This window comes from Tasmannia lanceolata, unplaced genomic scaffold, assembly GCF_043159265.1.
Source record: "Tasmannia lanceolata isolate RefF3 unplaced genomic scaffold, GAP_Taslan_0.1 ptg000011l, whole genome shotgun sequence".
Lineage (NCBI taxonomy): Eukaryota > Viridiplantae > Streptophyta > Magnoliopsida > Canellales > Winteraceae > Tasmannia > Tasmannia lanceolata.
In genome coordinates, this window is record NW_027518688.1 from 14,662,436 (window position 1) to 14,806,614 (window position 144,179).

Sequence of the window (144,179 nt, forward strand, 5' to 3'; positions counted from 1 at the left end):
GGGATTATGATGAATCCGTGAAGCGTAGGGGTGGACATGGTTCGGTTCGGTTCGGTTCGGTTTTGGGCTAAACCCAGAACCGAACCATATATAATCGGTTCCCTGAAATTGGAACCAGAACCGAACCATATATGTATGGAACCGAACCGAACCAGAACCATATATAATCGGTTCGGTTCGGTTCGGTTCGGTTCTGGGTTTACCCAACCTTCACCAATGGCCCTGTTTATTAGGCCATGTCCACCCCTAATTTCTAACAATTCATTCATACAACCTGATTGTGGATATTACTCTGTTTTTACAGCTGTCTGTTTGTAGGCATTGATTGGATGTTTGGGATCATCCGGTGAGACTAACTTTCTGATCATGTCATGTTCACAACAGGGTCTACCAAATAAAGGGTTCAGATCACACTATTTGACATGGGTGGGCGCATATCAGGCCTCTCATGCACTTTTTTATTGTACCATTTTCCATTTTTCTGGCAGTCCGGAGTGTTTATAAATTTATATAGATAGTGGGGTGATTTTATCAAATTGGCGGGGGGTGATTTTAAGAACTTAAGGTGAGGGTCGGTTCTCGGTTCGGTTCCGGAATCCGAAACCCATAACCGAACCGAATCTGCACCGGTTCCCGGATTTCGGAACCGGAACTGAACCATATACATATAGAACCGAACCGAACCGAACCATATGTGCCGGTTCGGTTCGGTTCGGTTCCTCGGTTCGAACCGGAACCATGGCCACCCCTAGTGAAGCGTTCCTTGGGGTGGATAGAGGTGAAAACAATGAAGAGAGTGAAGAGCATGGTTTTAAATTTAGGTTCGGTGAGGACCGAAATGCACTCCTAAACCGAAATTTGAAATCATGGTGAAGAGAAAGGGGAACCTGAAAGATAGCCCGATAAATCCTTTTAATTCTGAAGCGAGAAAATATCACCTACAAATAAAGTTTTATCTTCCGACTTGCTATTGAAATTGCTAAAGAACATGATTCTCGTTATTTTTTATCAAAAAAACAAAAATGACACCCGAAAGTAGTTAAAGAACACAACCTTACCAACCCTTTTTCACAAACTAGATCCTCCAGCGTAGTAGTATTGTCTGAATCGAGAGACTCCAGATAGCTTCAACTGCCTGAGAAGATCATAGACTCATAGAGTTTGTGAACTCAAATCACTCGAGAGTGGCATTTATATTATTCATTGTCAAAGTTTTTTTCAAACTGGGGATTTGTTAGGGACCATCGCAAAAGGCATTTTGTGGCCGGTTGTTGCACAAGAGAGCAGACCCATAGGCTCACAGGCTCACTTTTAAAACATTTAGTCTTATTCATTTAATTCATTTGAGGTGATTAATTAATTACGCTCCCCTGCAAAAGCCAGCCCGCGAAATGGCTTTGGTGATAGTCCTGCCAAATCTCTTCAAACAAAAAAGAAATAAGGAAAAGAAAAGCAAAGCAAGAAATTCTATTCTCATCATTTCAAAAAGAAAAGAAATTCTGTTCTCATCTTTTCTTCCATTTTCATTCAAAATCAAGACAAAAAAGTCAAAAGCAATAATCTCCCTTGTGGTGGTCCTGGTGCTCTGTTCACTTGCGTTCATTAGAAAGCAAATCTATGGAAAAGAACCTCTTTTTTCCTTGACAAGATAAAATTCTGGTGTTCACTTGCTTTCCAGGGAAAATAGAATTACACATGTGGAATTTCTGCAATAAGTCAAAAAATGACATGGAAAAGCCCATTTCCCCTCCCTTCAAGATTTTATCTCCGACAAAAAACACAAGGATTTCATTTCCATGGGAAACTAGTGCAAAAAGAAAGACAAGCAGTTTCCCTGAAAACCTTTTCCTGCGCAAGGGAACAGTCCATAAATAGTCTAGGTAAACCTTTTCCTGCACAGATTCCCTGTATTTCTTTTCTTAATGCTATGTCAGATTCACAGGAAACATTTTCTTTTACTTTTCCGGAAAAACAAGTGAACAAAACCTTAGAAGTTAAAACTGACCCAACACTTATCCCTACTCCTAACTAGACCCAAGACAAATCTAACCATAGTTAATCCACCTAGACCCAAGACAAATCTAACCATAGTTAATCCACCTCAAACAATCCCTCATCCAAAATCACACCACTTCTAACCAACCAACGGCCAAGATAAAAAAAACCGAAGATATTCCGAACCCAAGACTCCTATATAAACCCATCTCCGCCCCATCAACCCCGTCACTCCAAAATCCACCCCACTCTTCCATACCCCTCTCTCCAAAAACCATGGCCCCAAACCCTAAAGTTTTCTTCGACATGTACGTCGGCGGCGCCCCGGTCGGCCGGATTGTCATGGAACTCTACGCTGACACAACCCCACGAACGGCCGAAAACTTTCGAGCTCTCTGCACAGGCGAAAAAGGAACCGGTCGGTCCGGTAAACCCCTCCACTATAAAGGCTCGAGTTTCCACCGAGTCATCCCAAATTTCATGTGCCAGGGGGGCGATTTCACTGCTGGAAATGGGACCGGAGGTGAGTCAATCTACGGTTCAAAATTCGCCGATGAGAATTTCATAAAAAAACATACTGGGCCTGGAATTCTTTCGATGGCGAACTCGGGGCCCGGGACTAATGGGTCTCAGTTCTTTGTTTGTACTGCGAAGACTGAGTGGCTTGATGGAAAGCATGTTGTGTTTGGGAAAGTTGTTGAAGGGATGGATGTTGTTAAGGCTATTGAGAAGGTTGGGTCTTCTGCGGGAAGGACTGCTAAGAAGGTTGTAATTGCTGATTGTGGTCAGATTTCTTGAATTGGGAATTAAATGGTGTGATCTTATCTCATTTTGATTAGGGTTTGTCTTTCTATCTTCTTCTGCTGGTTCTATGGAGCTGTCTGAAAAATGAATAAGATTAGGGTTTACATTGTGGTTGTTTTCTTTTCTTCTGTTTTTTTTCGTAAATGGGTGTCATTATTAATAAGCGTGTAGTTAAATCGTCTTATATATTATCTGAGCAGAAAATCTTGTCTAATTGGTGATTGTATGGTGAAGAAATGATATTCCCACTCCTTTGCTTTAATAGTGGGTGTCATTATCAATCCGAGGGTTTACATGCATGCTGTTTTTTTGCCTTGTTTCGCACGTCTTGCTTTGAATCCGGTTCCGATTCCTCCGTAAGCTTTTCCCATTGACAACATAAAATGTAAAGGGAAATGTTATCAGCACTACTGTATTTTGATGGGGGCACTCCTCACTTTATTAAAAGTACCGTATGGCCGGCACCATAAGATTATCGCCATAAGATTATCCAAACCGCCCATTAGATGGGTCACAGCCTAAATAGGCTGTGCCCCAAATTATTTCCATAGGTTGATCCTTACCCTCCGATCAACCCTCTCTAACATTCAGATCGGACGGTTAGGATCAACCTATGGAAATTAATTTTGAGCTACAACCTATTAAGGCTGTGGCCCATCTAATGGACGGTTTGGATCATCCAATGGTGTGGGCCATACCGTACTTTTAATAAAGTGAGGAGAGCCTCATTAAAATAAAGTAATGCTGATAACATTTCCCAATGTAAAATGTTGTATGTTCAATGATATGGGTGTCATTATCAAAACGAAGGCCTGTAATAAAGTCGTCTATTTAGTATGATAGTATCTGAGCTCGCTGATTGTCGGTCATTTGGTCAGAAAAATCTGGTCCGTCAGATATTAATTGGAGAGGTTACGCTAAATGATATTTGCACTCTCGCTTTAATAAAGGACACAACACTTTGATAATTTAACTCCACTCCACCCCTTTTTCTTCTCTTGTCGTGAAAATGATACAGGTGTCATTATCAAAACAAGCATATGTAATTGTAATTAAATCATCTTTTTATTTTGTTTGGGAAATGATATCAGCACAACCATGTTTTAATAATAGTTACGTGGTCATAGCTTGTCTTTCCTTTTTTCACAGGGCCTGTGAGAGCTTTCTGGGAACTGTAATAACTGGCCCGTGCCGGCCCGCGGCCCGGCAAGGCACGGCATGCCACAGATAGCTACAGTGATCAGTGCCGGCACGGCACGAATCCGCCTGCCGTACCGGGCTTGGTTGGACGCCCAGCGGCCCGTTTGCCCAGGCACGCGGGCCGGCCCGGCACGGCCCCGAGCCCGGTTCCCTTTTATAAAATGTTTTTTTTTTAAATATCCCTCAAAAGTTGTTTCAAATGGCTAGTTTGGGGGTATTTTCGTCCAAAACATATATTTTCAAAAAAAAATAAAACACTGACCGGCACGGCCACGTTGGCCCCGGGCCGTGCCGTGCCTAACCTTGAGAATTTCAGCCCGGCACGGCACGGCCTGTGAACCCTTCCGTGCCGTGCCGTGCCCGGCCAGTGGGCCTATCCGGGCCTCATTTGGTAGGGCCGTGCCTGCCCAGCACGGCACGGCACGTTTGCCACCTTGACTGGGAACTGTAATAACCTTTTGACAGTTCTTTAAAATACAAGATGCCTCACCTTTTGACAGTTCTTTAAAATACAAGATGCCTCATGCCTCAGTGGAAATATCAAAGGTAGTGCTGAAATCATTTCCCTATTATCTGAGTGCGCAGAAGCATGGTACTGTACTGGTCATTTGGTGAGAAAAATCTGGTCCGTCAAATAATAATTAGTGGCGTACGCTCAAGAAGTGATAACCGCACTCTCTTACTTTAATAAAGGCTACATCAGTTTGATATTTTCACCCCATCATCTAGCGAGACTAGCATCTTCGTTTCGGCGCCTTGTTCTTTCTCTTTTGTCCTGAAAGTGACTCCTTGCTTGTCTTTTCCTAACCTTTTATTTAGATTGCTTTGGATTTTTCAACGCGTGCATTGCCCCATTTTTGTTTTATTTTTGGATAGATTCCTTATTCTCTGCTCACATCGACCGTTGTTCTTGGATAAAAAAATAGTAGAATGCAGTTAGTAAATGGAAATAATGTATTCGTCCCCTTTTCTTCACTCGGAAAGCCCTCTTTAGTGTATTTTATGACTACCATTTTATCTACAAGACGACGGTGGCCCAAGGAAGAAAAAGGGGTGAACATATCATTTCCCTTTTAGTAAATTGCAAAATATAAAATTTTAGGATAAATTTGTTCATGCAGGATAGCCAGTCCCAAGAACAGAGAGCTAATTCAAAGGGTAGGCTGATAGGCAATCACAGGAACATAAAGCTTATCCCAAGGGTAGCAAATCACAAGATCAGACAGGTTGTACCTAAGGATAGCCGAGCACAAAAACAGAAAGCTTATCCAAGGATTTATATCCCTGTTGTAGCGGCAAAGACCCAGACAATAACACCGCTCAGTTCACCACCACTGGCGAACACAAGGAAAATTCCAAGATCTTGCACTAATAAGACGGAGAAAAAAAAAATTAAAAAAAAAAAAAAAAAAAAAAAATATAAAGTGAAGCTACCCGGTCGTGTAGCCAAGTTAGCTACACCACAACGCCTTTTCCCTGTCACTTAAAGCTTAAGTAGTGTGGGCGGTCCGATGAAACCCATCTCAGCCTTTCATTTAAAAAAAAAGAAAAGCGTTAGAAAAAACCCGGTCGTGTTTTTCTCCACCGACAGAAAGAGCAAGGGGTTTGGATTTTTTCTTCTCCATCTCTCTCGTATCTCGGTCTCAAACGAACCAGGAAGAAGGGCTTTGGGCATCTCCATCTCTCTCGCATCTCCATCTCACACGAACTGGGAAGAAGGGGTTTGGGAGACTCCATCTCTGTCGCATCTCCATCGCATCCCCACTCGAGACTTTATCGTTTCTCCATCCCAAACCAGCGAAAGAGGAAAACGAAGAAAACCTCCAACGAAAGAGCAGAAAACCTCCAAAGAAGAAGGTACGGTCCTCACTTTTCTACCTTTTTTAAGCTTTCTCCTTGTTCTCTCAAACAAACAAAAACCCCTCTCATGAGCAGATTTGGGGTTTTTTTCTTCTTAGGGTTTTGTTTCAATAAATGTATTATTCTACATCTCTGAAGCATTTTTTCCCCAATTTTTTTTTGCTTCTTCTGTGTAGCAAAGCATTTTTCCCCCCAATTTTTGGTTGATTGGAACCTTCTATTTGATAGGCCGACCTGCTCATGAGAGGGATTGCATTATTGGCGTGGATTTTAGATTATAAGAGAACCAAAGCAAAGCCTATCAAGTGAACAGTTCAGATCAGTCAAAGGTGCGATATACTGTTGTATTACAATAAGGTCAGGCCTTAGCAAAGCACTCCTCTCTAATCCTCTTATTTATGGGGATTTCTTGATGAAAATGTAATGCACGTCCTAATGTAGTCTTATTCGAGAAGCTGAACACAAAAATTACTTTTGTCTATTGTTTTATTGGTAGCCAAGCCGTGATTAAACCCAAGACCTCAAAGTTGTGGCACATTGCATTGTTCAATTAAACCAAAGGCTCAGCTACATTGGCAAGCTAAGGTGCTTTGAGCAAGACACCTAATAGGTACAAGTTAATTAGTGCATTTGTGGGCCCAAGATTTAAACATTTCCTGGTATATTATCTGGCTAAAGAGCACTCTCAAAAGATATGGTAGATCTATTAACTTAATAAATAAGGTTAGAACTATATGGTAGATGATACCCTAAATCTGGGAGTGATACACTAGATCTGGGAGTTTCTTGGTTGCATTTCGAAACCCTAAACCTGTTATTGAAAAAAAAATTGTGTGTGAACCTGTTGTTGGTAAAAAAATTTGTGTGATACTCTAAAGCTGAGGGTTTCAATAATCTTTTTGTTTAGTTGGTGCCAAAAAATTTCTTTAGTTATTAGTAGTATATGAACTTCCACACACCGTTTGGATGGGTTTTTTGGGTTAAAAGTATCTTTGACCACTGGGGTTGTTACGTGCCTGTCGGCCCACATGGTTTTCTCCTCAACGCCGAATGGCATACCCCAAAATTGGTGTTTTTTTGTGAAAATGGAATGGGAGCGGCATTTGAAATGACTCAAGATTCCCATTCAACTGCCTGAGGCATTGGAGATGATGTTTCAGGGCAGAAAAAACAGCAAATGTGAAAAAAAAACCATGGCCACAACCACCATCCTCTCTCGCGAGAACTCCTCCCCCTTCCCCTCACCAGCGAAGCTGACGAGCAGAAAGAGGAAGGCCAGCCCGGTAAGTTTGGTTTTTCGGTTTTAAGAGGATGGTTGTTATTCTGTTTATGTGGACTTTATGGATGCAGTAGTGTTGCTTTTCGTACTGTTATTGTTGAGCCTTTCTCAGTTATGTAGTTATTTTTAATTGTATTTGTGCAGGTTAATGGCGAAAAAAAAGTTCTATGTGGGTTTTAAGGGAAGGCAGGTAGGTGTATATGACAGTTGGCAACACTGTCATGTTCAAATTAATGGGTTTAGTGGAGCGTGCTTTTGTTCCTATACGAGTAGGGAGGAGGCAGAAGCTGACCTTAATGCGTTTTTCAACGGCATTAGTGGGCCTAACAAAGATAGGAAAGAAGAAGAGACCAACATTCTTGGGGATTCCCAAGCCTCAACAAGTTATGCTGTGACCAGTTCCTCTTCCACTTAGGTTTTACTGTGATGTTTGTTACTATGCTTTCCAATTACCGCAATTTACAGTGGAACTGCTTTGTTCTTGCATCAGCTGGGTATAGCATGTTTATTTCTCTGATCTTAGGTATTGTATTGGCTTGGTTTATGTACATTTAAACTTTATGATCGTAGTCACGGATCTTATTTTGCATCGTGGGTTGTAATTGATGAATGTAATCAAACAGTAGGATGTGCTTTTTGTTCTTAGTATGTTTTGTAATCAAACTCTTGAGGAGTATAAGTGCATCTGAATGAACTAGATCAAATAGGTCAGCTGATTTTTCATCTGAATAAGAGCAATCACAGGGTCTGATATTTAGGCCATGCTTGGCAAGCATGAAAAAAATATTCCAAGGATACTGTGGGCTTGTTGTGAGAAATTTTGGGAGAGGGAGAGAGACTTCAAAGGGACTAGTGAATGGAGCATGAAGAGCTCCAAAAACCTGGAAAACAACACTTCATCTTTAAATTAGAAGATATGAATGTTGAATGAGATGTCTCTAATTAAAGAATAGGTTCAAAAATTTTCCATGGGCCGTTTGGATACATGGGTTTCATGAGATCAAGGGTTGTAAAATTAGGATTTTACAAGCTAAAACCTTGATTTTACCATCTTGGATTATAAATCGAGGTTTTAGCTTATAACATCCAAGTTTATAGCTTATAAAATCCATGTATCCAAACGGCCTCTATAGGATGATGAACAATTAGAAGATATTGATCCAACAAGAGTTATAGAAAGAGACCAAATGATCAATTACATAGGCTTCATCAAATCTCCTAATCAAAGGTTGTTATTATCGACAATCTAAGCCTCGAATGTTCTTTTGTTAGAAGAAATCTTTGTGGGAGATGTATTAGCTAACCCAATTGGTGTCCCATGGACTTTCACTCATGATTTCAATACTGTCACATTCACTGATGTCTGATGAAGATTGAACAATTTAGCTTTGAGAGTGTGAGTGGGTTCACACAATACAGTTGGGATCTTTGCAAGCTGAACCATGTAATTTAATAGAGGCATGTAACACCAAAAATCTGTATCAACAGAGGCATTCATAATTTCTGTATCAACAGAAGCATTACATAATTGATGTATCAACAGAAGCATTACATAATTGATGTATCAACAGAAGCACTACTACCAGAAGCATTACATAGTTGTTCTATCAACAAACAATTTAATTGTTCTATCAAAAGAACCATTTCGTTGAACACTTCAAACAATGTAATTCTACTACCAGAAGCATTACAGAAAGCCCATTTCATAAAATCTCAACAGAACCATAATAGCACAACAACTATAACAGCTGATAATTCCAGACAGCTGAACTGATTGAACGACCTCCGCTTTTACACCATCACCTGCATGAGATAAAAGTGTGATTAAGAATAATGAATATATGAAAATAAGAAATTAAAACAAAAATACCAAGTTCTACTTGAACATCTGATACAATCCTATCCTTCAATTTTTTCGAATACTATCAGTTATCAAAATAAGAAATGAAGAAGTTGTATTATTACCAGGAAATTGAATGATTGATTAAGAAACATTCTCCTCCCCTTCCTCTTGCTCCTCCTCTCCCTCTCCCTGTTTGCAAGTAGTCATATAATGCCCTTTTCATCCACATTTACCACACGTTCGTTGCCTCGGCATCTCTTTAGACTTCTCAACACCAGATTTAAACCGTGTGGCAGTCTTAGGCCGACCCTTGGTTCTCACAACCATGGGGTCGCGAATAGAGATCGCACTTGATTTGCTCACAAAATTCGACTGTACTTGGCTACTAGTGTTTGGCAAAACAATTGGGTTGTCTCTCTCATCCTCTTCACCTTGTTCACCTTCCGCACACCATAAATCTAAACTTTCATCCACCTTCTTGCTAAGGCTCTTATTTTTCTGAAGTTTATCTAGCACTCTGTGAAACTTCGCTACTCGGTACCATCTCTGAAGAGGACTTCCTTCATCATCATCATCACCTCCTTGGCCTGTAGCCACCCCACCACCCAAATGATGTCTTGCTCTAACTGTCCATCTATATAAGATGTATCGCTCGGGAATGCTAAGTAAACGTTTCTCTCTCATAATGCGTAGGATGTGTTTGCATAAAATGCCTTCAGTCTCAAACATCGCACACTAACATGTAGCCTTCACACCTTCCGATTCAGATTCCTCATAGACAATCTTGCACCATTTCCACCTATTCTCATCACTCAATCCTACAAGAAACTCTGAAACGGTGTCATTCTTACCCAATTCCTCATCCCAACAGTCGGTGCTATCTTTAAATTATGCCTGGAATATGTTAAATATTGTACTGGTATAAACTTTTGCTACCTGTGATTCCAGAGTGCTCCTTGTTTTCAATACAGCATTTGAAGTTTTAGACTTGAAATCTGCTTCAGATTTCTTATCACGCCGATCTTTAAGTGCGTTATCGTATTGTTCCACGAACTCTTGTAATGTAGTGTCTGGTTCACAAAACCATCAAAGAAAGCATTCATGCTTTCGCTACGTGAACTCGAAGTCATGCCGGCAGTGAACGTATCTCTAAAATAAGCCGGCACCCAGTGTCTTCGTAGCTCCCACATTTTTCCTAGCCAACTTTTTCCATCAACATGATATTTATGCACTAACTTCTCCCATTCTGTCAAACAATCTTCTATCTGTCTCCTGTAAAACCAATGATTGTACTCCTTAAAGAATTCATTAGTGGAATCTCGCCTGGCAGGAACATGCTCGATTAGGTGCTTATTAATATGCCAAGAGCAAAACCGATGCTGGGTGTTTGGAAAAACGGTTGTAATTGCGTTTCTCATCGCAACATCCATATCAATAATAATACAACCTGGAGCTTTTCCAAACATGTAATCCAACCATTGCTTAAAAAGCCAAGTGAATGTCTCCTCTTTCTCATCTGCTAGAAGAGCACATCCGAATAAGGTAGACTGCCTATGGTGGTTAACACCAGTGAATGGTGTAAATGGCATCCTATACCTATTCATCTTGTATGTAACATCAAATACTATCACATCACAGAATTTTAACTAAGCTTCCCTTGCCCGTGAGTCAGCCCAAAACATCGATCTTAAGTTTCCATCAACATCCAACTCCATTTTAAAGAAGAAGTTTGGATCTTCTGATTATTTCTGGTGGAATTTTGTGGCTATTTCGACTGCTTCTCTTCCCATATTGTTAGCCCTCTGTGCTCTCAAATGGGTGACCACCTGATTTGTTGTGAGAGCACTACCTGATCCATCACATGTAACGTTAATTGCCCTTTTAATTTGATTAGGCCCTAGTCCAATCTTATCGAGATTGGTCATCAAATTTTTACATGTGGCATTCTTATGAAATTTGTTGTGCGAATGATGCAAACGTCTCCTCGGTGGAGAGGTAAGTTCGTGAGTATGATCCTCTACAAAATCGATAACTTCCCACTTCCCATTTTTCAGTTTGATTTCCATCTTTGCTTTACAATCTTCTCTTACAATGTGACGCCTTTTAACTTCCCTACCCTCCTTTCTCTTATCTTTATCATATCTCTTTCCCTCTTTATCACACACAAATCTTCTCCATATCATTTCTCCTGTTTTCTTCGACTTGATGATCCTACATTTCCGTACTCCAAAGCCGGTAGACAACCCATATGAATTGTAAAAATCGTATGCACCGTCCTCACTATCAAACTGCTGTTTGTCCACTGGTTTATGAGGTACATTGCTCCCGCCCTCAATCAAAATTTCCTCCTCAACACAAACCACAACACCCTCATTGGGATTTTCCACATCCTTCTCAACACCAACCATAGAACAATCATTATGATTTTCATCCTCCTCAACAGAAACCAAACCTCCCTCAACTTCATCATTTAATAAGCCACCGGGTTGCGACAAAGAATCATTCATAAGTAATTTGTTGGCGTCAACCTCATCAATAGATAACCCCCAAACATTCGACAATGAATCACCCATTACGCTGAACGTCCAAACAATAATAGTTCAGTAACATTAATTCAAACTAATAAGAGAATTTTTCCATCTTTTTATCACCAAACACACACAGAGAGACATTTAAGAGGAAATTTTCAGGAAAACTGCAAGAGTAACTACACAATAACATGATGCACAAGATGCATGCACTATAATTGTAAACCAAATTAAATTTGTAGATCTAGAGCTTTGGCAAATCAAATTATGATGTAGATCTAGAGCATGCACTGTAAAAAGGGCATTTCATCCAAGGCCAAACAGTGAAATACAAGAAAAAAGCAGTAACATACAAGAAAAGACTTCATTTACACATCCATAGAGTGTAAATGCTTCAGAGATGAAAAATGCTTAAGGGATGAAAAATGCTTTAGAGAATGTTAATGCTTCAGACATGGAAAATTCTTCAGAGACTTCATTTGCTTGGACAAATTGCTTGTAAAAAAGACTTCATTTACACAATGAGATAAAAAAGCTCCAGAGATGAAAAATTGCTTGGCAAATAGACTTCATAGATGAGAAATGCTTCAAAGATCGTGAGATACACAGACAGTAAATTAGATTAAGAGACACTTGATTATGAGATACACATCTGGAAGGCCCTCCCAAAATTATAGAGTAAATTACAGCCCTCCAAAAATCATAGAGTAAAAATTATAAATGCTTCAGAAAACCTGAAAATATTAGATTCAGAGAGTAAAAATTTCAGCTTACGATTAGGGTTTCATGAAACCTAAGGCCTGACCTTATTGTAATACAACAGTATATCCCACCTTTGACTGATCTGAACTGTTCACTTGATAGGCTTTGCTTTGGTTCTCTTATAATCTAAAATCCACGCCAATAATGCAATCCCTCTCATGAGCAGCTCGGCCTATCAAATAGAAGGTTCCAATTAACCAAAAATTGGGAAAAAAATGCTTTGCTACACAGAAGAAGCAAAAAAAAATTGGGAAAAAAAATGCTTCAGTGATGTAGAATAATACATTTATTGAAACAAAACCCTAAGAAGAAAAAAAAACCCCAAATCTGCTCATGAGAGGGGGTTTTGTTTGTTTGAGAGAACAAGGAGAAAGCTTAAAAAAGGTAGAAAAGTGAGGACCGTACCTTCTTCTTTGGAGGTTTTCTCCTCTTTTGTTGGAGGTTTTCTTCGTTTTCCTCTTTAGTTGGTTTGGGATGGAGAAACGATAGGATCTCGAGTGGGGATGCGACAGAGATGGAATCTCTCAAACCCCTTCTTCCTGGTTCGTGTGAGATGGATATGCGAGAGAGATGGAGATGCCCAGATGCGAGAGAGATGGAGATGCCCAAAGCCCTTCTTCCTGGTTCATTTGAGACCGAGATGCGAGAGAGATGGAGAAGAAAAAACCCAAACCCCTTGCTTTTTCTGTCGGTGGAGAAAAAAGGGTTTGGGTTTTTTCTAACGCTTTTCTTTTTTTTAAAATGAAAGGCTGAGATGGGTTTCATCGGACGGCCCACACTACTTAAGCGTTAAGTGACAGGGAAAAGGCGCTGTGGTGTATATATATATATATATATATATATATATATATAGAGAGAGAGAGAGAGAGAGAGAGAGAGAGAGAGAGCATGAATTTGGTGCGCTCGAGCACAGAAACAGGGTGGGGCCACATTTTGGGTGGGAACTAAAGCATTCATTTGATGGGCCCTTTCATGGGTAGTGTGTCCACCAAAAATCAGCTCCATTGGATCACCTTAGGGTGTTCATTTGTGGGGTAAAAATGGACAGATTTGTGAACAAACACTATCTGTCCATTTTTGGCCCCACAAATGGACACCCATTGGTGATCCAATGGAGCTGATTTTTGGTAGGCCCCCCATCCATGATGGGGCCTTCCAAATGAATGCTTAGGATCACCCCCACAATGACCCCACCCCCCTGTTTCTGTGCTCGAGCGCAGCAACCCTTTTCTTACATATATATATATATATATATATATATATATATATATATATATATAGAGAGAGAGAGAGAGAGAGAGAGAGAGAGAGAGAGAGAATGTTTCCTAGACACTGGCTTAGGTAAGTTACCAACGCACTACTTACCAGCCGTTGGATCTATTCTATCCTAGCCGTCCATTCAAAACCCAAACGAAATGGGGAGAAAACCCAAAATCTGTCCCGCTGGTCTCTCGAAATCCAGAGAAAACCCAAAATCACCCGCTGGTCTCTCCAAATCCAGAGAAAACCCAAAATCTCCACTGGTCTCTCGGAATCCAGAGAAAACCCAAAATCTCAAAACCCAAAATCTGGTCTCTCAAAATCCAGATGGGGAGAAAACCCAAAATCTATCCCTCTCGCTGGTCTCTCCCTCTCGTGCGTCTCTCCCTCCCCATGATGGTTTTCAGCAACAAATTTTAATTTCTCTCCCTCATACACACACTCTCGCTGGAATGCCTCTCTCCCTCTCACTGGTATTTCATCTCTCTCTCCCTCATACTCCCTCCCTCTCTCTCTCTCTCTCTCTCTCTCTCTCTCTGCAAACTAAAAGGGTTTGGATGGGTTTTTTTTTTCCTTTTTTCAGAATGGGTTTTGCAGATGATGAGTTGTTGATGAGATGAATGGGGTTTTTAAAGGGGTTTTCAGGGAAGATGAATGGGGTTTTAAGAATGGGGTTCTTAAAGGGGTTTTGAAGCTCGCTATTTTTTTCTACTTATTTGAATGGGGTTTGTATGGGGTTTTCAATTTCTTTGTACCCCAAGCTCAAAAATCAGAGTTTTGGGGGGTACCACTAATGCCATGGATACCCTCGATTTCTATCTTTCTCAATGTTTTCTTGTTGGGTTCTTTAGACAAGCCTTCGTATGTACGTTTTGGGTATTTCTCTGTACTGGTTGTTCTTGTATATGTTCGTTATAGTGTTCATGCTAGTTTTGACGCTGAAGAAGAGGCTCTTCTTCTCCAAATACGCTGAAGATGATGCTAGTCTCAAGGTGTAAAATTTGTTCCTTTTTTGGTTGATGGATTATTAGATATGGGGGAAAACAGAAAAGATTGTATACTTGTAAGTTGTGACATAGAAGATGGGTTTGGATTATTGGTTAGGCCCCCCTTAATTAGGCTGTAATCCGTCAACGTTAGAATTTAATGCTAATGTAAGTTGGGGAAAAAGAAATGAAAAGAAAAGAGAGAAAAATGCCTTTTTTTGGTTGATTTTTTCTTAGCTTAATGACTCTTTGATTGTTTTTTAGGTAGTAATTGGCCTTGAACCTTGGCAGTGTCGTGTGAGAAGGATGCTCCAAGGTATGGAGGTAGTTGAGGTGGACTTTGCATTTTAAGTGTTTTAAAGCATCTTTTAGGGAAAAATACACTTAGACCCCCTGTGGCTTCTGACACATTCAACTTAATGTAGGCCCCCTCAATTGAACCGTGGACGAACCGGCAACTGAGGGTGCCTACCTTATACAAATTGAAACTACAGAGGGTAACTGAAAATACTTTTGGCATCTTTTTATAATCATTGTAATTTCATTAATGCATTTGTATTTCTCATTATGCTATGTGTTTGTTGACGTTACTTCATGTACCTGCTTTGGGGGTATTTAACTGATGCAGGTTGAGAAAAGAAAATAATGGCTTCATCTACAAATAGTGATGAAAGGTCAAATTTTTTCAGAATACCCGCACTAAAATGTCATTGTAAGAAGAAAGCCACTTTGAAGATAACCGATACGGATATCAACGATAACCAAGAGAGGGTCTTCCACTCTTGCCACTTCAATGTAAGTAGACATTGTTTGAGTGAAATTTTGTTTGTAGCAATTTCTAATTTCTAACATTTATAAAACACGCATGATGGTATCACTTGGAGGTGCTCTTATTTTGTATGGTTGGAGGATGTTTTATCTCGTCGCGAATTTGGGCCCCAGAGGGAATTCAATCGTCTACGAAGGTTGAAGGATGAGGTATCTGAGTTGGAGGGGTTAATGCAACAGACGAAGGGAGAGGTTTCGAAATTGAAGGATGAGGTATTTGAGTTGAAGGGGTTAATGCAACAGATGAAGGGAGAGGTTTCCAAATTGAAGGTCGTCATCCAACGCTTGGCAGTAAAAGAGAATGGAAATGGTTCGAATAAAGTACTTGTAGTTGCAGTGTGTTTTTCCTTTTTCCTTTTTTATATGTCAAAGTGAATGTGTGGGATTGTAGAAGATGAATATGTGGGATTGACTACATACAAGATTGGTAGTAGTGTGCAATTTCCACTTCTATGTAATTTGAAAATGATTTGGTAGGTAATTTGGTTAGAACCTAGAAGTAGGATTGAAAATTTGAAAATTTACAACCATAATTTGAGAATTTCTCAAACCATCTTGTCTTTTAAGTTTTTGTCTTCAAGTGTTGGCCGGCTTTCCCTCAAGTTTTGTATTTTAGAATGATGTTTGTCACAAGTAGCACACTTGTGAGGTGATATAATCTCTCCACTTGGCAGGTAAAGGAGGAGGCCATCTTTTGGCAATGGCTCGCACTACAATATTCTTCTCCATGCCACCCCCTTCCAGTGTAAAAACTAAAAAGAATTGAGTCATAAATACACTAAAAGGGGGTGAATATATTACTTACCATTTAATAGTTGCATTATTCTTGTTAAGTAGATTCATAGTAGGGGGAGACTTAGGGGCTAGCCATCTCTACCCATAGAAATTTGCAAATATGGTAGACAAGATCTATGAGACTGATTTTCATGTGCACTTCCAGCAACTCAGCAAGTGAAGATGTTGGTGGGCAGGCGGCATGCACGTGAGACACTTGTGAAGTCATATTCAGCCATTATTTGTATGCCTTATCTCTACTATCATCCATTCTCTCGGAAATTCAAATCATCTGTTATTCATTTCTAGTAGATACAAATTCTCCAGTTTTTTTTTTCTGGATAAAAGAAATATTTCTTTTATCCCATGCGGACATCCATGAGATCGACGGTTGGAAGGAGAAGAACCCGAATCTCAAGGTTTGGTATGTGATCAGCAATAGCATTAGGGAAGGGTGGAGATATAGTACAGGTCACATTACGGAGAATATCCTTAGGGAACATATTCTTGTTCCTGACTTGGGGTGCTTCATATGGGCAGATACCAACCACATCAGTCTTCCCTGACACACACACACACACACACACATGTTCCTGTTCCAAAACTCCATGAATGAGGAAAGAAATCCACACAAAAATACTAATTCCGTCCATGAGAATCACCATGCAGTAGCAGTTCACACCAAGGTATGAGATCGTATGAAAAGGCACAACAGCCTACATAAATAGCATAACATCCTAAAAAAATGCAATGATAACCACACAAGAAATGCATAACAACCATGGGAATGGCTTGGAAGCCGCAGTAATGGATTCCAGCCACAATCTACAAAGAATGCTTCACCACAACCTGCATAAAGGCTCCACAACTGCCCACAGAAAAGTTCCAAAGTAACCCACACTAGCCTACATAGAGGCTAAACAGTAGTCTGAAGCGGCCCACATAAGAATTTCTTCATGTAAAGTCTCTGTAACACAAACTTTTGTATGTGCAAGATTAAATGAATAAAATGAGACCAGCACCAAATGTCAAAAATTTCCAACCAGATGATCTTTTCTACACAAACTTTTATTGAACATATGACAAGTACTATACAGATTACTGATGGTGGAAATCCTTCTTGGGAAGTCTTTCAATTTGGCACCTCTAATCTACTAGTTGTTCAATACCATACAAATAACAAACCAATTCCTGGGATACAAATAAGTTCAAAACCATCTGTTGCAAACCATGTATGTTCAAAACCATACAGAAAATACACAAATAACACATCTTCTTGAACCACTCTACATCTAATCTTTCATGAGAAGTCCTCAACTCCATGCATCCCATGATCAAGTACGAGTAAAAACAATGTCCAAGCCTGTCAATAAAAAAAAACTGTAAGAGAAATGAAGTGAGACGACTACTCGTAGAAAGAGAATAGTTTTGATGATAGAGTTGCACTCACCATTGAACATCTAGACGAGTTTTGGTAGCCAACTGAAGAGAGTAATTTTGCATGGCTTCTTAGTACAGTACAGGGGAACTGCATGAGAGTTTAAAGTGAGCATTCCAGATGAATCAAAATTATATGGAATGCATAATGACAAATACATTGCATAATTAGAAATACAAAATCAATGCTCCTGATCACAACAATATATGCGTCAATCTTAACTTTTTGATGTTTTTGTGGAAATAGCCTGTCTATTTGGTGGAACTGAAATGGAAAATGACAAAACAAAATGTTCTTGATTACCTCAATGCGCACTGAAATTCTCTTGATTACCTCAAAACAAAAACTATATATACATAAACAAAATGTCCAGCCTAGTAGAAGAAGCTACATGAAGAAACAAATTGAATAATGCCAAATATAAAATGTAATGAAATTACAATGATCTTGATTACCTCAATGTGCACTGAAATTCTCTCCATCATCGTCACCCTTGGGTCTGTTTTTGCACGTGCTCGCATAATGCCCTTTTCCTCCTCATTTTTTACACGTCCTTGGCTTGGGTTGAGATTGTGACACCTCTAATGGAGATTTAAACCTTGTAGCATTTTTTGGTCGACCCTTAGTTCTCACAACTTTGGGGTCGTGAATAAATATCTCGGATGTTTCAATCAGATGATTGGACTGTACTTGACTGCCACTGCTTTCCAAGACAATCTCTCTTTCTTTGACTGTTCACATTCCGCCAACCATATATTTATGTCTTCTTCAATCTTCTTAGAAATACTCTTTTTTCTCGGATGTTCATCTAGTACTCTCTGAACCTTTGAAGTAATGCACCATTTCTCAAATGGAGTTACTTTGTTACTATCGCCTTTACTTGTAGATTCTAAAACATTCACTCGATATCTTGCCCCAATTGTCCACCTATTTAAGACATCGCTCTGGAAAGGTACGTAAACGCCTCATATCCATTACGCGAAGTATGTGTCTGCATAAAATTCCTTGGGTTTCAAACATTGCACACTCACAAGTAGCATTAACACCTTCAGATGCATCATATACAACCTTGTACCTTCGCCACTCCTCCTCATTTCGCATTCCTACCTTGTATTCCGTCATGTTCCCATTCTCACTCTCTATGTCCTCCCAACAATCAATACTGGCTACAAACTCAAGTTGGAACATGTCAAAAATTACCCTGGTATAATACTTTGCAGCATCTGCTTCCAATGTGCTCTTTGTCCTCAATACAGCACGTGATGATTTCGTCCTCCAATCTTCTTCAGCTTCCTTTTTCCTGCGATCCACAACGGCCTTTTCATATTGTACAATGAATTCTTATAAAGTGGTACTCTGATTAACAAATCCATCGAAGAAAGCATTAATGCTTTCGCTACGGAAACTAGAGGTCATTCCAGCTGTGAATGTGTCTCTAAAATAAGCAGGAACCCATTTCGATCGTAAATCCCACATCTTACCTAACCCACTTCTTTCCTCAATTTTATATTTCTCCACCAAAGTTCTCCATTCCCTCTCACTGTCGATTTTATGGTAGGCCTTTGCAATGATGGTAGGCCTTTGCAAAGTCATTGTCTTCCTCTCTCATGGCTGGAACATGCTCAACTAGATGCCTATCGATATGCCACTTACAAAAGCGATGTCTGGTATTTGGAAAAACAATCATAATCGCATTTCGCATGACCACATCCATATCAGTTATGATACAACCAGGAGCCTTGCCAAACATGCATTTTAACCACTCCCTAAACAACCAAATGAATGTCTCTTCCCTCTCATCTGCTAGTAGGGCACACCCAAATAGTGCAGACTGTCTGTGGTGGTTGACTCCGATAAATGGTGCAAATGGCATCCTGTACTTGTTTGTTTTGTATGTGACGTCAAATACAATTACATCACTGAAGGTTAGGTATGCCTCTCTCGCTCTCGAATCCGCCCAAAACATCGATCTCAAGTTGCCCTCAACATCTACCTCCACGGCAAACTGAAAATCCGGATCTTCTGCTCGTTTTTGTTGGAACCAATTTACTACTGTCATAACTTCTTTCCCCATATTGTTAGTCCTTTGTTTTCTCAAATGAGACGACACCTGATCTGTTGTGATATCAGAACATGAACCACCGGATGCAATATTAATTGCCCTTGCAATGGTCATAGGCCCAAACCCTTCGCTATGCATTTTGTCCATCAAATTCTTACATGATGCTTTCTTATGGAATGTAGTATGCGAATGATGCAAACGTGCTTTGTTAGGAGAAGTAAGATCATGACAATGATCCTCTACAAAACATCTCACTTCCCATTTCCCATCTTTTGTAAACTTGATGTCCATCTTTGCCTCACACCCCTCTCTTACAATTCGACGCCGCTTCACTTCCCTATCAATATCTCTCTTGTCATTCTCATTTTTCCTCCCCTCTTTATCACAAACATAACTCTTCCGTATAGGTTTCCCTGTCTTCATCGACTTATTGGTCCTCCATTTTCTTATTCCAAAACCTGTATCCAAAGCATAAAGATTATAGAATTCATATGCATCTTCACAGTTATCAAAAAGCTGGCCTTCAAACGGTTTGTTCGCTCCTATGCTCCCACAATCCTCCTTAATAGGCGTCTCCAAACCATCACAACATCCGTCACCACTACCAACTTCAACTGAAGCCTCCTGACATTCTTCCTCATCAACCAACTCTAATCTATTACCCTCAGCCACATATAATCCGTCAGCTTGCGACAACGTATCATCAAACGGAATTAACCCGTTTGTGTCAACCTCTACAATAGATAGCCCTAACGGACCCATTACATAAAAAGCATAAACTCAACGAGTATACCAAAGATCGAACCTAGAAACATCAAACAAAATTAACTATTAAAAAGATATTCAATAGTGTATTACTGGATAAAAAAGGTAAATAAGATAGCTGATTAGAATTTCCTAAAAGAGCTCCACCTCCCAGCTCCATAGAATCACAAACACCCACAGAACCATATAAAATGAGACACGAGTTGGAGCTCTTAAATGTAGATAGGTAGACCACATAAGCAATCAATTCCAAAGAATTATTGAACAAATGGCCACGATACAGCACAACTTAAAAAAAAAGAAAAACTTAATTTTTATGATCATGACTTAGAAGTATGTCACAACTTACAAGTATGTCACAACTCACAACTTAATTTTTATAATTTTTATGATCATGACTTACCCATCTTCTATGTCACAACTTACAAGTATACAATCTTTTCTGTTTTCCCCCATATCTAATAATCCATCAACCAAAAAAGGAACAAATTTTACATCTTGAGACTAGCATCATCTTCAGCGTATTTGGAGAAGAAGAGCCTCTTCTTCAGCATCAAAACTAGCATGAACACTATAACGAACATATGCAAGAACAACCAGTACAGAGAAATACCCAAAACGTACATACGAAGGCTTGTCTAAAGAACCCAACAAGAAAACATTGAGAAAGATAGAAATCGAGGGTATCCATGGCATTAGTGGTACCCCCCAAAACTCTGGTTTTCGAGCTTGGGGTACAATGAAATTGAAAACCCCATACAAACCCCATTCAAATAAGTAGAAAAAAATAGCAGGCTTCAAAACCCCTTTAAGAACCCCATTCTTAAAACCCCATTCATCTTCCCTAAAAACCCCTTTAAAAACCCCATTCATCTCATCAACAACTCATCCTCTGCAAAACCCATTCTGAAAAAAGGAAAAAAAAAACCCATCCAAACCCTTTTAGTTTGCAGAGAGAGAGAGAGAGAGAGAGAGAGAGAGAGAGAGAGGGAGGGAGGGAGGGAGTATGAGGGAGAGAGAGATGAAATACCAGTGAGAGGGAGAGAGGCGTTCCAGCGAGAGTGTGTATGAGGGAGAGAAATTAAAATTTGTTGTTGAAAACCATCGTGGGGAGGGAGAGACGCACGAGAGGGAGAGACCAGCAAGAGGGACAAATTTTGGGTTTTCTCCCCATCTGGATTTCGAGAGACCAGATTTTGGGTTTTCTCTGGATTCCGAGAGACCAGCGGGACAGATTTTGGGTTTTGAATGGATGGCTAGGATAGAACAGATCCAACGGCTGGTAAGTAGTGCGTTGGTAACTTACCTAAGCCAGTGTCTAGGAAACGTTCTCTCATATATATATATATATATATATATATATATATATATATATATATATACACACACACACACTAGTAAAATACCCCGTGCGATGCACGGACCGACAAAAAACGGTACAGACCACATCATAGGTTGATCCAAACCGGTCTATGTGATGGAACACAACATCAATAGGTTGTGCCCAATCATTTCCATAGGCTTATCCTAGCCCTCTAATCTATAGAGGTTTCCATAATAAAAAAAGCATAAAGGAGGGGGTAGTATTGAAATTATGTGGCTTTAATGGGTGCCTTTGTTAAAAAGCATAAAGGAGGGGGTAGGACTGAAAATATGTGGGTTGAATGGGTGCCTTTGTTAAGAAAAGCAAAAAAAGTGATGTGTAATTCTCATAGAATTTTGGGAGAAATTCAAATAATTCTCTCTTTTTCTCTTCTACTATATAGTATACTAGCAAAAAACCCCGTGTGATGCACGAGCCGACAAAGACTTGTACAGACCACATCATAGGTTGATCTAAACCGTCCATGTGATGGAATACAACATAAATAGGTTGTGCCCGTAAAATAATTTTCATAGGCTGATCCTAGCCCTCCAATCTATAGAGGTTTCCATAATTGTTGTTCCTCTTAAGGTGCCCAAAATTTGTCAATATTTTTACAGGTGTCCTGCATTCGTAATATCAAACTTTCCGGAATTTGACCTGCACATAGTGTATAAGGAAAAGTAGTTTTCTTGTCATCGTTAGGGTGCAACTTGGGTCTCAACCCAACGCAACCCGAGGAACCCATATTTTCCAACCCAACCTGATTTCCAACCCGACTGGGTTCAACCTGACCCAACCCGATTTGCAATTTCCTCAACCCGACCTAACCCGATTTCCAATTCGAGTTGCGAAATAAACAAGAGGGGGGGTGAATTGAATTTTAATACAAAATTATCCCTTTTTAAAATTACTTGTGAACCTAGTTAGAATTTTTCTTCTTTAAATTAGGTTTTTGGTTAGTGCAAGTAAGATTGAAAACAAAAGATATACTAAACCAAAAACAAGAATTGAAAGTACAAAAATGAGAGATGACACACCGATATATAGTGGTTCGGGCAAAGCCCTACTCCACTCTTCTTAAGATCGTCCTTAAGGATTTCCACTATTGGAGACCTCCATGATGCCCGGCTCCGAGGCGGTTACACTTCCAAGGGATATTAAATAAGGATGCCCTTACACCTTTACAATGACTCTCCTTCTTCGCCGAGTTCTAAGCGGCTTCTCTCTAGGGAATTAAAATAGGATGCCCTTACACCTTTACAAGAAATGAAAGTTGAAAAGCTTAGCTTCTTCTTGAAAGCTTGATGCTCTTTGAAGTCCCTTGATTGCTCTTCAATGATGATTGCAAGTGAAAGCTCTAAACCCAAACTCAATAGATTTGCAAGTGCAAGGCAAGTTTGGAAAAATCAAAATCTTAAGCTTGAAAGGGTTGCATGTTTGCTTGAATGCTTAAAAAAGTTTTTCAAATGATCAAGAGAGGGGAAATGAATCCTCTACATGTTGTATATATAGCCTCTCCAAAGAATATGACCGTTTGGGGGTGGGAATATAAAAAACCACAAATTTATTCAAATCCCAACGGCTATATTCTCACCTGTCGCGAGGTTCTCGGAGTTCCGAGAGAACGGCCAGAAAATGAAAATTTTCTACTGGACCATTTCTCGGAGTTCCGAGAAAATGGCCAGAAGCTACTGGACCATTTCTCGGAGTTCCGAGCTCGGAGCTCCGAGAAGCCTAAAAATCTGTATATTTTGAGATTTTATTTCTTGTTTGATTTTTGGCTTTTGGAACTCAACTCCTACGAAAATTTTGGAATGTTTATAAGGGTCCCAACATGTTGGTCCACCACATAACCATTCACTAAACCTTTAAAGTTCTTTAAGTGTTTTTGAAAACTATTTTTGAAAACACTTTGCCTTGACTTGGAAATCTAAAGAGACAGGATGTACAATGATACCTATGTAGCTTTCAACTTCTCTTTAGTCTTGGTCTTCCATCTTGTGTATGCTTGCTTGAGAGATGATGTGAGCTTCACTTAGCTCCTTTGACTCTTGTATGGGATATCTCCAAGCATGGCCATGTAGTGTGTTGGTTTCTTCAATGATCAATCCTATCTTAAACACAACACTTCAAAGCAAATTGATTAGTATTCAATAACACAATCAATTATGTTTAGAATCATCAAAACAAGATAGGAGAGTAGACCCTTGGGCTTACAATCTCCCCATTTTTGATGATGACAAACAAAATTGATTATGAGGTGTGTGTGGAGTGACATAGTAGGCAAGTGAATGCTAGAACTCCCCCTCAACATATGCACAAAAAAAAATGATAGCAATTAAAAGCATATGGTGCATATAGTCAATTGAATAGACAATCAATTTCAAACTTCTCCCCCTTTTGTCATCGACAGAAAGGGTGTACTAAAAAGTAAAGCAATTTAGGAGTAGATGAAGATTGAGTTAGATACTCCCCCTAAATCAATGCTTATGGTATAAAAATATATAAAAATATATAACCAAGTAATGCACATATACCTGTTCATGATTGAGATGTTGACATATGTCAAAATGTTAGGTATTTTAATTTAAGTGAAAGTACCTCTCCAACTTAGAAAACTAAGAAGGCTAAGAGTACCAATTGAGTGATTTTTAAGATTAATTTTTGACATCTCATTCATGCAGATACTACCAAGCAAAGATGATATATAAATACTGTATAGATAAGCTGGTGAAAGGCACAAAGTATTTATTTGGCAATTTCTTTGACTTGATCCGCACTCCAAATGTTTAAGGCACTTCGGATATAACAAATTCTATCATCACTAAGGGGTTTTGTAAAGATATCCGCTAATTGATCTTCAGTGTTGATATATTTTAAGCAAATATCTCCTTTTTGTGAGTGATCTCTAATGAAGTGGTGCCTAATCTCAATATGTTTTGTTCTTGAGTGTTGTATGGGGTTCTTTGTCAAGCTTATAGCACTAGTGTTGTCACATTGGATGAGAATATTTTCCATTTTAATTGCATAGTCCATCAATGTGCTTTTCATCCATAGGACTTGAGCACAGCAGGCTCCAGCTGCCACATATTCTACTTCTGTTGTGGACAGAGCTACTGAATTTTGCTTCTTGCTGAACCATGAAACAAGTGATTTTCCCAAGAATTGGCAAGTTCCACTAGTGCTTTTCCTATCTACTCTACATCCGGTGAAGTCTGCATCTGAATATCCGATGAGAGTAAAGGAAGATGATCTTTCATACCATAGTCTTAGACTTTGTGTTCCTCTTAAATACTTGAAGATCTTCTTGACTGCTGATAGGTGAGACTCATTTGGATCCGATTGAAATCGAGCACAGAGACAGACAGTAAACATAATGTCTGGTCTGCTGGCTGTCAAATAGAGTAAACTACCTATCATACCCCTATACATCTTCTGGTCCACAGATTTGCCAAATTCATCCTTTTCTAGCTTAACAGTAGTACTCATGGGAATTCTTGATGTCTTACTGCTATCCATGCCATACTTCTTTAATAGTTCCTTTGTATATTTTTCTTGATTTAAAAATATTCCATTTTTGTATTGTTTAATTTGGAGTCCTAAGAAATATGTTAACTCACCCATCATGCTCATTTCAAATTCATTTTTCATTAAAGTTGCAAATTCATCACACAATTTTTGATTAGTTGAGCCACATATGGTATCATCTACATATATCTGGACAAGGAGGATATCTTGATTTTCTCTTTTGATAAATAATATTTTATCCACCTTTCCCATCTCAAAACCTTTTTCAACTAAGAAAGTGCAAAGTCTCTCATACCAAGCTCTAGGAGCTTGCTTTAATCCATATAAAGCTTTATCAAGCCTGAAGACATGATTTGGGTGTTTGAAGTCTTCAAAACCTGGAGGTTGCTCAACATACACTTCCTCTTGGATATAGCCATTTAGGAAGGCACTTTTGACATCCATTTGATATAGTTTAAATCCTTTATGAGATGCATATGCCAAGAGTATCCTAATAGTCTCCATACGGGCAACAGGAGCAAATGTCTCATCATAGTCTATTCCCTCCTCCTGATTGTACCCTTGGGCTACAAGCCTAGCTTTATTTCTAGTGATAATTTCATTTTCATCCGATTTGTTTCTATACACCCATCTCGTGCCAATGACTGGATGATCACTAGGTCTAGGCACTAGCCTCCACACCTTGTTCCTTTCGAATTGACTTAGTTCTTCTTGCATAGCCATCAACCAATATTCATCCTTTTCGGCTTCCTTGATGGACTTAGGCTCTAATTCGGATAGGAACGCCAAGTTATTGCTCACACTACGATAGTATGATCTAGTTCTTACCGGCGATGTGGCATCACCTAAGATTTGGGATTCAGGATGATCTACCAATGTTCTCCTATCCCTAAGCAATGAGTCATCATTTTTATTTTCTACTTCCTCACTAGGTAATGTATGACTTGTAGATGTATGGGGAGGAGCACTTAATTTAGGTAAAAGATGTTCAATGGGTTCATCCTCATCATGTGGCATTTCTTGAGGTGTTGGCTCTCTCTCATCAAATGTCACGTGCATGGAATATTCTTAGGGTACTCTTCAAATTTGTGTAAATTATCTTTAATGTTTAAAATGAAGCATTTACATCCAAACACTCTAAAATAGCTTATATTTGGTTTCAAGTTTTTCCAAAGCTCATAAGGTGTTTTCTTAGAAATTGGCCTTAAATATACCATGTTTATGATATAGCAAGCGGTGCTAACCGCTTCCGCCCAAAAATATCTAGGGAGATCATTTTCATGCAACATAGTTCTAGCCATTTCTTGGAGAGTAAGATTCTTTCTTTCTACAACTCCATTTTGTTGAGGTGTTCTAGGTGCGGAAAAGTTATGTTTTACCCCATGTTCATTACAGTAAGTGTCAAAATGTACATTTTCAAATTCCGTTCCATGATCACTTCTAATGTAAGAGATAACAACACCTTTTTCATTTTGTATTTGATTGCACAATGTAAGGAAGTTTTCATAAGTTTCATCTTTGTGTGCTAGAAATATGACCCATGTAAATCGTGAGTAGTCATCCACAACTAAAAACACGTACCTCTTTCCACCTAGGCTACTTGTCTTCATTGGTCCAAAAAGATCCATATGAAGTAGCTCCAAGGGGTAGGAAGTTGAAATCATATTTTTAGGTGCGAATGAGCTCTTCAATTGTTTTCCTAATTGACAAGTTCTACAAATGTGATCTTTGGTGTATTTGAACTTAGGCAATCCTCTAACAATTTCTTTTGAGGAGAGGGTCGAAATGAGTTCCATTCCGGCATGACCCAACCTCCTATGCTATAGCCAAGAATCCTCACTAATGGCATTAAGACAAGTCACATTTTGGAGTCTAAGATCATCTAGTCAAATTGTGTAAATGTTATTATCTCTAGAACCTATGAATTTTACTTTTCCATCTATCTTATTTTTAACAATGCATTTGTCGGGACTGAAGACTACTTCTAACCCATTATCACATAATTGACGAATGCTAATAAGATTATGGGACAAGCCATCAACAAATAGTACATCATGTATGGGAGAGGTAAAGTTACCTATGGTGCCTGTAGACACCCCATTTTGACCGGACCCAAGTTCGCTATGCTTGGGCGAAATCCCGTTCAATCATTTCCGCCATGTTTCGCACTTTTCCGTTAAGTGTTGAGAGAGATTATTCCCAAGAATCCGAGCAAGAGAGAATTTGGATCCGATTGATGGGCCCGTCTTGAGCATTTGTTTAGATTTGGATCAAACAGGGTGGCCCGCGCATTGTTTTAGTGAAAAATGAGTTTTGAACCTACTTCGATCCAACACCTAAAGATGATCATCAAGAGAACGGTCAAGATCTCAGAGAAGTCGTTTTAACAACCAATTTTGTTACGATCATCAGGTTGAGTTACTCGGATCAGCCCATTGAAATGATTTAGGAGGACACAACCTACTTAGGTAGGGGACCCATCAATTGGATGGTCTGGATCGTCATAGAAGAATGATTTAAAGGGGCACAACCAATTTACATTGCGACCCACCATTTGAACGGTCAAGATCATCAATTGTCGCCCATCAAATGGACGGTTCGGATCATCAAATGGGAGTGATTTAAAAATGGGGTAACATATTCACATTTTGATCTATTGGATGGCTTGGATCAGCCCATAGGATTGATTAGCGGAGCACAAATTAAATCACATTGTCGCCCATCAAATGAACGGTTCCGATCATACTTTGGAGTGGGGCATATGATTTTATGCACAATTGGGAATTTGGTCACATATGGGACCCATTTGGATTATCTTTTACCTACTCAAAAGGACTTTAAAAAACATGCATGGGGCCACACACATGTCAAAATTCAATGTCCACAATGGTGGCCACCTACCATGGAATATGTCCACAATGGTGGCCACCTACCATGGAATAAGTCCACAATGGTGGCCACCACCCTCCCATTCCTTTGCTATAAATGGTTCAATGAGGGTGAGTAAGAGAGGGACAACTCATTTCTCTTCTATCATGTGTTCTAACAAAGTTGCTATGTGGGGTTGAAAAGAAAAAAAAAAGAAGAAAAAGAAACAAGAAAAGAAGAAAAAGAAACAAAAAAAGAACGAAAAAGAGAAAGAAAGCGGAAGCGATAGCACGGAGGCGGGATTTTCGAGTTTTTCGGCTCTCGGATTCGGCGAGGATTTCGATCACAGGTAGGTACACCGTTCTCGGAATTTTTTTAGAATTATTTGGTATATTTTCGGATTTTTGCATGATTTTTAACAAAGAAAACTAAACGATATACTAAACAGATTCCAAAAATAATGAAATTTTGTGGGAAAATAATATGATAATGATACATTCTACCATGAATTTGTGAGAATATTTGGATTTTGTTTGGTATATAATTTTATGCTTTCTTTGAAAATCAGCAGATTTTGGGGGAATTTGTACTGACATCAGATCACAAAGAAAATTCTTAAAATTTTTACAGTAGTCTTATATTTCATATTTCTTGCTTCTATAAAAGTTTCAATTACTTTGGATCTTGTTTTACATAAGCTGTAGTGTTAATTCATAATCTGGTTTGAAATTTGAAAAATCCGAAACTGATAGTAAATAGTTTTCTAAATTCATGGAAATCTCACAGCATGCTATTTTCACTTATCTCTTACTACTGTAGAAATTTCATGGAATTTAGATTCCTATTTCTAGTAGTTTCGGTGTTATTTTTGCAATCTGGTCAATTAATTTTTAAATCCAAATTAAATATGAGTTTAATGTAAAAATCTGTAAAAATCTTCCAGTAAGTTACATCTCATCATATCTTATTGCTAGATAAGTTTCAACTCATTTCGAGTTCGTTTGCAACAGCTTCACTTGTAAAATCACTCATATGATTAAAATTGATAAAATTCATTGAAAATCCGAAATTAATTGAAAATCATCTTAAAATCTCTAAAGCACCTTCATCTTTGTGTGTGTTTGGGAGACCTGCCCGGTCTCATTCTCTCGTTAGTCCTCTTTGTGCGCCGTTTGGTTTTGGAAGAACGCCCTACTCGGCTTGGCTTCATACCCCTACCCTTATGGGTATTGGGTTGCACATTTGTTGCACCCTAGGGCTAGGTAGCTGTCCGGCCCGGCTGGGTGTTTTACCTCTGCCAAATGTGCAAATTCGTGTTTCCTTTTCTTTTAGAGAGTCTTTGACTCATCTATCCTTTAGTTGGTGTTATTGGAGTCTTTGACTCATGTTTCCATTTCTTTTAGAGAGTCTTTGACTCATTCGTTCTTTTGTTGTACTACTAGGAAGTCTTTGACTCATTGGTTCTTCTGTTGGCGTTATTTGGGAGTCTTTGACTCATTCCTCCTCTAAGTTGTAGTATTAGAGAGTCTCTGACTCATTTGTTCCCCTCTTTAGTGTTGTTAGTTCGGAGTTTCTCATTTAGAGTTGTTGATTACTTCGCTTTTGATTAGAGGCTAACTCAGTCTTATTAGAGCTTTGCTTGCTTAGGATCTTGGACCATTTTCTCTCTTCTTGGGACGCTATCTTTCTTGTTGTGGTTTGTCTCTTTGAGACGCTAGTTGCTTATTCGGGGTTTCCCCTTTTGCTTTAGGGCTTTGCCCTAGTTTGTGGTATTACTTGCGTGTTCCCTTTAAGATTAAAAATATTTTAAGGTCCTGAGCATTGGAAAAGCTATAAAATCCAAAAACATTAGAAATTTAAAACTCAAAAAACATTTGAAAACATCAAAAACCTTAAAAAAAATCTAAAGTGTTGAGTGTTTCTTTTAGAAGCGTATTAGGCGAGTTCGATTTTCGAACTACGTTGGCTTGATCCTCTTACGAGGTACGTAGGGCAGCTTGGGATTTATATCCCAAGTCCAGCCAAACTTTTTTTGTAAATAAACGTTTTAAACCTTCTTCAAAAACCTTTAAAATATTGTTTTCAAAAGACCTTCCTCTAGAGTTAGGAGTTTCTCCTCGATAGAGAATTTTAGAGTTAGGGTTTTTCTTTTGATAGGTTGTTTGATTGATTGTTTGCTGTGTGCTTGTTTTAGAGTTAGAGGTCTGTCCTAGAGTTATAGGAGCGCCTCCGTCCGGTCAGTTGGCGATCCACATCGCCGAGTGATGACTAGAGTAGGATACGCTAGTCCACCCTTGGTTTTCCTTAGGAAATACAGCCTAGTCACACATAGGTTGTAAGAACCACCTGCATTAGCTTAGGGCTAATCTGCATTTAGTTAGGGCATATAGGGTGTCATAAAATCCACAATTCACTGAAATTTAAATAATCGTACAAGAAACTTTAATAACCGGTTCGGTCTTTTAGATCGAGTCTAGGATAGAAGTCTAGGTGTCTTAGGCATCCTAGCTTAGAATAGGTGCGAAGAACTACGTTGCCTTGATTCTCGTGGAGGCGGGGATACGTAGGCTTCTTTGGATGAATACCAGACCATCTGAGGACTCGGGCTAATCACTTTTAAAACTGTTGAAACAATCAAATCACTTAGGATTTTCCATGAAATTAGAATTTTAGGAGAACTTTCACTTAGATTGAATCCAAACCAATTAAGAAATCAAGATACACATTTAGGATTCACATTGAAATTAGATCATAGGATGCATGTCTCATAGTTCGCACATTAACAGAGAGTTGAATGAGCCATTTAAAATGAATTTAAAAGAGTTAACTTTTGGAATTGAAGACCGATTATCGGGCAGGAATGGTGCATGTGGTGGATAAATCCCCATACCTTCCATTCTTGTAACCAGGTAGCGAGTCTAGATTTCTGGTTAATTATGGGTCCTAGATCCCACATCTAGGTGGCGACTCTGTCAGTCTCTTTTGTGTGGAATTCGGATTGCCTTAGTGATCCCAAGTTCACATAAAAGACGAATTAAAATCAATAATGAAAGGCACACGCCAATCGCGTGGGTACGAGAGACCAAGAGAAGAGAGCGCGGCGGCTCGCGCCCCACGCCCCTCTCGCGGGATCGGGTCCCACAGTGCCTTCACCTTTGACTTTTCCTTTCTTATCATCTCCAAAGGTAACGTTTCCACCATCCTTGAGTGATAGGGATGCGAATTGAGTAAGGTCTCCTGTCATGTGTCTAGAGCATCCACTATCAAGGTACCATGTGTTCTTCTTGTTATGGCTTTTAAGGCATACCTACATATGAATAGGCAAGTGAGATCCCTTAGGTACCCAAATCTTCCTAATCTTGCTATGTTCATTTATTTTCACTTTAGAGTTTAATTTGATTTTATCTTGTTTAGCATGCAAGCAAGAAACCTTGTAATGACCTTCTAGACCACAAAAAAAACAAATCTTGGTACTACTAGAAGAAGCCTTTTCAAGTTTGTTTTTATAGTTAGATATTGTAGTATTCCATTTATGTCCAAGTCCACTTTTGTCACTTGACATTCTTTGTATATTAACAAGCTTATCCAATTTCAATGAACTATTTTCAAATTTTTCAAAAAGTTTCCTTAGTTAATCATATTCAAAAGATAATTTACCATTTTCATGCTTTAGCTTGTTGTTTTCATTAGAAAGTTCTTGTCGGTTTTTATTTAAGATTTTGATAGAAGCATTTAACTCATGAATTTCTACTTTGTATTTTTCATTTTTATCATCTAAAAATTCATGATCTTTCTTTAACCAACGAAATTCTTTTGTCATGTTAGTAAGAGAATTTTCAAGTGATGCAATTTTATCAAATTGAATTTCAAGTTCATCATTTGCATTTTGTAAGGAATCTAGAACTTCTTTTAAGACAATGACATCATTTAAAGTGTTTACCTCGTTATTGTCGTTTGTTGAGGCCATGAAGCACACGTTCCTCGCTATCAAGCAATCTTCGCCATCATTTTGTTCGCCTTCGCTTTCAATTTCCTCATCCCAAGTGGCGGTCATTCCTTTCTTGCCTTCTCTTCTCTTGAAGCGGTTGGTTGAAGAAGGCTCATTGCTGAGTGGACAATCCGGGCGAATGTGTCCAAGCTTCTTGCAACCGTAGCATCGGGGTTGAGAAGATCCATCACCAAGTTCTTCTTTCTTCTTGAATGGAGGATTGGTCATTCTATTTCTCCTGCCTCCCATATTCCTTTGCAAGAATTTGATCCTTCTTGTTAGGAGGGCAACTTCATCTTCCATGTCTTCCTTTGCATCTTCATTTTCACCTACATTACACGCAAAAGCAATTCATTTTCCTTTTTCAATTTTAGTTTCAATTTCAGGTGCTTTTGTTTTGAAAATCATCTCATGGGTGATCAAAGATCCTATTAGTTCATCTAGGTTTAATGTATTCATGTCCTTGGCTTCCGTGATTGCGGAGGTTTTGGATTCCCATGACAAAGGTAGGGACCTAAGGATTTTGGTCACTAAATCTCTATTAGAAAATTGTTTTCCAAGACCCCTTAGTCCATTTACAAGATTGGTGAATCTAGTGTACATGCCGGCAATTGTTTCATCGGGTGTCATTTGAAAGAGTTCATATTGCCGAAAAAGATGATTCATTTTAGATTCTTTGACTTGATTGGTTCTTTCATGCGTGACCTCTAAGGTATCCCAAATTTCCCTAGCCGAATTCAAATTTGATACTCTATTGAATTCTCCGGGAGATAGAGCACAAATAAGGGAATTCATAGCTTTGGCATTATAATTTGAAGCTTGTTGTTCGGCTTCGGTCCAATCATTTAGATTTCTTGTGGGTAATGTGTATTCATTATTAATTGCTCTCCACATTTGATAATCTTGGGTTAAAAAGATTTTCATTTTAGTTTTCCAAAAACCATAGTTTGTTCCATCAAAATAGGGTGGCCTAGTGTTTGAGTAACCTTCATGGTGTTGAGGATGGTTTGCCATTTTTGAATCTTTACTCTAGACCGGTTAGGGTTTTTAAAAAAAATTAGAGACGAGGCTCTGATACCAATTGAAATAAACAAGAGGGGGGTGAATTGAATTTTAATACAAAATTATCCCTTTTTAAAATTACTTGTGAACCTAGTTAGAATTTTTCTTCTTTAAATTAGGTTTTTGGTTAGTGCAAGTAAGATTGATAACAAAAGATATACTAAACCAAAAACAAGAATTGAAAGTACAAAAATGAGAGATGACACACCGATATATAGTGGTTCGGGCAAAGCCCTACTCCACTCTTCTTAAGATCGTCCTTAAGGATTTCCACTATTGGAGACCTCCACGATGCCCGGCTCCGAGGCGGTTACACTTCCAAGGGATATTAAATAAGGATGCCCTTACACCTTTACAATGACTCTCCTTCTTCGCCGAGTTCCAAGCGGCTTCTCTCTAGGGAATTAAAATAGGATGCCCTTACACCTTTACAAGAAATGAAAGTTGAAAAGCTTAGCTTCTTCTTGAAAGCTTGATGCTCTTTGAAGTCCCTTGATTGCTCTTCAATGATGATTGCAAGTGAAAGCTCTAAACCTAAACTCAATAGATTTGCAAGTGCAAGGCAAGTTTGGAAAAATCAAAATCTTAAGCTTGAAAGGGTTGCAAGTTTGCTTGAATGCTTAAGAAAGTTTTTCAAATGATCAAGAGAGGGGAAATGAATCCTCTACATGTTGTATATATAGCCTCTCCAAAGAATATGACCGTTTGGGGGTGGGAATATAAAAAACCACAAATTTATTCAAATCCCAACGGCGATATTCTCACCTGTCGCGAGGTTCTCGGAGTTCCGAGAGAACGGCCAGAAAATGGAATTTTTCTACTGGACCATTTCTCGGAGTTCCGAGAAAATGGCCAGAAGCTACTGGACCATTTCTCGGAGTTCTGAGCTCGGAGCTCCGAGAAGCCTAAAAATCTGTATATTTTGAGATTTTATTTCTTGTTTGATTTTTGGCTTTTGGAACTCAACTCCTACGATAATTTTGGAATGTTTATGAGGGTCCCAACATGTTGGTCCACCACATAACCATTCACTAAACCTTTAAAGTTCTTTAAGTGTTTTTGAAAACTATTTTTGAAAACACTTTGCCTTGACTTGGAAATCTAAAGAGACAGGATGTACAATGATACCTATGTAGCTTTCAACTTCTCTTTAGTCTTGGTCTTCCATCTTGTGTATGCTTGCTTGAGAGATGAGGTGAGCTTCACTTAGCTCCTTTGACTCTTGTATGGGATATCTCCAAGCATGGCCATGTAGTGTGTTGGTTTCTTCAATGATCAATCCTATCTTAAACACAACACTTCAAAGCAAATTGATTAGTATTCAATAACACAATCAATTATGTTTAGAATCATCAAAACAAGATAGGAGAGTAGACCCTTGGGCTTATAGGTTGGGTTGGGTCGGGTTGACCTGATTTGATATGGTACCAATTGTTGACCACCTCAACTCAAGCCGGGTTGTTTTGAATTTTGAGAACCAATAGTGAGTCACCAATAATAAGTTTTTAGCTCACAATCGGTTCTCAAAATCCAAACCAAACAGGGACTAACAATTAACAAAAGGGAAATGTTATCCGCACTACTATATTTTGATGATCACACTCCTCACTTTATTAAAGTACGGTATGACCCGCACCATAAGATTATCCAAACCGTCCATTGTGGATTGTCGAGATTATTTCAATGTTGAAAAAGAAAAACACATATACAGAACTTCTTCAGATGGAACCCAAATTCGGGTTTCGGGTTGGGTCGGGTTACCCGACAGCCCAACCCGACCCGACCCGACCCGATTTCCAATTCGGGTTGATTTTTCTCAACCCAACCCAACCCGATTTGCGAAAAAGCTTAACCCGACCCAACCCAAATTTGGGTTGAACCCGTCGGGTTCGGGTTGAACACGACCCGCGTGGGAACATCCAAGTAACAACGATGGTTTCAAATTATATATAGTGCTAATGTCCTCACTACCATATTTTATAATGGCACTACTCACCGTATTTTGATGATCACACTCATCACTTTATTAAAATATAGGGTATGGCCCGTACCATAGGATGTTCCAAACCGTCCATTAGATGGGCCATTGCCTACATAGGTTGTGCCCCAAAAATAATTTTCATAGGTTGATCCGAACTCTCCGATCTATAGAGGGTTATAGGTTGATCCAAACTGTAAGCCCAAGGGTCTACTCTCCTATCTTGTTTTGATGATTCTAAACAGAATTGATTGTGTTATTGAATACTAATCAATTTGCTTTGAAGTGTTGTGTTTAAGATAGGATTGATCATTGAAGAAACCAACACACTACATGGTCATGCTTGGAGATGTCCCATACAAGAGTCAAAGGAGCTAAGTGAAGCTCACCTCATCTCTCAAGCAAGCATACACAAGATTGAAGATCAAATTGAAGACCAAGACTAAAGAGAAGTTGAAAGTTACATAGGTATACATCCTTTCTCTTTAGATTTCCAAGACAAGGCAAGGTTTTCAAAAGAGTTTTTTCAAAAACACTTAAGAAAAGAAATGGTTTAGTGAATGGTTATGTGGTGGAGCAACATGTTGGGACCCTCATAAACATTCGAAAATTATCATAGGAGTTGAGTTCCAAAAGCCAAAAATCAAACAAGCAATAAAAATAATAAAACTGCTGAATTTTAGGCTTCTCGGAACTCCGAGATTTTCTCGGAGCTCCGAGCTCGGAACTCCGAGAGTTCCCTCAGAACTCCGAGAAATGGTCCAGTAGCTTCTGGCCATTTTCTCGGAACTCCGAGAAATGGTCCAGTAGAATATTTTCTTCTTCTGGCCGTTCTCTCAGAACTCCGAGAATATTTCTCGGAGCTCCGAGAATGGTTCTCGGAACTCCGAGAACCTCGCGACAGACCAAAATATAGCCGTAGGGATTTAAATTAAAACTTGGTTTTTTGATATCAACACCCCCAAACGGTCATATTTTGTCAAATGCTATATAAAGAACATCAAGAGGATTATTTTCCTCCCTCTTGAACATTTGAAAAACTTCCTTAAGCCTTCAAACACACTTGCAACCCATTTGAGCTTAAGAATTTGTTTTTCCCAAACTTGCCTTGAACTTGCAAATCTATTTGAGTTGGGATTTAGAGCTTTCACTTGCAACCATCATTGAAGAGCAATCAAGAAACTTCAAAGAGCATCAAGCTTTCAAGAAGAAGCTAAGCTATTCAACTTCCATTTCTTGTAAAGGTGTAAGGGCATCCTATCTTAATTCCCTAGAGAGCAATCGCTTAGAACTCGGCGAAGAAGGAGAGTCGTTGTAAAGGTGTAAGGGCATCTTTATTTAATATCCCATGGAAGTGTAACCGCCTCGGAGCCGGGCATCGTGGAGGTCTCGCATAGTGGAAAACCTTAAGGACGATCTTAAGAAGAGTGGAGTAGGGCTTTGCCCGAACCACTATATATCAGTGTGTTCTTTCCTTTTCTAGCACTTTGATTATCGTTCTTGGTTTGGAATTTCATTTGTTTCTAATCTCATTTGAACTAACCAAAAATTTATGTGGATGACACCATCTGTGGCTCAATTAATCAAAAAATCTGTGATGAATTTGCAACTCTAATGAAAAATGAATTTGAAATGAGCATGATGGGTGAGTTAACCTACTTCTTAGGACTCCAAATTAAACAATACCAAAATTGGATATTTTTAAATCAAGAAAAATATACGAATGAGTTATTAAAGAAGTATGGCATGGATAGCAGTAAGACATCAAGAATTCCCATGAGTACAACTGCTAAGCTAGAAAAGGATGAATTTGGCAAATCTATAGATCAAAAGATGTATAGGGGTATGATAGGTAGCTTACTCTATTTAACAGCCAGCAGACCAGACATTATGTTTACTGTATCTCTGTGCTCGATTTCAATCGGATCCAAAGGAGTCTCACCTATCGGCAGTCAAGAAGATCTTCAAGTACTTAAGAGGAACCCAAAGTCTAGGACTATGGTATGAAAGATCATCTGCCTTCACTCTCATTGGATATTCAGATGCAGACTTTTCTGGATGTAGAGTGGATAGGAAAAGCACTAGTGGGACTTGTCAATTCTTGGGAAAATCACTTGTTTCATGGTTTAGCAAGAAACAAAATTCAGTAGCTTTGTCCATAACAGAAGCAGAAAATGTGGCAGCTGGAGCTTGCTGTGCACAAGTCTTATGGATGAAAAGCACATTGATGGACTATGCAATTAAAATAGAAAATATTCTCATCCAATGTGACAATACTAGTGCTATAAGTTTGACAAAGAATCCCATACAACACTCTAGAACAAAACATATTGAGATTAGGCACCACTTCATTAGAGATCACTCACAAAAAGGGGATAGTTGCTTAAAATATATCAACACTGAGGATCAATTGGCGGATATCTTTACAAAACCCTTTAGTGATGATAGAATTTGTTATATCCGAAGTGCCTTAAACATTTGGAGTGCTGATCAAGTCAAAGAAATTGCCAAATAAATACTTTGTGACTTTCACCAGCTTATCTATATAGTATATATATATATATATATATATATCATCCTTGTTTGGTTGTATTTGCATGAATGAGATGTCAAATATTAATCTTAAAAATTACTCAATTGGTACTCTTAGCCTTCTTAGTTTTCTAAGTTGGAGAGGTACTTTCACCTTAATTAAAAATACCTAACAAATTTGACTTATGTCAACATCTCGATCATGAACAGGTATATGTGCATTACTTGGCTAAATATTTTTATACCATAAGCATTGATTTAGGGGGAGTACCTAACTCAATTCTCATTTACTTCTAAATTGCTTCATATTTTAGTTCACCCTTTCCGTTGATGACAAAAGGGGGAGAAGTTTGAAATTGATTATCTATTTAATTGACTATATGCACCATATGCTTTTAAATGTTATAATTTATCTATGTGCATATATTGAGGGGGAGTTCCAGCAATCACTTGCCTACTATGTCACTCCACACACATCTCATAATCAATTTTGTTTGTCATCATCAAAAAGGAGAAGATTGTAAGCCCAAGGGTCTACTCTCCTATCTTGTTTTGATAATTCTAAACATAATTGATTGTGTTATTGAATACTAATCAATTTGCCTTGAAGTGTTGTGTTTAAGATAGGATTGATAATTGAAGAAACCGACACACTACATGGTCATGCTTGGAGATGTCCCATACAAGAGTCAAAGGAGCTAAGTGAAGCTCACCTCATCTCTCACGCAAGCATACACAAGATTGAAGATCAAATTGAAGACCAAGACTAAAGAGAAGTTGAAAGTTACATAGGTATCATTATACATCCTTTCTCTTTAGATTTCCAAGACAAGGCAAGGTTTTCAAAAGAGTTTTTTCAAAAACACTTAAGAACAGAAATGGTTTAGTGAATGGTTATGTGGTGGAGCAACATGTTGGGACCCTCATAAACATTCGAAAATTATCATAGGAGTTGAGTTCCAAAAGCCAAAAATCAAACAAGCAATAAAAATAATAAAACTGCTGATTTTTAGGCTTCTCGGAACTCCGAGAGTTCCCTCGGAATTCGGAGAAATGGTTCAGTAGCTTCTGGCCATTTTCTCGGAACTCCGAGAAATGGTCCAGTAGAATATTTTCTTCTTCTGGCCGTTCTCTCGGAACTCCGAGAATGGTTCTCGGAACTCCGAGAACCTCGCGACAGACCAAAATATAGCTGTTGGGATTTAAATTAAAAGTTAGTTTTTTGATATCAACACCCCCAAACGGTCATATTTTGTCAAATGCTATATATAGAACATCAAGATGATTATTTTCCTCCCCTTTGAACATTTGAAAAACTTCCTTAAGCCTTCAAACACACTTGCAACTCATTTGAGCTTAAGAATTTGTTTTTCTCAAACTTGCCTTGAACTTGCAAATCTATTTGAGTTGGGATTTAGAGCTTTCACTTGCAACCATCATTGAAGAGCAATCAAGAAACTTCAAAGAGCATCAAGCTTTCAAGAAGAAGCTAAGCTATTCAACTTCCATTTCTTGTAAAGGTGTAAGGGCATCATATCTTAATTCCCTAGAGAGCAATCGCTTAGAACTCGGCGAAGAAGGAGAGTCGTTGTAAAGGTGTAAGGGCATCCTTATTTAATATCCCTTGGAAGTGTAACCACCTCGGACCCGGGCATCGTGGAGGTCTCGCATAGTGGAAAACCTTAAGGACGATCTTAAGAAGAGTGGAGTAGGGCTTTGCCCGAACCACTATATATCGGTGTGTTCTTTCCTTTTCTAACACTTTCATTATTGTTCTTGGTTTGGAATTTCATTTGTTTCTAATCTCATTTGAACTAACCAAAAATTTAATCTAGAGAAGAAAATTCAAATTAGGGTTCATAATTAATTTTCAAAAGGGCTAATTTAGTGTTAAAATCAATTCACCCCCCTCTTGTTTATTTCACAAACCGTCCATGTGATGGAACACAACATCAATCGGTTGTCCCCGTAAAATCATTTTCATAGGTTGATCCTAGCCCTCCAATCGATATAGGCTGATCATAGCCCTCCAATCGATAGAGGTTTCCATAATTGTTGTTCCTCTTCAGGTGCCTGGAATCCGTCGATATTTTGCAAGTGTCCTGCTTGAGTAATATAAAGTAGTGCTTTTGTCATTGTCATATGTCTTTACCTCTTCTTGGTAGTTTTTTTTCGTAATTGTCATAAACAGGTACCAGTGTCGGTACTTTTCGTATGTAGATTACGATTTTACCCTCAAATAATTTCTCATAGAGATAGATGTCAGATATCAGCAGAGGGGTTAATGGTAAAAGAATAATGCTGACGTGTAAATCCCAGATAAAAAGAAAAGAAATTTCTTTTTCCTCCCGCTATATTGTAGTAGATAAATAGATATATAGGGAAATGATTTCTTTGCTCTAGTGTTTTGATAAACGTACGCTCCACTTGTTTGTCATGTAGTATTTAAAGGGATGTCAAAGGATATTATGGTTCTCAAAAAGCTCTTAAAGTGCTTTAAATACTACACGACAAACAAGTGAGCACATGTTTATCAAAACAGTGGAGCGTTGAAATGATTTCCATATGTATATAAAAGAAATTTCTTTTCTTTTTATCTAAGATTTACACGTTAGCATTACTCTTTTACCATTAACCCCTTTGCTGCTATCTAACATCTATATCTATGAGAAATTATTTGAGGATAAAATCGTCAATATATTCCTGATATTTTACGTCTCTATTAGATGTCTATACAATTTTTTGTCTTATTCATACGAAAAGTACCGACACGGGTACCTGTCTATGACAATTACGGAAAAAACTACCAAGAAGAGGTATAGACTTATGACACGACGACAAAACTACTTGATATTTCGCATTTCGGACAACTTGTAAAATATTGACAGATTCCGGGCACCTGAAGAGTGACAACAATTATGGAAACCTCTATCGATTGGAGGGCTAGGATCAGCCTATGGAAATGATTTTACGGGCACAACCGATTGATGTTGTGTTCGATCACATGGACGGTTTGGATCAACCTATAACCCTCTATAGATCGGAGGGTTAGGATCAACCAATTAAAATTCTTTTTGGGGCACAACCTATTTAGGCAGTGGCCCATCTAATGGACGGTTTGGATCATCCTGTTACTTGGATGTTCCCACGCTATTCAAGAAATACAAAATGATTATGCCTTTGGATTGCCACAGTCAGGCAATGGAACCAATATGTGATTCCGTGCCATTATCAAAATATGGTAGTGAGCATGGTTTAAAATTTCGGTTTCGGTACCGGTTTCGGACCACTGAAATTTCAAAATTTCGGTCGAAATCTGGTACCACAAAGAAAAGAATATTTTTTTGACTTTTGTTTTTAACAAAGGCACCCATTCAACTCACATATTTTCAATCATACCCCCTCCTTTATGCTGGTTAACAAAAGCACCCATTGAAGCCACATAATTTCAACCCTACCCCCCTCCTTTATGCTTTTTTAATTATGGAAACCTCTATAGATTGGAGGGCTAGGATCAGCCTATGGAAATGATTTTACGGGCACGACCTATTGATGTTGTGTTCCATCACATGGACGATTTGGATCAACCTGTGATGTGGTCCGTACAGTTCTTTGTTGGCCCATGCATCGCACGAGGTTTTTTTACTAGTATATATATATATATATATATATATATATATATATATATATATATATAGCAGAAGAGAAAATGAGAGAATTATTTGAATTTCTCCCAAAATTCTATGAGAATCACATCACTTTTTTTGGACTTTTTTTAACAAAGGCACCCATTCAACCCACATATTTTCAATCCTACCCCCTCCTTTATGCTTTTTAACAAAGGCACCCATTAAAGCCACATAATTTCAATCCTAGCCATTTTCGGAATTATGTGAAAAAACAAATCATTATTTTCTAGCCACCTTCTCCAAAGGCTACGTATCGCCCATCCTTTGCAATTGTATGTGTTCAGAGATTTGTATTCTTAGACGTGGTGAAAAACTACACAGAAATACTATTTCTTGAAAGGTGGCTAGCAATAATAAGTACCGAAAGAAGCTCGCAATAATAATCATTACTAGGGGTGTAAACGGATCAAATTCGAAGCGGATATGACTATATCCGAGTTCGATTACAGTATACACTATCCGAATTCGGATTCGAATTCTATGGATATTTATTATCTATTACCGAATTTGTATCCGTCGGATATTGTTCGAATTTGGATATTATCTGTATCCGTTTATCCGGTAAATTCGAACATTTTATTGCTGCACTTTATCTCCTTCTCCTTCTTACACCTCGAATGAATTTTTCAAACCCTAAAACCAGACCTCTACCTTCTCTTCACAAAATTAACTCTCAAACCCTAAATATATGAGCTCCTCTTCTTCCTTTTAAAATAAAGGCAGAGAGAGAGAGAGAGGCGGTGGGGATAGATGATGGTGTTGGTAGTTGTCTTTGGGTTTTTTCTTTTTTTCTTTTTGTGTATATGATGGAATGGGTTTGGGTTATTTTGAACAGGGGAAGTGGGAGTGCTGATGGTGGAAGATGAAAAGAAATGGAGATGGAGATGGAGATGGGGATTAGGTTAGAGATGGAGTTGACTGGCGGTGATGGAGGTGGCTGTGAGAAGGTGGAGAGGGGCGGCGGTAGATTTTGGTGGGGTTGGCGGCACCAAGGAATGCTGAAGATGGTGTCTCAGCCTCCTCCTTTCTCCTCTCTTCTCTTTACAAACCTCAGAAGTCCCCTCTTTTAATTGCATTTTGGATTTTTATATAACCCTAAGTTGAAAAATTGATCTGAGCCGTCCATTTACCATCAATGACCTAGATGACCTTTTTGCTGTAGAATTCTCTAGAAGCTATGCCATCTTCTTTCAATCACCATCATCCATTTGTCTCTTTCATCCTACAGCCCACATTTGTTGCTTCATAAAGAAGCCAAGTCAAACTCCATGAATGCCCTTAAAATGAGAGATTACTTCATTTCCTACCCAAAACACTTTTTGTTTTTATTTTTTTTCTAAAAAGAAAATTCACTTTTCTTTTAAAAACAAAAGATAGTGTGTCATTACTAAAAATAAATATTAATGATATTAATAATAATAAATAAAAATGATTTACTTCTCGGATTCGGATGTTAAACGGATCGGATATACCATTTACCAGATTCGCATCCGCTAAGAGCCGGATATCTCATAAACGGATTCAGATAATATCCGCTGGAAACAAATTTAGATAATATTTGCTTTAAACGGATTCGGATGCGGACGGTAATCGATTTTTTGAATATCCATTTACACCCCTAATCATTACGTAGTAAAGTTTTGGAGGGAAATTACGGACAACGGGTACCTGTATATGACAATTACGAAAAAAACTACAAAGAAAAGGAATCGAAATATGACAATTACGAAAAACTACTCTTCCTTAGTAATCTTTTGAGGCTATTACGAATTCATCTCACCTTTAAAAATATTTACGAATTCCGAGCACCTTAAGAGGAACAACATATTATGGAAACCTCTATAGATTGGAGGGCTAGGATCAACCTATGGAAATGATTTTACGGGCACAACGTATTGATGTTGTGTTCCATCACATGGACAATTTGGATCAACCTATGATGTGGTCCGTACAGTTCTTTGTCGGCCCGTGCATCGCATGGGGTTTTTTACTAGTATGTATATATATATATATATATATATATATATATATATCTATGAGAAAAGCGGTCCTGCGCTGCAGCGCAATTATGCTCCCTGCGCTTTAGTGGTTGATAAGCGTTCCTACTGGTTCATATAGCAGGTCCCCCTTTAAAACATGTAGCGAGTCCAGAAGAAGTGACGAATGGGAGGCTTTACAAACCACTAAAGCGCAGTGAGCGTAACTGTGCTGCAGCACATGAACACTTTTTTTTCTCTCTCTCTCTCTAAAGCACTAAAGTGCAGAGAGAGAGAGAGAGAAGGGTTTCTGCGCTCGAGCACAGATAAGCTTATCTACGCTCGACCACAGAAACAGGGGGGCCATAGGGGGGGTGATCCTAAGCATTCATTTGGAAGGCCCCATCATTGATAGAGTGTTTACCAAAAATCAGCTCCATTGGATCACCATAGGGTGTCCATTTGTCGGGCCAAAAATGGGAAGATACTGTTTGTCCACTATCCACCCATTTTTGGGCCCACAAATGGACACCCTAACTTGATCCAATGGAGCTGATTTTTGGTGGACACCCTATCCATGGAAGGGCCCATCAAATGAATGCTTTGGATCCCACCAAAAAATGTGGCCCCCTGTTCCTGTGCTTGAGCGCAGATAAGCTTATCTGTGTTCGAGCAGAGAAACCCTTTCCTCATATATATACTATTCTTGTGCTTGAGCGCAGATAAGCTTATCTACGCTCGAGCGGAGAAACCCCTTCCTCATATATATATATATATATATATATATATATATATATATATATCCACAATCACAAGAAGACAAAAAAATACATGGTTCACCACAATGGGCTACCCAATGGACAAGGCAACACACAATCCACTATTCAGAACCATAATTGTACAATGTTAACTCCACCAGTAAAAACCACTGATAAATCTGTGCGTAACCTATTTATATTGTGACCCAACAGATGGACAGTTTGGATCATCCCATGGAGAGGGCCATACCTTACGTTTTGAAAAATAAAGCTTTGTTTTTTCTGCTGAAATGATCTCAGCCATTCATTTAGGGACCATGCTTTTATCGGGGCCATGCTTTTATCAGGAGAGAGAGAGAGAGAGAGAGAGAGAGAGAGATGGTTGTTACATGCTTTTATCGAAAGATATTGTTGTTACATGCTTTTTGCGAGAAGGGCGACTTTATCAAAATTCGGAGGTGAGGCTGAAACATATCTTCAAGTGTACGGTGGATCTGATTTGGTTGAAAATTATCTTCACGTGTAAGTACGGTTGAAAATTATCTACCGAGGGTATATCATTAGACGAAATGGCCCAAATGCCATTAGTAAGGGACAAAAAGGAAGATTGGTTTTCAACACATCAGATTGGTTTTTAAGGGATAAAAGGCAGAATTAACAGTCATAAGGGTGGGACATAGCGAGAATTTTAGGGAAAGAATGTTGATGAACTTTCAAGGTTTAGGCTTTTAGAATAGTAGGGATTAGTCTCACAACGAAAACAAGCCCGAACTAATAACCAGTTTGGAGGAATGCTAGCCTCACACGACTATTTAGCCGCTTGAGGGTAGTCGGGCTGCTATAGGCTACAAACTTCCAGCATGGAAAAGACATCAAAAGCTCTATAAAAAGAGCGGAAAATCAGTTCTTTGGATGTAGTTACTGCTGTATCTTTCATTCTCCCTTGAAATCCTGTATTCTTGATTTTCTAACTTGTACTTCATACAACGAATGTACTCTTGATTTTCTACCTTGTACTTCATACAACGTAGAGTTCTAAATATTGTTCCTCTGCAGAAACAGTATTAAGAGATTTCTCAGTTCTACAAAGGCGTTTCGGATTCGATTACGCTTGTGCAAAGCGTCATCAAACATTTGTAGGATCTTCCTACAAGGCTTCATTGTATCTTGGAGGCAATTCGCGGATCCCCTTTGCACACAACTGGCGGTGGCGAAATTTGTCTTAAGGAAAGCGATTCGCATTCAAGCAACTCTACTAAACTCTACTATACAGTATTCCCACCAACACTATATAATCTGTTGATATAGAGTATTGATTAATATAGGGGTTGAGAATTACAGCCTTCATGACAAGGAAATTAGAAAATTCCATATGGAAACCCTGACATGATTGTCGAAGATACAACCATGAGCATAATGCCTAGGGCATCCTAAAAACAAAGCTCAATCCTCTCCCGAACAGAATAAAAACAAGATTCCAGCAACAGATTTATCCCTATTTGAAGCTTTATAGGAGAAAAACTCCAGTAAACATCACCTCATCACAGAAAATCCCAAACCTAATCAATTTATGTAACCCTAATCCAGAATATAATAGAGAGCAAACCTTAATCGAATGTATTGCAGGGAGAGCAGGAGAGAAAGATGTAAAACGAGTGTTGATGAACATCGGACATTTGGAGAGAGAGAGAGTACCTTTTCTTCCTGACGATATTCAGAGAAAGGGTAAGCGGCTCGGTGTCAATGAGGGAGAGAAGGGAGATGAAAGGGTTGAGGGAATATGGGAAGAAGCAATCTCACTCTTGCCCGATCATTCCAAAGTTCCACCCTCTTAATCGGAATTTGCATCTCGCCCGTGGAATTTGGGGGACTTTTTACACGAAAATCCTCCCGCCCCGACAAATGCTGCACATGAAAGTGGAGGGGAGAAATCTTCTCTGACTCAGGGGGTAATCGCTTGGGTCATTTTTTAGAGAGAGAGAGATGTAGGCCCATACTCTAAATGGGGCACGACGTCACTGGGCTGAAAAAGTTCCAATTAGTTATACCAAACATTTAAGATATGAGCGGATTTCCCTAACATATTTAATACTAAGAAAAAAAGAGTTATATCTACCTCTCGAAGCAAGTCGATTTACCGAGACACTCCTAAAAATGGGAAGGAAAACATTTTGAAAATGGGATTTGTTTTCGATGTGTATTTATCGCTTTTGTAGGGATTTGTTCCAATTCCAATGGTTGATGCCCGTTTCCCCCCCCGAAACGGAATCCCATGTATTGGGTTTAGCTAGCTACAGGCCATCTTTTACAGACGAAAGCAAGAGGAGCAGCGTATCTAGACCTAGCAAAGGGGTAGGCCGGGTTTCACCCAACCCGTACGGGGTCCGGGTGGCACGGGCCGGGTCATAAATGACACGAAATTTTATGGGTCACAATTTGTTAAACCCAGACCCCACCCGTACGGCCGGGTGGACCCGCAAGTCACCCGTTTTTTTAAGGATCTATTGACGGTAATTGATTCTGGATATTTTATCTGATGTGTGGCCGTATAAACCTGTATTTTTAAAAAAGTAGAGTAAGACCCACTCAGTAGGATGATCCTTACCATCCATTTGTTGGGCCAAAGTGTAAATAGGGTGTGCCCCAAAAAATCATTTCCATAGGAACTACACATTATGGAAAATTTTATTGATCGGAGTGTTAGGATTGGATATGACTCTGTGCATAACCTATTTACATTGTGACCCAATAGATGGACAATTTGGATCAACCTAGGGCATGGGCCAGACCTTACTTTTTGAAAAGTAGAGCTTGATCTCAATCATTCATTGTGGACCCCGATCTCAAGGAAGACGGTGGCGAGGACATGAGATCCCCGTCAATCCTCTGAGACCATGTGAAGGAGAGCTCTACCAAGGAATTCTCGAAATGGTGCCACTCACAACATGAGTAGCGATATAAGTGAGTTACCTCTTGATCCGGAGACCGAAGCCTCGAAACCAAGACGTACCTAAAACAAAGAAAAGTCGAAATCCATGGAAGTAGGTCCTGGACCCCCATGAAATACTCTGCTGCAACAGATAACTAGAGATATAAGAGTCCGTGCCTGATGACGAATGTGGAAGGTGTTAGGCACCCCCAATTCGCCCAAGTGTAAGCACTCGATCTCTTATGCCATTTATTTATTAATTTCGAAGAATTTTGAGCGAAAATCATGTGAAATAGGAACAGATATCCCCGAGAAGACGTGTACCTAGGCATACATGACCCGATGATGAATATAATAAGCACACACAAAATAAGTGAAAGAAGTGTCATTTAAGCATAGCTAGATTATAACTGTCATGCCTAGTTGGTGTCTAAGTTCTGGTGGACAAACACATGGTTGCTACAGCTAAAGGTATAAAGTCTATATAGGAAAGTAAGAAAACACAACAAAACACACAACACAACACGACTCGACACTATATACGATACGGCGACAAACCCTAGACTCTAATGTGAAGTTTGACTCGAACCAGGATGGCCATCCCGGCTGCTCTACATATCCCGGCCTCGGGAAGAATCAGAGTCAACATAGTTCGGTGGCCTATTCTAAGCTACGATGCCTAAATGTGCCTAGACCATACTAGACTCGACACGACTCGACTCGACTCATGTTTAAGCTGTTTAAGTATTTTAGACACGCCTATATAGTCCTAAACAAATGCAAATTAACCTAGTCTAATGCAGGTGGGCCCTACATCCTATGTGTAACTAGGTTGTATGTCCTAAAGAAAATAATGGGCTAACTAAGTGCATTCTAATCTAGCCATTAGCTCGACTAAGTGTCTAACCGACCACGACTCGATGCCTCCTAACACTAGGGACACTCACACGAAACACGCAAAGTATCAACATAACCAGGACAAACTCCTAATTCTAAGACACCCCAAACATCTAGGACAGACTCCTAACTCTAGGGGAAGATCTTTTCAAAAACCGGGTGTAAAAGATTTGTTTAAAGAATTTTTGTATTTTTGAATGATTTGAACATGTTTATTTTGAAAAGTTTGACTGGACCTGGGACAAGGATCCCAAGCTGCCTACGTACCTCATGGAAGAGGATCAAGCAAACGTAGTTCGAAATAGCCTTTCAAAAAACGGTTTTGTTATTTTTACTTTAAAAATGGAGTTTTTGACTCAAGAGAACAGACTCCTAGACTAATGGACAGAATCCTAATCTCGTATGAAAGCAAGACAGAGTCCTATGACTCTATGAAGATAGGACAGACTCCTATGACTCTACGATGGTAGGTGTAAGCCCAAGGGTCTACTCTTCTATCTTGTTTTGATGATTCTAAACATAATTGATTGTGTTATTGAATACTAATCAATTTGCTTTTAAGTGTTGTGTTTAAGATATGATTGATCATTGAAGAAACCAACATACTACATGGCCATGCTTGGAGATATCCCATACAAGAGTCAAAGGAGCTAAGTGAAGCTCACCTCATCTCTCAAGCAAGCATACACAAGATGGAAGACCAAGACTAAAGAGAAGTTGAAAGCTACATAGGTATCATTGTACATCATGTCTCTTTAGATTTCCAAGTCAAGGCAAAGTGTTTTAGAAATAGTTTTCAAAAACACTAAAAGAACTTTAAAGGTTTAGTGAATGGTTATGTGGTGGACCAACATGTTGGGACCCTCATAAACATTGCAAAATTATCATAGGAGTTGAGTTCCAAAAGCCAAAAATCAAACAAGAAATAAAATCTCAAAATATACAGATTTTTAGGCTTCTCGGAACTCCGAGATTTTTCTCGGAACTCCGAGAGTTCCCTCGGAACTCCGAGAAAATTTTCTCGGAACTTCGAGAAATGGTCCAGTAGAAAAATTCCATTTTCTGGCCGTTCTCTCGGAACTCCGAGAATATTTCTCGGAGCTCCGAGAATTTCTCGGAGCTCCGAGAACCTTGCGACAGCTCAAAAAAGAGCCGTTGGGATTTGAATTAATTTGTGGTTTTTGTTATTTCCACCCCCAAACGGTCATATTTTGAGGAGAGACTATTTATACAACATCTAGAGGATTATTTCCTCTCTCTTGATCATTTGAAAAACTTTCTTAAGCATTCAAGCAAACTTGCAACCCTTTCAAGCTTAAGATTTTGATTTTTCCAAACTTGCCTTGCACTTGCAAATCTATTGAGTTTGGGTTTAGAGCTTTCACTTGCAATCATCATTGAAGAGCAATCAAGGGACTTCAAAGAGCATCAAGCTTTCAAGAAGAAGCTAAGCTTTTCAACTTTCATTTCTTGTAAAGGTGTAAGGGCATCTTATTTTAATTCCCTAGAGAGAAGCTGCTTAGAACTCGGCGAAGAAGGAGAGTCATTGTAAAGGTGTAAGGGCATCCTCATTTAATATCCCTTGGAAGTGTAACCGCCTCGGAGCCGGGCATTGTGGAGGTCTCGCATAGTGGAAATCCTTAAGGACGATCTTAAGAAGAGTGGAGTAGGGCTTTGCCCGAACCACTATACATCGGTGTGTCTCTTCCATTATCTTGCACTTTCATTCTTTTTGGTTTAGCATTTCACTTTGTCTTTTAATCTTATTTGCACTAACCAAAAATTCAATCAAGAGAAGAAAATTCAAATTAGGGTTTATAATTAATTTTCAAAAGGGCTAATTAAGTGTTAAAATCAATTCACCCCCCTCTTGGTTATTTCAATTGGTATCAGAGCCTCGTCTCTAATTTTTTAAAATCCTAACCGGTCTAGAGTAAAGATTCAAAAAATGGCAAACCATCCTCAACACCATGAAGGTTACTCAAACACTAGGCCACCCTATTTTGATGGAACAAACTATGGTTTTTGGAAAACTAAAATGAAAATCTTTTTAACCCAAGATTATCAAATGTGGAGAGCAATTAATAATGAATACACATTACCAACAAGAAATCTAAATGATTGGACAGAAGCCGAACAACAAGCTTCAAATTATAAAAGCCAAAGCTATGAATTCGCTTATTTGTGCTCTATTTTCCGGAGAATTCAATAGAGTATCAAATTTGAATTCGGCTAAGGAAATTTGGGATACCTTAGAGGTCACCCATGAAGGAACCAATCAAGTCAAAGAATCTAAAATGAATCATCTTTTTCGGCAATATGAACTCTTTCAAATGACACCCGATGAAACAATTGCCGACATGTACACTAGATTCACCAACCTTGTAAATGGACTAAGGGGTCTTGGAAAATAATTTTCTAATAGAGATTTAGTGACCAAAATCCTTAGGTCCCTACCTTTGTCATGGGAATCCAAAACCTCCGCAATCACGGAAGCCAAGGACATGAATACATTAAACTTAGATGAACTAATAGGGTCCTTTATCACCCATGAGATGATTTTCAAAACAAAAGCACCCGAAATTGAAACTAAAATTGAAAAAGGAAAATGAGTTGCTTTTGCTTGTAATGCAGGTGACAATGAAGATACAAAGGAAGACATGGAAGATGAAGTTGCCCTCTTAATAAGAATGATCAAATTCTTGCAAAGGAATATGGGAGGCATGAGAAATAGAAGGACAAATCCTCCATTCAAGAAGAAAGAAGAACTTGGTGATGGATCTTCTCAACCCCGATGCTACGGTTGCAAGAAGCTTGGACACATTCGCCCGGATTGTCCACTCAACAATGAGCCTTCTTCAACCAACCGCTTCAAGAGAAGAGAAGGCAAGAAAGGAATGACCGCCACTTGGGATGAGGAAATTGAAAGCGAAGGCGAACAAAATGATGGCGAAGATTGCTTGATAGCAAGGAACGTATGCTTCATGGCCTCAACAAACGACAATAACGAGGTAAACACTTTAAATGATGTTATTGTCTTAAAAGAAGTTCTAGATTCCTTACAAAATGCAAATGATGAACTTGAAATTCAATTTGATAAAATTGCATCACTTGAAAATTCTCTTGCTAACATGTCAAAAGAATTTGGTTGGTTAAAGAAAGATCATGAATTTTTAGATGATAAAAATAAAAAATACAAAGTAGAAATTCATAAGTTAAATGCTTCTATCAAAATCTTAAATGAAAACCGACAAGAACTTTCTAATGAAAACAACAAGCTAAAGCATGAAAATGGTAAACTATCTTTTGAATATGATGAACTAAAGAAACTTTTTGAAAAATTTAAAAATAGTTCATTGAAATTGGATAAGCTTGTTAATATACAAAGAATGTCAAGTGACAAGAGTGGACTTGGACATAAATGGGATACTACAATATCTAACTATAAAAACAAACTTGAAAAGGCTTCTTCTAGTAGTACCAAGATTTGTTTTTATTGTGGTCTAGAAGGTCATTACAAGGTTTCTTGCTTGCATGCTAAACAAGATAAAATCAAATTAAACTCTAAAGTGAAAATAAATGAACATAGCAAGATTATGAAGATTTGGGTACCTAAGGGATCTCACTTGCCTATTCATATGTAGGTATGCCTTAAAAGCCATAACAAGAAGAACACATGGTACCTTGATAGTGGATGCTCTAGAGACATGACTGGAGACCTTACTCAATTCGCATCCCTATCACTCAAGGATGGTGGAGACGTTACCTTTGGAGATGATAAGAAAGGAAAAGTCAAAGGTGAAGGCACCATAGGTAACTCTACCTCTCCCATACATGATGTACTATTTGTTGATGGCTTGTCCCATAATCTTATTAGCATTAGTCAATTATGTGATAATGGGTTTGAAGTAGTCTTCAATCCAGACAAATGCATTGTTAAAAATAAGATAGATGGAAAAGTAAAATTCATAGGTTCTAGAGACAATAACATTTACACAATTGGACTAGATGATCTTAGACTCCAAAATGTGACTTGTCTTAATGCCATTAGTGAGGATTCTTGGCTATGGCATTGGAGGTTGGGTCATGCCGGAATGGAACTCATTTCGACCCTCTCCTCAAAAGAAATTGTTAGAGGATTGCCTATGTTCAAATACACCAAAGATCACATTTGTAGAACTTGTCAATTAGGAAAACAATTGAAGAGCTCATTTGCACCTAAAAATATGATTTCAACTTCCTACCCCTTGGAGCTACTTCATATGGATCTTTTTGGACCAATGAAGACAAGTAGCCTAGGTGGAAAGAGGTACGTGTTTGTAGTTGTGGATGACTACTCACGATTTACATGGGTCATATTTCTAGCACACAAAGATGAAACTTATGAAAATTTCCTTATATTGTGCAATCAAATACAAAATGAAAAAGGTGTTGCTATCTCTTACATTAGAAGTGATCATGGAACGGAATTTGAAAATGTACATTTTGACACTTACTGTAATGAACATGGGATAAAACATAATTTTTCCGCACCTAGAACACCTCAACAAAATGGAGTTGTAGAAAGAAAGAATCGAACTCTCCAAGAAATGGCTAGAACTATGTTGCATGAAAATGATCTCCCTAGATATTTTTGGGCGGAAGCGGTTAGCACCGCTTACTATATCATAAACAAGGTATATTTAAGGCCAATTTCTAAGAAAACACCTTATGAGCTTTGGAAAAACTTGAAACCAAATATAAGCTATTTTAGAGTGTTTGGATGTAAATGCTTCATTTTAAACATTAAAGATAATTTACACAAATTTGATAAGAAGTCGGATGATGGAATATTCTTAGGGTACTCTTCACATAGCAAGGCATATATAGTATTTAATAGAAGAACCCTAGTTGTCGAAGAATCCATGCACGTGACATTTGATGAGAGAGAGCCAACACCTCAAGAAATGCCACATGATGAGGATGAACCCATTGAACATCTTTTACCTAAATTAAGTGCTCCTCCCCATACATCTACAAGTCATACATTACCTAGTGAGGAAGTAGAAAATGAAAATGATGACTCATTGCTTAGGGATAGGAGAACATTGGTAGATCATCCTGAATCCCAAATCTTAGGTGATGCCACATCGCCGGTAAGAACTAGATCATACTATCGTAGTGTGAGCATAACTTGGCGTTCCTATCCGAATTAGAGCCTAAGTCCATCAAGGAAGCCGAAAAGGATGAATATTGGTTGATGGCTATGCAAGAAGAACTAAGTCAATTCGAAAGGAACAAGGTGTGGAGGCTAGTGCCTAGACCTAGTGATCATCCAGTCATTGGCACGAGATAGGTGTATAGAAACAAATCGGATGAAAATGTAATTATCACTAGAAATAAAGCTAGGCTTGTAGCCCAAGGGTACAATCAGGAGGAGGGAATAGACTATGATGAGACTTTTGCTCCTGTTGCCCGTATGGAGACTATTAGGATACTCTTGGCATATGCATCTCATAAAGGATTTAAACTATATCAAATGGATGTCAAAAGTGCCTTCCTAAATGGCTATATCCAAGAGGAAGTGTATGTTGAGCAACCTCCAGGTTTTGAAGACTTCAAACACCCAAATCATGTCTTCAGGCTTGATAAAGCTTTATATGGATTAAAGCATGCTCCTAGAGCTTGGTATGAGAGACTTTGCACTTTCTTAGTTGAAAAAGGTTTTGAGATGGGAAAGGTGGATAAAATATTATTTATCAAAAGAGAAAATCAAGATATCCTCCTTGTCCAGATATATGTAGATGATACCATATGTGGCTCAACTAATCAAAAATTGTGTGATGAATTTGCAACTTTAATGAAAAATGAATTTGAAATGAGCATGATGGTTGAGTTAACCTATTTCTTAGGACTCCAAATTAAACAATACAAAAATAGAATATTTTTAAATCAAGAAAAATATACAAAGGAGTTATTAAAGAAGTATGGCATGGATAGCAGTAAGACATCAAGAATTCCCATGAGTACCACTGCTAAGCTAGAAAATGATGAATTTGGCAAATATGTGGATCAGAAGATGTATAGGGGTATGATAGGTAGCTTACTCTATTTGACAGCCAGCAGACCAGACATTATGTTTACTGTCTGTCTCTGTGCTCGATTTCAATCGGATCCAAAAGAGTCTCACCTATCGGCAGTCAAGAAGATCTTCAAGTACTTAAGAGGAACCCAAAGTCTAGGACTATGGTATGAAAGATCATCTTCATTTACTCTGATCGGATATTCAGATGCAGACTTCGCCGGATGTAGAGTAGATAGAAAAAGCACTAGTGGGACTTGCCAATTCTTGGGCAAATCACTTGTTTCATCGTTTAGCAAGAAGCAAAATTCAGTAGCTCTGTCCACAACAGAAGCAGAATATGTGGCAGCTGGAGCTTGTTGTGCACAAGTCCTATGGATGAAAAGCACATTGATGGACTATGCAATTAAAATGGAAAATATTCTCATCCAATGTGACAACACTAGTGCTATAAGCTTGACAAAGAACCCCATACAACACTCAAGAACAAAACATATTGAGATTAGACACCACTTCATTAGAGATCACTCACAAAAAGGGGATATTTGCTTAAAATATATCAACACTGAAGATCAATTAGCAGATATCTTTACAAAACCCCTTAGTGATGATAGAATTTGTTATATCCGAAGTGCCTTAAACATTTGGAGTGCGGATCAAGTCAAAGAAATTGCCAAATAAATACTTTGTGCCTTTCACCAGCTTATCTCTATAGTATTTATATATATCATCTTTGCTTGGTAGTATCTGCATGAATGAGATGTCAAAAATTAATCTTAAAAATCACTCAATTGGTACTCTTAGCCTTCTTAGTTTTCTAAGTTGGAGAGGTACTTTCACTTTAATTAAAATACCTAACATTTTGACATATGTCAACATCTCGATCATGAACAGGTATATGTGCATTACTTGGTTATATATTTTTATATATTTTTATACCATAAGCATTGATTTAGGGGGAGTATCTAACTCAATCTTCATCTACTCCTAAATTGCTTTACTTTTTAGTACACCCTTTCTGTCGATGACAAAAGGGGGAGAAGTTTGAAATTGATTATCTATTCAATTGACTATATGCACCATATGCTTTTAATTGCTATCATTTTTTTGTGTGCATATGTTGATGGGGAGTTCTAGCATTCACTTGCCTACTATGTCACTCCACACACACCTCATAATCAATTTTATTTGTCATCATCAAAAAGGGGGAGATTGTAAGCCCAAGGGTCTACTCTCCTATCTTGTTTTGATGATTCTAAACATAATTGATTGTGTTATTGAATACTAATCAATTTGCTTTGAAGTGTTGTGTTTAAGATAGGATTGATCATTGAAGAAACCAACACACTACATGGCCATGCTTGGAGATATCCCATACAAGAGTCAAAGGAGCTAAGTGAAGCTCACCTCATCTCTCAAGCAAGCATACACAAGATGGAAGACCAAGACTAAAGAGAAGTTGAAAGCTACATAGGTATCATTGTACATCCTGTCTCTTTAGATTTCCAAGTCAAGGCAAAGTGTTTTAAAAAATAGTTTTCAAAAACACTTAAAGAACTTTAAAGGTTTAGTGAATGGTTATGTGGTGGACCAACATGTTGGGACCCTCATAAACATTCCAAAATTATCGTAGGAGTTGAGTTCCAAAAGCCAAAAATCAAACAAGAAATAAAATCTCAAATATACAGATTTTTAGGCTTCTCGGAACTCTGAGATTTTTCTCGGAGCTCAAGAAATGGTCCAGTAGCTTCTGGCCATTTTCTCGGAACTCCGAGAAATGGTCCAGTAGAAAAATTCCATTTTCTGGCCGTTCTCTCGGAACTCCGAGAATATTTCTCAGAACTCCGAGAACCTTGCGACAGCTCAAAAAAGAGCCGTTGGGATTTGAATTAATTTGTGGTTTTTGTTATTTCCACCCCCAAACGGTCATATTTTGAGGAGAGACTATTTTTACAACATCTAGAGGATTATTTCCTCTCTCTTGATCATTTGAAAAACTTTCTTAAGCATTCAAGCAAACTTGCAACCCTTTCAAGCTTAAGATTTTGATTTTTCCAAACTTGCCTTGCACTTGCAAATCTATTGAGCTTGGGTTTAGAGCTTTCACTTGCAATCATCATTGAAGAGCAATCAAGGGACTTCAAAAAGCATCAAGCTTTCAAGAAGAAGCTAAGCTTTTCAACTTTCATTTCTTGTAAAGGTGTAAGGGCATCCTATTTTAATTCCCTAGAGAGAAGCCGCTTAGAACTCGACGAAGAAGGAGAGTCATTGTAAAGGTGTAAGGGCATCCTCATTTAATATCCCTTGGAAGTGTAACCGCCTCGGAGCCGGGCATCGTGGAGGTCTCGCATAGTGGAAATCCTTAAGGACGATCTTAAGAAGAGTGGAGTAGAGCTTTGCCCGAACCACTATACATCGGTGTGTCTCTTCCATTATCTTGCACTTTCATTCTTTTTGGTTTAGCATTTCACTTTGTCTTTTAATCTTATTTGCACTAACCAAAAATTCAATCAAGAGAAGAAAATTCAAATTAGGGTTTATAATTAATTTTCAAAAGGGCTAATTAAGTGTTAAAATCAATTCACCCCCTCCCTCTTGGTTATTTCAGTACGACAGACTCATATGACTCTACGACGGTAGGACAGACTACTATGACTCTATGAAGGTTGGACGAACTCTTATACTCTATAGAGGTAAGACAAAATCCTATGACTCTATGAAAGTAGGACAAAAATATGGATCAGTTCCACAAATTACCTCCACATAGGGATGATGTCATTTACATAACATAGGAGAATTAAAATGACACGACCCACTGGAATTACAAACATGAATGGAAGGAAAAAAACAATGGTAGACTCTTATGGTCCCATACGATCAGATCAAGCAACTCACAATGAAAACAATCCATACATTCTACACATTCTTTATCAAGCAGTTGATGTGAAGTCAAATTCCAAATAAATCCTTTGCTCTATGGAATCTTCATTCAGTGATTTAGTAACAAAAATTCAATCCTTGACTACAGTTGCTAAAATTATTATTGAGAATGCAACAAAGGTTGAATAACCAAAAGCAACTAAGTAAAAAAATATAGTTACTTTGTTCCTATACTTTTTACTCATGAATCAAAGCGCATTCAATTGTATACTCATTCTAATTTTCAAACCTCAAAGCAAAGTGAAGCGAGTCCAAAATAATACGAACAGCCATGCAATTGAATTGGAAGCACATTGAAAATTATTTTAATTTTGTACATCAATTCCAAGAACGAAGGAAAATGAAATCTGCTGTCCAGAAACATTCATTTCAAGATCATTTGTATTCATTAACACATCAAAACAGGTGCAAAATTGAAACAGAATATAAGTTTTAAGAAATCTACACCGGATGGATGGTTGTCTTGTGAACCTCTTTAATTGTGAAAGCATAACTACATATAAAGACAGAAAAAGAGAGACTACCAAACTGCGGGCATAAACATCAGTTCTCCTCATCTTAGAGAATGTAGACACCCCATTTTGACTGAACCCTAAGTTGCCTTACTGATTAAATTTCCTTTAAATAAGTGATCTAGTGTTCCCAAATATGCCCTAGCCTACTTTAGAACCTCAATAATGTGTCCGCAAAGTTTCGTCGAAATCCGTTGGTATTTGCCTAGCAAGTGAGCGTAAATTGAGAGGTAGTATATATATAGTGCAGTGCAATAGGGGAGTGATTTATCCCGCTTAGAGGGTGGTCCCATTGGAAGAATTTACAGTGAAATAAATCAGAAAAAGGGGTTTGTGTAAGAAAGAAGAGGGGGTGCAAGTTTATCTTTTCTTATAAAAAGAGGGGGGTGAATTCATTGTAGTGGGTGTGTGCCAATGTTAATGTTCATATTTGTTATTTGATTGGAAAGAGAAAAAGATTCCTTTCTTCTTTCCCAAGTTACCATTAGGCCTTAATTTTGGGTTAATAAGGGCTTAAGACTAGGATTAGTTAGAGGGCATCTTAGGAAGCTTCCTTGGAAGCTTTTTTAGATACTTTTTGGGTTTGTGATCTCAGCTCTTGATTCATAAAGGGGATTTGGAAGGTTGAGATTAATTTTCAAAGAGATATTTTTCACAAAATATTTTTCCCTCGTTTTCTGCTTGGACCCCCCCTGTAGGTTAGAAATTGTCAAAATTACACTAGAGTAGGCTGTCCTGGTAATAAGGGGGGATGTGAATTTATCATTTTTCCCCTTAAGAACCCAATCGGTTAGGGTTTTGGGAGGAGGGCTCATTTGCAGAGAGAGAGAGAGAGAGAAAGAAAGAAAAAGAGAGTGAGATTTTTGGTTATTCTTCTCCATCTTCGGCCGGCAAGCCGGAGCTCCGACCACCACCACTAATCAAAACCGCCATCTCCATCTTCTTCTTCTTCGGTTTTCTCTTCTTCTCTCTAATCATAGATCCAAGCCATTAAACCCTTGAAATCCATCTCATCGTCTCCCTATTTCCAACCCATCTCTGCAACATACCCACCTCCTTCTCTGGCCAGTAACCCTCCTTTCTCCGGCCATTTCTCTCTCCATCACCATCCCATTTCTACACCACCAAACCCTCACCATCATTTCCTTTTTCTTTCACCCTCATCTACCCCTCATTTTTCGGCCATCTTCTCCAAATTCCAAACCCAAATCCGACCAGCCACCACTCCAATCAATAGATCCAACCCATTTTCGTGAGAAGCAAGGAATTCTGTTGAAAAAAAAATACCAACAGAGAGAGAGGAGAAAAACAAAGAGAGAGAGAGAGAGCGGGAAAGAAAGGAGGGAGCAAGCCACCGGTCGGAATCCGACCAACCACCATTTTTTCCGGCCGCCACCTCTACCCCTTTGGATTTGCAAAAAATTAGAGAGAGGCATGAGGGAGAGATAAAAAAAAATCAGAAAAAAGAGGGGTCTTCTTCTTCATTTGACTGGGGAAAAATCAGGGAAAAATTGGAGGGATTTGCAGCCCCACCATGGCCGCCGATCATCTCCAACCCCATCATCCACCTCCACCATCTTCCTTGACCCAACAAGCTCTTGACCCTAATTTTCTTCTACAAATCCAACTCCATCTTCTCCGGGCATCTCGCCGGAATCCGGCCAAAAGCCCATTGAATCCGACCCCCACCACCATTTTCCCCCAAACCCATCCACTTCGCCCCCACCATCACCAGCAAGACCACTACCTCCTCCCTCTTATCTTCATCTCCTTCTACCTTCACCTTCTCTTCACTTTCGAAACCCATTTTCAACCCCAATTTCATCATCTTCATTTCAGCCACCATCACAGCCTGATTTCCCTCATATCCTCCCTCAAAACCCCATTATCTCCACCTATGCCATCCATTCAAACCCATCGCCACCTTCACCGGACCCTAATCCCTCCACAAAATAGGCCCTGCCTTCTTTCCCGTTAGATTCATCACTTCCTCCATCTTCTCTAGAAACCCTCATCATCAGCCACCATATCTATTTCTTTTGTCTCCGTTGCCGCTACATCTTCCGGCAATTCACTATTCGTATGCGAATATAGAGTGCCCTAAAATCCACAATTCACTTAATTTTAAATAAGGATTAAAGAAGCTTTAGAAATCAGTCTGTCTTTTAGGTTGAGTCTAGTTTAGTGGTCTAGATGTCTTAGGCATCATAGTTTAGAATAGGCGCGAAGAACTACGTTGCTTTGATTCTCGTGGAGGCGGGGATATGTAGGCAGCTTTGGATGAATACCAGACCATCCAAAGAATCGGACGAAAACGTTTAGAGTCTTAGGATTTGTTGTGTTGTGTCGTGTGTGATATCGAGCCGTATTGTATGTTTTGTTGTGTTTTCTTACTTTCATGTACAGACCTTATACCTTTAGCTGTAGCATGCATGTGTTTACCCACCAGAACTTAAACACCTGTGGACCCCGATCCGAGAGAGAGGTGGGGGACGAGCCCCCAACGGAAATAAACTCTGGACCTCCACATGAATGAGAGCTCTACCAAGGAAAACTCAAAATAGGTGTCACTCTCACAGCATAGCATGAGTGGCGATACAAAACAAAATGAGATACATCTTGATCCAGAGCCAAGGCTCGAAACCAAGAAATACCTAAAAATAACTCAAAGTCGCCATCCATGGATACGCCATGGAACCAAAACAAATGCTCTGTCTGCAACGGATAACCAGAGATGCAAAGGTCCGTGCCTGATTACGAATGGAGAAGGTCCGAAGAGCACCCCCAATTCGTCCGAGTGCAAGCACTTGGTCTCTTATGCCATTTATTATTAATCTCAAAGAGTTTCAGGCGAAAATCATATGAAATGAGAACAAAATATCCCCGAGAAGACGTCTACCTAATCATACATGACTCGGGGATGAAATAATAAACACATACAAGACAAAATAAAAGATGTGTCGCCTAAACACAGCTAAGTTATGAGTGACATGCCTAAATTGTGTCTAAGTTCTGGTGGATAAACGCATGCATGCTACATCTAAAGGTATAAGGTATGCGCATGAAAGTAAGAGAACACATCAAAATACACAACATGACCACACAACAAATCCTAAGACTCTAAACGATTGAGCCCGAGTCCTCGAATGGTCTGATGTTCATCTAAAGAAGCCTACGTATCCCCGCCTCCACGAGAATTAGAGCAACGCAGTTTCGTGCCTATTCTAAGTTATGATACCTAAGACACCTAGACCTCTATCCTAAACTCGATCTAAAAGACCGGACTAGTTATTAAAACTTCTTGCGCGATTATTTAAATTCTAGTGAATTACGAATTTTAGGACACCCTATATGCCCGAACTAAATGCAGGTTAGCCCTAAGCTAATGCAGGTGGTTCCTACAACCTACGTGTGACTAGGCTGTATGCCCTAAGGGAAACAAATGGTGGACTAACGCATCATATTCTAGTCGTCAGTCGGCGATGTGGATCGCCAATTGACTGGACGGAGGCGTTCCTATAACTCTAGGACAAACCCCTAACTCTAAAACAAACACAAAAAAGCACACAACTAAACAAAGACTAAACCCTAACTCTAAAAAAACTCTTTACCTAGGACAAAGTCCTAACTCTAGAGGAAGATCTTTTTTTGAAATCAAGGCTGTAAAGTTATTTATTCAAAAAGGTTTAAAATGCTATTTACAAAAGTTTGGCTGGACTTAGGATACCGATCCCAAGCTGCACTACGTACCTCATGAAAGATGATCAAGCCAACATAGCTCGAAACGAACTCTCCTAATTACTACTAAAACCCAACACTTTAGATTTTTTTAAAGGTTTTTTATGCTTTCAAATATTTTTGATGTTTTAAATTTCTAATGCTTTTGCATTTTAAAGCTTTTCCAATATTTTTGGACTTTTAAAATTTGATGTTTTTTGAATTTTTAAATGTTTAGATGTTTTTTGGATTTTTAAATGCTTTCACCCTTTTGGTCAAAGACCTAAGGGAAAATACAAAGCAACACCCTAGGGCCAAACCCTAGGACCAACAGGGGAAACCCCTAAACCAGGTAAGCTAGTGCCAAAGACAAGAAAATGATCTAACACTACCAAAAGGATGAATGAGTCAAAGACTCTCCAATAATGCCATCACAAAGATAGATGAGTCAAAGACTCTATAATAACACCTCTTAAAAAACAAATGAGTCAAAGACTCTTTAATAAAACCGCTAAAAGACAAATGGATCAAAAGACTCTCTAATAACACCACCTAAATGACGAGTGAGTCAAAGACTCTCTAATAAAACCGCTAAAGAAAACAATGAGTCAAAGACTCTCTAATAATGCCACCACAAGGATAAATGAGTCAAAGACTCACTCCAGAAGAAAGGGGGACTCTAACATGAGGTTGGGTAAACCTCCTAAAAGGGGAACTCCCTAAATGAGACAAGGCTTGTCTCTAAAGAGGGACTCCACAAATGAGGCAAGGCATACCTCTTATGAGTATGCTCTACTAAGGCAACCTTCTTAAGAGTACGCTCTATGTGACAAGGCTTGTCTCTGAAAGAGAACTGCCTTTCAAGACGAAACATGTCTCCTAATGGGGGAACCAAATATCTAAAGGTATCTAAAATGACTTGAAAAGTCTACTAAATAAAGAGGGGAACACTACTTGGACTGAGCAAGTCCCCTAAGGATAGGCTTGGGCTAGCGCCTTCATCGCCTCCAAGGCAATGAAGGGGCTACTATGTCTAACGGTATATAAAAGGCCGGACTGACCCACCAAATAAAAGAGAGGACTGGTACTTGGATTGGGCAAATCTCCTAAAGATGGGCTTGGGCTGACGCCTTCATTGCCCCCCACAATGAGGATAAAAAGGACACGACCTGAAGTACACTATTAAGGGATTGGGCGAGTCCCTAATAAAAAGGAAGAAGAGACAAGGGAACAACTAGCAATTTTATCACATGAAGTAGCGGTAGCAAGGGTATGAACACTTTCCTTCAAGCAAGATACCTTCAACATCATACTTTCATAAGACTCTACCCACAATGGTCTTTTACTGTTATTTCTGAGGTTCTAAAAGAAAATCACACTAGTTGCATGCTCTAACTTAAAACCTTACATGCACCTGCTTGCCTCCATGGTTTGATCTTCAGCTGACTTTCTCAAGTACTTTAATCAAATACTTTCCACTCAAAATTCGCTTTTGAAATCTTAACTTCCAATGGTTGCAATGGTCATAAATTGAAATTACACAGGGTCTGCACATTATCAAGTGAATTAAGCTTGACTCAAGGCTATTCTAATTCATATAAATCCAAGGGAGCTGTAGACACCCCATTTTGACCGAGCCCTAATTGGTTTTGCGTAAATATATACCCCATTAAATGAATGAATTAGGGCCTCAAATTTCATACCAAGCTAGCTTAGGATCCCATTTAGATCCCTACAAAATTTCGTCGAAGTCCGGGCGTGTTTACCTATCGAACAAGATGGGAGAGAGTCTGTAGTGTAAACTGCAGGAGGGGGATGAATCACCTAAAATGGGCTGTCCATGGAAGATATAAAGGGGCAGATTATATGTCATTTCTTTTTGGAACCCCTGTTCTTGCTCGGATTACCTTAAGAGCAAAATTGACTACCAAATACATTACAAGGTGGCTGTCCAATGAGGTAAGAAGGGGGCCATGAAAATTCGCTATATGCCTATAAAAGGCAGCAAGGGTCAGCAATAAGAGGGCGGGGGGGTTTCTCATTTTCGTCTGAGAAATTTGGGGAAAACCAGAGAGAGCTGAGAGAGAGAAGAGAATCATTCGAATTCCTAACCCATTCCCTTTTCTTCTTCTCCGGCCAAATAGCCGGAGTTAAGGCCGAGCTCCGGCTGGCCAGTAACCTTTTTTGTCTTGATTTCTTGGCCAGCTTCTCTTCTTTTGTTTCTTTCATGATCATAGATCCATAGATGTAAACCTTAGATTCAAGCAAAACCCCCAGATCCATTCTTACCTCTATGTTTTCCAGCCAGGAATCATCTTCTCCGGCAAGACTCTGGCCGGATTCCGGTAAACCCCGGCTATGACTCCTTCTTCTCCGGTAGAATTTCACTCCCTAGCCGGTCATCTTCTATTTTCATTTTGAGAAACCTTAGATCTACTCTCCTCCATTTCTATTTTGTTCACTTCACTATCTTGCTCTCTCAGATCTGCTTTAGAAGTCTTAAAAATTTTGATTTCTAAACTTGGAACCTTAATTTCTTGTCACCGATCATCTTCTCCGGCCTTAGCTCCGGCCATTCCTTTCAACTCCGAGAGAGATCTGCGATTTAAGAAAAAGAGTAGGAGATCAGAGAGGAGATCTCATTTTTGTAAAAAGAAATTCCAGAGAGGAAAAGGAAGGGATTTCTGGCATTCTTGTCCGATTGTTGTGTCAGAATTAGTTACCTCTGTAAATCATTATCGGTGGATCTCAGGTGCGTTGTCCATTCTCTGATCATCACATTCAAGTTGAAAGAGAGAGATGCAATTTCTACAATAAAGAATAGGTAATTTATTAATTTCCTATTCTATGTTGGTGTGTTGAATTCTGATTTTTTTTTTATTACTAGGATTAGTAGATGATTCTAGTGATGGCATGTTCTTAAGTTTGGATCATATATTTTTCTTGATTGTTGTCTTACTTTTCTTTGATCCGGATTTCACCTCTACCTTCTCTCCTTCACTAGCCTTGGCACTTGTACTGTTGATCTTTGAATTGAACTTCCAAGGGCCTGAGTCATTGCTATGGGAAGAATCCTCTTGATTTTCTTCATATCATAATTCTTGGTTATGGTAGCAGTGTATCTAAGATTTTTTTTTTTTTTGGATACAGATTGTCTCTATTCATTCAAATGTCTTGTGGGAATAGTTATGGCCCATTCATTACTGTCATAGTGCATGATCGAGAAGTTATATTGCTTCACTCTTTTGCAATTCAAATTTAAAAGCATTTATCACTTGTTTCATGATATTATGCTGCCCATTGGTTCAAGTGTTGTTGTCACAAGATGCCCACACATTATTGTTTTATTTAGTCATGTCTTGATGATTGTTGAATTTAATCATTTTTGTTTTCCTGTTGAATGGCATGTTTGAGCTGTGGTCATATTCCATGTCATTTGGTGTGTCATTTGAATACGGAAAGTTGGGTTGAGTTAAGATGATTGTATAGATAGAGCACAGAGAGCAAAGAGATAAGCCAAATGAGAGTTCAATTTCATTTTAGATGTCACTAGAGCTCAAATTCATCACATTTTTCATGTTCACTGCCATCATCTCTTGGTTGATTTTTTCATTTCTCAGGTAATTGCTATCCTTCCTCTTTAATTCATGTGTGAATTTAATGATCGTTCCCTTACTATTGTCTCTTTTCATTCTAATTCAATTTACTTGTGCATGTGATTGGGTCACAATAATCTTGAAGAGTTGTCTAGTGGTACAAGTTGAAATAGGTCAGTGGTAGTTAATGGAGGTAATGTGAGAACCTGAATGATTGAATTAGATTACCTTGTTTTTAAATGGGTCTCGGTAAAAAGGTATTGTGATCATTGAGACATGGTTGGGATGGTTTAGAAAAGGTCTCTATGCCCATTACAGCAGCTGAAAATGAAATCAATATAACCATGATTAATAGTTGTACAGGCTCGACCTGTACAACTCACATCATTTTTGGGCGGAGGTGACTGTACATTTTTGTCATGCAAAAGAGGAATATGGTTAGTAGGGTACAGTTACTAAAACCTGATAGAGTTAATGCCATGGCTTGAAAGAGAATGTCCTTCTTCTATTTCTTATGAAAAATGATGTTTGAGCACATAATTACTTTCTTCTTCGCATTTGCTTGTTCTATTTCTTATTGCATGTGGTACAACTGCCCAATAGCCATATTTTACATATGTTTATTTTTGGGGTAAATCCTCAACTTACATATGGCAAAAAAACGGCTTTAACCAACTCATGTGTGGTCCATGTCTAAACCGGGGCTAGCATTTTGCCTAATGGTGTGTTGCCACACACATTTAAACTGTCGTAATCATCCATGCCTTGTGTAAAATTGTTGCACCTTGCTGCCACATTGTGGACCCCGATCCGAGGAGGACGGTGAGGGAACGAGTCCCTGACATCCTCTGGATCATCCACAATGTGAAGGAGAGCTCTACCAAGGAACTCTCGAAACTACTGCCACCCTCACAGCATAGCATGAGTGGCGATATAAAAAGAAAGAGATACATCCTGATCCGGAGCCAGGGCTCGAAACCGAGACATACATAAAATAAACTCAGAGTCGTCATCCATGGATGCGCCATGGAACCAAAACAAATGCTCTGTTTGCAATGGATAACCAGAGATACAAAAGGTCCGTGCCTGATGACGAATGGAGAAGGTCCGAAGAGCGCCCCCAATTCGCCCGAGTGCGAACACTTGGTCTCTTATGCCATTTATTATTAACCTTGAAGAGTTTTTAGGTGAAAATCATGTGAAATGGGAACAATCATCAGGAGTCGTCTACCTAAGCATGCATTTTCTGAGAATACAAATAATAAGCACACACAAAATAAAATAAAAGATGTGCCACCTAAAGATCACTAGGTTATGAGTGACATGCCTAACTGGTGTCTAAGTTCTGGTGGACAAACGCATGCATGCTACGGCTAAAGGTATAAGGTCTGCACAAGAAAGTAAGAAAACACAACAAAATATACTATATAACAACACAACAAATCCTAAGACTCTAAACGATTTAGCCCGAGTCCTCGGATGGTCTGGTATTCATCCAAAGAAGCCTACGTATCCCCGCCTCCACGAGAATCAAGGCAACGTAGTTCTTCGCGCCTATTCTAAGCTAGGATGCCTAAGACACCTAGACCTCTATCTTAGACTTGATCTAAAAGACCGGACTAATTATTAAAGCTTCTTGAACAATTATTTAAATTCCAGTGAATTGTAGATTTTAGGACACCCTATATGCCCTAACTAAATGCAGGTTAGCCCTAAGCTAATGCAGGTGGTTCCTACAACCTATGTGTAACTAGGCTGTGCGTCCTAAGGAAAACAATGGGATCACTAGTGCATCCTAAACCTAGTCATCAGTCGGCGATGTGAATCGCCAACTGACCGGACGGAGGCGTAACAAACCCCTAACTCTAACACAAACACAAACAAACCACACAACACATCAAAGACAAACTCATAACATTAAAACTCTCTATCTAGGACAAAGTCCTAACTCCAGAGGAAGATCTTTTCGAAAAACAATGTTTTGGAAGATTTTTATATATTTTTTTAAAAGGGTTAAAATATTTATTTACAAAGTTTGGCTGGACTTGGGATAAAGATCCCAAACTGCACTACGTACCTCGTGAAAGAGGATCAAGCCAACGTTGTTCGAAACGAACTCTCCTAACTAAAACCTAACACTTCAAATGATTTCACGGTTTTAATGTTTTTCAAATGTTTTTTGATATTTTTTAAAGTTTTCAAATGTTTTTGAATTTCAAATTTCTAATGTTTTTGGATTTTAAAGCTTTTCCAATGCTCTGAACCTTTAAATGTTTTCAATCTTAAAGGGAACACGCAAGTAACACCACAAACTAGGGCAAAGCCCTAAATCTAAAGGGGGAAACCCCAAATAAGCAACTGGCGTCTCAAAGAGACAAACCACAACAAGAAAGATAGTGCCCCAAGAACAGAGAAAACAATCTAAGATCTCAAGCAGGGAAGGCTCTAACATGAGGCTAGGTAAGCCTCCTAAAGGAGAAACTTTCTATATGAGACAAGGCTTGTCTCTGAGATACAAATGACGTAAGCAAGGGCTCTGATGAGACTGGGTAAGTCTCCTATATACAAGGGAGGGGTATGCTACTTAGACTGAGCAAGTCCCCTAAGGATGGGCTTGGGCTAGCGCCTTCATCGCTCCCAAGGCAATGAAGGGGGCTACTATGTCTAATGGTATATAAAAGGCTAGACTGACCCACTAAATAAAAGAGGGGACTGCTACTAAGACTAAACAAGCCCCCCAAAAGAAATGGGCTTAAGAATGCATAAAACCGGAGCTAAACTACATGACAGATTTGTGCTAACAGTGGCTGAACCAAGGGTTCACATTGGGACAGATTTCAGGTATTTCAAGACAATTTAGACAAGAGAATAGATTGATGGAGGATACACAAAATTTCAAACATATAAACCCAAACGGATACAAGGATGTACACGTACACACCTGTACATGAAGGCCAAGGGTTGGCCCAAGAGGTTGTCGTAATCGAACACGGTGTGATAGACTCCCATGAAGACATCACCCAAGATCCAGATAGGACCACGGGGAGGTGGTACATCCAAAGCAGTAAATCCACTAATACACTGAGCTGCAGGTCCCTCGCCCACTTTAAGGATGTACTGCTCTGGGGTGAGGTCAAATGTTTTGCCCCCAATGGTGAAAGAAACACCGGGCAGGGAAGAAAGAACACTGCAGTCGACAGCTGATTCTCCCATTGGATTAGGCAGTCGGTCGCAAAGCTCATTGATGTAGTTCAATATAAGATCCTGTGTCTTATTCTGCCTAAGCTGATTCTGAATCCATACAACCGTCATCTCACAAGCAGAGCACATTGGATCGCCCACACCAACGGATTTGCCCTTACCGCCCTTATTCACAACGCTCTCGATTCCAATACTAACACTTTGGGTTCCATCAAAAGCGCACAAACTAATCTGAGAGCGGATTTTTCTCGGATTTGCCTCACTCAACAACATTTCCATTATCAGTTCACCATATTGTGACACTACACTTTTGCACTCTCGGCTAACAATTCCAGCAGCTCCAACGGCATGATCGATTTCAGTAATAACAGTTGTAGGACCTGCAATCAAAGAAGCTCCAGAATCTGCAATTGCCGAACAACCTTCTGCACAGAATCCAGTTGTTTGACCACCAACTAGGACATCTCCCATGTCAAATTGCCAGTAACCTTTCTGGGTCACAGGAACATAAGAGTAATATAACTAGGAAAAACACCACTCTATTTTGATCATTGCATTGAACCAGCCTTACCTTCTCATTTCATTAAAAAATGAGGGGAGAAAAGCAACTAAATCAATGGTCATTGCAATTCCCAGTCATAACTTCAAGGAGCCAATAAAAAAAAGCAATGAAAACTGGTTTTGAAATGAAAGAAAGCTACCTTGACATCCAACAAAGTAGATAAAGGCAACAATGGCAATTGAATTTGCATAACACCTCAACCTATATTAGAAGAGAAGATTAAGAGGGTCACCTGCAGATGGGTTCTAGATCCTAAATTTCGTTGTCAGAATTTTCGGATGAACAAGACATCGACTGCGCTGTTTGCATGATGGTCCTTCTCTCACAGCCCAAGAAACCCTTCTCGATCAAACACCCTCACTCAACAGTGAGATCAATTGGATCCAAAGTGGACGGCCAGATCCGATCGAAATTCCATAAAGGGAAATACCACCGAGGGGAAGAAGATTAAAGAGGGATTTGACTTAGGAAAATGGGGGATTGGGTTCTAATAAGATGGGGTTTGAGGAGGTAAAACTGGTGGCTGGATTGGAGAAGAAAATGGAGGGTCATGTATGGAAGGAGGGTGGTGATTGGGACGGCTCAGATTCCGGTGGCTTGTGGTGGCCGGCGGCAATGGGGTTACCGGATTCCGGTGACTTGTGGCCGGAATTAATGGGGATAAACTCAGAGGGTGGTGAATGGGTTTGGATGAAAATGGGGAGGGATTTACAGAGACTAGGGGTCGTGGCTGAGATGTGTTTGGGTTCAAGAAAAGGGGTGATTGAGGGGGAGAGGGAGGTGGTTGGAAATGAAAATGGTGGAAAGGGGAGTTAGAGAAGAAGAAGGTGGTGGTAGGGCCGGTGGTCGGAGGTGGCACGGAGAAGATGGGAACAATTGGATTTTGGGGTTGAAGAAAACAAAGGGGTTTGGGATATTGGGTTTTAGAGAAGAAGATGATGGTGGAGGTCTTGAAGTTGAAGGTGGCGGTGATAGGTGGAGCTCGATGGTAGAGATGAGGAAGTGGTGGTGGGGCTCGGATTTGCGATGGCCAGCCGGAGAGATGGCCGAAGATGGCAGCTCTTTTTCCTTCTCCCTCTCTGCAAATTTTCATTTTTCCTACTTTCTCTAGAAAATGGGTTGAATCCCCTAAAAACCCTAATTCGTTTGGGTTTTAAAGGAAAATGGGAAATCATATATGCAGACCCCCTCTTCTTTATTTAAACACCCCCCCTCTAGGGTAATCTTTGACAACTTTTAACTTGCAGGGGTGGCCTAAGTAGAAAACAGGGGGAAGAAAATTTGTGCAAAATATCTTCTCCTCCTTTGATCCTAGCCTTTCAAATTGCCTTTATCAGTGAAGGGCTGAGATCAAAAGCTCTCTAACCACCCAAGATTCCCCTAACCAATTTTGTTACACACTAATCCTTATACCCCCATTATCCCCCTGGACAGCCTACCACAGCAAATTTGAACTGGCTTTTCAGGTTCCAGGGCACTCCTATTTCTGGCTGAATCGCCACCCTTATTCCTACACCACGCTTTGCTACAAACCTCGCTCGTTTGCTAGGCAAACCGCGACGAATTTGGACGAAAATTTACGGGGACCTAAATGAGACCCTAACCTATTCTAGGAATAAATTTGGGACATTAAACACTAGTTTGATAGGGTTTCTATCCTAACGACTCTATTGGGGTTCGGTCAAAATGGGGTGTCTACAGATGCCCCTCTTTGGCAGAGCGTATGCAACACGCGAATGGCAAAGCTGAACAGACAATACATTTTGATCGACCCGAAAAGAAAGCAAAGCAAATTTTTGGGTTTTGATTTTGAAACACAAAGGTAAACCGGCCAAAAGACTCTTAACAAAACTCTAAAACTGCAAGCAATAGGGAAATAGTCTCTCTCTGACCCTTAACTCTACAATTGTTACATCTCAATGAGATGACCTCTCTTGAAACTCTTAACTTGACAAAACATATAATACTAGTGAAACTACTTTCCACCTCAACCATTCAAAACAATGGGGAAACTGCTTTCAAACAAGCATTCTAAATCAAAAGAAACTACTTTTCTCTCAAACAAACAAAACCAAAAGGAAATTACTTTTCCGACAAACATCATAAACACGAGAAACTACTTTTCTCCAAAAATCTCTATCTCTGAGAAACTACTTTTCTCCAAAAACTCTATATACCTGAGAAACTGCTTTTCTCCAAATACTCTATATACCTGAGAAACTACTTTTCTCCAAAACTCTGCCTTTGAGAAACTACTTTTCTCCTCCAAAATCTTCAAATAATTGAGAAACTACTTTTCTCCTCAAAACTCTATCTTTGAGAAACTACTTTTCTCTTCAAAAACTCTATCTTTGAGAAACTACTTTTCTCTTCAAAAACTCTATCTTTGAGAAACTACTTTTCTCTTCCAAAATCTTCAAATCAAAGGGGAAACTACTTTTCGCCCAAACTTTTAAATCATGGGGAAACTACTTCTCGCCCAAACTTTTAAAATATGGGGAAACTACTTCTCGCCCAATCTTCTAATCAACGGGGAAACTACTTTTCGCCCAAACTTTCAAATCATGGGGAAACTACTTCTCGCCCAATCTTCCAAATCAAAGGGGAAACTACTTCTCGCCCAATCTCAAAATCAAAGGGGAAACTACTTCTCGCCCAATCTAAAAATCAACGCGGAAACTACTTTTCGCCCGGCGATAGCTATACAGACCATTGCTGAAAATCCATCTGTTTAGCTATCCGGGTAACTCTGACTCCTCTCTTTCAAGGTAGCGAATCACCCAAGATTTATATGGTCCTGCCAAACAGTTCCATATAAATCCACGCAGATATACCTGACTCCTAACTCGTTAGGTAGCGGTGCATTGCGAAGCGATGATTAAGCAAGTTACTACTTGACATTTCATTGCTAATCATCTGGGTATTCAAATATTTGAGGAAACTACTTCTTGCCCAAACATTCAATACCAAGGCGAAACTACTGTTCACCAAACAAAAAATAAACAGACCACTACTTGGCACCTCACCAAACAAAAAATAAACAGGCCACTACTTGGCACCTCACCAAACATCAAAAGATTTCATTCTTTTTCTGAAAAAAAAATGCCCCTTGTTTGGGTTTAACAAAGAAAGAGATTTTTTTGGGCCCAAAGGACTTGCATGATTAGATAGGTTTATCGATCTTATATCAAGTTCATTGATAGCATAGCTATCTCCTGCCGAGAATAAATGGGAGTGCATGATCATTGCTGAAGACCAGACTCGAAAAACTTGATGGGATTTTTGGATATTGACTCTTTTAAAAAGAGGAAAAGCATTCTGCTAAGATTTGAAAACTGCAAAAGCAGGAATTCTAGACTCCGTTGGGTACTAGATTTTCTGTAACATTGACTCTTTCAAAGAATGAGTTCAATTGATGAATTTGATTCAAGAAAGCGTTCAAGCTTCTTTTGCTTCTATTTGCCGAAAATATTTATCTCAATTATCTTGTATTTGATGTCTTTCATGACGCAAGTCATAAATGATGCCCCTAGTATGATGTTCTTCCATGACAGGATTCATAAGAGAGTAAAATCAGGACAGGCAAGAAAACTTGAGCTTGCATGGGTTCTTTCTTTGGTATATAAGCAAAAGGATATCCACAATGGATGAGTCTGAGAATTTTTTTCTTTCATTGCTCACTACTTGAGGCTTTGATGTCTCTGGCAAGTTTGAACAAAATGTCTCTTGTCCTTTCCTTGATTTCTAAACCAGGATCCGCTTTGAATTCTCTTTACATTTCAAAAGGTGTACTCTCGCTCTTCCAGTGCCAAACACTTCGGACATTGAGAGAAAAAAATGATAAAAATAAGAAAAAGACTTCCAATGACTCAATCAAAGAAGACTCAGATTACTCAAGGGACTTGACTCACTTTTGATTCACCCTTAGATAAAATGTGTCATTTTATTGTGGTAAGGCTAGCCACTCTTAGAGTACTCTCTAAAACCATGTCAAGTGGATCTAATTTTCTCCATCAGGATTCCGTCATGGTTATTACCCCCTTCGGATTGCTCAGTCTTAATGCCCCTAGTTTAAAAGGATATCAAAGTAAGTCTTCTCGACACTACTCGGATTTCAGGGTCCTGCCCTGTGTGAAGACTACTTCTCCATCTCCTTGATTTCTCTCTTCAAAAGAAGTAAAAACTAATGCCGACCACTTGTCTCAACTTTTGCTTGTTTCACCAGAAAGACTTTCTAGGAAGGCTTGGGATCAAAAGGGTGGGATATTTAAAGTTCAAACGATTTGGACCGAATCTGGTCTAGCCAGACTACCTACGTACCCCAAAAATGGAGGATCAGATCCGCATAGTTCGCTTTAGGGTTTTTCAAAGAATGGTTTAGCACTTAGCTTCAAAATTTGAAAGGGATTTTATCCCAAGGTTTGACCAAACCTGAATAAATCAGGTTGCTTACGTACACCTGAAGAAATGGGGATCAGGTCCGACGTAGTTCGGGTGCATAAATGCCCCGGGTTTATAATGTGTTTGAAAAGAAATGGTTTCATTTTTACTTTAGGCCCAAAGGGTTTACAAAAAGATTTTTAAACGTTGGGATTTTGGCCATAAAAGTTCAAACGTCCAAGGATGGCCTCCTGATGTATTTGATGTACAAGCTCTTTTGCTTAAGGTTCAAAGACTTAGAATTTTTTCGAGGAGCCTGACGACATGTCAGGCAAAACTTCAACCACTGTGCTCCACTCTCATCTCGAAGATCTTGAATTTATGCTTAAGGTTCCACAACTCCTTGTCTCCTCTTTTTTTTTAACATGTGGAATGCCTTTACTCTTGAAATGTTCCACCTCGAAATCATACTGAAAATATGCAGCCCAATTGTTCTTTTTAAGGCTCAAATTTATAATACGACTTCCTTGGATGAAGGCCTTCCCTCATTATCTCATCAGCTCCATAGGATGTCTGATGCTTCACTCTTCAAAATCTTCACTTTCAACTAGATGTTTAAAGCCAATGGAGTCTTGCTTTGCTCAACGACAGGGTATTCCCCTGGTTTATCCTTATAGGATCAAGCAAGACTACCTTAAACCCCTTTAAACAGGTTTATCAATTCTTTGCGCTCCTCGGGAGATAAAGTTTTGCCACTCCATCTTTCCCGAGTTTCGAATTTCGATACCACTATCAATGGCTTCGATTTCTTCTTCAAGTGGCTATGCTCGACGCTCTTCCTCTCGTTTGATCATCTTTCAGATCTCGAGGTGAATTTCATCTGCATTCTCATCCGAGAAGGGGGTCTTTAGTTGTTTTAAACATTAAATCCAAGAGTGAATCATAAACATTGAAGACACAGAACCAAATGCTATATTGAATTGAAAACTTTGAAGTACATAGATGACTCACAGACACGCCTCTATGGGCTTTACATTTGATTTGACAGAAAATAAAACACTGACTCTAAATACGAAAGACTGACAGACATGACACTTTTTCTTTTCTTTTTTTTGGTGTCATTGACACTACTAGACTCACCAACTTTCAACCTAGGAGTTGGTATAAACTTCACAAAAAACAAATCTAGAAACAAGATACTTGACATATGACTCTTGAAGCATAACAGTTGAACAGAGGCGAGGACTTGGCACTGAAGTTCACAAGTAGCACGCCTTCCTCCATGTTAATGCTGGCTAAGGAGTTCGACCCTGGTTCAGAAACCTTGGAAAGGGTGGTCCTCTGAAGTCCTGTTGACTTGGCCCAAATTATCTCTGAAAACTGGCTGGTGACATCACCTTCTCTGCCTGAACATTCTCAAGATATTCAAACTCTGACATTTTTTCTTTTCCCTTCAACTTATTCTCTGGCTCTGGAGTGACATAAGTGACGGGATCTCTGCGAGGTTGAATGGTTCTTTCAAGTGCCTGGTTCGCAGAAGTATAGATTTCAGCGAGAGCAGAAGAGTCTTTCTCTATCCGGTTCTGGATTGCATGCTTCAAAGCTAAACAATTCTCCGTCAGGTGACCCGGGCCTCTATGATACTCAGAGTATTGATCCATCCTCCAATTGTTGGGGAATGGTTCAAGCACAGGTTTAATATCTGGAAGTCTCAAACAACCTTCACTGACCCATTTCTTCATGATGACTATAAGAGAACATGGCATTTGGGTAAATTCTCTTTCCCATTTCTGACCCATCTTTTCTTCCTCTACCACTGGCTTCTTTAAAGGTTGGTGAGAAGGTCCAACATTCTTAACCTCTCTCGGAGCAATGAGAGGCTTCTTAAGATGTTGGCAAGAAGGTCCAACACTTTTAACTTCCCTTGGAGCAATGCAAGGCTTTTTTCCATTATGCAAATCAACATATCTATCAAGGATTAAACTCTGAACAGAGGCCTCTTCTGTCATAGTACCCATATCAACAAGTTGCTTTGGAACAGAGTCACATTTAATGGACAAGTGTTGCATCTGAATTTTCATCTCTCTTACTTCCTCAGTTAGCATAGCCATCTGACCAAAGAGCTTGACCATCCAGCTTTCCATTCTGACAAGTGTAGTCTTCTCAACAGATTCTTCTACAGATCGGGTGCTTGATGGGACAAGTTGGGTCTTAGAAATAGGGTGAATGAGAGATGCAGGATCCAAGATTGGTCCTTCAGTAGAAATGACATTTATCGAAGCTAGCGGCGGGACAGCATGAGCATCGAAAGGCTCTTCAATAGTGAGCTCGTCTTCATCGATCATATCTTGCACTTTATGCTTCAGAGTATAACATTTATCAGTCGTATGACCCGAACCACGATGATATGCACAAAATAAATCCTTTCTCCAATTCTTAGGCAGAGGATTAGGTAGGACTCTTTGTTCAGGCAATTCAATCTTGTTGTCCTTGATCAATCTCCTGAGAAGGTAGGATAACGAGCAAGGAAGCAGAGTAAATTTTCTGGTTTTCTTTTCTGCTGATTCTTCCCCTTCCAATACTGTTTTGACTGGAGTCCTAACAGAACTGACATTATGTACCTCCTTTGGCTCGACCATAGGTCTTTTCCCTTCTTTGATATCAGATAAAGTCTTGGACCTCAGGCCTTTTACCAAAGCATCTTCAATTTGAGTTCCCGTCTTTATCAGATGGTCAAAACTTGGGTAGTGCTGAGGTGCCATGAAATGAAAATATTCAGAGGATAGGCTCTTTACTACCAGTTTGATTTGATCTGCCTCTGAGAGTGCTTGACTCAATTGCGCTAACTTTCTTTTCCATCGCCGGATGAAAGAGGTAAAGGTCTCCTGCGGACCTTGTTTCAACTGCTTCAAATCCATCTTCGTAACCTCTATTCCGTCCTCCATCGAAAATTGTTCGACAAGTTTGTTTGCTATGGCCTCCATAGTTCTGACTTCTTCTGGTTTCAGACGCAAGAACCACTGTTTTACGATTCCCACAAGGGACACAGGGAATAGTTGTGCCATCTGCTCGGGGTTGAGTCCATGTTGTTGGGAAAGCTTTATGAACCATCCTACATGACCCCGAGGACACCCAGTCCCATCATATTTATCATAGTCAGGGGTTTTGAATTTGGGTGGCATAATAGCCTCAGGAGGTATCATAAACTCAGAAATGTCGAACTTCTTTGGCCCCTGAAATTTCATATTCTCTACATCTTGAGCCAACCTTCTGAACTTGTCGTACATCTCCTTCTCTAACTTGTCATACATCTCTTTTTCTTTACTGACCATAGGTACACAATATTCCTCAGCATACTGCACATCCTCTAAATTGATTTCGAATGGTGAAACAATTGGTCTATTTGAATCTGGAGACGCAACTCGAGGAGATCGGGGGATTGGCCCTCTAGAATTGGAGGCCTTTTCATTATTCTGAATTTTCATATGGGTAATCTCCTCCTTCATGCTCGCCATGTCGCGAGTAAGATTTTTCAGCATCTCTTGAATGGCTATCATAGGATCAACTGGGTCGGCCATTGGATGAACCTCTAGTAATTCAGACAGTTAAGACAAAGAAAGTAAAGGTATTCTTGATGAAGTGGGAGAATCAAATGAGTCTAGATACCGAAGATAGTCTAGACCAAGCAGGTTTGGCTAGGATTGTCTTTTTAGGAACAGTGATTTGCACTCTTTAGAATCCTGAAATGGAGGTTAAAACACTAGGTTAAATGGATGATAACGGAGATAAAATATCTTGTACAAATAGAGACAAAAACAGTCCTGAACATGTTTCAATTACAAAACAGGGAGGTCAATCTATGATGGTCAAAGAATGGTAGGCATTGATAATATGACCTACACCAACAGGATCTCAAGGAATCTTCAATTTATCCCTTTAAGTCTTTTTGAGATATGGCTGCTTTCTTTTGAGGTATGAAAAAGTTAAGAATGATAAACACCCCTAATCTAAATGAGTTTGGACCTCAACAATAGTCATGCACTCGCGACAGATAGGCAAGATTTAGCTAATCCATCAATGATCATGGTATAAGAAGGGTAAATCCATGACGGAAAATATAAATCAATTATATGTACAAAAGATATAAAAAAATAGATAATGACCAAAGTCAAGAATCTGATGATAATCCACAAATGGATGAATAGGAATAAACAAAAGGGTCACGATACAACAAACTCATGGTTTATCCCTGACTTTGAATAATAGCAGTCATGTTCAAAATGCTCCAGGTAAAATCCGGCAGCATAACAGCTACACAAGAAGGTCGAAGTAAGGTAAACTCATGGTTTAACTAACTCTAAAGGATAGCCGTCATGCTCAAAATATTCTGCGAAAAATTCGGCAGCATAACGACTAGACAAGAAAGCCAAGGTAAGGTAAACTCATGGTTTAACTAACTCTAAAGGATAGCGGTCATGCTCAAAATATTCTGCAAAAAATTCGGCAGCATGACGACACTAGAAAGGATTCCCACCACTCAACCAAAGGTATATGAATAACGGTGGTAAGATAAGCTCGGAATATGATTACCAGAGAAAGGTGATCAAATGAAGGACCGACCAAAGGTGAGAACATATACGACAACGGGTCAAATCCTATAATCAACAGATCAAAGGACAAAACTCGGCCAAGGAAATGGCAAGCAAAAGCCACTGACTAGATCTAGACCTAAACAGAGAATGGATATAACCAATTGAAATGAATAAGGAACTCTAACTAAGAGAACCCTAATACACATAATCAGTATATATATACACATACACACAAATCCTAACCAGGGGCACCAGCCCTAATTCTAATCTAGCGGAGTCAAGGAAGTCTCGACTCAAGACAGACTGATGAGTGTGCTAGGGCCGCGTTGTAGCCATATAAAATGAGCTACCCTAGTCTACAAAGGGGACAAGGCTCTAACTCTGGGCTCCACATGTGTGAGCAACACATGTTCGACCCCTACATGAATGCAATATACTTATATAAACACGGGTACTTCCTAGTTGGGTTTCACTAGGTTAGTAAGTATATACATAATATATAAAACAAAGTAGGGCTCCGGACTCAATCTATCGGGTACTATGCGTATGAACAATACTTAATATGTATAACAAAAGTACGCCCAATGTTATACATAGTATGCTTCATTGCTCATCGGCTGCTGTAAACACAAGTACGCCTAATGTTTACGGGTACAGCACCGACGCATAGCTTGGAAATAGATTCAACAGCGTCATCAACGTAATGATATCCCAGTCGGGCGCGCATTGTATCTATCCCATGGAGCCAATAATAATGAAAAATAATTAAATAAGTAAAGAATAAACAATATGATAATATATGATGTGCAGTGTGTGAATCACTAGTTTTAATTACGCACCTATCTAGTGCCCCTGGATTCTAACGATAGAATTCCCATTTAAAATGATTTTAGCTCAAATTTCTCCAAAGTTAGTAAAAATGGCATTTTTATAGAGTTAGGCAATGTTTCAAGAACTCCCCAGCAGAGTCGCCAGCCTGTGGACCCCGATCCGATGAGGACGGTGAGGGAACGAGTCCCTGACATCCTCTGGATCATCCACAACGTGAAGGAGAGCTCTACCAAAGAACTCTCGAAACTGGTGCCACCCTCACAGCATAGCATGAGTGGCGATATAAAAAGAAAGAGATACATCCTGATCCGGAGCCAGGGCTCGAAACCGAGACATACCTAAAATAAACTCAGAGTCGCCATCCATGGATGCGCCATGGAACCAAAACAAATGCTCTGTTTGCAATGGATAACCAGAGATACAAAAGGTCCGTGCCTGATGACGAATGGAGAAGGTCCGAAGAGCGCCCCCAATTCGCCCGAGTGCGAACACTTGGTCTCTTATGCCATTTATTATTAACCTTGAAGAGTTTTTAGGCGAAAATCATGTGAAATGGGAACAATCATCAGGAGTCGTCTACCTAAGCATGCATTTCTTGAGAATACAAATAATAAGCACACACAAAATAAAATAAAAGATGTGCCACCTAAAGATAACTACGTTATGAGTGACATGCCTAACTGGTGTCTAAGTTCTGGTGGACAAACGCATGCATGCTACGGCTAAAGGTATAAGGTCTACACAAGAAAGTAAGAAAACACAACAAAATATACAATATAACAACACAACAAATCCTAAGACTCTAAACAATTTAGCCCGAGTCCTCGGATGGTCTGGTATTCATCCAAAGAAGCCTACGTATCCCCGCCTCCACGAGAATCAAGGCAATGTAGTTCTTCACGCCTATTCTAAGCTAGGATGCCTAAGAGACCTAGACCTCTATCTTAGACTCGATCTAAAAGACCGGACTAATTATTAAAGCTTCTTGAACAATTATTTAAATTCCAGTGAATTGTAGATTTTAGGACACCCTATATGCCCTAACTAAATGCAGGTTAGCCTTAAGCTAATGCAGGTGGTTCCTACAACCTATGTGTAACTAGGCTGTGCGTCCTAAGGAAATAATGGGATCACTAGCGCATCCTAGACCTAGTCATCAGTCGGCGATGTGAATCGCCAACTGACCGGACGGAGGCGTAACAAACCCCTAACTCTAACACAAACACAAACAAACCACACAACACATCAAAGACAAACTCATAACATTAAAACTCTCTATCTAGGACAAAGTCCTAACTCCAGAGGAAGATCTTTTCGAAAAATAATGTTTTGGAAGATTTTTATATATTTTTTAAAAGGGTTAAAATATTTATTTACAAAGTTTGGCTGGACTTGGGATAAAGATCCCAAGCTGCACTACGTACCTCGTGAAAGAGGATCAAGCCAACGTAGTTCGAAACGAACTCTCCTAACTAAAACCTAACACTTCAAATGATTTCACGGTTTTAATGTTTTTCAAATGTTTTTTGATATTTTTTAAAGTTTTCAAATGTTTTTGAATTTCAAATTTCTAATGTTTTTGAATTTTAAAGCTTTTCCAATGCTCTGAACCTTTAAATGTTTTCAATCTTAAAGGGAACACGCAAGTAATACCACAAACTAGGGCAAAGCCCTAAATCTAAAGGGGGAAACCCCAAATAAGCAACTGGCGTCTCAAAGAGACAAACCACAACAAGAAAGATAGTGCCCCAAGAACAGAGAAAACAATCTAAGATCTCAAGCAGGGAAGGCTCTAACATGAGGCTAGGTAAGCCTCCTAAAAGGGAAACTCTCTATATGAGACAAGGCTTGTCTCTGAGACACAAATGACGTAAGCAAGGGCTCTGATGAGACTGGGCAAGTCTCCTATATACAAGGGAGGGGTATGCTACTTGGATTGAGCAAGTCCCCTAAGGATGGGCTTGGGCTAGCGCCTTCATCGCCCCCAAGGCAATGAAGGGGGCTACTATGTCTAATGGTATATAAAAGGCTAGACTGACCCACTAAATAAAAGAGGGGACTGCTACTAAGACTAAACAAGTCCCCCTAAAGAAATGGGCTTAAGAATGCATAAAACCGGAGCTAAACTACGGGACAGATTTGTGCTAACAGTGGCTGAACCAAGGGTTCACATTGGGACAGATTTCAGGTATTTCAAGACAATTTAGACAAGAGAATAGATTGATGGAGGATACACAAATTTTCAAACATATAAACCCAAACGGGTACAAGGATGTACACGTACACACCTGTACATGAAGGCCAAGGGTTGGCCCAAGAGGTTGTCGTAATCGAACACGGTGTGATAGACTCCCATGAAGACATCACCCAAGATCCAGATAGGACCACGGGGAGGTGGTACATCCAAAGCAGTAAATCCACTAATACACTGAGCTGCAGGTCCCTCGCCCACTTTAAGGATGTACTGCTCTGGGGTGAGGTCAAATGTTTTGCCCCCAATGGTGAAAGAAACACCGGGCAGGGAAGAAAGAACACTGCAGTCGACAGCTGATTCTCCCATTGGATTAGGCAGTCGGTCGCAAAGCTCATTGATGTAGTTCAATATAAGATCCTGTGTCTTATTCTGCCTAAGCTGATTCTGAATCCATACAACCGTCATCTCACAAGCAGAGCACATTGGATCGCCCACACCAACGGATTTGGCCTTACCGCCCTTATTCACAACGCTCTCGATTCCAATACTAACACTTTGGGTTCCATCAAAAGCGCACAAACTAATCTGAGAGCAGATTTTTCTCGGATTTGCCTCACTCAACAACATTTCCATTATCAGTTCACCATATTGTGACACTACAGTTTTGCACTCTCGGCTAACAATTCCAGCAGCTCCAACGGCATGATCGATTTCAGTAATAACAGTTGTAGGACCTGCAATCAAAGAAGCTCCAGAATCTGCAATTGCCGAACAACCTTCTGCACAGAATCCAGTTGTTTGACCACCAACTAGGACATCTCCCATGTCAAATTGCCAGTAACCTTTCTGGGTCACAGGAACATAAGAGTAATATAACTAGGAAAAACACCACTCTATTTTGATCGTTGCATTGAACCAGCCTTACCTTCTCATTTCATTAAAAAAATGAGGGGAGAAAAGCAACTAAATCAATGGTCATTGCAATTCCCAGTCATAACTTCAAGGAGCCAATAAAAAAAAGCAATGAAAACTGGTTTTGAAATGAAAGAAAGCTACCTTGACATCCAACAAAGTAGATAAAGACAACAATGGCAATTGAATTTGCATAACACCTCAACCTATATTAGAACAGAAGATTAAGAGGGTCACCTGCAGATGGGTTCTAGATCCTAAATTTCGTTGTTAGAATTTTCGGATGAACAAGACATCGACTGCGCTGTTTGCATGATGGTCCTTCTCTCACAGCCCAAGAAACCCTTCTCGATCAAACACCCTCACTCAACAGTGAGATCAATTGGATCCAAAGTGGACGGCCAGATCCGATCGAAATTCCATAAAGGGGAATACCACCGAGGGGAAGAAGATTAAAGAGGGCTTTGACTTAGGAAAATGGGGGATTGGGTTCTAATAAGATGGGGTTTGAGGAGGTAAAACTGGTGGCTGGATTGGAGAAGAAAATGGACGGTCATGTATTGAAGGAGGGTGGTGATTGGGACGGCTCAGATTCCGGTGGCTTGTGGTGGCCGGCGGCAATGGGGTTACCGGATTCCGGTGACTTGTGGCCGGAATTAATGGGGATAAACTCAGAGGGTGGTGAATGGGTTTGGGTGAAAATGGGGAGGGATTTACAGAGACTAGGGGTCGTGGCTGAGATGGGTTTGGGTTCAAGAAAAGGTGTGATTGAGGGGGAGAGGGAGGTGGTTGGAAATGAAAATGGTGGAAGGGGAGTTAGAGAAGAAGAAAGTGGTGGTAGGGCCGGTGGTCGGTGGTGGCACGGAGAAGATGGGAACGGTTGGATTTTGGGGTTGAAGAAAACAAAGGGGTTTGGGATATTGGGTTTTAGAGAAGAAGATGATGGTGGAGGTCTTGAAGTTGAAGGTGGCGGTGATAGGTGGAGCTCGATGGTAGAGATGAGGAAGTGGTGGTGGGGCTCGGATTTGCGATGGCCAGCCGGAGAGATGGCCGGAGATTGCAGCTGTTTTTCCTTCTCCGTCTCTGCAGATTTTCATTTTTCCTCCTTTCTTTAGAAAATGGGTCGAATCCCCTAAAAATCCTAATTCGTTTGGGTTTTAAAGGAAAATGGGAAATCATATATGCAGACCCCCTCTTCTTTATTTAAACACCCCCCCTCTAGGGTAATCTTTGACAACTCTTAACCTGCAGGGGTGGCCCAAGTAGAAAACAGGGGGAAGAAAATTTGTGCAAAATATCTTCTCCTCCTTTGATCCTAGCCTTTCAAATTGCCTTTATCAGTGAAGGGCTGAGATCAAAAGCTCTCTAACCACCCAAGATTCCCCTAACCAATTTTGTTACACACTAATCCGTATACCCCCATTATCCCCCTGGACAGCCTACCACAGCAAATTTGAACTGGCTTTTCAGGTTTCAGGGCACTCCTGTTTCTAGCTGAATCGCCACCCTTATTCCTACACCACGCTTCGCTACAAACCTCGCTCATTTGCTAGGCAAACCGCGACAAATTTGGACGAAAATTTACGGGGACCTAAATGAGATCCTAACCTATTCTAGGAACAAATTTGGGACATTAAAACACTAGTTTGATAGAGTTTCTATCCTAACGACTCTATTGGGGTTCGGTCAAAATAGGGTGTCTACACACATGGTCTGAAAATGTTATTGTTTTGAATGCTGCCTTATTTGAGCATCTTGTCTACATTCATATCCTTTCATATAATCTTGGATTACATATTGCATATTTGGTGCACTTGAACATTCAGAAACTTGTTTCACATTTCACAACTGCTTTTATCATCTAGGGTGTAAGTGTTTTCTATCTTCATCTGCTAATATAAAATAGAATAGGGTTGAGAGATTATGCAATTATCAATAGAATAAAAGAAATATGCTCGCACTATTCTATTCGCTTTAAAAGGTTTTGATCTTGCTTTTAGAATAAATAATAGGGCGATGAAGGAGTCATCCTAAGCCCATCTTCAGGGGACTAACTTAGTCCATATAGCGTTCCTCTTTATTTTCTTTCCTTCTAGAAGATTCTCTAAATTTTTTAAACAAAACCCCTATCATAGTATAGGGCTCCTTCGGTCTTATTATTCTGCTTGCCTTCTTCTTTTGGTGAAAGGTTTTAGGGATGTCACCTCCTTTAGACATGATTTATCTGATTAGTGTTTCATTTGTTTGTGATCATGCTAGTTTACTTGTTTGTGACCACGCTGGTGTACCTGTTTGTGAGCACGCTAGTTTACTTGTTTGTGAATCACACATGTTCACTTGTTTAGCATCTTTATTTCGAAACATTTTTCGAACTACGTTGGCTTGATCCTCTTCCACGAGGTACGTAGTGCAGCTTGGGATTTATATCCCAAGTCCAGCCAAACTTTTGTAAATAACATTTTAAACCTTTTTTAATAAGCAACCTTTAAAACCTTGTTTTCAAAATATCTTCCTCTAGAGTTAGGAGTTTCTCCTAGATAGAGAGTTTTAGAGTTAGGAGTTTCTTTTGATAGGTTATTTGTTTGTTTGTTTGTTGTGTGCTTGTTTTAGAGTTACGGGTCTGTCCTAGAGTTATAGGAACGCCTCCGTCCGGTAAGTCGGCGATCCACATCGCCGAATGATGACTAGAGTAGATACGTTAGTCTACCCTTTGTTTTCCTTAAGAAACACAGCCTAGTTACACATAGGTTATAGGAACCACCTGCATTAGCTTAGGGCTAATCTACATTTAGTTAGGGCATATAGGGTGTCCTAAAATCTACAATTCACTGGAATTTAAATAATCGTACAAGAAACTTTAATAATTGGTTCGGTCTTTTAGATCGAGTCTAGGATAGAGGTTTAGGTGTCTTAGGCATCATAGCTTAGAATAGGCTCGAAGAACTACGTTGCTCTGATTCTTGCGGAGGCGGGGATACGTAGGCTTCTTTGGATGAACACCAGACTATCCGAGGACTCGGGCTAAATGGTTTAGAGTCTTAGGATTTGTTGTGTTGTTATTGTATGTTTTGATGTGTTTTCTTACTTTCTTGTACTGATCCTATACTTTTAGCTGTAGCTTGCATGTGTATGTCCACCAGAACTTAGACACCAGTTAGGCATGTCACTCACAATCTAGTTGTCATTAGGCGACACATCTTTTATCTTACTTTATGTGTACTTATTTCATCCCCGAGTCATGCATGATTAGGTAGACGTTCACTCGGGGATATTTGTTCCCATTTCACATGATTTTTACCCAAACTTCTTTGGAGTTAATGAAAATGGCATAAGAGACCAAGTGCTTGCACTCAGACGAATTGGGGGTGCTCTTCGAACCTTCTCCATTCGTAATCAGGCACGAACCCATTCATTTCTGGTTATCCATGGTATACGGAGCATATTTGTTTAAGGATCCATGGCCGTATACCATGGATGGCGACTCTGAGTTTGTTTAGGTACGTTTCGAATCCGGACTTGTTCCCGAATCGAGAGGTATCTCTTTTATATTGCCACTCGTGATATGCTATGAGGGTGGCACCTATTTCGAGAGATCCTTGGTGGAGTTCTCCTTCACACGTGGATGATCCAAGAGGCCGCTGGGGGCTCGTCCCCCACCTCTCTCCCGAATCGAGGTCCACAGGAGCTGTGTTATACAACTAAATGAGATAGCTATAAAATTCCATCATGTAATCAATATGTACATTAGAGGGTGATCACAACATCAAGCCAGCAATACCTCAAAATTTCCATAAAATCTTTATGCTACTTCATTCATACCAATTTTGCACTTCCTCAAACTTTTCTTAACTCTAATGATATTAACTCCAACCCAAATGACAATTTAGAAACTCTAGTATCACATGAATTCTTAATTTTTTCCTTCCCTTACAAATGAAGATAAGAAAACAATATCCAAAGCAAACATGCCATCCACAACCTGCTATTACTATCTAACTATCTTGCAACTAAACATGAAATACTGATATGATACAACTGCTGCCATAAAAACAAATATTGTATGCCAAAATCTGCCATATAAACCTGATCTTTAGATAAAGCATTTCTCTAGTCTTTGGATCTCACGCATACATGCTATTTTTTTTTATTAATCTCGTTTCTGTTTGTTAATATTCCAACACATTTTTCTTATCCACAGAACATGACTACCAGTAACAATGCACCAAAACCTCATCGACTAACGAACTATGAATAACATGCAATGCCTGTAAGCCAAAAGTTAGAGTAAGATGTAGATTCCATCTTGCATATATCTCATATTCCAGACATCTAAGGTTGAAAGAAATAAAGCCAATGTTCAAGTTGGAAATTTAACATAGCTATCTAGATATTACCCATGTTGAAGACATACACTCTATTAAACATAATTACTTCAATCAAAATCACAGATGAGTATGCGGTTAACAATTAATCAACTAAAGAAAGCCCCCTATAACTAAAACATGGCAGTGTCAAAGTTAGTGGTCCAAGGTACTAATATGCATGCTCTCTCATTTCTAACCATTGAACAACACTAGCCTAGTTCTCCATCTCTTAATGTTTACAAGTGTCAACCCCATACAAATTCGTACTGCCCCTATTAAATTGCTCAATGTCAACTACACAGGGCAAAAAGAACTTCAGAAAGAATTTCAGCTCAAAGGTTGTTACAGACCAAAAAAAGAATTTCAGCTCAAAGATTGTTACAGACAAAAAGGTTTTAAAGCAAATGTCATTATGGAAATCACATTATAATGATAATGGGACCACCAAATTATTATAACATTCTAATAACAATTAGATTCTCACAATTTTCGGCAACAACTTCTATCAAATTATTCAACTGGATGAATCTTTTGTACATAAAGAACTGATGCAAGGATTCGAGTAAATCACAACATAAAGCATTCCATCACAAGAAAATGATGGCCTTCTAAACACAAAGAAATGGTAGAATTTTTTATGGCGTCTGAATCCGGGTCTGCGATCGCGCGGTCAGTAGAGGGCCTCCGCGGGGTCTACAATCACAAACAAAGGGGGTCAGGGGGTCCGGGGTGGGTCCCGGACGACCACTTCGACACCCAAGTCAGATCCTTCAACCAATTAATATAAAGGACAGTGAGAGGAGGAGGGGGTTTGATCAGGGTTACCAGGGCCAACGCGCAGGTTCTTTTCTGGGTGTGCGGATGAGTGGGTCGGAGGGGACTAGCAGGGAGAGTAGGATTAAGTTCCCAGTCTCCTCTGTTGTTCCCTCACCTCTTTCTCCGGTTGTTCTGCGGGAGCTGAGAAAAGGATGTCTTTCAAAGGATCTTGGCTCCTTTCAAAGGACGTGGTCCTCTCTCTTCTTCCATTCCCTCCCTTTTAAAGGGAGGTGCGCGGACCTTTTCATCATTATGGAGAAAAACCCTTCCTTTGCAGGATTGGGCCGTTCTTTTGCTCCGCCGGCGCACGTGGCTTTGCCGGATAATTTCTTCCATAACTTGTGAAGATGAGGTCTAGACGGCAAGAGAGCAACACGTGTCGTGATCATACGGTCTTGCCGTTTCCCAACGCCTTTCTTCATGATGGTTAGGCCTTTACTGATGCATGGACGACACACGGCGAGATCTGAGAGTAGCGCCGTATTTGTGTTCCATCATAACTCCCCCTTACTCCTTTGGTCCATTGAATGGGCCAAGGGAGTAACGTTCTGTTCGAGCGACGTCATGATGAGGGCATTTATGGGGGCTCCGAAGTACGAGGAGATGTGCCGTTTTATCCGGCGGCCGTCCCAGGAAAACGGTAGCGTCGTTAGGTGGGTCGCCTTGTTTCGAGGCACGAGGTTTTCTTTCTTGAGCTTTGAAAAAGGAAGATTGTCCCGGCGCTCTATTGTGGCCTCTCTCCCCCTCTTTTTCCTAAGGTAGGTGTTCCCCGTGCCGTTTTTTCAACGATATGTCTAGTTCTCCTTCACGAGTCAGGGGCAAGGCCTGTCTTTCCCAGGAATCGTCGAGTGACCCCGACTTGTCCTCCGATCCGGAGGAGGACCTTGCGGCTCGTCGAAAGAAGGCTAGGAGGGATTCGGGCCCTTCTTCGGGCTTTCCCTCTCTTCGCCTTTCCTCTTTGCCTAAGGAGGACAAGTCGTCTAGGTCCCGTGTCGCTAGGGAGTGGTCTTTTTTCTCCCGAGCCTATCACCAGGGGATGGAACTGCATGGCCGCGTTTCGAGGATGAGTCAGGAGATCGAGGACTTGAAGCGGGAGAACGAGGTTTTGCAGAAAAAGGTCCACTCCCTTAACGAGCAGCTGCATGAATATGAGGTGGACCCCCTGCTGGAGAGTCCTGGGAGGAGGAGGGGAACTCTTCGGGGGAGGAGTCATCTTCCGAATAGCTTCTGGCCCTTGCTGTTTTTCCCGTGCGTGCTTTTTCTTCCTATTTCCTATCGGGGATTTTGGGGGCCTGCGTGCCCTGTGCTTTGTTTCTTATTTTCCTTCCTTTTTGTAGGCCTGTGGGCCAGGAGGATGTGAATGGACGATCTTTATGAGTTTATGCCGTGTCTCTTTGTGTTGTTTTTTCCATATGTTTAGCATGAATTATCTTTGTTGCGAGGAATTGTGGCGCATTGTTTGAACCTGTGCTGGATTTCGAGCTTTTCCCTGGTGCGTTTAGTTTCCTTTGCCCGTTTGTGTTTGTGCATTGTGGTCTCGTGCCGGGGCTCCGGGCTTGGGCGCGCCTTTTTCCTCTAGTGGGATGGAGGTCGGGCCTCTCTGCTTCGTTTCCTACCCCCGGACTCTTCTCTTTCATTCGGTGGGGAGGAGTTGGGAGTGATTTGCGATAAAATGAGGTTCGGGCCTGCCGTTTCCCACTGCCTTTAATAAAGATTAGGCTGTATGGGTGCATGGGCGACATGTGGCGAGATCCGAGAGCAGCGCCGTTTTTATGTCTCATCATAATAATACCTTTGGTCCATTGAATAGTCCAAGGGAGCAGGCTTGTTTATCTGGTTAAGGAATATCGTGACGAAGGCATTTATGGGAGTTTTGGGATACGAGAGGACGTGCTGTTTCGTCCGGCAGTTCCTTCCCGAGGAATTGTAGTGCCATCACGCGATGCTGGCCGGTCATCCAATAGGAAACTGACACGTGTAGGGCAAGTCGCTTCGTTTTCCTACCCAAGGGTCTCCCATAGGGTTTATAAGGAGCGAGTTCTTCTGCTTTGTATGCAGATTACCTTTCCGTTCCTTTCCCCTTCTTTGCTTTATTTCGGCCTTTCTTCGGGTTTGTCAGGGATGTCGTCGTCTTTCCAGGGTCTCTCTCTAAGTGGCGAGGGGAGGGTTGCTACCGAAGGGAGTCCTCCCAGTAGCCCCGAGACAAACCCTGATGGGTTGGGGCCTCAGCGAAGAATTTTTGAGAGGAACCCGCCTCCAAGGCTTCCTCGGCGTTCTCCTCGTTCTCCCCTTTACGAGAGGGAGTCCCATGAAGCTTTTGTTCATCGCCACCGCTCGTTCTTCTCTCATGTCCATCGTAGGGAAATGGAGGTTTGTAGCCGGATGATCGACATGGATCGAGAGATAGCAGCCTTGCGTGCGGAGAATGATTTGTTGAGGAATCGGGTGCGGTGGTTAAATGACCAGACCCAATTTGCTGAGAATCGGCGTTGGGGGAGCTCTTCGGAGGAGGAGCATAGTGATAAGGAGCTTTCCGATGCGGAAAACTCCTTCAGCGGCCAATCGCTCTGAGCTGGAGGCCGTGGGGTGAGCGAGATTTTGGAGGAGACTTTTTCCCCTCCCCCTCTCTTTTTTTTTGTTGTTGTTGGGGGCCTTGGGGGCCCGAGCCTGCGTGCCTTTTCGTTTTCACTCACCCCTTTTTGTAGGCCCGTGGGCCAAAAGGAAATAGTTATGAATGGCTCTTTTTCGGCTTTTTATGACTTGTATCTTATATTTGCTTTCCCTTCGCATGTTTGCTTTCCCGCGCGACCCGAGCCCCTTTCGCTGTGCTTGGTATTTTTTCGTCTGGTGGTATTGTACGTCGGACCCTTGTGACATGCCCCGAGCCTTTCTTGACCGTACGCGGCATTTTCCATCTTGTGGATTCGTATACCGGCCCCTTGTGATGGGGTCCGAATCTTTTGCCATCGTACGTGGTATTTTCCATCTTGTGGATTTGTATGCCGGGCCCTTGTGATGGGTCCCGAGCCTTTTGCCATCGTACGTGGTATTTTCCATCTGGACCCTCCTTTTTCCCTTAGGTGGGGAGGATTTAGGGATGGCTTGCTGGGGAAGTTACTTAGCGCTAGGGGTAGCGACGTCTTTTCAGTATGGTGCTTCGATTTTTGGCGGTTCCCTTGAATTTCCCAATCGGTGCCACGTGTGCGCGTCCCATCGGATTAGAAAGGAAGGGAGATCAATCGATGCGTGTCGAAACCCTAGCTCTTTTTAAAGCCTTTTTTGGGATTTCATTCTTTGTCTTATTTCTTCGTCTTCCTCTGGTGAAGTGGTCTTTCTTCCGCGGTGATTTTTCTACGTATTGCTCTTCACCAACCTTCTTCTGGTTTTTCTTCGTTCGTCTGCCCTGGTGAGTTCTGTGCTTTTTATTCCATCTGACATTTGATTGTTTTACGATGTCTGTCGCAACCGTTTCTCAGAGTCCCTCTTCTGAGTCAGTAGAAGTAGTGGAGAGGGCTCCGCCAAGAAAAAGGAGGCGGCTGTTGGTAGAGGGAGGGGGCAGCGACTCTCGAGATGTACAGCAGCCCACGGAGTTGAAAGATAGCTCCGGGGCTTCTGGATCATCGGTGGGGGCCGCTCCTTCGGAATCTCTTGTTCGAGTTTCTTCTGCTCGTGAAGCGGAGATTAGGGACATTCGGTCTGGTGCCGTTATCCGTCCTGATTGGGTGGCGTGTTTTAGGATCACTTTGGGAGAAGGGGCGGCGGAGAAGATTAGGAGGGAGTTTCACATTCCCGATGATTATGGGATTAGGGTTCCTTCCTTTGCAGAGGGGGTGTGTGAGGGTATCACGGAGGAAGAGGTAGCTTTCTACGTGGAGGCTTTCCGGGCGGGGATTAGGTTTCCACTCTTGGGTATTATAGTGGAGGCCCTCGAGTTTTACCGGGGGGCCCCCTCCCAACTGTCGCCTAATAGTTGGCGCACTCTTTTGGCCTTTGTGGCCAAGGCGGGTCTTCTCCAGATTCAGCCTACCCTCGCTCTGCTCTGGGGTTGTGTTGCCCTTAGCCCGTTGGTGACGGGGGGGACAACTGGTTGTATCTGACCCAGCGTCCTCAGGTGAAAATTGCGACAAACTTGCCCTCTTCCATTAAGAAGTGGAAGGAGGAGTATGTGTTCATCATTCCTCCATCGGATGCTGGTTGGGGCTTTCCTCGTTCTTGGAGGCGCTCCGTTGAGTGGCGAAGGAAGTCCCTCCCCGACGAGTCTGATTGCAGCAAGTTTGACTTGGGGAAGCTCGCCTCTGGGGAGGCTATCGATGTTTCTGAGTTTAGATGGGAGAGGGGTCTGAGGAGGCTCGGTTTGCTGGGAGTAATGGAGAGGAGGACCCGCTGTACGGGCGAGGGAACGGGGGAGAGTTCCGCCAGCCGTCGCGGTGAGCCTTCTTCCCTGGGTTTGTCCATAGGCGCCTTGAGCATATATTCTTTTCTTTTTTTGTTCTGAGTGGTTGTTGTTCTTCTATTTTTGGCGGCAGGTATGTCTTCTTCTGGAGCGGGTGGAGCTTCCTTCGCAGTGCTTCCAGACGAGGGGAGAGCTGTTTAAACCTGACTGGAAGATTGGCGTCGAGGATGGCGTCCTTGCGAATCCTCAGGTTGGGGTGGAGCTAGGGGTGACAACCGCCCTTCCTGGCGACAAGGCTAAGTTAGAGGGCTTCGATCGTAGGGCCCTGGGGGCTCAGTATTTTCAGTCGACATCTTGCGTAAGTACCGGGTGGCCAGTTTTTCTGCTTGTGCTTTTCCCTTTTTGTTGTTTTTGAGATCATAAGTTGGAAATTTTCTGATGGTTTGCTTTTTGCAGTCTCAAAGTTATGCTAGGAAGATGGTGCAGTACCTGCTCGAGGACGAGTCTGAGATAGGTGCTTTCGAGGAGCGAGTCCGGAGGCTGAGCGAGGACTTGGAGAAGGCCCAAGCGGAAAAGGTGGCGCTTGAAGATACAGTTGCTCAACTTCGGGCGGACCTCCGAACAACCGTGGATGGGAGAAGCCGTGCGGAGGATAAATTGGTGGTGGCTCGACGAAAGCACGCTGAGGAGTTGTCGAAGGCGCGGGAGGAGTGGCGCGACTCCGAGGAGTTTCTTAAGGCCGCGGCTGCGTTCAGCGTGGATATTGAGATAGATGCCTTTGCTGAATGCCGGCGGCATGTTCGCGAGGTCGATCCTTCCTTCCCTCTCGACAAGCTGATGCACAAGGCCGATGAAGGCATTCCGGAGGATCTTTTGCCGGTACCAGTGGAAGCACCGGAGCCGGTCGGGGAGCAGGTGGCTGCCTTGGTAGATCCTGTAGTCGCTGAGACTTCTGAGGGGGCTCGGTGATGCCAGGATGCCCTTTGGATTTTATGTTTCTTCTTTTCTTTATGGTTCTACGTTGGGTCTGTAATAACTTTTTGAATTCTCCTTCTTTTCTTCTTCTCTCCTTTTTTTTTAATTTTTTTATACAATGTGCTCCGGGCCATTCGAGCCTTTTGGTATTTGAATTTCAATTTGATCGGCGAGAATATTTCCGGTGCACCCCGTGGGGCGTCTTGTCTGTGGAAGGACTATCTTCCCCTCGAGTGAACGGTTCGGGGTTAACGGGTCCCGCCTGTCTTTTTTTCATGGGGAGCGTTTTAAGGTATTTTCGAGGGGATCGGCCCCGATGCTACCTCTGTCTCACTCCCTGTCTTTTTTTCATGGGGAGCGTTTTAGGGTATTCTCGGGGTGGTTGACCCCGATGCTACCTCTGTTTCACTCCCTGTCTTCTTTCGGACCCCTTATTTATCGTGGGCCGGAAAGTGGAGATGTGCATGGCTCAGGTAGAAACGCTATTCCATTGATTTTTTGAAAGGAAAAACACAGCTTTGCTTCTAGTAACCACAAAAAGGAAACAAACAAAACATTTATCATATCTTAACAGAAAAACACGAACCTTACCTCACCTTTTCACTGGTAAAATTCTCGGAGGTTATCCATGCTCCAACTTCGAGAGACTGGGGTCCCGTCGAGGCGCTCTAGCTGGTAGGCCCCGGGGTGGAGTGCTCAAACGACCCTGTAAGGTCCTTGCCATTTAGGTGCGAGTTTCCCGGCGTTGCGGGGGACGGATACCTCCGCCCGTCGTAGTACCAGGTCTCCGGGCTTTACCGAGCTCTTTTTTACTCGGGCGTTGTAGTACCGTGCCACCCTTTGCTGGTAGGAGGCGGTTTGGAGGAGGGCTGGTGTCGGCCCGAGAGCGGTGAGTTGGGCTCCCAGGAGCTTGAGGTGTGGGTTTGTGCGCGGTGAGCCTGGCTCCTGGTCATTACCCCTATTTCTTGTTGTTGGGTGTGGTTTCTCATCGCCATAAGGCGTTCAGTACTCGACGAGTCCCACGGATGGCGCCAATATGATGGCGTCTGAATCCGGGTCTGCGATCGCTCGGTAGAGGGCCTCCACGGGGTCTGCAATCACAAACAAAGGGGGTCAGGGGGTCCGGGGTGGGTCCCGGACCACCACTTCGACACCCAAGTCAGATCCTTCGACCAATCATTATAAAGGACAGCGAGAGGAGGAGGGGGTTTGATCATGGTTACCAGGGCCAACGCGCGGGTTCTTTTCTGGGTGTGCGGATGAGTGGGTCGGAGGGGACTAGCAGGGAGAGTAGGATTAAGTTCCCAGTCTCCTCTGTTGTTGCCTCACCTCTTTCTCCGGTTGTTCTGCGGGAGCTGAGAAAAGGATGTCTTTCAAAGGACCTTGGCTCCTTTCAAAGGACGTGGTCCTCTCTCTTCTTCCCTTCCCTCCCTTTTAAAGGGAGGCGCGCGGACCTTTTCATCATTATGGAGAAAAACCCTTCCTTTGCAGGATTGGGCCGTTCTTCTGCTCCGCCGGCGCGCGTGGCTTTGCCGGATAATTTCTTCCATAACTTGTGAAGATGAGGTCTGGACGGCGAGAGAGCGACACGTGTCATGATCATACGGTCTTGCCGTTTCCCAACGCCTTTCTTCATGATGGTTAGGCCTTTACTGGTGCATGGACGACACGTGGCGAGATCTGAGAGTAGCGTCGTATTTGTGTTCCATCAATTTCATTAACCTTCCAAAAATGACAACCGAAGCTCATGGCTCACTTCCAGAAATTGCAACCATATGAGTACAGAGAAACTCAGAATGGAGCCACTCAACTTCTGGCTTCTCTAAATTCCAATAAGTATGAAGAAGAAACTGATATAAGTGCTGCCCATACAATTCCAGTGGACCAAATACTCTTGAATCCATATAAAACCATCCAAAATATATGCTAAAATACAAGCATGTAGCAGCATCTAATTCGCCTTTCATCAGTAAGGACAAAAATCATTTTTCTCATGTTAAATTTCAAGATAAACATACAATTAACATAGAAAGTAAAGAATAATAACCATAGAACCAAAGGAAAAGATCAGATTAGAGTTACCTCCTTGTAATTATGACTTTAACTCTCTGAATTATCTCTCTCTCTTTCCTCTGTAATTTTTCCTTGGCTGCAGATCATACATTTCGTAATTGACGAAACTTGTTGATGAAGATCCGATTAAAATCTAACCAGAGAATGGCCAAAATGCAGTCGGAGCTTCAATAGAGGAGGCTGAGGGTTTCAGGTTCGAAATGAAGAAGATAGTAGGCTGATAGCGGATGTGGGTTTGGGATTTGGAGAAGATGGTTTGATGGTGGCTGTGAGAGAAGATTTATGGGTTTGGGTAATAGGGAGATCGAAATGGGTTTTGGGTGCTTGGGTATGAGATATGAAGAGAATGGGATCTGTTGGTATGGGTTTCAAAGAGGGTTTCAAGGGGATTGAAGAAAATGGTGAAGATGAATAGAGATGATGGTGGCTGTGATGGTGGGTCGGATTTGCAGAGGGGGTTATGGTGGAAGAAAGGGGTTTGGATGAAGAGATGAGATGGGTTTATGGGGTAGGTAAGATGGTGGTGGATCTTTTAAGAAGAAGAGAATGAGGTGTTGCTCGACTAAAGATGGGTTTGATGGTGGCTGTGATGGAGATTATAAACAAGGGGAGAAAGGTGAGGTTGAATGGGTCTTGCCGGATTTAATGGCGACCGGCCGGAGAAGATGGTCTTTTCGGATTCCGGCCGGTGTTGATTGAGATGGGTTTGGATATTAGGGGTGGCCGGATTCCAGTGATGGTGGTGGAGGTGGTAGTAATCGGAGAAGGTGATGGCGTGGTCGGATTGGAGAAGAGAAACCCCCAAACCCTCTTTCCCTCTCTCTCTCTCTCTCTCTCTCTCTCTCTCTCTCTCTCTCTCTCTCTCTCTCTCTCTCTCTCCTCTGTTTTTTTTTCAAAAATGGAACCTCTCCAAAACCCTAATTCGAAGGCTTATGTAATGGGAGATGAGAAATTCGACCCCCCCCCAAACCCCCTTGGACAACCACCTCTAGTGCAGTTTATACTTTTCCTAACCTACAGGGGGGTGCCTCGGGTAAGACAAGCCCAAGCAAAAATAAAATGTATTTGACTCCTCCCCCTCCAGGGACAACACCTCCCTAGTGCACTTATAACAAGTATTATATTAGCAGAGGCGTGGCCCAAGTAGAAAATAGGGAGGAAATCTTTGCAAAAATATCTTCTCTCTTTTTATCCCAACCCTTCAAATCAGCTTTTTGTTTAAGGGCTGGGATCAAAGGAGGCCTAACCACCTAGGAAGCTTCCTAAGATGCCTCTTAACTAATCCTGGCCCTAAACACTCATTAATCTAGATTAGGCTCTAAACGAAACTTGAAGACGAAGAAAAGAATCTTCCATATTACCAAACTGCCTCGGTTCAGGATAATACACCCCCTAATTAAGTAACACACTAATCCGCATACCCCTATATCTCCCTGGACAACCCACTACGGAAAATTTGAACTGGTTTTCCAGGTTCCAGCGCACCCCATTTTCTGGCTAAATCGCCACCCTTAATCCTACACTACACTGCACTACAAACCTCATCCGTTTACTAGGCAAATCGTGACGGATTCGGACGAAATTTTACGGGGACCTAAATGAGATCCTAACCTATTCTAGGAACAAATTTGGGACATTAAAACACTAACTTGATAGGATTTCTATCCTAACGACTCTATTAGGGTTCAGTCAAAATGGGGTGTCTACAACACCCATTAGGCATGACACTCATAACTTAGCTATGATTAGGTGACATTTCTTTTATTTATTTTCGTATATGCTTATTATCCCCGGGTCATGCATGTTTAGGTAGACGTTCGCTTGGGGATATTTGTTCCCATTTCACCTTATTTTCGCCCAAAACTCTTCAAAGCTAATAAAAATGGCATAAGAGACCAAGTGCTCGCACTCGGACGGATTGAGATGCTCTTCGGACCTTCCTCATCCGTAATCAGGCACGGACCCATATATATTTCTGGTTATCCATTGGACAGAGGATTTATTTTTGGGGTTCCATGGCCTATCCATGGATGGAGACTCCGAGTTATTTTAGGTACGTCTTGGTTTTGAGTCTTGGCTCCGGATCAAGAGGTATCTCAATCATTTTATATCGCCACTCATGCTAAGCTGTGAGGGTGGCACCATTTTGAGAGTTCCTTGGTAGAGCTCTCTTTCATGTGGATGATCCAAATGACCGACAGAGGACTCATTCTCTCGCCGCCCCCTCCGGATTGGGGTCCACAGGCTGGCGACTCTACTGGGGAGTTCTTGAAACATTGCCTAACTCTGTAAATATGCCATTTTTACTAATTTTGAAGAAATTTGGGCCAAAATCAAGTTAAATGGGAACTTAATCGTTAAGAAATCCAGGGGCACCAAATAGGTGCGTAAAACAAGGGACTCATACATTGCACATCATCCATTATCTTGTTTTTATTTTTATTTCTTTTATTGTTTTTCATTATCATTGATTCCAAGGGATGGATTCAATGAATACGAGATGGGATGTCATTACCCTGATGGAACTGTTGAATCTATTTCCAAGCTACGCGCCGGTGCTACCCCCGTAGACATTGGGCGTACTTTTGTCTAAAGCAGCCGATGAGCAATGAAGCATACTGTGTATAACAATATCTTCCTCTCGAAGCAAGTCAGTTTACCGAGACACTCCTAAAAACGCGAAGGAAAATACTTTGAAAATGGGATTCGTTTTCAATGTGTATTTATTGCTTTTGTAGGGATTTGTGCTCTTTCTAATGGTTGATGCCCCCTTTTTCCCCCAAACGAAAACCCATGTACTGGGTTCAGCTGGCTGCAGACCATCTTTTATAGACAAAAGCAAGAGGAGCAGTGTATCTAGACCAGGCAAAAGGATGGGCCGGGTTTCACCCAACTCGTACGGGATCCGGGTGGTACGGGCCGGGTCATAAATGACACGGAATTTTATGGGTCACAATTGGATGAACCCGGACCCCACCCGTACGGGCCAGGTGGACCCGCAGGTCACCCATTCTTTTAAAGATCTATTGACGGTTATTGATTCCAGAGATTTTATCTGATGAGTGGCCGTATAAACCTATATTTTTTAAAAAGTAGAGTAAGACCCACTCAGTAGGATGATCCTAACCATCCATTTGTTGGGCCAAAGTAATAGGGTGTGCCCCAAAAAAAAATCATTTCCGTATAAACTGCACATTATGGGAAGTTTTATTGATCGGAGTGTTAGGATCGGATATGAATTTGTGCATAACCTATTTACATTGTGACCCAATAGATGGACAGTTTGGATCATCCTATGGAGTGGGCCATACCTTACTTTTTTTACAATAGAGCTTTGTTTTTCTGTTGAAATGATCTCGGCCATACATTTCAGGACCATGCTTTTATCGGGGGGGAGAGAGAGCTGGTTGTTACATGCTTTTATTGAGAGATATTGTTGTTACATGCTTTTCGCGAGAGGGGCGATTTTATCAAAAGTAGGGGGTGAGGCTGAAACATATCTTCAAGTGTACCGTGGATGTGATTTGGTTGAAAATTATCTTCATGCGTAAGTAAGGTGAGCAGATCTACCTAACTTAGAGGGGCGACTTTATCAAAACTAGGGGGTGAGGCTCAAACATATCTTCAAGTGTACGGTGGATCTGGTTTGGTTGAAAATTATCTTCACGTGTAACTACGGTTGAAAATTTTCTATAGAGGGTAAATCATAACAGGAAATGGCCCAAATGCCATGGGTAAGGGACAAAAAGGTAGACTGATTTTGAACACATAAGATTGGTTTTTAAGGGATAAAAGGCAGAATTAACCGCCGTAAGGGTGGGACAACGTAGAAATTTTAGGAAAAGATGGTTGATGAACTTTCAGGGTTTAGGCTTTTAGAATAGTAGGGATTAGTCTCACATCGAAAGGAAGCATGAACTAATAACTAGTTTGGAGGAATGCTAGCCTCACGCGACTATTTAGTCGCTTGAGGGTTTTCAGGCTGGTGCACGCTACAAACTTCCAATATGGAAAAGACATCAAAAGCTCTATAAAAAGAGCAGAAAATCTGTCCTTTGGATGTAGTTACTGCTGTATATTTCTTTCTCTCTTGAAATCCTCCGAACTTGATTTTATAACTTGTATTTCATACAACCAAGAGTTCTAAATACGGTTACTCTGTAGAAACGGTGTTTAGAGATTTCTTAGTTCTACAAAGGCGTTTTGGGTTCAATTCCGCTTGTGCAAAGAGTCATCAAACATTTGTAGGATCTTCCTACAAAGCTTCATTGTATATTGGAGGCAATTCGCGGATCCCCTTCGCACACAACTGGTGGGGACGAAATTTGTCTTAAAGAAAGCAATTACGCGCCTTGAAGCAATGCTACTATACAGTATTCCCACCAACACTATATAATCGGCTGATATAGAGTATTGATTAATATAGGGATTGAGAATTACAGCCTCACGATAAGGAAATTAGAAAATTCCATATGGAAACCGTGACATGATTGTCGAAGAAACAACAATGAGTATAACGCCTAGGGCATCCTAAAAACAAAGCTCAATCCTCTCCCGAATAGAAGAAAAATGAGATTCCAGCAAGATATTTATCCCTATCTGAAGCTTTATAGGAGAAAAAATCCAGTAAACACCACCCCGTCACAGAAAATCTTAAACCTAACCAATTTATGTAACCCTAATCCCGAACATAATAGAGAGCAAACCTTAATCGAATCTATTGAGGGAGAGGGGGGGAGAAAGATGTAAAACTAGTGTTGATGAACACCGGACATTTGGAGAGAGAGAGAGAGGGGGTACCTTTTCTTCCGGACGATATTCGGAGAAAGGGTAAGCAGCTCGGTGTCAATGATGGAGAGAAGGGAGATGAAAGGGTTGAGGGAAGATGGGAAGAAGCAAACTCACGCTTGCCCTATCATTCCCAAGTTCCATCCTCTTAAACGGAATTTGCTTCTCGCCAGTGGAAGTTGGGAGACTTTTTACACGAAAATCCTACCCGGGCGGACTAATGCCACACATGAAAGTGGAGGGAAGAAATCTTCTCTGTCTCAAGGAGTAATTGCTTAGGTCATTTTTTAGAGAGAGGGAGAGAGAGATGTAGGCCCAGGCTCTTAATGGGGCATGACGTCACTGGGCTGAAAAAGTTCTGATTAGATTGACGAAATATTTAAATTCTGAGCGGATTTCCCCAACAAATTTATTACTAATAAAAAATGGTTATATTTTCCTCTCGAAGCAAGTCGGTTTACCGCGACACTCCTAAAAATGGGAAGGAAAACACTTTGAGAATGGGATTCATTTTCCACGTGTATTTATTGCTTTTGTAGGGATTTGTGCTCGTTCCAATAGTTGATGCCCATTTTTTCCCCCAAACGGAATCCCATGTACTCGGTTTAGCGGGCTACAGGCAATCTATTACAGATGAAAGCAAGAGGTGCAGCATATCTAGACCTGGCAAAGGGGTGGACCAGGTTTCAGCCAACCTCTACGGGGTCCAAGTGGTACGGGCCTAGTCATAAATGACATGGAATTTTATGGGTCACAATTTGATGAACCCGGACCCCACCCGTACGGGCCGGGTGGACCCGCAGGTCACCTGTTCTTTTAAGTATCTATTGACGGTAATTGATTCCGGAGATTTTATCTGATGTGTGGCCCTATAAACCTGTATTTTTAAGAAAGTAGAGTAAGACGCACTCAGTAGGATGATCCTAACCGTCCATTTGTTGGGCCACAGTGTAGATAGGGTGTGCCCCAAAGAAATCATTTCCATATGAACTGCACATTATAGAAAGTTTTATTGATCGGAGTGTTAGGATCGGATCTGAATTTGTGCATAACCTATTTACATTATGACCCAATAGATGGACAGTTTGGATCATCCTATGGAGTGGGCCATACCTTACTTTTTGAAAATAGAGATTTGTTTTTCTGCTGAAATGATCTCAGCCATACATTTCGGGACCACGCTTTTATCGGGCCATGCTTTTATCAGGGGGGGAGAGAGAGAGAGAGAGAGAGAGAGAGAGATGGTTGTTATATGCATTTATCGAGAGATGGTTGTTACATGCTTTTTGCGAGAGGGGAGACTTTATCAAAATTCGGGGGTGAGGCTGAAACATATCTTCAAGTGTACGGTGGATCTGATTTGGTTGAAAATTATCTTCATGTGTAAGTACGGTGAGCAGATCTACCTAACATAGAGGGGTGACCTTATCAGAACTAAGGGGTGAGGCTCAACATATCTTTAAGTGTACGGTGGATCTGGTTTGGTTGAAAAATATCTTCACTTGTAAGTACGGTTTAAAATTATCTGACGAGGGTAAATCATAAGAGGAAATTGCCCAAATGCCATGGGTATGGGACAAAAAGGCAGAATGGTTTTGAAAACATCAGATTGGTTTTTAAGGGATAAAAGACAGAATTAACGGCCATAAGGGTGGGACATGGCGGGAATTTTAAGAAAAGATGGTTGATCAACTTTCAAGGTTTAGGCTTTTAGAATAGTAGGGATTAGTCTCACATCGAAAAGAAGCCGGAACTAATAACCAGTTTGGAGGAATTCTAGCCTCACGCGACTATTTAGCCGCTTGAGGGATTTCAGACTGTTGTAGGCTACAAACTTCCAGCGTGGAAAAGACATCAAAAGAACTATAAAAAGAGCAGAAAATCTGTCCTTTGGATGTAGTTACTGTTGTATCTTTCTTTCTCCCTTAAAATCCTCCACCCTTGATTTTATAACCTTTATTTCATACAACGAAGAGTTCTAAATACGGTTACTCTGCAGAAACAGTATTTAAAGATTTCTCAGTTCTACAAAGGCATTTTGGGTTCGATTCTGCTTGTGCGAATCGTCATCAAACATTTGTATGATCTTCCTACAAGCCTTCATTGTATCTTGGGGGCAATTCGCGGATCCCATATTAACACAACTGGTGGGGGCGAAATTTGTCTTAAGGAAAGCGATTACGCACTTTGAAGCAACTCTACTATACAGTATTCCCACCAACACTATATAATCTACTGATATAGAGTATTGATTAACATAGGGATTGAGATTTACAGCCATTATGATAAGGAAATTAGAAAATTCCATATGGAAACCCTTACATGATTGTCGAAGAAACAACAATGAGCATAACCCCTAGGGCATCCTAAAAACAAAGCTCAATCCTCTCCCGAACAGAAGAAAAACGAGACTCCAGCAACAGATTTATCCCTATCTGAAGCTTTATAGGAGAAAAAATACCAGTAAACACCACTCCGTCACAGAAAATCCCAAACCTAATCAATTTATGTAACCATAATCCCGAACAAAATAGAGAGGGAACCTTAATCGAATGTATTGCAGGGAGAGGGGGAGAGAAAGATGTAAAACGAGTGTTGATGAACACCAAACATTTGGAGAGAGAGGGTACCTTTTCTTCCGGACGATATTCGGAGAAAGGGTAAGCAGCTCGGTGTCAATGATGGAGAGAAGGCAGATGATAGAGTTGAGGGAAGCAAACTCACGCTTGACCGATGATTCCCAAGTTCCACCCTCTTAATCGGAATTTGCTTCTCGCACGTGGAATTTGGGGGTCTTTTAATGCGAAAATCCTACCCGTGCGGACTAATCCCGCACATGAAAGTGGAGGGAAGAAATCTTCTCTGACTCAAGGGGTATTCGCTTGGGTCATTTTTTAGAGAGAGAGAGGGAGAGGGAGATGTAGGTCTAGGCTCTTAATGGGGCATGACGTCACTGGGTTGAAAAAGTTCTGAGTAAATATACCAAGCATTTAAGATCTGAGTGGATTTCCCCAACATATTTAATACTAATAAAAAATGGTTATATCTTCCTCTCGAAGCAAGTCGGTTGCTCGAGACACTCCTAAAAATGGGAAGGAAAACACTTTGAAAATTGGATTCATTTCCAATGTGTATTTATTGCTTTTATAGGGATTTGGGCTCTTTCCAATAGCTGATGCCCGTTTTTCCCCCAAACGGAATCCCGTGTATTGGGTTTAGCTGGCAGCAGGCCATCTTTTACAGACGAAAGCAAGAGGTGTTGCGTATCTAGACCTGGCAAAGGGGTGGGCCGGGTTTCACCCAACCTGTACGAGGTTCAGGTGGTACAGGCCTGGTCATAAATGACACGGAATATTACGAGTCACAATATTTTGAACCCGGACCCCTCCTGTACAGGCCGGGTGGACCTGTAGGTCACTTGTTCTTTAAAGGATCTATTGACGGTAATTGATTCCGGAGATCTTATCTGATGTGTGGCCGTATAAACTTGTATTTTTAAAAAAGTAGAGTAAGACCCACGCAGTAGAATGATCCTAACCGTCCATTTGTTGGGGCAAATTGTAAATAGGGTGTGCCTCCAAAAAATCTTTTCCGTATGAACTGCACATTCTGGAAAGTTTTATTGATCGGAGTGTTAGGATCGGATATGAATCTTTGCATAACCTATTTACATTGTGAACGAATAGATGGACAGTTTGGATCATCCTATGGAGTGGGCCATACCTTACTTTTTTTTAAATAAAGCTTTATTTTTCTGCTAAAATGATCTCAGCCATGCATTTCGGGACCATGCTTTTATCGGGAGAGAGAGAGAGAGACGGTTGTTACATGCTTTTTGCGAGAGGGGCGACTTTATCAAAACTCTGGTGTGAGGCTGAAACATAACTTCAACTGTACCGTGGATCTTATTTGATTGAAAATTATCTTCATGTGCAAGTACGGTGAGCAGATCTACCTAACTTAGAGGGGCGACTTTATCAAAACTAAGGGGTGAGGCTGAAACATATCTTTAAGTGTACGATGGATCTGTTTTGGTTGAAAATTATCTTCACTTGTAAGCACGGTTGAAAATTATCTACCGAGGGTAAATCACAAGAGGAAATGGCCCAAATGCCATGGGTAAGGGACAAAAAGGCATATTGGTGTTGAACACATCAGATTGGTTTTTAAGGGGTAAAAAGCAGAATTAACGGCCATAAGGGTGGGACATAGCAGGGATTTTAAGAAATGATGGTTGATGAACTTTCAGGGATTAGGCTTTTAGAATAGTAGGGATTAGTCTCACACGGAAAAGAAGCCTGAACTAATAACCAGTTTGGAGGAATGCTAGCCTCATGCGACTATTTAGCCGCTTGAGGGTTTTCGGGTTGCCGTAGGCTACAAACATCCAGCGTGGAAAAGACATCAAAAGCTCTATAAAAAGTGCAGAAAATCTGCTCTTTGGATGTAGTTACTATTGCATCTTTCTTTCTTGCTTGAAATCCTCCACTCTTTATTTTCTAACTTGTAATTCATACAACCAAGAGTTCTAAATACTGCTACTCTACAGAAACATTATTTAGAGATATCTCAGTTCTACAAAGGCGTTTTTGGTTCGACTCCGCTTGTGCAAAGCGTCATCAAACATTTGTAGGATCTCCCTACAAGGTTTCATTGTATCTTGGAGGCAATTTGAGGATCCCCTTTGCACAAAACTGGTGGAGAGCGAAATTTGTCTTAAGGAAAGCGAGATTGAGAATTACAGCCTTCATGATAAGGAAATTAGCAAATTCCATATGGAAACCCTGACATGATTGTCGAAGATACAACAATGAGCATAACGCCTAGGGCATCCTAAAAACAAAGCTCAATCCTCTCCCGAACAAAAGAAAAACAAGATTCCAGCAAGAGATTTATCCCTATCTGAAGCTTTATAGGAGGAAAAATCCAGTAAACACCACCCCGTCACAGAAAATCCCAAACCTAATCAATTTATGTAATCCTATGCTCGAACATAATAAAGAGCGAACCTTAATCGAATGTATTGCAGGGAGAGGGGGAGAGAAAGATGTAAAACAAGTGTTGATGAACACCGGGCATTTGGAGAGAGAGTACCTTTTCTTCCGGACGATATCTGGAGAAAGGGTAAGCAGCTGGGTGTCAATGACGGAGAGAAGGGAGATGATAGTGTTGAGGGAAGATGGGAAGAAGCAAACTCGCGCTTGCCTGGTCATTCCCAAGTTCCACCCTCTTAAACAGAATTTGCTTCTTGCCCGTGGAATTTGGGGGACTTATTAAGTGAAAATCCAACCCGCGCGGACTAATGCTGCACACGAAAGTGGAGGGAAGAAATCTTCTCTGACTCAGTGTGTAATCGCTTGGGTCATTTTTTTAGAGAGAGAGAGATGTAGGTCCAGACTCTTAATGGGGCATGACGTCACTGGGATGAAAAAGCTCTGATTAGATATACCAAACATTTAAGATCTGAGTGAATTTCCCCAACATATTTAATACTAAGAAAAAAAAAGCTTATATCTTCCTCTTGAAGCAAGTCAGTTTACAGAGACACTCCTAAAAACGGGAAGGAAAACACTTTGAAAATGGAATTCGTTTTCAATGTGTATTTATTACTTTTGTAGGAATTTGTGCTCGTTCTAATGGTTGATGCCCCTTTTTTTTCCCCAAACGGAATCCCATGTACTGGGTTTAGCTGGCTGCAGACCATCTTTTAGAGATAAAAGCAAGAGGAGCAGCTTATCTAGACCTGGCAAAGGGGTGGGCAGGGTTTCACCCAACCCGTACAGGGTCTGCAGGTCACCCATTCATTTAAGGGTCCATTAACGGTAATTGATTCCGGAGATTTTATCTGATGTGTTGCTGTATAAACCTGTATTTTTAAAAAAGTAGAGTAAGACCCACCCAGTAGGAGGATCTTAACCGTCCATTTGTTGGGCCAAAGTGTAAATAGGGTGTGCCCCAAAAAAATTATTTTCGTATGAATGGCACATTATGGAAAGTTTTATTGATCGGAGTGTTAGGATCGGATATGAATCTGTGCATAACCTATTTACATTGTGACCCAATAGATGGACAGTTTGATCATCCTATGGAGGGGGCCATACCTTACTTTTATAAAATAAAGCTTTGTTTTTCAGCGAAAATGATCTCAGCCATTCATTTTGGGACCATGCTTTTATCAGGGTCATGCTTTTATCGGGAGAGTGAGAGATGGTTGTTACATGATTTATCGAGAGATATTATAGTTACATGCTTTTTGCGACAGGGGCGACTTTATCAAAACTTGGGGGTGAGGCTGAAACATATCTTCAAGTGTACGGTGGATCTAATTTGGTTGACAATTATCTTTATGTGTAAGTACAGTGAACAGATCTACCTAACTTAGAGGGGTAACTTTATCAAAACTAGGGGGTGAGGCTCAAACATATCTTCAAGTTTACAGTGGATCTAGTTTGGTTGAAAATTATCTACCGAGGATAAATCATAAGAGGAAATGGACCAAATGCCATGGGTAAGGGACAAAAAGGTAGATTGGTATTGAACATATCAGATTGGTTTTTAAGGGATAAAAAGCAGATTTAACAGCCATAAGGGTGGGACATAGCGGGAATTTTAGGAAAAGATGGTTGACGAACTTTCAGGGTTTTGGCTTTTAGAATAGTAGGGATTAGTCTCACATCGAAAAGAAGCTGGAACTAATAACCACTTTGGAGGAATGCTAGCCTCAAGCAACTATTTAGCCGCTTGAGGGTTTTCGGGCTGCCGTAGGCTACAAACTTCAAGCATGGTAAAGACATCAAAAGCACTAGAAAAAGAGCAGAAAATCTGTCCTTTGGATGTAGTTACTGCTATATCTTTCTTTCTCTCTTTAAATCCTTCACTCATGATTTTATAACTTGTATTTCATACAACCAAGAGTTCTAAATACGGTTACTTGGCAAAAATAGTATTTAGAGATTTCTCAGTTCTTTGGGTTCGATTCGGCTTGTGCAAAGCGTCATCAAACATTTGTAGGATCTTCCTACAAGGCTTCATTGTATCTTGCAGGCAATTCTCGGAGTCCCTTTGCACACAACTGATGGGGACAAAATTTGTCTTAAGGAAAGCGACTACGTACCTTGAAGCAACTCTACTATATAGTATTCCCACCAACACTATATAATCTGTTGATATAGAGTATTGATTAATATAGGGATTGAGAATTACAGCCTTCATGATGAGGAAAATAGAAAATTCCATATGGAAACCCTGACATGATTGTCGAGGAAACAACAATGAGCATAACGCCTAGGGCATCCTAAAAATGAAGCTCAATTCTCTCCCGAACAGAAGAAAAATGAGATTCCATCAAGAAATTTATCCCTATCTGAAGCTTTATAGGAGAAAAAATCCGGTAAACACCACCCCGTCACAGAAAATCCCAAACCTAATCAATTTATGTATCCCTAATCCCGAACATAATAGAGAGTGAACCTTAATCGAATGTATTGCAGGGAGGGGAGAGAAAGATGTAAAACGAGTGTAGATGAACACCGGACATCTGGAGAGAGGGAGAGAGTACCTTTTCTTCCGGACGATATTTAGAGAAAGGGTAAGCAACTCGGTGTCAATGATGGAGACAAGAGAGATGATAGGGTTGAGGGAAGATGGGAAGAAGCAAACTCACGCTTGCCCAATCATTCCCAAGTTCCACCCTTTTAAACTGAATTTGCTTCTCGCCCGTGGAATTTGGGGGACTTTTTACTTGAAAATCCTACCCGCGCGGACTAATGCCGCACATGAAAGTGGAGGGACGATATCTTCTCTAACTCACGAGGTAATCGCTTAGGTCATTTTTTAGAGAGAGAGAGAGAGAGATGTAGGCCTAGGCTTTTAATGGGGCATGACGTCACTGGGCAAAAAAAGTTCTGATTAGATATACCAAACATTTAAATTCTGAGCGGATTTCCCCAACATATTTAATACTAATAAAAACTGGTTATATCTTCCTCTCGAAGCAAGTCGGTTTATTGAGACACTCCTAAAAATGCGAAGGAAAACACTTTGAAAATGGGATTCATTTTCAATGTGTATTTATTGCTTTTGTAGGGATTTGTGCTCGTTCCAATAGTTGATGGCCATCCCCCCCCCCCCCCAAACGGAATCCCATGTATTGGGTTTAGCTGGCTGCAGGCCATCTTTTACAGACGAAAACAAGAGGTGCGGCGTATCTAGACTTGACAAAGGGGTGGGCCGGGTTTCACCCAACCCGTACGGGGTACGAGTGAGATGGGCCGGGTCATAAATGACATGGAATTTTACGGGTCACATTTTGATGAACCCGGACCCCACCCTTACGGGTGGACCCGCAGGTCACCGGTTCTTTTAAGTATTTATTGACAGTAATTGATTCAGGAGATTTTATCTGATGTGTGGCCGTATAAACCTGTATTTTTAAAAAAGTAGAGTAAAACGCACTCAGTAGGATGATCTTAACCTTCCATTTGTTGGGCAGAAGTGTAAATAGGGTGTGCCCCAAAAAAATCATTTCCATATGATGGAAAGATTTATTGATCGGAGTGTTAGGATCACATATGAATCTGTGCATAACCTATTTACATTGTGACCCAATAGATGGACAGTTTGGATCATCCTATGGACTGGGTCATACCTTACTTTTTGAAAAATAGAGCTTTGTTTTTCTGCTGAAATGATCTCGGCCATACATTTCAGGACCATGCTTTTATCGGGAGAGAGAGAGAGATGGTTGTTACATGCTTTTATAGAGAGATATTGTTGTTACATGCTTTTTGTGAGAAGGGCGACTTTATCAAAACTCCGAGGTGAGGCTGACACATATCTTCAAGTGTGCGGTGGATCTGATTTGGTTGAAAATTATCTTCAGGTGTAAGTACGGTGAGCAGATCTACCTAAGTTAGAGGGGCGACTTTATCAAAACTAGGGGGTGAGGCTCAAACATATCTCCAAGTGTACGGTGGATCTGGTTTGGTTGAAAATTATCTTCAAGTGCAAGTACGGTTGAAAATTATCTACCGAGGGTAAATCATGAGAGGAAATTGCCCAAATGCCATGGGTAAGGGACAAAATGGCAGATTGGTTTTGAACACATCAAATTGGTTTTTAAGGGATAAAATGCATAATTAACGGCCATAAGGGTGGGACATAGCGGGAATTTTAAGAAAAGTTGGTTGATGAACTTTCAGGGTTTAGGCTTTTAGAATAGTAGGGATTAGTCTCACATCAAAAAGAAGCCGGAACTAATAACTAGGCTGGAGGAATGCTAGCCTCACACGACTATTTAGCTTCTTGAGGGTTTTCGGGCTGCCGTAGGCTACAAACTTCCAGCGTGGAAAAGACATCAAAAGCTCTATAAAAGAGCAGAAAATCTGTCCTTTGGATGTAGTAACTGCTGTATCTTTCTTTCTCCCTTGAATCCTCTACTCTTGATTTTATAACTTGTATTTCATACAACCAAGAGTTCTAACTATGGTTACTATGTAGAAACAGTATTTAGAGATTTCTCAGTTCTACAAAGGCGTTTTGGATTCGATTCCGCTTGTGCAAAGCGTCATCAAATAATTGTAGGATCTTCCTACGAGTCTTCATTGTATCTTGGAGGAAATTCGCGAATCCCCTTTGCACACAACTGGTGGGGGCGAAATTTATCTTAAGGAAAGAGATTATGCACCTTGAAGCTACTCTACTAAACTCTACTATACAGTATTCCCACCAACACTATATAATCTGCTAATATAGAGTATTGATTAATATAGGGATTGAGAATTACAGCCTTTATGATAAGGAAATTAGAAAATTCCATATGGAAACCCTGACATGATTGTCGAACAAACAACAATGAGCATAACGCCTAGGGCATCCTAAAAACAAAGCTCAATCCTCTCCTGAACAGAAGAAAAATGAGATTCCAGCAAGAGATTTATCCCTATCTGAAGCTTTATCGGGGGAAAAAACCAGTAAACACCACCCCATCACAGAAAATCCCAAACCTAATCAATTTATGTAACCCTAATCCTGATCATAATAGAGAGCGAGTATTGCAGGGAGAGGAGGAGAGAAAGATGTAAAACAAGTGTTGATGAACACTGGACATTTGGAGAGAGAGAGAGTACGTTTTCTTCCGGATGATATTCGGAGAAAGAGTAAGCAGCTCCGTGTCAATGTTTGAGAGAAGGGAGATTATAGGGTTGAGGGAAGATGGGAAGAAGCAGACTCACGCTTGCCCGATCATTCCCAAGTTCCACCCTCTTAAACTGAATTTGCTTCTCGCCCATGGAATTTGGGGGACTTTTTACGCGAAAATCCTACCCGCCCCAACTAATGCCACACATGAAAGTGGAGGGAAGAAATCTTCTCTGACTCAGGGGGTAATCGCTTGGGTCATTTTAGAGAGAGAGAGAGAGATGTAGTCCCATACTCTTAATGGGGCATGATGTCACTGGGCTGAAAAAGTTCTGATTAGTCAGACCAAACATTTAAGATCTGAGCGAATTTCCCCAACATATTTAATACTAATAAAAAAAAGTTATATCTTCCTCTTGAAGCAAGTCGGTTTACAGAGACACTCCTAACAAGGGGAAGGAAAACACTTTGAAAATGGGATTCGTTTTCAATGTGTATTTATTGTTTTTTAGGGATTTGTGCTGTTGTAGGGATTCGTTTTCAATGTGTATTTATTGCTTTTATATGGATTCGTTTTCAATGTGTATTTATTTGCTTTTGTAGGCTTTATAAACCACGAAGCAACATTCTCTACATGGAGTATGTAGAAGAATAATAATGGAAGAAGAAGAATTCACCTTGTAACCCTCCAACACAATGCTTGTTTTGCAAAGAAGAGAACTCTATGGAGAAGAATAATAATGGAAGAAGAAGAATTCACCTTGATAAACAAGAAGAGGAGGAAAAACCCTTTTTGCTTCACCACAAAAAGCCTACCAAGAGCTCAAGAGAAAACCCCTCATTTTGCCCTAAACATTCCGTTCAACCTTGAGTATAAGAAGAACCTTGCTTTTACTTCACCACAAAAGCCCTCCTAGAGCCCCTATGTAAAAAAACTCATGTTGCCTTCCCCTAGTTTTCTCCTCAAGAAGAAGAACCTTGCCAGCACAAAAGCCCACCTAGGACCCCAAGAGAAAACCTGTCTTATCTTGCCCTAGCCTTTCCTTTTATCCTCTCTACATTTTTGCTTCTTCTTCTTCAAATTCTCTCTTTCATATACAAACCATATACTAATATACATAGAGAGAAAACACATCCCACCTAAATGGGACAAGGGATGCGCACTCCAAAAATGAAGTAGAACTGGTGATTTTTTTATCACCAACTTATCACCTAGGGGTAAAAGTGGCTGCCATTTGTACTTTTTACCTTACCTCGCCCACAAGCAGGAAAATGGGGGGATTTATATAAGAACAGATGCAACTTGGCCGGGCTAAACCGGAAACCATCCTGATTTTGGCTAGGGTTGGGTTGACTTTTAATTGGATTGAAAAGCCAACCCGATTCAACCTTACATTAGTAGGATTGCAAGTTGGGTCGGGGTCAAAGCAAACCCAATGGGTTCAACCTGATTTTGGCTTAGGTTAGGATGACATTTAATTGGGTTGGGTTAGGGTTAGAAGATTTAATAATTGAGTTGGGCTAGGGTTGCAACAATAGGTGACCCGACCTGAATCTGACACCCATTGTTGTGATCTTATTGTGACATTTAATATCTTCGGGCCATTGGTTTTTTTTTTTGCGCACACGCGTTCGTGTGTAATTTTTGTTATATTTGCCTCGGTCTAAATGGAACTCTACTCGACCTGATTTGGAAAAAAGGCTAGAGCCGGTTGGGTTAGGGTTGAGAAATTTAGAGTTGGGTTGGGTCAGCGTTGACCCTTCCCATCACGAGGCGGGGGTTAGGTTAGGGCTGAGGTAATGCTACTTCGCATTGGACTAGGGTTGGCCTCAATATAGCCCAGGTTGCACTACTAATAAGAAGTTCCTATAAACCAAGCCTTGTCTTTTGAAATAATCTTCTTAAATTTAGAAAGTATAGACGTTCCACCTCCCAAAAAAAATTCTTATTGATAGGCTTTTTACTTGCGAAGGTGGTGACAATCATAATATATTCATCCTTTGGTATGCCTTAACCAGTTGCTCTAGACATCTTTGAAGATTATAAGGCATTTTTAAAATAAGTTAAAATTTTAATCAAAGGGTGTGTTTGGATTGCCGGAATCAGGAAACGGTATCGGTATCACATTCCAATCCAATTCCAATTCCCATCGTAAACGTATAACAATTCCAATTCTAGTGTTTGGGTAAGCACAAGAATTTATCTAGGGAATCAAGCTTGATTTCGATTCTAGCGTTTGGTACCATCCAAACACGGAATGGAATCATATTTTCAATAAATATTTCAATAAGTCATACTTGTTTTTTAATAATAAGACGAACACACGCTATCTTTTATTATTCTTTATCTCAGGCATACTGAAAAATTAGGGTATTTGAGGAGAACTGCAAATGCATCTTGACTTCTTCATCTTTAGGAATTAGATAGATTGCTTGAGGTGGGGAATCATATCAACCTTCTTCATGAAAACCTTTTCAAGCAAGCCAGGCAAAATTGGGACACTGCCATCTTAATGCCAAACAGAACCCCAAGAAATTTTCCTCCATTCACCAACACTGAATTTTACAATCAATTAATACAATACTTATCACATAACAGTAGCAGACAAGAATGATGCTAACAAAAGCATGTAAAAATTCAAGCAAATGCATAGTCCAGCCAATTTTTTAAACCCGGAATTTATCTAGGACATAGCCCACTCAATTATTTAGTCTTTTCAATTTCTCTTTCTTGGGTATCAAAATTCAAGCAAAAAGAGATGAACCCAAAAAAAAAAAACTAGTAAAAAAAGAAGAAAAGGTGAAACGTTACCTCATCATCCTCCCAATTAAGTATCTCTGGAGCAAACTCAAATCCATAATATTAAACCCACCTCCCAAAAGAGCTCAGCTCACAATCCCAAGAAAACATTGCAGAAAACAGAAAATGGAAGATGGGATTCTTCCTAAATATTCTTTACAAAACTAAAAGTCACAATCACAGCAAAAATCAACGAAATCATCAAAAAGAAAAAGGAAATAGAATTCGCCTCTGTTTACAAGTTTATTAGAGAGAGAAAGGAGGAGAGACAGAAACCACATCTCTAGGTTTCGGCCAGAGAGGGAGATTCGGCTTGGCAATATAAAAAGGTTAAAAAACAAACCCTAAAAATAAAAAATTGGGAAAGAAAAAAGGAGAAAAATATGCCATTGGAGCTGTTGATGTTAAGTTGAGACAGAAAAGCAAGAACACTGCCTAAATGATGAAGTGGGTGAGCTTTGAAATGGATCCTCTTATGGAAGAGAGATCGAATAAAACCCATTTTCTTCTGTAGAGTTTTCTAGGTTTTCTTCTTCTGCTCATCTTAAAGCTCGAGATCTGCAACATGCAAAAAACGGGAAAAGAGAACGTGGCTGCCTTTTCTCATGAGAGAGAGACCACATCTCGACTCTGGGTTTTTGAGAGAGAGAGAGAGAGAGAGAGGTTTTTCGTGTTGATTCTGGGAATTAGAATACCACCCCTTGGGCGGGTATCAAAACGCGGTGATTATTCCCTTGCTTTTTCCGCTTGGTTTCAAGTTTCGTTTCCAATTACATTTAGCAAATGAAACCAAACGCCGGAATCGCCTAAAATGGTATCGGATACCAATACTGATTCCCAATTCCGGCAATCCAAACTCACCCTTATTGTATATCAAGAAAAACAATTTCAGCGAAAAAAAAATTCCTATGCTTTTTCCTTTTTTATGTTTAAGTGGAAAATGATGATTATGACTTATTAAAAAGAGGAAGTCTAAACTGAAGGGAGTCCTTGCAAAAAAGAGGTGAAAGGGCTCCCCCATTGGCTGCACATCACCATCATGGATTAATAACTACCGAAAAGTCAAACATGATGGTGATTTGCAGCCAATGGGGGAGCCCTTTCACCTCTTTTTTGCAAGGGCTCCCTTCAGTCTAGAATTCCTCTAATAAAAAAGATAGCGTCATAAATCGAAGGTTCCTTTTAAAAGTAACACTTGAATTATGCCTATTCAACTTGTTTTTTCATGAGTAATCAAACAATTAAAAAGCAGCAAAATTTTGGAAAAAAGTTTCATCCGAACAAATTTTTTCTGTCCAAACTTTTTCATAAAATTCTTACGATCGAAATAGGGCCTAAAACTAGAGCACCCATACTTAAGCAAAATTGCCCAAACCTCCAGAGCTCATGCAACGCATTAGGGTAGGCCCTTTAAATATGCCCCACACTAGGCTTGGTGGTTCCACCTAGTCCCATACCTAGGCAGGCCACCACTTAGGATCGTAACATTCTACCACGCTTCTGCATCAACCATCTCAGGTGACCCACTCTGACAACTTTCACTCTAGCATTTCCATAGTAACCCTCCCGTGACTCTAAAAACTATTAGGTACCTACGAATACCTTAAAAGCGAATGGAACGCATAATGCTAGGCCCAAGGGTGGAGGCACATATAGTGGGTAACCCAGTGACTTGCAAAATCCCTTGTATCAGCTAGTACTGATATTTACAGAAATTCCAAGTGATATGGCCATTGACCCCTAATGACCAATGCAGGCAAAGCGTAAATTAGTCCGGCCCCCTAGCTAGGCCCTTTAAACATGTCTCATACCAGGCTTGGTCCCACCCAGTCCATTTTTCTAAAGACTAGACCTGGCAAAAAGTGACCCGGACCCGCGGGTCAGCCCGGTCCGCCCGTAAATTATGGGTCCAGGTCACCAATCCATAACCCGTTTGAAATTGACCCGCGGGTCCACCCAGCCCGTCAAAACTGGGCCGGGCCGGGTGGACCCGCGGGCGCCCGTAGAGAAGTGCGAAGGTTTTATTTTGGCACCTTTTTGGCACTTTTTTTTCCGTAATTGTCATAACTTTTACTTTTTCTATGTATTTTTTTCCGTCATTGTCATAACTTTTAGTTTTTCTATGTATTTTTTTCCGTCATTGTCATAACTTTTAGTTTTTCTATGTATTTTTTTCCATAATTGTCATATTTTAGAACATTCTTTCAGTTTTTTCCCCTTAATTTTTCTACTTCGATTCCATTTTCCCGTAATTTCTCATTTAAAACTTAGTACCCCATGATTATTATTTATTGGTAGCCACCTTTTTCACACATCGTACTTCTGCCAATCTTTTCAGTTTGCACCACGCGACAATAAGACAAATCTCTCAAACAGTCAACATAAATGGTTGACGAAGGTGGCTAACAAATCCCTATACAAATAAAAAAAATCTTAAAAAATATGTCAAAAAATCCGGGTGACCCGCGGGTCGACCAAGCCCGTGCGGACGGGGTCCGGGTCCGGGTCCAAGCTTAGAGACCCGTAGAATTTTCCGGGGTCATTTTGACCCGGACCCGTACGGGCTGAGTCAAAACCGGCCCGGCCCGCCCGTTTGCCAGGTCTACTAAAGACCCACATTCAACCACAAAATAGCATGTCTTGCACACGTAGCACCCTTGACCCTTCAGCCCCCCTTCATCTAGCAAAAACGACATCCGTTCTTTACCCTTACACTGTTGTCATCCAGCACATCACGTTACACCAAAACCCCTTCAATATCCATACAATATCCGTAATACCCCTCTACCCTGCTTCCCTACATAGAAACCAAAGTGGTATTTCCGTTATTTTAAATAAAACTAAGCCTACCTCTTAAACATTCTCTCTATATAAAAAAAATCATACACATAAGACAAAAACCCGTTTCTCCGACAGCAAAACCACAGACTCGCGATTCTGCGTTTTCCAGCCCGAATTGAAGATTTGATTTCTAGGGTTTTGTTTTTTTTTCCCCTTTTCTTCTCTCAAAACGAGGGAATTCGGATCTCTCGATTTGAATTCTTTGGCGGGAATTCGAATCCTTCCCGGGAGATTTGAATTTATTCTTCCTCTTCTTTATTATGTTGAATTCATGAATAAAAAACAGGATGGACAAAATGATGGTCTCTGATAACACGAGAGGTCTAATCCTTGCGATCCTGTCTAGTGCTTTTATTGGTGCCAGTTTCATCTTGAAGAAGTTAGGGCTTAAACGCGCGGGCACATCAGGTACTCGCGCAGGTAAGAAATTCTTACGAAGCAATCTGAACAAGAATTGGATTCTATATTTCATTTGATGTTAGGGTTTTGTTTATTATTCTTTGTGGGTTTTGATTCATTTGAGGATTTGGGTTTTGATTGTATACTTTGATTGATCGTTTGGATATGTGAATTTTATAATCCAGGAATATAAAATTCTGGGTTTTACTAGCTAAATCCTGGAATATTAAATTCTGGATTTTACAAGCTAGAACTTGGATTTTGTAGGCTAAAACCTGGATTTTATAAGCTTAAAGTGTGGGTTTTACAACCCTTAAAATGTACAACCCTGGATTTTAGCCTATAAATCCAGGGTTTAGCTTGTCAAATCCTGGATTATAAAATCCTTGTATCCATGTTAGTCTTCGATTCATAATTCAGTGATTTACTCTTGGGCACAAGGGCCTAATAAGAAAATTGTTGGGTTTAGGAAAAACAAATTTGTTTAATTTGAGAAACCTATGTCTGTCAAATTTCAATTGAATTATCTCTTCTCAATCCCTGAGTGCGTTAACCGTTTAGATATACCATTTTTCTTTCTGTAAAGAGTATTTTGTGGTACATTAGACTATTTGGGTAGCACATTTTCTTCAGAATCCATATTCAAGGGCATTTGAATTTGACATTAAATTCAATGAAAATGTCATCCACTCTCTTCTCTGTTATGATCCTAAGTAACATCGTATTATTTCGCTTAAAATGGAATTAAAATGACAAGCTGACTATCCCCTCTGAACCTAAAAACATCTTCTATCTCGAATGTCTCTTCCTCTCTCCTTGCACCATCTTTCCCTCTCTACTCTTTATGCTTTGTCTATCACCCACCAATGTATGTTTCTCACCCAAAGAACACAAATACAATTTTCAAGAAAATGCAGGATGTCATCCAAACAGTCTAAAATTGCATAGTTGGAAACTATAGGATGTCTGTCACCCAAGCAGTATAAAACCTATTTCAGGTAAACTTGTCACTGTTTAAAGGTTTAAGTTAATTTGAATCTTTAAAAAAAAAAAAAAGACCATTCAAACACATATTAGTAGTCATCGAAATGGGTTTTTTTTCTACTGAAGAAGCAAACCCTCAAATCCTCACAAACCAATAGTTTTCGCTTGGTGAGTCGGTGACTATAACAAACCTTCTTATTTATAGATCTCGCTCCACTCTAGCTCCATTATCATTATTTTAACTTTTCAAAACCAAACCCTTAAATTCTTACCTAGATGATCTTTATCCTAAACTAGCACAAGCTGTTACTTCCCTCTCAAAATAGAAGGTTCATAACATCAAACTGTGTTTGATCTCTTTTTTTTTTAAATGATGTTTGATCTCTTATTTCTTAATCATTTGTAGCTCATCTTATATTCTGAAGGAACTTTTAAACCTGATAGCATCAATTTTAATGTCTTTAAGGAGAGATTTTTTTTAATTATCTTACACTCTCAGAGAGATACGTTAGAAATTTTCCAGGTATCTACAGCGACCATGTACAAATTAAGTGATCATAATTTGATCAATATCTAGATCCTTTTGCTTTCTTCTATGATCTTCTGCTCATTCATTGAGTTGGTTACCCAAGCATTCACTTGTTGAAACTAAATTTGTCATTATTTTTTCTTTTTTCTGTAATCTAGGTGTTGGTGGTTACGCTTACCTCTTAGAGCCGCTTTGGTGGGCAGGAATGATGACAAGTTAGCTCAAAATCTTTGAACAATCCCTTTTCCTTAAATACATGAAATTTATTTTGCATTTCCTTTATAAGTTTCTTAATCTGAAGGGTAATTGTCAAATGGTTATTGATCTTGGATCCTGAAGTTTTGTGACAAACAGTGATTGTTGGAGAGGTTGCAAACTTCGTGGCTTATGTTTTTGCTCCTGCTGTTCTAGTAACTCCATTAGGTGCATTGAGCATAATTGTCAGGTAAATTCTCTTTTATTTTTATCGTAGTTGTGCTTGGTATATTATATCGTCAAGAAGAGATCCTGATGGGTTTTTAAAATGAAATATTTGATGTATGTGCAGTGCTGTTTTGGCCCACTTCATGTTGAAAGAGCGGTTACAGAAAATGGGTGTTTTGGGGTGTGTGTCCTGCATAGTGGGTTCCGTGGTGATTGTAATCCACGCACCTCAGGAGCACACTCCAAGTTCTGTACAAGAAATTTGGACTCTGGCGACTCAACCTGGTATCAATATGTCAAATCGTACTTTATAAGTTATCACATCTTTGTTGTTTTACAACATGAGTAGTTGTTTTCTGAATTTCTCTTACGTTTTATTTTGTCCACAGCATTTTTGTTTTATGCAGCAACTTCCTTGTCATTAGTATTAGCACTTATTTTGCACTTTGAACCCCGCTACGGACAGACACACATATTGGTCTACTTGGGCATATGTTCTTTAATGGGCTCACTGACGGTAACGTCTGTTTCTTACATATTAGGCATTTTAATATCTCTATACTATTGCGGTTGCAAGGCTTCTCTTACCGTCATTTTGTTTACTTGTATACCTTTAGATTTTAAAAACCTTGTTGTGTTTGCATGCAGGTGGTCAGCATAAAAGCCATTGGAATTGCAATAAAGCTTACATTAGAGGGAATAAGTCAGGTTGCTTATCCTCAGACGTGGCTCTTTGTTACAGTAGCAGTTGTTTGCGTCGTCACTCAATTGAATTACCTGAACAAGGTTATTATGGTGTTACTTTTTTATCTGAAATTTCATTTTATTTTATTTTAAGTTGGAAGTGCTATTTTCTGTTCGCTGTCACTTGTCAGTGATTAATGCTCTAAAAAAAAAACACAACCCCCTCCCCCGCCAACACAACACACACACAATAATTCAGCAAGTTAACTTGCTCTTGATTAGTACTGCCATGTCTGTAATTTTGCAACTAGTTAAATTATCACCCTTCCTTTTACACCCATGGATCCTACCTTGAATTGCATTCGACACCATTAGGCTCCCAACGCTTAGTTGTCAATTCCATTCTATTCCAAATGAAATTTCTAGAATGTTCCATTCCAGAAATGGATCTGGGACAGAAATTGTACCTGAATGTACGGTATTATCTTTTTCGGTCAATTTTGGATTGTTCCTGCCATTCCAATCATCTTGCTCGATCATGTTTGTTCCAGTCAGTACTTCTTTTATGATTATATTTATTTCCCTATAGATGCACAAGGGCCTATTGTGCTGAGAAACCATCTCCAATCAAATTTTGGGGTTTAATAATGACAAAAACCTTTCCTTATATGGATTATATAGATTGTGCTTACATTATGATGATTTTAGATAGATGTTAGCTAGATATTAATAAATGGTAGATTTAAAGAAATATGTAGTTATGGGTTATCTTAGTTTTTTTCTATTCTTCTCCTATGTTTCTATTTTTGTCCCAGTTTAAAAAAAAATTAACTTAAAATTTTAAAATTTTTTGTTAGTGTCTTTTTGGAATGGAACATCAAAATGTGCGGAACACCAGAGGTCCAGTACACTCCATTCCAAAAGACAAACAGAAAACCCATTGGAATGGAATTGACAAACAGAAAACCCAACCCATTAGAACTTTCTAAATTTGATGATTGAGAGGTTTGGGAATTGGGCTTGGGCCTTGGGAATTGGAATGAGATTGGAATTGGGGTTGATTTCCTAAGGTAATGGAATTGGAAATTGGACCGGGCAATTTGGATTGGAATGGATTTGGAAATTGGACTAGGTGATTTGGATTGGAATGGAATTGGGATGATGGCTATAGGTGTTGGGGTTCGGTTGGGTTCGGTCGGGTTGGGTTCGGTGAGGTTGGGCCGGGTTGGGTCTGGGTAGTCGGGCTTGGTAGGGTCAGGTTGTAAGGGTGTGGTCGGATAGATGTTACTAATGGCTTAAGGGGTCAAGGCCTCATGGGGTTTGATGATGGGAGTGGGTGATGTATCTATGGTGGCTTGGATGGGGTATGATGGGTGGCAAGGGAGAGGGGTATGCGTCATGTAGCCGAATGAATCAAAGGGAATGGGGGTGTGTGTTGTGGCCAACTGGGTAGAGGAGGGATGGGAGTATGAGAAGAGAGTATGGGTGATGTGGTGAGGAGTATGGGATAGTGGGGTCGAGTAAGCTATGGGATGCTGTGTGATGGGGATAGGTATGCTATTAAGATATGGAGATGAGCATTCTGTTAGGATATGGGGATAGGGTATGTGGTTGCTATGGGATGGGGTGTAACGGGGATGGGTATGCTATTAGGATATGAGTATGCTGCTAGGATAGGGGTGTGGTTTGTAGCTTAGATGTGGGATGGAGTATGTGGTTTGAATGTGGGATGGGTTGTGCCGTTAGGATATGGGGGTGTTTAATGGAGGCATGGGAGATATGGGGTGTGGTTGATGGCTATGGTCGGCTGGATTGGGTTGGGTTGAGGTGGTTGGTTGAATTGGGTTGGGTTGAGTTTGGATGTGGATGGATTGTGAGGTAAGGGATGAGATGGCTATGGGGATAGGACATGGAGTATGACTATGATGGGATATGGAGCGTTGATGGGCATGAGGGATGGGGTTGTGAAATATGCACAATATCATATTATTTTGCATTGCCAGAACAGAGTGCCCCTTGTTTCCTTGTGTCACATTTAGTTATGTAGATGTCATAAACGTTACTATCTTATTAATTAAAATTTACAATCTCAACCAAAACATGAAGAACTTCATATATTTTGAAATGTGGTTACTACATGTAGGAACTTCAAATATTTTGAAACACTGTGACTGCATGTCCAGTATTCACAATGAGTGGATTTGTGGCTTTGTGGCTTCGAATAATGCTAAAAGAAATATTGTTTTGGATCATCTAATACATGCATGATGCTTGTTAACTACTTAATAAACTGACATTTTTAATGCCTTTGATACTTGAACTGGGGTACAATTTTACTGATTACCGTGAAGTCTGATTCTTGAAATTTCTTGGGAAGTACCTTATTTTCAAAATCAATCAGATTTGTATATGATGGCATTACCAAGGTCCTCCCATTCCATGTAAACTCATGTTCAGTCATGTTAGGCTTTTCTGGCAATATTCTAACTAATTATTTCTCATGCTTAAGGAAACTCAAGCCATGATATCTCCGAATCTGAAGGCTGGTATCTGAGCCTAAGAATGGTGTGTCTGACCCTACACTTGTTACCGGATTTTCTAGCTTGTAACTAATACCTGAAAATATTTCCTTCTTGTTCTCATATCATTTTTTTTTTTGAAAATGGCAAAGAGATATCATTAAAAGGAGGGGGGACCGAGATGGACCACACCCAAATGTACAGGGAAGAAATAGGAAAGAAAAATACAAAATACAAAATACAAAATAAACTACGGAGGGAGAAAATCAAACAACTCCAACTCCGTATGACCAACCCCACTTCTAGCCAACGGCCCAACGCATCCACCTCCCCATTAGCACTCCTCCGCACGTGTTCGAAGACAATACCTAATCCCGAGATTAAGTCCTCAATTTCATCAAAAAAGGATAAAAATCTCCAAGGAGGCAACAGCACCCTTTTCAACCAACGAATCACATTGAGTGAATCGCCCTCCACAATGGTGTTATGCAAGCACTCTCTATCTAAACTCTTGATACCATGATATACGGCCTTCACTTATGTCTCTGAAGCATCACATCTCCCCAAAGGACCAGAATAGGCCCACATAACTACGCCACGGTCATCACGGAACAACCCGCCAACCCCAGCCGGACCTGGATTTCCAAAACTCGAACCATCAAAATTCAATTTCCACTTCCCATAAGGAGGAGCCTCCCAACGCTGACTAATCCGAGGCCTATTTTCCCTACTGACGCAAACTACCCTGTCATATCATTTGCTTGCATTGCTTCACATGTATTGAAATTTCCCTCTTAGTTGATGAGATTCACTACAGTGGAGTATATGTATCTGAAAATAATTTGAAGACTCCCAGGGAGGGTGGCATCCTTGGGACTTCCAATCCCTGCATGCCCTGCATGTGGGCCTGACTACCTTCCTTCACGGTCTGGCCCACATGCAGTGAGTCGCAGTCCTGGGGATGCCGCCCCCCTCGGCGTCTTGCTCGCATTCCTAATAGACACACACACACACACACACACACACACACACACACACACACACACACACATGTATGTATGTATTCATACATGCATACATATTCTGCTAATATTTGAATTTGGAGCTTGAATATTCTTAACCATTTCTCTAAGCACAAAGTCTGGAAATGAAAGTTGTTTCTTTTTTCACTATAAATAAAATGTATTTTTCAATGTCACTGTTAGTACACGATATCTCTGTTACAGGAAATGGATATTGCCAAATCAACAACTGTTGTTCTGTTGATCCCAGCTTACCTACCCAAAAAATAAAGAATAAAACAACTGTTGCTCTGTTTACCGTGACTTTAGGAAGCAGCTATCTTTGGGTTCCATTCTGAAGTTTATGATAACCTTGTTCCAGGCATTGGATTCCTTCAACACAGCAATTGTTTCTCCAATATACTATGTAATGTTTACAACTTTAACGATAGTCGCTAGCGCAATAATGTTCAAGGTAACTTGATTCTATCTATATAGAAACCTTTCTGAATTTTACTTTTTATTCAGGAAATGTGAGCTTACATCTTATGGTTTTCTAATTCCTATATGCACATTGATATTAGGATTGGTCTGGTCAAAATGTGAGCAGTATAGCGTCAGAGTTTTGTGGATTCATTACCGTTCTTTCTGGGACAATCATATTGCATTCCACAAGAGAACAGGAATCAAGTCCTGCCGCAGGTACATGCAGAACGTCTTAATGAGGATCGAGAATCGTCATGTGTTTCCTACCAAAACTGATATCCATTTAATTTTAAGGATTCTCCACAACTTTATCAAATGAAATCCTAAGGCAGAGTTTACAGTGAAGCTCATTTCCAAGCTTTCACAACAGTTTGGAAAATTGATGGGGAAATTATTCCAGAGAATCCATGCGACTTGCCTTCAACTTTTTTATCATGTTTTGCTCCACTCCAATGCCAGCTCTCTTTTCCATTGAATATATAATTTTCGATTGTTTCTGCAAAATAGTAGCTTACCATTAACTATGTCTTTTATTCTGAGCTTTTTGTGTTGCTTTGCTACTCAATGCAGCATCTATATCATGGTACATTTGTAGAGGCACTGGGGATTCAATTAAGAATATTGAAGATGATCATTTTATCACATTACATGGATCAGACTATTTCCAGTAGTTTCTTTTGCTACATTGACATGTAAAAAAGCAAGATCCCCGACAATGAATACCAATCACAAGTTAGAAAGGCCAGATAATGTTGCCCAGAGGCAAACTGTTTTGAATTTACAGTTGAATCTTTCAGTGTTGGGGAGCTAGTTTGACGAGGTTCCATCTCATACATTTTTCAGCTGGTAGAACTGGACCCAGGATGAGGAGATATCTGTGCAAAATGCGTCTCAATTTGATTATTCTCTGGATCAAGATCAGAGTTGAAATTAAGTATAACAAAATTCAAAACAGGCAACCAATACTTTTGTGGAGATTTCATGTGATGTAGGATATGTTCTGTATATGTACCTCGTATATGTAAATTTTATGGCACACATAATTGAGTTGTTTAGCTGAATTTCCGATTGAATTTTTTGTTGAAATAATAATTTTCTTTGCAAATTGGGTGCAATTTCGTCTGAGTTATGTCGAATCAACCATTCCAAAAATAAATAAAAAAGGTTATGTCGAATCAAATCAAGAACTATGTTGCATATCAGATTCCAGTGTCTGTTCCAGTTCGTCCAAATTGTGATGAGAGCAATGCCGGGTAATGAAAATTTGCATCAGAGATTGCATCCTAGAACCTATAATTGAAACAGAATCTAGTGAAATCTATTCGAAGTGTTCTGAATCATTCAGAAAGATAAGTTTATTGCCCTTGGAGCAAAGACTTTGATCAATGAGAACATAGCATATATCTTCAAAAAAAATGAGAACATAGCATATCCAAGCTTCTATACATTTTAAAGAACGATTTTGATCAAAGCTTGGATATGACCTGACTCAATTCAGGCTGAAGTTTTCTGATCAGTTGAAGAATGAAGGGGTTGTATATCAATGCTCAAGTCTTGTGTTTCTAGTATCTCATCTTGATGCTTGGATGATCCTAGGCTATCAATAGTAGGTTAAGATTTTCCCAACAACAAAAAAAAAAGCTAAACTTTTGATTTGAGTATTCCTTTGTCTTATGCTTGATATGTTCGTTCAGGATGGGATCAAGAACATGTGGGACAGCTCGTGATGTCCTACCATTGATAGTAAAAGTGGCTTTGTAGAATTATTAAGAATCAAATACTTAGTTACTCACAAACAATACTTTTGTAGCATCACCATTTCAACAAACGACATGGCCCCACCCTCATCAGATTACCCTAGCACCTTGAGAAGGAAAATGAGAGACATTCTTTTAAAATCTCTCAATTGCTTTCCTTAATTTCTTTTAAAATCTCTCAATAGCTTTCCTACATCAATACGTAAATACGCTAATCCACCAGAGAAACTTGTTGTATTGGTTAAGTTTAGCGTATGGTTTGCCACCTGCCTCTTTATCTATAAACAATCAACCATGTCATCTGTCCTTCCTAGTACTTTAATACCCTTCTTTATCATTCTTTAACACGAATAAATCACCTCCAAATGACTCCAAACTCTTCCCACTCCATTTTGAAACCAAATTGCACCAAACCCATTATCCCACTTTCCCTATAAAATCTTTCCAAAACAGTTCCAAACCACACCCCTAAAACATGGAGACCCTCGAGACCAACAACAAGCTCTTCTCATCTCTTGTCATAATCCTCTCTTTTTCTTCCCTCTTCTTTCACACAACAAAAGCCACCACTCCTACAGGAACAATTGAGAGGACCACAAAACAACAACTCCTTGCAAGTCTCAACCCCACTACACAAACTACACCAGTATCAGAAAACTCACAACTATTCATCACATCTCCTTCAGGAAGATATGAAGGCTATCTCCTACGTCGAGAGACCGCCCCTGGGGCCGGAGGTTTTGGATCAGACTTTTGTTACATTCAAATTCAAGAGTCCGGTAATGTGAAACAACCAATTGCTCGAACAGCTTAAGCTGTTAGAGTTGGTGTTATTTAATCATTTATACTTCAACACTCCCCCTCACATGTGGCCCCTCTTTTTGGGTTGGCCGTACATGTGGCACATGTAGCCCCCCTTTTGGAATATATGTGAATTTTTAATATCAATGCGTTGTTGAGTTTGGAACCCAAGACCTTATGTGAGTAGGGGTGCAACTCAGGTCGGGTTCAACCAGAAAAAAAGTCGAGCCGGGTTGAATTTTCCCCACCCGGGTTGAATTTGGGTCGGGTTCAGGTTCAGGCTTTGGGCAACCTGACCCGAGTGAAACCCGACATTTTTTATCAATTTTTTTTTGTAAGCTTAAAAACTCGGGATGGGTCGGGTTGGGTACAGGTTGCAAAAATAAGGGTTCCTCGTGTCGGGTTGAGTTGAACCTCGTCGGGTTGGAATTTGGGTTGGTTGGCGTCACCCCGACCCAGCCCAACCCGAGTTGCACTCCTAGCTGTGAGGCATACCAAATGAAACAACCAATTACTCCAAAAGCTTAAGCTGTTAGAGTTGGTATTATTTAATCATTTATACTGTAACAGGTAACAGTGTTTGGGAGTCGGAATGTGCGTCAGTGAGCACTGTCAATACTTGTAGCTTGGTGTTCTCCGATGCCGGGCTCGAGATCTTCGATGGGAGCAGGTCTAGTTGGGATAATCACGCCGATGGAGATCACTTGGAGACTTTGATATTGCTCGATAGTGGTGATATGCAGATTAGAGAGCACGGTGGGGATCTCGCCTGGAAGGCTAGTGATAGCCCTCTTGTTAATCAGGAATGTGGGTCAGTTGGGTCACCTGGTTTGAATTCAGGTCACCCTCCTTTTGCTTCTCCTATTCCTGGAGCTGAGATTGGGTTTGGGCAACCTTTATCTAACCAACATAGACAGCCACCATTGGGTTTTCAGAACCAACAGCCATTTGGTTATCAGCAACAGCAACAGCAGCCTCTAAATCAGCCTTTCTCTAACTTGAATTCACCATTTGGAGTGAATAGCCAACCACTTGTTGATAACTCTCCATTTAACAGTGGCTCACACAAGGAAGTGCATAGTAAGTTTGGAGTTGTGCTGGCTTTTATAGTTACTTTGGTGGCTTATGTTTTTCTTCTCTAAGGATGTTCTCATGGGTGTGATTGATAACATTCAATTCTCTCTCTCTCTCTCTCTCTCTCTCTCTCTCTCTCTCTCTCTCTCCTGTCATAATGTTATGTTTATTGAACAGAGTGTGAAATTTGGATTGTAATGCATGCTAAAGTAAAGGGAGAGGATTTCTAGGCTTCCTTCTCCTTATCTTTCATGTCATGATATTATGTGAACAGAATATGAAATTTGTTACGTGATGCATTTTAAAATATATTGAGTGGATTATGAACCTCTCTACCCTTTAAGAAGTATAAAATGCAGGGGCCCACCCCAAAGCATGGGTTTGGCTAAAAATGGTGGGCCCCAGCCCACTCAAAACTAGGGTTGCAACTTGGGTCGGGTTTTACCCGGCCCGCATCAGCCCGGCCCAAAAAAAGCATGGCTCGGGTTCAAAGTAGCCGGGTAAGTTGTTGGGCCGGGTTTACTTTTCCAAAGCCCGAGTGATTCTCGGGTTGGGCCGGTTTTAAAGGTGGAAAACCTGGCCATCCCGAAAACCCGCATTTATTTCTTTTTTAATATTATAAGTTATAAATAATAACATTGATATGGGTAATTTAGTAATTCTCATTTCTCATCTCATCAAGACAATAAGAGTGTAAGACACGAACGAAAGAAGGTCTATTTCTCGTATTTATGCCTCAATTGCCTATTGCTCTGATGGCCATCGAAGCCATAAGAAGGTCTATTTCTTGCATAAAATAATCTTTGTAGTTCTTTAATTTGTTTACAGTGGCATCTTTACTCATATTTGATTGTCCATTTTATTCATGCTTTCCATTCATGTACATGTTTGTAGGATACGTATCAGTATATCATCACCACAAAAATAATTTTATGTCATTCTCTATAGGCAAACAGAGGCCATGACTGCATTCTTTTTTTATCGAACCTCAGAACCTGTGTTTTGCATAAATATTTAGTGAGTAGTGTTTAAAAGCTTACAGATCAGTCTGGCCACTAACGAGTTCATTGAGAATTAGAAAATGTTTAAATCATACTTTGTCTAATCATATCACTTATCAGCATGTCTCAATCAACATGTTAAAATCAGGTTTAAAGTGGGTTTAGAGTAAATTAGGACAATTTGGAATAAAAAGGAGGGCATTGCATGAAGTTAGAGGCGGCAATGCGGAAAAACCCGACCCGACCCGAGAAATTATCTCGGGTAGGGCCGGGTTTAAGAATCAAGGGTTTTCCCCAAAAAAACCCGGCCCAACCCGACCCAAGGTTGTTTCTTGGGTAGGGTAGGGTCCTAGAAAACCTGACCCGCCCGACCCGAGTTGCAACCCTACTCAAAACCTTACGTGGGAAACGCTGGCCCCTCCATTAAAAAGATGAGGTGTAAAATGGTTGGGCCCATCCTATGCATGGGTTTGTTGATGATCGTGGGGCCCACACATAATATGTATTCAAGGGTATAAAATGGTGGACCACACCCATTTAAACATGAGGTGTAAAAAAAATTCATGAAAAATAATATACCATATAAACGCCAAAAAATATCTGGAAAAATCTCTAATAAAAGTTTTTCATCGAAAAAGTGTTCCAATATAAATTTTCTATGGAAGGAAAACGAATGACAATGGCAAGTTTCATCTTTTGAAAATAATAGTGTTTTATTTCTCATTTTGTAATTCATGTTGTCGTTATTTCTCCACGCTGTCTCTTTCCCAAAACCATTCTCTTTACTTTCTTCTTAAGCTGGTTGTCAGTTATGTTGTAAATCATGGGCTATTAAGTGTCGGCCATTGGTGTAAAATCTTGTGCGGGAAATTATTGATCTACGATAAACGGTCTGGATTAATGAATGAGATTAAGAGTGAAATTACTAAAGTTACCTATGGACCAAAGTGATCACTAAAGGGTACAAGGGTAATCAGTGCATCTCATCCCTACTGAGACAAGAATGATTAGCTTAGATCAACTACATCAGGTAGGTCTAGATCTTGTAGTTTGTTAAATGGATTAAGCCAATTAGAGTTCTATTGTGGGCGGGAACTCTAATAGGTATGTCTCTCTCTGGAAAAAAAAGAAAAAAAGAAAAAAAAGAAAGAGTTGTTCTCTATTGCCATCTAATCTGACCAAAAGATATATCCCCCGTCAGAGATCAAGCAAACCAAAGAGGCGGTGGAAGATCCATCCTGATCGATCATCTCCATTGTTGATCGAGATGAGTACTTAATCTTTCGTTTTATTCTAGTTTATTTGCATGGTTAGATCAGTTTATATATATATATATGTGTGTGTGTGTGTGTGTGTGTGTGTGTGTGTGTGTGTGATATTCATTTAATTAGATTTGTTGTATTTGTGATCATGGTGTATTGAATGCCCCGATCCTGAATTAGTACTTTTATCAATGATTTTAATATGATTTTAGCCATTAAAATGCAAATAAGTAAGGAGTAAAACATACATTGTGCCATTGATACCAAAGATTAATTTTTCTCTCGTGTGCCACTTTTGCCATTATCAATCCCTGAAGATGTTGGATTACCTCCCTTGGCCTTCTTTTCCCTCGTAAACCTACGGGAGATGAAATCCCTTGCATTCACAAAGATTTGAAAGCAGAGAGAACTTATCTGCAAAAAGACAACCCACAGCCCGTGTGAGAAAATATTTTTAGGAAAAATCCTAGCCATAGATGGCCATTGCTAAGAACTATAGCCTAGATCATGTGGCCCATGATTCATTAAATATATACAGTTTGAGATAAAACATTAAAAGGCCTAGGTACGTCGGTCTGGATTACCAGAATCAGGAATCGGTATTAACATCACTTGCCATTCTCATTTCAATCCCCCCTGTAAGATCTATAGCCTAGATCGTGTGGGCTGTGATTCATTAAATAGCTTGAGATAAACATTAAAAGGCCTAAGGGTGCATTTAGATTACTGGAATCAGGAATCGGTACTGATATCACATGCCATTCCTATTCCAATTCCCCCTGTAAATGGAATGATAATTCCGCTTCTAGTGTTGGGTAATCATTGGAATTCAACATCAACTTCATATTATTCCTCCAACCAAAAGTATTCCCTTTATGTTCGGTCCAAGGCTAGATCTCGACACAGCCTAGTTTAAGACATGATTCAGTGAACTTTCTCAGTGCATGGAGGGTGAGAACGGAAAAGGATGCAACCTCTAATTTAGCAACCCCACGACCTCCGGTGAGAAGGCGTTATTTAATCTTTTATACTTTAACACTCCCCGTCACGTCTGGCCCCTCTTCCTTTGAGTTGGCCTACACGTGGCACATGTGGCCCCACTTTTGGGTTGACCATTGCATGTCGATATTTTATATCAAGGAGGTTTGAACTCAGGACCTTTGCTCTGATACCATGTGAAACGATAGTGAAATCCCTGCATTCATCAAGGGTTATGACATAGAGTTGAGAAGATCCCAGAAAAATCCAAACAATATTCCCTATCAAACAATTGTTATCGTAATGGTTCATCGTATACCAATATAAGGAAATCAACAATGAGAAATCACTGCACTTACTACCATGTTTTCCAAAAATGTTTCTTCCACCTTCAGAACTAGAATGCTTAGAGAAGAAGCAGAACCTTGAACTAGAGCCCTAATTACATGAATTTAGTTCAAAAAAGAGCCACTCTACGATCGCAGCCCTGATTCCATGGATTCGATTAGGAAAATCCCAAATTCCACAAATCTGAAGTTAGAAAGCAGACTCTTTGATTCAGAGAATTAATTCGATGGAAAGACTGAGAAACTCATATTCTAGACCCTAGTTCGATGAATTCAAAGAAAAGAGCATAAGATATCTCTTTCCAAATCGAAATCCGTAGCTTTTAGAATGAGAAGATAGGAGACGATCGAAACGTCCACCTCTACAGTTCGATTTCAATTCAATGAAAAGAAGAAAAAGATAAACCAAGAGGCCACTGATCATGGAAAAAACTTACATTCTCCCACATGGCCTTGTTTAGGTTTTTAAGCCTAATATTGTATAACCAACTTTAAATATTATGGCCATCCAAATTAGACCTAACACCCTCACAATTATTCTGTTCATTGAAAATTATTAATTATAAATCATGTAATGATTGGATAATTTATTTGCACTCTATAACCTCCTCTAGGTCACAAAGTTAGTAACATTCATCAACATGAATAAAGATGCGTAAGGGTTGACATAATGTTAATTACAGACAAATTGCCTCTTCAAACGTCCATTCTCGTGCACAATATCATTGATAAAATAACCGATAAATTAAATATTAAAATCAATAAATCTATAATTGTAAAATAAAAATATTTGAATATGTAGAAAAATCGACGGACAAGGGTCCTATTAAAATCCACGATCAAAGAATAGATAAAACAAACCACACATTAGCAACTACAAAGAACACACAATTTTTACGTGGTTCGGCAAAGCCTATGCCTACGGGCGATCCAAGAGAAAATATTCCACTAATCAAGAAGTAACAAATAGTACAATAGATTCCCCAATCGATCCAACACTTGATCGAATCTCAAATCCTTCCCTTGTAACCCTTTACAAAACCGCTTCTTGACTTCTCTGTTGTAGTGCACACAAGAGAAAAAGACGTTGACGCCGTCGCCTTTGTTCTTCTCTTCCTTGGCTTGAAGAAACCAAGAGGATCTCCTTCACAAACCCTTTCCACTCTCCCTTTGCAAGAGGCACAAAACAATGTTTTTTCTTCTTTTCCACGTTGTGAGAGTTGTTCTTGTGTCTTTCCTTTTTTGGTAGTGTATCTCCAAACAAGAAAAGTTACCTACTAATTTAATCTCATCACAATCGTGTGATGTTTCCACTTTCAATAGGATTTTCCCAAAACCTACAGCCAACGTTTATGTATTTGGCTTCCCATAACCACACGACAGATACATATGTTGGTGGCATCAAATAAGGCAACTTTCGAACAATCTTCACCTCGACTTATTTCACAGCCACGTGAAGATCAATTGTACTGTGTACCATCAAGAACACAGCTTCTCACCTCCTGCACATGAGGTGCTAACCCCACTCGTTGGGGTGCCCACTAATCATCAATGTTTGGTGGTATTGGCTAAGTCTAAGCAATGCTTAAATTTAGTCACTGTAATTGGCTCCGTTAACATATCCGCTGCGTTGTCTTTTGTATATACTTTCTTCAAGTGAATACTTTCATCTGTCACCCAGTCTCTTATCTTGTGGTGTCTCACATGAATGTGCTTAGTTCTGTCATGATACTCTTAATTCTTCGCTAAATGAATAGCACTCTGACTCACAATACAACAAGACTCCTCCTTGCTTCAGTCCCATATCGCGAACAAGTCCGCTCAACCAAATGGCCTCCTTGGCAACCTCACCTGCTGTCATATCCCCTCCCCCCCTCTTCCAAGTATAAATTAGTGTAATCATCTTATTCCGCCCCCCAAGTATAATCATTTTAGTCCGGCCCCCCAAGTGTAAATTCCTGGCTCCACCCCTGATCCCACTTGTAAAAACTTAGCACCAGCTGATTGTTGGGTATATGATATAACCCATGTATGTTCTAATATAAGCCCAATAAGAAAATGAACCGGTGTAGTGGGCTTACATGGGCTAGAGCCCATTAACTAGTCATTAACCCTAGTGTATCTCTATATGCAAAAAACTTGGTATTCCAAACTAGATACCTTGGGTGTAATGCTTCAAGCACTCTTTGCTTGACCTAATTCCCTCTAACAATCTTGAAGCATTAATTGTCAAACCCTAATTTGGATCGTTGCCTTTCTAAAAAGAAGGACCCCTGCCTTTTTCTGATTTTTCTTCTCCTCTCCGATCATGAGAAAAACAAATGGCCTAGATGACACCATTGAAGCCCCAATTTTGTACCCACCAAATACGCCCAAAGGTTGTCGGCATCTTTATCTCTTTGGATCGGATCACCTATCACAAACAGACATCTCCTCAATTCTCTCAAGTTGAAATCATGATTTGGTCGTGGATTATTTTACTCCCTCAAAGGTCGTTTGCTGGGCATGGGATTCTTTTCAAAAGAAATTGATTTGGGCATGAGGTCGAAGGGTTTTCTTATGACAAGTTGCAGAGAGGTACAAACTCTTTCACTCGTTATTTCTCTTGGGGGCATGATAGTCACAACACCTTTTTTTGAGTGATTTCATAAACTAAAAACCGGGCAGGCAGAAACCCATATTCGACTCTTTCTTTTCTTTTTGGAACTTCCATTGCCAACTCTAATTTTGGATACAAAACCCATATTGTATTCTCTGTGTAAAAAACCCTCTTGGGTTGTCTTGGTTGCCCATCTTGCAGACACCCTTCTTTCTGCCGAAACCCATCCAACAAAGACGTGTTGTCTCAATCTCTATCTTGGGTCTAATACCTATTGGACGAATACCTTTTGGGTCAAATCCTTGTGGTTGAATCCTTTTGTGTTTATCTTGGAAGCTACATAATTATTGGCCGAACCACTTTGTGTGGCCAAACCCCTTTTGCCGAGTTGAGTCTTGACTCCGAACATCATACTGCGAAAACCCTCTTGGATTCGACTTGGATTTGGTTATTGAAGCTCGGCTTTGAATTGGCTTTTGGATTTGGCTTGGATTCGGTTCTTAGAGCTAGACTTGGAGTTCGTTCTTGGTTCGGTTCTACGTTTCGCCAATCAGGTGCACTTTTTCCAATTTTGGTTTCATCTGAAATATACAATGGATAAGAACACTATTCTGTTTGAGATGATCAAACTTCAATCGTTACGAGGGTCTGAATTTAATTCATGGAAGCGAAAGACTCAATTCGGTCTAAAATATCTAAATTGTTTTTACACTGTTTTTAGTACCTTTGCTGATACGGTTGAAGAAGTTGATGAATCTCAATGGCTTAGGGATGAGGATTTCTGCAAAGACTACTTATTAAATTGTCTTTCAGACCGTCTTCCGGAAACTTATAGTAAATTTACAACCGCTACAGAAATTTGGGATAATTTAGATGCTCAATCTAAAAAGGAGGAGGAATTGTCCAAGACTCATTTGGTGGACCAATTCATGGATTTCAAGTTTTAGGAAGACAAGGAAATCACTCCTCAAGTAACTGATCTAGAAAATTTGAGGTCTGAACTGAACAATGAGAAAATTGTTGTCTGTGATTCATTTCTTGTAAGTGCAATCATATACAAGTTACCATCTGCATGGCACTCTTTCAAAATTGAGATGTATCCGAAAAAGGTGCAAGTGCGACTGAATGATCTCGAACGATTCATTCGAATCGAAGATGAGAATCGAGTCAGGAATAACTTGGAAATTGTTAGACAGCAACAGTCCGGTGCTAACGCGGTAACAAATCCAAGAAATTTTCTCAGAAATCCAAGTCACCTAAAAGTGTACATCCCAAGTTGGAGGCCAAAAAGACTATCTTTCATAAAAAGAAGAGCAAATGCCACAATTGTGGGAAATGAGGTCACTTTGCTACAGATTGTAGGCAACCTAAGAAGGTTAGATCTGACACACCACAAAAGGAAGCTCATATGATGGTGGGCAGTGCTGAGCCTAAAGGTTTTGTTGTTATATTGGGCAACGGTAAGGCCAGTACCTCTTCATACTTGTGGTTAGACACAGGAGCCACCTGTCATGTTTGCAACTCGAAGAAACTACTTACGAATGCTGTTGGAGCGAAAGAGACTGTTACAGTGGCTAGTAGAGCCAAGGCAGAGGTGACTCACACTGGAACTGCGAACCTGATCCTTTCTTCAGGCAAAATACTAACTTTAAAAAATGTAAAAGTTGTTCATCCTATTCAAAAGAATTTAATTTCTATTAGCCTTTTAGACAATGCTGGCATGTATTCATCTTTTTAGGATGGTAGAGTAACTTTAACTGTTAACTCTTATTCTTTTGGCTGTGCTTTCTTAATTGATTGTATGTATAGATTGAGTTTAGCAAATAAAACTGTTAGTCAGGTTAGTTCAACTCTTATTGATCCTAAGTTGTTACACAATAGATTGGGACATGTGGACTATAGGAAAATGGTTCAACTTGCTAAAACTTATAATATACCATTAGATACATCGATTAGATTTGACAGATTTGAAGTGTGTGCACAAACCAAGATCACTAAAAAATCTTTTCGTTCAGTTTCTAGAAGCACACAACTTCTTGAGTTAATACATTCTGACCTCTGTGACTTTAAAAGTTTCACTACTAGAGATGGTCGGAAGTATTTAATTATGTTTATAGACGATTTTCAAGATATTGTCATATTTATCTATTAAAATCGAAAGATGAAAGTTTTGATAAATTTAAACTTTTCAAGAGTCGTGTTGAAAATCAATTGAACTTAAAAATTAAGAGATTTATGAGTGATAGAGGAGGAGAATACACTATGACAGAGTTCAAGAAATTATGTGACTCTCAAGGCATATACTTGAAACTACTGCTCCTTACTCACCTCAATCTAATGGCATAGCTGAAAGTAAGAACATGACATTAACAGAAATATTAAACTCTATGTTATTGACAGCTGGCATGCCTACTTGTTATTGTGGAGAAGCAGCTTTGACTGCAAATCACATCCTGAATAGAGTGTCACACTCTAAATTAACATCGACTCCTTATGAGTTATGGCATAAACATCCTTGTAGATATGACACTTTTAAGACTTGGGGTTGTATTGTGTATGTGCGGATACAAGACCCTAAGAAACCTAAAGTGGAGCCTAGAACCAACACTTGTGTATCTATAGGTGGTGCAGAAGATAGTGTGGTGTTGATCGGTTTTTAGATCTATCTACCAATATGGTTATAGAATCTATAGATGCAGTATTCTTTGAGAATAAATTTCTCAAAGATTATGGTTTGACCATACCAGGCAATACAGAGATAGTTACAGAATCGCATATAGAGTCTGAACATAATATTTTTGACACCCGTCCCATACTGATTTCTGAATCAGAAACTTTAAGAGTATCTACAAGAGATAGAGTACCCAAGAGTTTTGGTGAGGACTTTGTGACCTACCATTTAGAGAATGATTCATCATCCTATAAGGAAGCGATGAGATCTGGGGACTCGTTGTTATGGGCAGAAGTCATTGATGATGAAATGAGCTCTTTGTTACAAAATCAAACCTGACAGCTAGTCGATTTACCAAAAGAAGCTAAGACTGTGGGTTGTAAATGAATTTTGAAGAAGAAACTTAATCCTGACTGATCAAATGCTCGGTATAAAGCACGTTTAGTAGCTAGGGACTATATTCAAGTCAATGGGATAGACTACTTTGATGTCTACTCACCAATCTGTCATTTGTCCGCGATAAGAATTCTTCTTGCTTTGGCATCTATTGAGCAATATGTTGTGCATCAAATGGATGTAAAGACGGCTTTCCTTAATGGAGTCCTCACAGAGAAAATCTACATGAACCAACATGAAGGGTTTGTCATGGAAGGTTAAATCTTTGTAAGGTCTTAAATAAGCACCTAAAATGTGGCATCAAAAATTTGACAAGGTAGTAAAGAGCTTTGGTTTTTAGACCAGTTCCTCAGATAAATGCCTTTGCTTCCGTTCTGTGTCAAATAAGGTTGCAATTATTTGCTTGTATGTAGACGACATGTTGATTCTTGGTTCCGATCTCTCTGTAGTAAGTGACATGAAATCAATGTTGGCTAAAGAATTCGACATGAAAGATCTTGGTGTGGTCGACATCATTCTTGGTATGAAAGTAAGTTTTGATATGCAAGGGATCACTCTTAGCAAAGCTCATTATATTGATAAATTACTTTCTACATGGGGATGCAGTGAGTGTAAACCGATTAAGACACTATTTGATTATACCAAAAAGCTGAGACCTAATAAAGGAGCCAGCGTGAATCAGTTGGATTATTCTAAACTAATTTGTAGTCTCATGTATGCGATGAGTTGCACTAGACCAGACATAGCATTTACAGTGGGCATGCTGAGTCGTTTCACTAGTAATCATTGCCATGAGCATTGGGATGCCCTTATGAGGTTGATGAGATACCTTAAAGATACTCTACATTGTGCTCTATGTTATAGTGGTCATCCTCCTATCCTGGAAGAATATTCTGATGCATCATGGGGCTCAAAATTAGGAGACAGTAAATCTAACAGTGATTATGTATTTACACTAGGTAAAGCCGTTGTTGCATGTAAGTTAAAGAGACAGACTTGTATTGTTCTGTTATCTATGGAATCAGAACTTTATGCCCTAGCTTCTACAGGAGATGAAACAGAGTGAATAAAAGATCTGATCCTGGATATTCCATTGACCCATTTAAAGATTAATTCTTTAAGATTGTTCTGTGATAATCAAGCTACAATTATGATTGTAAAGAACTCACTCTTTAATGGTTAGAGGAGACATCTCTGGCTGAAACATGTCACACTGAATTATCTTATAGAATAAGGTATTATCACTTTGGTTGATGTGCGATCGAAGGATAATATGGCCGAGTTCTTACAAATGGACTAAACAAAGATTGAATATTCAAAACTGTGGGGGAGATGGGGTTAAAAACTGTGTAGACATGTCTTATCCTACATTCATATTATTTTGAATTTTTTGAATCTCCCTATCTTGGCCAAGATAAGCACTTGATATGTTTCAATGATGTTTATAGTTGTCCTTATGTCATTCCACATTTGATGACATGTCCTTCTTGGGAAAGGTTGTTTCATTCCAAACTTGATGATACAGCTTAACTCAATTTGGATATGATGGGCGTAACATTCCAAATGGAAACATGGAATGGTTCTTTGCAAAAGAAACTATTTAGTTCTTGTTATTGTATTGAAACTTGACAATGGTGAATGGTTCTTTGCAAAAAAAAACTATTTTGGTCTTGTTCTTGTATTGAAACTTGACAATGATGCTTATTGATATTTGTTATTCAGCCATTATGAAATTATACTAAGTTCTTCTGGTAGAACTAGATACTTTTGTATTTTACATAAATGATTGAATTCATTTTCATGAAATTCATATTTAGTAATTTACAGGAATTGGAGAAAATGGAGGAGCTTGCCTCGATCTGGATTTTGATGAGGATGACTTACTTGATGAGTGAATCCTTATAGAGCAGTGGGGACTATTATTTTCTTTTCGGTTGAAAAAATAGTTCACTTACTTGTGAAACTGCTTTTGTTTGAGTTTAGATTATTTCTAAAACTCTTGGTTAGTCTTAAAAGTATTCTTGTTTTCAGTTGGATTACAAATCTTTTTTTTTATATAGTGATATGGATGATTCAATATTTTGTTTGGACATCACATTATCTATCTATTGGATTGTGCTATATGTAGAACATAGGAGGAGATTGTTGGGTATATGATATAACCTATGTATGTTCTAATATAAGCCCAATAAGATAGTGGACCAGTGAAGTGGGCCTACATGGGCTAGAGTCTATTAACCAGTCATTAACCCTAGTGTATCTCTATATATAGGGGCTGGAGGCAACAAACTTAGTATTCCAAACTAGATACCTTGGGTGTAATGCTTCAAACACTCTTTGCTTGACCTAATTACCTCTAACACTGATTACCTCACGTCCCTATCCTATTGTTTTGCCTTTTCAACACGAGGAGAGGGCATGGATTCAGAGAAAATCGTTATGGGTTAAATTATAAGAAAATTTTAAGGTAACTAACACTACAAACAAAGAGAATATTATCAATAACAAAGCAAGATATTGGGAACTATAACAATCAATGAGAGTGCAGTTACCATATCCTGTCCCTAATCCTTACCAAACATGGCAGAGACTCTGGAACAAGTTTCAACTAAAAAAATACCCATATAATCACTCAGGTCTTCTCACTCCTTTTCTTTATATTTGGTTCACAGTCTCAGGCAATCTCTCCCCGTTTCGTGTTCAAAACCATGTCTTAACAACGCAAACAGCAATTAAGAAAATTCTGAAGCACGCTTTTTATATATAACTACAAAATAACATCCCCCTGTACTTTTGCCAGTTTAGTCAATTATTTTTTGCTTTTATTGTCTATATACATTCTTTTGAAATCATAATAAGTTAGGATCATCCGATATTCTGATTTTAAACTATAGTCCATTCATAATAAGACTGCCAAATGAACGGTCCTGATTGCATACATGTACACCATGTTTGCTAAGTATTGTTTAAGAACTCGGACTCCTAAAATGGAGTCTACTCGGACAAGTTGATGATTTATGAGGTAAATTTTTCAGTTACTCATGTGCGGCAAAGGAGTTTTTTATTGATTTTTTGGGCAACTCAATTAATTAAGGCTCTGTTTCTTTCGGTGTAAAAATGGACGTAAAATTTGTTTTATATCTTAAAAATGAACTTGAAACAAATTTTACGTCCATTTTTACATCGAAATAAACGGAGCCAGGTTAAACCATGTATGGCTCGGGGGAGTTGATGAGGGTTATTCGCCCCGCTTTCTTCCCTAGGCCACCCCTCTAGTTTATTTATGACGACTCTTTTCACACTAAAAGGGTTCAAATAGGCAAATATATCATTTTCCCACCTAATATTATTCCACCACGCCAAATTAATATAATCCAAAAAAATTTCCTTTTGAAAAGATTATTATGATAAATAAAGGGAAGTGATATATCCGCACTTCTCTTTTAATTGGAACAGCCACCTCTCATCTATCTATGACTGCAGAGGGGTTTATTTACGTCACGTGGGAAGGATTCAACGGCCCTTGTTATCACGTAAACTGGATTTAGGTGTCCCATGAAAAAAGAAGGAGCGAATTTATCATTTCACTATATAAATGGTTAGAAAATTAAAATTCACAGCATAAAAGCTTCTTCATTGAGAGATAAAGAAATGAAAAGAGAGACAGAGATGGAGAGACTAGGGATGTTGTTCGTCTTCCTCTTCTCGTTAGTGACCCTCCCACCAACCAGTGGGAAAAGGGTCGGGCCTGGAAAGGAGAAGATAAGTAGGCTTCACTTCTACTTCCATGATATAGCTAGTGGGCATAAGTGCAGAACCCAAGCTCCATGATTGTGTCAGAGGGTGCGGATACAAATAAATCGGCCACACTTTTCGGAGCAACTAGGATGGCCGATGACCCACTAACTGAGGGGTCCCAAAATACGTCTAGAGAGGTGGGTCGAGCCCAAGGGTTGTATGGCTCAGCCGGGCAGGATGGGTTGAGTCTTATTATGGGTACAAATTTTGGCTTCACATATGGGAAGTTTAGTGGTAGTACAATTAGGGCCCGTTTGGATGCCGAGAAGATTTTGATTTGGAATTCTCACATTTGCAGCCCTTTTTGCGTTGACATTTGGATCCCGATCAAATCTTTGAATTTCCAATTCAGGGACTGACAGTGAAAAATATCAGATTTCCAAATAAGTTGTGGAAATAAGAAATTAGAAATCCACAGATCCGGCAGTTTCCTTCACCACCCTCTTGGCTCCTCAACCTCTCCCTTACAGCAGGAATTACCCCCTTCCCTCTGTGTCTCCCTCAACATGAGCTGCCAGATCTATTCATTTTATACTGAAAACTCAATTCCAAATCCAAATACAAAATCTGAGGTATCCAAACTGGCCCTTAGTGTTCTAGGGAGGAACCGGGCCTTGGAACAGACCTAAGAGATTCCCATCGTCGGTAGAACCGGTGCCTTCCGGTTCGCACGTGGGTTCGCCATTGTGGAGTATAATGTGAATGTGTTGCATTACTAACACGCGTATATACCATACTAGTCGGTGTATATGCTAGTGAATGATGAAGAGGTGTATGAAGTATGCACCATAGTGTGGGTTTTTTTTTTCGTTATTGATTGTGTTTGTGTTTGTGATCTGAATTTCTCTGTTAGTGTGTTTGTTTTTAACTTTATATCATAACTAGTCGCACGGAGGCGAAAAATAAAAAGTAAATGTAAGTGAAAATCAAAAGAAATAAAAATTATTAAATAATTAGAGTGATGTCTCCATGTGTGACTTTGTTTTTTACAAGTAAAAATGCACGTTCAATCTATCTCTATAAGAAAAATAATCACATGTTCTTCAAATTTTTGTATTTACAAAGGATTGGTCGGCTGTATTTACAAAGGATTGATCTGTTGCAATTTTTAATGCTTGTACAAATGGATTCATTTAAGATTTAATAGGGTACCTGAATAAGGAATGTGAAGAAAATTTTAAGTTGATCACCTTTGCCCTCTTTTTTACGCTTTAAAATATTATGACAAAGGAATTGACGGGCCGGCACAAGTGGTGGAGCATTAGGTTCAATTCGATACGAAGAGAAAAGCCTTGCTATAGCTTAACATGTATGCAGTGAATCCTCTATGGATCTAAGTGTTGGGCCTGTTGGCTAGGTAAGTGTCCTGTAGTAAGAGGAGTAGCTATGAAGCCTTGTAGTAAGAGGAGTAGGTATGAACCCTGTAGAAGATTTTTTTAAGTCTGAGTGACTCCGAAAATTCCTTTTTCTAAGTTGGAAACAACCAACTTGAAGGAAGAGCCATTACGTGGATTTGGGTCCAGAACTAGTCGCACGGAGGCGAAAAATAAAAAGTAAATGTTATAAAATGTAAGTCATTATCATTAACTATAATGCACTTACTAATAAAAATGTAACGAAAAGCATAAGAGTGCTGCTATGGAGACCGAGAGTGGAACCGAGATTATAACTTAACAAATCCCCACATGCCACTTGGCATATGGGATGGTAGTTTTGCCATTTCCATGGAGAAACAAAGCAAAAAATCAAGGAAAATGATTTCTATTTTTTTAAAGATGTTATTTGTTCGGTTCGACTCTTGGTCCCCAAATCGGTTACCATATCATTATTCAATGCAAACATAGACCAATAACAAACCGAAAAATTACCTAAAAAGAACAAAAATTCTGCGAGAGCACCTGATCGCTCTATACCCGAAGTCCTAACCGATCAACAAAAATCAAATCTATCAGATGGACGATCAAGATCAACCAGAGAAATAGTGGGCGTGCCTCATTGAATTACAATGAGGCCGCTTATTATTAGGTAATATAAAGCAAAAAAACAAACAAGGATCAGAGAAATTCCGATCACTAACACAAACTGAAGCTTCCAACCAACATTACAACAACAGCAAAAAAACAACATACTCCGAAAAGCTGGTGTATACTCCATACACCTTCTCATCAGTCATCATTCACTAGCGTATACACCAAACCAATATGGTATATGCACGTTTCAGTAATGCGTTACTGTCACATTATACTCCACTATGGCATCCCCAGTAGTAAGATCAAAGTAATAAGTCGTAGCCATCGCGAACCCACGTGCGAACCGGAATGCACCGGTTCCACCAACGACCGCTATCTCTCGGACCGGTTCCAAGGCCCGGTTCCTCCCTAGAATGCTAATTGTACTACCATTAAATTCTCCATCTGTGAAGCCAAAAATCATGCCCATAATAAGACTCAACCCACCCTGCCCGGCCGAGCCATACAACCCTTGGGCTCGACCCACCTCTCTAGACGTATTTTGGGGTCCTTCGGTTAGAAGGTCGTCGGCCATCATAATAGCCCCAAAAAGTGTGGCCGACGAGTTTGTATCAGCAGCCTCGGCCACCCTAATAGCGCTCGGGTTTTGCCCACTCAATATATCATGGAAGTAGAAGTGAAGCTGAGTTACCTTCTCTTCCTCGAGCCCGAGCCTCTGATGCCAGCGGTTGGGTCGATTTGGGTCGTTGGCTTTGCCGCTAGAGGGCAGCAGGGTCACCAACGAGACGAGGAAGATAAGCAACATGACTAGTCTCTCCATCCTCATCTTTCTATTTCTTGTCGCCTCTTTCTCTCTCAACGGAGAAGCTTTTATGCTTGGAATTTTATTTTCTTAACCATTTCCTAACCATTTATTTATAATAGAGATCATTTATTTTTTTATTTTTTTTTATTATATTAATTTGGTATGGTGGGAAAATATTAGGTGTTAAGAAACTTCTACTTTTATCATTTATTTTTCGGTATAAACCACTCATATCCACTCTTTAATAACTCCCCGAGTCAATCATCAACTCGCCTGAGAGGACATGGTTTAACCTTAATTGAGTTTTATCCTAAAATATCAATCAAAAACTCTCTTCTCTAGCACTGAGTTAATGAAAAATTTACACTATCAATCATCGACTCGTCCCAGTAGACTCCTTTTTACCGGTATGAGTTCTTAAACACTGCACGAATTAGCAAACATGGTATAAATGTATGTGATCAGGAGATTCAGGACTTTCATTTGACTGATGTTCTACATTCCACTAGTAAAAGTTCATTATTTAGTTAATTAGGTTATTTTTGGGCTTTGTACCATCTATGATGATGGGTGATTCGAAATGAACGGCCCAGATTACATATGGGTCTGCCATATTTTACAAAATCAGAACGCTTCATGCTAAGAAATGACAAAAAGAAAGTCTATTGGGCTCTTTCAGATAATTAGAGTAAGTGTATTAAGCAAAGGGGGATGTTATTTTTTGTTCTAGAAAGGGTCCTTCAGATATTTCTTGCTCTCTGTGTTTTTAAGACACGGTTTTGATCACAAAACGGGGAAAGGTTGGCCTAACACTGTACACCAAATATAAATAAGGTGTGGGAAGACCTGCGTGATTATATGGTTAGTTGAAACTGTTTCTAGAATCTTTCCAATATTTGGTTAGGTACAGGGAGATGGTATCTGCACTCTCTTGCTTTGATATTGGCACTTGTGGGGATGAAATCGGGCCCCAGTCACGTACCGAAACGTGGCTTGGGGGCCCCAAGCATCTCCGGTTGAACGCCGCCACGCGGCATGACGGGACTGATCCTCGGCACGGTGTTTCAGCCAACACGACACGGGCAGCAACCACGTGGCGCCATGACACCCAATGAGCTGCCTCGTAACTATGGGTTAAAATTTCAGTTTCGGTACCGGTTTTCTGACCCCCACCGAAATTTTGGTAATTTCGGTCGAAATTTCGGTAAAATATTAATTTAATTATAAAAAAACAGATTTTTGGGTGAAATTTGGGGGGAAAACAAAATTTCGACCAAAATTCCAAAATTTCAGCCGAAATAAAATACCATTTCGGGTATCGCTGATTTCGGTGTCGGTCTCCACCGAAATCTGATATTTTGGTCAGAAATTTCGGATTTCGGTCGAAATTTAAAACCATGCTCGTAACTACACGTGCCATGTTGCGTATCATTACTACTAATGCCAATGCCATACGATATCTCCTCGTCGTCTGTCACACCATCACCATGCAGCATCTGAGCAGTCCTGCAGCGCCGATGACAACAATCGCTCCAGCGACACGCTACCATGGCTCACAAGTCACGGAACCTTGCCTATAAAAGGAAAAAAAAAAAAAAAAAACCCCCTTTTTGATTCAAAGGTAATACTCTTACAACAATTAAAGCCTTTTTTTTTTTTTTGAAAATTGACAAATATATTCATACCAACAAAATTTACAATGGGGACCAATAGTCCCACTAGATTTACATAGTATGAATTGCCCAGGAGCATTCTCCTTGGCCCAAAAGAAAAAACCCATTACCCCTTACATTACCCAATAACCTCAATTGTATCGAATCCAACAAAAAATGTCATATTGTGGATCCCACCAAGTCAAGATCGTGACCTGCCACGTCACACAGACTTCTCCATCACATTCCGAATTCGATTTTCAAAAATCCCGCTCGAAAGCCCAGAGCTATTGTGTGCCCCTTACCACGCACAATAGCCAACCACCCAACAGCATCGTCGAATCTGCGGCGGCCACCACCTCGTACCACCACCATTCATCCCCACCGACAACCACTTCCTTTTCCACGATTACCACCTCCAGCCCCTCCTACATCTCCTCCACAATAGTTATCTCCGACGGGGGTGTCTCAGTCATCGCTACCGTCATCAAGAATCTGGCAACCTCCTTTGCCACTAGCCCCACGCCCGTCTTGAGGCCACCAGCCCCGATCTTGATTCCGAAGACCGCAGCCTCCTACAACCAAGCCCAACAACCACATTGCTAATTCGGCATTTCATAGCCTCCCAGATCCTCCACGGCCTCCAGATCCGATAGTCCACAGCTTCCACGGCCTACCTCCGCCTATAGCCGATGGTCCACGGCCTCCAGATCCAATTAAAGCCTTTTCCTTGCACTCGTCTCTATTTGTTGCCTCAAATGACTTGAGTGTCGATTTCCTAGAGTTCAACCTCCAGGCATTCCTTACCATTGTTTGTGAGTGCAGGACATTATTTAGATCGCATAGTCAACCATCCCTCTGCCAGAGCTAGACCAAGAGAGACCCATCCGTGCACTCTGCCAGATTTGAGCAACAACAGATTGGCGCCCACTATGGGGCATCAACTGAGTCCTCACCCGAAAAAATGAGCCAGGCGCCATGCTGCCCTAAAGGAGTAATAGAGGGGACCACTAGAACCACCTCTCTGTGCCTAGCACGCAGAGTATGGAGAACCAAGGGCAACCAACCAGCAGTCGACACCACGACATCGATCGGTTAACTCGGCCAGTGGACCAGCTGACCAGCGGATGGAGGTTCTCAGTCCACTCCTGGGAAGAATAGCCGAAAGAGAGGCAATGACGCCAACTAAGATCTGCTGGCACAACGTGAGAATTACAGCGCAGCCCCTGTATTGTCACACCCAAGGTTTTAAATTTCGGATTTCGGTGAGGACCGAAACCGAAACATTCCGAAACTGAAATTGCCAAAATTTCGGTAGGGTAAAATTCTTGATAAAATATTGTTTTTTTTATTCCTTTACAGAATTTCAACCAAAATCACTAGAAGGCTAAAATTTCAGTTTC

At 40.1% G+C, this 144,179-nt stretch overlaps 4 protein-coding genes and 3 pseudogenes across 4 annotated transcripts; 3 read left to right on the forward strand and 4 right to left on the reverse strand.

The window, feature by feature from the left end:
- The first annotated feature begins 2,214 nt into the window (after positions 1–2,214).
- LOC143886465 (peptidyl-prolyl cis-trans isomerase) lies at positions 2,215–3,061 on the forward strand. The gene has a single exon (XM_077390440.1). It carries the CDS (start codon positions 2,272–2,274, stop codon positions 2,791–2,793), a length of 522 nt encoding a protein of 173 aa, XP_077246555.1. The 5' UTR covers positions 2,215–2,271; the 3' UTR covers positions 2,794–3,061.
- Positions 3,062–19,106: 16,045 nt separating this feature from the next.
- On the reverse strand, positions 19,107–20,381 carry LOC143885906 (protein FAR1-RELATED SEQUENCE 5-like). Its single transcript, XM_077389945.1, has one exon. The coding sequence runs from the start codon at positions 20,379–20,381 to the stop codon at positions 19,107–19,109; it is 1,275 nt and encodes a 424-aa protein (XP_077246060.1).
- A 519-nt stretch (positions 20,382–20,900) lies between these two features.
- On the reverse strand, positions 20,901–68,491 carry LOC143885907 (aspartic proteinase A1 pseudogene; annotated as a pseudogene).
- Positions 68,492–80,589: 12,098 nt separating this feature from the next.
- On the reverse strand, positions 80,590–81,404 carry LOC143885908 (aspartic proteinase A1 pseudogene; annotated as a pseudogene).
- Positions 81,405–114,712: 33,308 nt separating this feature from the next.
- On the forward strand, positions 114,713–122,770 carry LOC143886466 (magnesium transporter, putative (DUF803)). Its single transcript, XM_077390441.1, has 9 exons — positions 114,713–115,060; positions 116,711–116,767; positions 116,907–116,997; positions 117,100–117,260; positions 117,365–117,492; positions 117,624–117,761; positions 121,562–121,654; positions 121,764–121,881; positions 122,236–122,770. Exons 1-9 carry the CDS (start codon positions 114,928–114,930, stop codon positions 122,334–122,336), a joined length of 1,020 nt encoding a protein of 339 aa, XP_077246556.1. The 5' UTR covers positions 114,713–114,927; the 3' UTR covers positions 122,337–122,770.
- A 1,127-nt stretch (positions 122,771–123,897) lies between these two features.
- LOC143885909 (uncharacterized) lies at positions 123,898–125,496 on the forward strand. The gene is made up of 2 exons (XM_077389946.1): positions 123,898–124,201; positions 124,794–125,496. The coding sequence occupies exons 1-2, from the start codon at positions 123,898–123,900 to the stop codon at positions 125,363–125,365; spliced, it is 876 nt and encodes a 291-aa protein (XP_077246061.1). The 3' UTR covers positions 125,366–125,496.
- A 14,821-nt stretch (positions 125,497–140,317) lies between these two features.
- LOC143886167 (dirigent protein 23 pseudogene) lies at positions 140,318–141,206 on the reverse strand (annotated as a pseudogene).
- Positions 141,207–144,179: the final 2,973 nt, after the last annotated feature.

Coding starts and splice junctions, on each gene's coding strand:
- LOC143885906 (XM_077389945.1), bottom strand. CDS start 20,381: ATGGGTCCGTTAGGGCTATCTATTGTAGAGGTTGACACAAACGGGTTA.
- LOC143885909 (XM_077389946.1), top strand. CDS start 123,898: ATGGAGACCCTCGAGACCAACAACAAGCTCTTCTCATCTCTTGTCATA. Junction 124,202..124,793: donor CATTCAAATTCAAGAGTCCG/GTAATGTGAAAC, acceptor ATACTGTAACAG/GTAACAGTGTTTGGGAGTCG.
- LOC143886466 (XM_077390441.1), top strand. CDS start 114,928: ATGGACAAAATGATGGTCTCTGATAACACGAGAGGTCTAATCCTTGCG. Junction 117,261..117,364: donor GACTCTGGCGACTCAACCTG/GTATCAATATGT, acceptor TTTTGTCCACAG/CATTTTTGTTTTATGCAGCA. Junction 121,655..121,763: donor CTAGCGCAATAATGTTCAAG/GTAACTTGATTC, acceptor CATTGATATTAG/GATTGGTCTGGTCAAAATGT.
- LOC143886465 (XM_077390440.1), top strand. CDS start 2,272: ATGGCCCCAAACCCTAAAGTTTTCTTCGACATGTACGTCGGCGGCGCC.